The following is a 144,179-nucleotide window of genomic DNA, read 5'->3' as shown; positions in this document are numbered from 1 at the left end:
TTTGTAGCATAGCAAATGTTAAGACTGACTGAAGACTATATGCTTAATCCTTGTTAATTTAAGACACAAAATCTTTACTCATCAGATTCTAGCATTAAAGAAATTCAATTATTCTGTGGAATCTTCCATGTATTTCTACAGTTAAATTTGCTAAGTATGAGTATTTATCTCATAAAGCTTTCCTGATTCCAAATGGTTTTCTGAGGTTATTTGACATCTAAGAAATTTTTATCTTTGCACTCCAGAGACACACACCACAGGGATGGAGGCCTGACACGTCCTCAGGTGAGGTGACAGCTCCCAAAGACATGTACATTTGTCTGAGAGTCCATCAGATTATTTTCAAACTTTGTTTTCCCCTTTTTTAAATGAGGATGACCTGTGAATCAATAGAGACAAGGTGTTGGGATGGCAGCCTGTTACCAAAGATTTCCTAATTGCTCATTTCAACATTTTGTTTAGGTACAGGTTCTCATGCCTGTTTCATAATTCAGTTCCTCCTCTGACTTGGAAAGAAATGTAAGTGCTCCTGAAAGTTGGTTATAGTAGTCTCCAATTAGTGGGCTATGTTATGGTTTGATTTTTTTTTTTCTGTTCACAATTATGCTGTGCTTGAAATGCAAATAACAGAAAAGGTGGTGATAACTGAAATGGCCATTAGCCTTGTCTACTTCCCTTATCCTCCCTGAGAAAATCTCAGAGTTGGTGGAAGAGCATTTTACTCTGACCTCAGTATGCTCTGATACTTGTTTTGACTTTACCATCTTGAACATGTGTTTTCTTTGTAACCACAAAAATATCTTCCATTTCCTACCTAGGTACGCTACCTCCACTCGTATAGTGTATCACCCAGTGCATGGTTGTATGAAAATTGGAGAGACTGAACTTCCTAGTCAGGATGATAAAGCATTTACAGCTTGTTTTGTATATTGGAGACCTTTGTTCAAATACTTTATCTCAATGTAAAGCAAGAAGATAAAGCTGAGTTTCCTAACACTATGATTGTGTGTCTGAACTAGTGTTTCCTTTGATGCCCTACTCCTTATTCCCATAGACTCCATACTGGATTTTGAGAAACCTTTCTCAAATAAGGGGAAAAATAAAATAAAATAATAATAATAATAATAAAAAGATAATTTGCCTCAAAATCCTTTGTGTTCCTTAAAAATAACAAAGAATTTTCTGTCAATCCAGCACTGAGCACCCGATGCCAGCCAAAGCCTTAGAGGTCTACTCTGTTCATTGCCTGACCAATTGGATCCTAAGAAGATGTGAAAGGGAGGGGATATGGAAGGAATTTTTCACTAAAGCAGCTTCCTATAATTTTCTAAAAGATTCTGTAGCCAGGGACTGTAATGACATGAGCATTCACAGGGAAAAAACACAGCGGGATTTTCTGAGTGGTTTCTGAGACATCTCTTCTACCTACACATACCTGACTTCTCCAACTCAGCTGACTCCTCGTTACACAGAACATGCAATTTCCTGCAAATTTACTGATATCTCTGCAGGCTGGAAGGGTAGCTAGGCAATGGAACCGATATGTTGTTTCAAGTAGGATTTTCTCCTACAGATGATTTATTGGATTTTGTTTCAAGATAGAAAATCCAATATAATGATGCTTCTGCATCCATCTGAAATCAAAAGAATTTATGCTACTAATTTCTGCTGGAGCAGAATCAAAACCCAGAATTTGCATTTTGCTCAAAATCTTTTTCTTTCCAACTTATTTCAGTTTAAGGACTTGAGTGGACAGTTAACCAAAACTGCAGCTTCCTGTACCTCCTAATCCATAGGAATTCTCAGGTCACAGCAGTCAAATACAGACAGAGCTCTTTAACAAATAATACTCTTTCCCCTAGCTGAGCTGAAAGGAGCTATCAATCACCCAGAAAGCCTGATGCAGCTGTTCCCTGCCCAGGAACATCAAGGGGCAGAGAAGAACATCTTTATGCTATAGCAGTGGAACAACTACTTTTAAAAAAAACTAGCTCTCCAGCTGCCTCCCTTCACCCTGCCGAATTTCTGCCTGGGTTGGAGAAACACAGAGCCAACAAGTTCATTGTGAGGCTGGAGAGGAGGAATAGAAATAAGACTGTACATGGAATATCAATCAACAAGGGTGAAACAACCTCCGAATGAGCTGTTCGTTTAATGTCTTGGGAGCTGGCACTGCATGGAGGTAAATTTTAAAAAACAAACAATAGAATAAGATTTCTTGATGAGCCTTCTGGGTACACTGGAGGTATGTAATCTAAGTCCTCTGGTGCTTTAGGCATCAAAGCTCAAATACCTTTAATGTTCAGGAGTCCAAATTAGTTGTTTTTATTAGCCTATTTTAATTCATAATAATGGTAACATTATTTGCATACAGAATATCAAAAGAAGTAGGCCATTGTAAATCAACATGTATACTTTTTAATTAGCAAAATTCTTCTGAACTGTGAGCTTAAAAATGCAACCAGAGCTATTTTTTTAGATTATGAATTTTCTTATTTACTTATTTCTAGAATAGAATGGAAAACCTCTAGGGTCAGTTATTTTAAGCAACTGTTTCTGACAGGTTGTGAATTAACTTGGATTGGAAAGTCACCTTGAAAAGCCCATCTCACTAGTTTTGTACAAAAAGAAATTTAATACTCTGGGAGCAAAAAAAAATTATGCTTTCAGAAATTCTCCTTCAATATGGCCATTAGAAACCACTGGAATTCTTACATCCTGTTGTGGGGACATACCCTTCTTCTCCCTACCCCCTTCAAAACATTACAGAACAGTATAGGTATGGATTAACTGGGTAGGAGGCTCCTGACTAAACACCCATGACTAGATACTACACAGGGCTGGCAAATGTAAAAGAGCTTCTGCAAGATGTACATCCCTCTGGTGAGCCATCTGGAAACAAGGCACAACACTTTGGGTTTTCCAAAATGGTACTAGATGCTGTGTTCAGACATCTGAATCCTGCCCATTATCTGGCCAAATAAGGCTCTGATCCTGCATCTCTTTCACTACCTTCCAGATGGCAATATTGGCTGTTGTGATTGTGACATACAGATGATGATGATGATGATGATGTAAAACTTCTGCAGTACTTTTTGAGCAGATGGGAAAACATCTAGATATAGCTTCCCTACATGAAATCTCAGGCAGCAGGAGAGGTGACAGAGAGAATTAAAGGTGATGAGCGGAAAACAGCCGTGTATGTATGTATATATACACCTAAATAAACCGAAAACTTAAGTCACTTGCACTAAGTAGATGACTCACATTTTACTTGATGCGTTCAACACCTAATCCCAAAGAATTATGCCTGTGTTCAGCACATGGAAATACATAAAGCAGTGAAATAGCCATTTCTTTTTACAATATAATCTGACAGAATCTGTCAAACGTAGCTGTGAAAATTTTAAATCAACCAAACATTTAAGATAAATACAAACCAACTTATAATTATTTGGTTAAAAAAACCCTAACATTTTAAACATTTCAATTTAAATATAAATATTGAAAACCCTATCTGTAGTGTTGTATGGATTTAATGGATGCAATGCAAAAATAGAGATTAAGATAATGAAATTTAGAATTCAGTATCAAAAGTCTCTTAAACTATGTCATTGTCTCTGGTGTTCTGAAAGGTACTATTGTAATATACTTTTTGGTATTACATACCCATATTGACTGCTTTGTGTATAAATAAACACAGTAGGTCAGCATATTATTCTTGCTTTCTGGAAATTCAAGTTAAAGGTACGTATGTGCTGAATAACCCTCAAAAGAAATTTGTTGAGACAGTTGGAAATTAGGATGGAGGAGAGAAATATAACAGGCAAAAGAGAAGCAGCGGCTACTTCTTTCTGGGGAGATTTTTGAAAGCATTCATTTTTTAATTCACTCTTCTATAGTTGGTGATAAAACTTTTGGGTTTTGGTGACAAAAAGGCCAGTTCCCAGACCTTTTGAAATTTTCTTTCTATCAGTGAAAGACTCTCACTACTGAAGTGTTGCTTCTGTGACTTCATGCTTAACTGAACAAAAAAAATATTATTCTTCAGACTGCAAGAGAGGAGGACGAATGAGTGAAAGAGTAATAACAGAGGAAGAAATAAAGAGCTAAATTTTCTGTTAATGTGCAGCTGAAATCAGTGGAACAACACATGCCACATAACAAGGAAATCCAGAAAGTTTGGTAATAATTTATGGGCTGTGTACTAGGTATTCTGGAAACATATGCATCATTTTATTTCATAGCCACTGCCCTCATCATACAGTGGATCCAAAAGTATCATTAAGAAATAAGAAAAAAAAATAGGCACAGAGAGGCAATTGCTCAGATCTTTAACTTTTAATTCTCAGGCTCCAAGCAGAGTTGATATATTTCTGTAGCTGCTGCTTTTAGATAAAAAATGCTAATGCAATTATTCCCTAGGAATGATGTAGGATTTTTTGGGGTACAAAAAGGTATCTTACCTGGTTTTTATTGTTTTGCTATTACTTTCATACTAAAACGAATCTTAACTTGTCATGTTTGAATATACTGTAGTGAAAATTACAATATGAAAATAAAGTCTTTGGATCATGCATACATGATACAATTCTCAACAGTCCTGCAGCTCCTGTGAAGACTTTTAAAGTAAATAGTCTTTTTCGTGGACTTTCTAATTTGCAGTTAAAAGCAAATTGAATGAATGCAATAAACTCAATGACTTGAATATCTCAGCATTTATTCATCCCTTTATTCTAGTAAAGTCCTCTCCCTTAAGGACTAAATGCCCCTGGAAATGCCATTGGTTTTGATGGCTTCTGTGTCATTCATACATGTGCTGAAAGTTTTGCCTTTTTCTCAGATCTTACCTACATCAAAAGTAAGTTGCATAAACCAACAGCAATTTTGGCGAGTCTTTGCAATCTCACAGTCTTTTTCAGTCAAAGAAAGAACTTCTAAGCACCATTGGATAAGGAAATATGGTCAGCAAATCATAAAGCAAACGCAGAGAGGCAAATCCAGTTTCAGGGCCATGGATGTCCACTGGCCAGTGTTGCTGCATGATGCTACAGAGGTTTAAAGATTTCTTCGTTGGCCAACTGCTCTCATTAGACCATGACAAAACATTCAGAGGCCTTAGCAATTCAAGATTAGACCAATGTGTAATTCTGAAAGACCCATTATCAATTTCTAGTTAATTTTTCAGTAATAACACTCATGAAAACCTGGGAAATTTTATGAGAAAAAATTTAAAAATCAGTTTATTCATGCATTTTTATAGTGTTCTTTTCAATTAAGTCACTTAATCTAGTTTTTAGGCTGAATATAGTCTCACTGCTAAAAGAGGAGGAAAACCAAAACCTAACAACAAATATAACTTGTTTATACTTCATGCTTAAATGTCAAAGAAAATTCCTTGTAAAAGTCTGGAAAATTTTATTTTTCTTTGCTCTGTTTTATAAGAGATTGTATTTAAATGATCATGTTCCTTTGTAATAAACTAGTATAACCATTCCAGATTTGTACAGAATAACCCGAGAGAGATTAAGATTTTGCTTCTGGAATTGTGTTTATCATTACCAATATACATATTCAAAGCTTACATTTATACAATTGAAACACAGAAGCTTTATTAATAGTCATCTGAGGTCTGGCAATAATTCCCCTATACCTAGAGACTCAAAATAGTTACTCTTTCATAATTTTAAACCTTACAGCCCAGTATACAATGGCTTTTTACAGATACTACATAATAACTGCATTTTAAAATATAAGTATTTACAACAACACAGTGTATATTAACATGTAGAGTGTCAGAAGTACAGCTGCATGTGGTTTTGTTTTGTAACAGAGAATTGCAATGATAATGTGAATATGCAGCTGTTGAAAACAACAGCCTTCTCAAGGCAGAAATTACTTCATTATTACTATGTTCATCCAGGCTGGCAGGGGTCTTCCAATCCAAGTATTTAAATTTAATTAATAGCTGGAAAAAATATAAAGTTGGACACTGCTGAAACTTCATTTTAATACCTTTCACAAAATACCTTATTTTAGAAAAGCAGGGCATCACTGTCCAGATTCTCAATGCTATATAAAGGGGATAGTCTAAAATGGATGGGAGACACCATTTGAGGATTTGTTTGTTTTGTTTTTTTTTTAACTATGTAAAGTCATTTCTTTATTTCTGGAAATACCATCCTCAAAGTGAGCAGGAATTTCCAAAGTATATGAAGTAGATATAGTGATTGGTCTAAAGCCCTGCTAGCTCTGGTCCAGTAAATTGATCCTTGTGGAAGAAGACTGAAAGACTAATCAGGGCAGAATCTCAGCTTTTACTGATACCTCACAGATGAGTTCAAGATGAATATGCAAAATATTCAGCATAACCTACAGTGATTTAAATGTTCTTGATATTATTATTGCCATCCCAGAAAGTAAATCAATTCAATTCTACAAGGGAAGTAGACCAATTATTTTTTTCCTTTTCTTTCTGTTTTCTCTTTAATAACCTACAGATGTAATAAACATGCAAACAACATTTCTTGAAGGTTTCCCCAGATAATGGGGGACATTTAGAGACTAGTGCAGCTTTAACCAAACAAGAAAGGAAGGCTGTGGTATTCCTGGAAGATGTTGTCATTCCCTTGGGTCATAAGGAGTCCATGTTAGAATGACAGAATAGTGATGTTTTCTGCTTTTGCTTAATACTCAGACTGACAACTGATCAGTAAACTTCCTCCCATGGTCATGATGCTTTACACTGGAAATCCTTCTGCATCCCCTCCGATGCAGCTTAAAAGGGAAGCTATCCTAGAGCATACTCAGACCATCTTACTATTGAGAAGTCAGATGTTTACAGGGAGGTGACTGCCATGTGGATAAAAGGAGATTCTGGGTATTGAAATTGTCTGTTCTACACCTTTAGAGACAAGAAGTAGTATTAATGCGTTAAGGTTTTGTTCTCTCTGTGTGTTGCTTCTTTATTTTTTTCCTTGAAAAGCAATTCTTTAAGAGGAATAATCCAAGCCTTTACTTCTTTAAAGTTGAAGGCAGATCTTAGATTTAAAAGCTGAGTATATGCTAACTTTGACAGGAGGAAAAATACAGATCAGTCAGCAATCAATAGAAGAGTCTGCCCTTCTGCATTTGAATCCTGTAAGGCACTGTTGCCAAAAAGAGCTCCCTGGTTTGTTTTTAAAACACCTCCTTCCCTCTGTTCCTTCTTCCTTTGAAGTGAATTCCTTTCTCCTGCCGTTACTACTGTCACTGCTAAATTATATATGCCCTTGTGTTCTAAAAATTCTGTAGCAGCCACAGTATTCAAACACCGCTTTCTTCTGTGGCTTGCCGCTGTATGAAACTCAGGTTTTCAAAGGAACTCTGCCTCCTTGAATGCCTCCCTACCCTCTTACTATGTATCCTCCAGAATGAAGGAATATCCTCTGCTCTGTGTGTAGGAATAAATTAGGCTTGTGCCAGTGCTGTGGTATTAGCCTCTTGCACATCTTCCACAATAGAAAGATTTTCCATGGTCATGATGAGATTTAGGAAAATCAATCCAATTAATCAATGCAGAATTACACTCTAAAATTAGGGTTATCTCCTGAACTGTTTGAATCTGCTGGAATATCCAGCTTCTCTCTGCCAGCTGTAAGGACCTTCATTAGCTGAGGTCCCAAGAATATGAAATGCAGGGATGGGGGATGGGGAGTGGGGGAAGAAAAAAAGAAAACAAAGGACTGCACTAAACCAGAAAGGAAGACTCATGCTACTTGGGCCTAAATATGATCTCAAGGTAACCGGCTAAACTCCATGTTAAAAACAGCAAAGTTTCACTTAATGCGATTAAAGTGAACACCCTCCACAGTCTTAGAAATAGAAGGTTTGGTTTGGTTTGATTTCTATAGTACTTCACAGCCTAGTACAATCAATACAACAATAAGATTTGGAAAAATACAGTGTCTGTTTGTCTCTAAGCATGTAATAAAAAGGGGAAGAACAAGATAAAGGAAACATGCTTCCCTCTTCTGCAGGAGGGTAATGGACTCAGTCTTGTGCTGAAACCAACCAGAACAATCTTTAACAATTCTTTTCTAGATTGCTGTAGTTTTCCACTTCAAAGTTAAGTAACTACATCTAAAGGCACCTCATAATATAAGATGACTCTGAGGTCTGTTGGAGGTGGATTATCAGAAATTGGGCAATTCAAAGAGAAGTTCTTTGAAAAGTGGAGTTCAAATGTGCAGTGTCAATACCCAGCTATGGATCTGTCACTAAGGACCCAAAAAGCCACTTTATTGCAAAAACCTAGCGATGCATTTCTTTGCCAGATCCAAATTCCACCTCAGTCAGTAAGAGTTTTTGCATTGCCCTAGGTAGCCTCTACATCAGTTAGAGAAAAGAGTGCGCTCAGGACAGCCATCCATGCAAAATGCTCTTATATCAGGGAAGGTGTTGCTTTGGGTGTACAGGCTGTATTAGTGCCCACCAATGCTGGCAAATGGATGCAGCCTTTTCCCAAACACAGCCCTTGTTCAGACGAATGGCCTTTTCACTGCTGACTTCCTAGAGAAAAAGAGAAGCATGTCTTTCTTTACTTGCAAACTGTCAGTCATGCTGCAATGAGCACAGACTTGATGAGTCACTTCTCTTTGAGCTCTAATCTCTTCTCACAGTGACAAATGAACCTTGAAAATCAATCGAGTTCTGACTCCTCAAATCTTTTGGGAGTTATTTTTTAGAAAAATAAGATAAATATATTGCATGCTTAGGATGCTAAATTAGAGATGTAAAATTGTGAGTATATTTAAATGAAATGTCAAAAAAACCTGCACCTGGAATAGTCTTGTAATCTTGCAATGAAAATGTAAGCTAACTCCCAAATATTTGGAGCCTTTCTTAGATCACCTGTCTAGGTTTATGGCAGCCTAGCTCTTGCTTTTTTTCCACAAATTACAAAGCAACACAGTGCATATCTCTTCTACAAGTTAGCAGAAGATGCATACAATACTAATGCCTTGAATTATAGCTAAAGAATCTAGAGCCAATGACTTGATGTGAAATTCCTTCCGGAAAGAGCTATCTTCCTACATTGATTCCATTATTGTCCAAGATGTACTAAACAAAAATATTACCTATTCTCTTTATCATCTGTATATCTAACTAGGTACTTCCTTTGCCATTATTTTTTTGGCAATAACTAGCTATTCCACCAGTTTTCTTGGTCTGAAGCCTTCCTCCAAAAGAGCAAAAGGTGGTTTGCCAAGATGGAACTACCTTCCGGAGCATGTTAGAGGTCAACATTGGAAATTCATATTCCACAGTCTAACAGATGTCCTTCCTCAATATCAGAATAAGTATTTTTCTAGAACTACCTCTGTCATGGGATCCACAATACTCTACAAAAATAGTACCCATTTTGATTTTGCTCATATTTTCAGTAAAGCCTGAAGATCACCACCAACTTAAATACTTCCCACTGAATAGTTTCACGGATAGCCAGGGGTTACCGTATTGCTCTCTACAGCTACCTGAAAGGAAGTTGTTGTGAGATAGGGGTCAGCCTCTTCTTGCAGATAACTGGTGATAGCACAAAAGGGAATGGCTGCAAGTTGCACTGGGGAGGTTCAGGTTATGAGAAGTTATGAGAAATTTCTTCTCAGAAGGAGTGGTTAGGCACTCGAATGGTTTGCCCAGGGAGGTGGTGGAGTCACTGTCCCTTGGGGTGTTTAAGGAAAGGTTGGATGAAGTACTTAGGGACACGGTTTAGAAAGTAATATAGGTGGTAGGGGGGCAGTTGGACTAGGTGATCTTGGAGGTCTTTTCCAACCTTAATGATTCTATGATTTTAAAAGTAACAGTGGACAATGTTGTAACAGAATAACAGTAAAATGGAAACGTACTAGTCCCAATTAAACTGCAGATTTCCTACTGATGTAACTGGTTTTATCAAGGATAAAACTCCATTTAAAAGTTGAGATAATTACATCATTAAAATTGGCACGATTCCTGCTTTATGAACAGCCATATCTGAAGAAAAGTATTCCTGAAAAAGAACTTCTCTTCTTGCTGCCTTTTACAGTGAGTTTATTGCACAATTAGCAGATGGGTTACACAGCTTTTGCCACCACACTCACAGCTGTACCACCAGTGAATATAAAGACCTTAGATAAACAATGTGTTGTTTCTCTATTCTCCTCCTTGCCTTACTGCTTGAATTTATTTATTTTCTAACATGTTGTATTTATTTCTCTTACACATTATCTTTCGTACAACCTGTAAGAAGGGAAAAAAAAAGTTCTAAAATAAGATCAAATTGATGAAAAAGCATCAGTATCCACCCAAAAAGTCCCACTGATATGACCAGTACCAAAAATTGCTTTTAAATTCCCACTGGATTTGTCTGGGCTTCAATTGCATAACACTTCTTTAAATAAGCAAAGGAAATGAAGACCAAACTAGTGAAATCTAGCAGTTAAAATGAGTGCAATGATGGGTTTTATTTTTGTGAAAGGTAATAGCATGCATTCATGAAGTGGGACAAAATGCATGAGAATCATGCTACAAGCCTTACAATTACAAGGCACAATACTGAAAACCGTCGCAAAAATCCTCTACCTGTTTATCACCCTGCAAGATATTTGTTTCTACTTTGGGCAAAGGAAAGAAACTGAGTAGTGAAAATGTTGAGGTGCTACGCTATTTTGCATTGGGGTTTAAAATACAAGAAAACATAGCTTTAATATTTTCTGAGAAGGCTCTTTAGAAAATTACAGAAAACTTAAATATCCAGCAGAATAAATTATATGGTTGTGCAATTGCAAGGAGATTGATATAACATTGTTTAAGACACCGAGAAGGATGTGTCAGCACAAATATGAAAGCCATAAGTAATAAAGGGCTCAAATAATAATATAGACACTCTCTCTGTCATCATTATGCACCATCATTTATGGATGGACAGCACCTGCGTTCCTGCTGAATCCTCTGGCTTGTGTCCATTAGTCCCATTTACCGTCAGCTAAGTATTCTCCTTTGTGCTAGATGTGATCCTTTCATTGTTACTCAGAGAAACCTCCAGAAAGGTCCAAAGCTAATGGAATTTTTGGAAACTTACTGTAAAGATAATCCTAAACCAAAAGAAAATGTAAGAGTTTTTAAAATACTTTCTAAATTAATTTCAAAATTTGTCATGCAAGCATGGACTTTCTGTTCACAAGATCAGACAAAAGCAGTAGTGAGAGGAAGCCCATAATCACAGTACAGTTTCAGGGATACAATAGAGGGTACATCTGGAAAATACACATGGTGCAGGAGTATTATCAGAACTTTTGGCTTCAATTGAGGTGCATAACCTCCTATAAAATCAATACAGAGCGAGCAGTAGTTCAGCTTTTCATTCAGTCCTCTAACTTGCCCTCTGAACATGCATAACTTTTAATGTTTGGAGCAAAGGTGCCGAAGTAGCATACGTGAATCTCCAGCCTTTAGCCCTAATGTATAATACTGCTGTGAAAAGACTTGAGTACATCCACAGAAGTCCAATACAAAAAGGAGAGGTTGTAGGACAAAACTGCTTTTGTGTACCGTGACTAAAGACTTTGCAAAGTGAATAATCCATGGAGTAAAATTGCTGTATTGTGACTCATGCCAGGTGAGAATAAAAAAAATTAATTACTTTATTAATTTATGTAAAAAATGAACATTTCTCTGCATCAGGGGAAGAGTGGCAAACACGTTGACTGGAGGCCAGACACCCACCAAAATCACTCTAACAGTTCCCTTTTCAGCTGGACAAGGGAAAAAATCTATATTGAGAGGCTTAGGAGTCAAGATAAGGACAGGGAGAGATCACTGCAACTAGCGTCATGGGCAAAACAGACTCAACACAGAATAAGGGAAAGAAAACTTTCTAAGTTATTACACTACACTAAACACACAGTGAAACGAGAGTGCGACCCCCCACCCCTCCCTTAGCAGACTTCAGTCATGATTCCACTCCCTTCTTCCCTCTGCATTGTGGCATGGGGAGGGACAGACACTGGGGGAATGGGGGTTTTGGTCAGTTCCTCACAAGTTGTTTTCCTTCTTGGCTGGTGCGGGGGCAGGGGGCATTCCTCACTCACACTCTTCCCCTACTGCACCATGGGGTCCCACCCATGAGAGACAGTGCCTCATGAACTTCTCCAACGTAAGTCCTTTCCCACAGGGCTTCAGCTCTTCACTGAAGAAGCTGAAGTGTGCGTCACTTCTATGGGTGCAGTTATAAATCATAGAATGTCTCTCAGTCTCTCAGGCCCCGATGTCTCCAGCCTGGTCCTCTTCAGAGTCACAAGCCTCCCTACCAGCAAACCTCCTGGTGTGTGGATATCTCTCTCTTGCTCATCTCTGTTTCTCTTGTCTCCCTCCACGGGCTGCAAGTGCTGGGAGGGGCTTGATCCAACGCAGGTCACAGCATCTTCTGTATGTCTCCACCTGCTCCTGTGTGGGGCCTCTCCACAGGCTGCAGGTGGAGTCTCGGCCTTTTCCATGGGCTGCAGGGGCATCTTTCCATGGGTGGGGGGACACCCGCTCCATCATGGGTTTCTCCATGGGCTGCAGGGGCATCTTTCTCTCTGGCGTCTGGGGTGCCTTCCCTCACCCCTTCACTGGCTTTGGTGCCTGCACAATTCCTTACATCTTCTCACTCCCTTCTCTGGTGGCAAAAAGCAGCTGCTTGTGTTTTTGGTTTTTTTCCTAAATGTGATTCCCAGAGGCACTGTGACCACTGCTGATGGGCTGAGCCTTGTTCAGCAATGACTCCAGCCTTGAGCCAGATGGTGTTTACTCTGGCTGGCCTGCAGAGAGCTAGCTCCTGGCTGCTTCTTGCAGAAGCCATCCCTGTACCCCCTCCTCTGCCAGAACCCAGCTACACAAAACTACAACATACATGCACACACCAAATCACAGAATCACAGAATTGTAGCAGTTCCTTAGAAGGGCCCCCTGGATATCATCTAGCCCAACATCCTGCCAGAGCAGAATCATCTAGAGCAGGTTGCACAGGACCATGTCCAGGTGGGTTTTGAATGTCTCCAGAGGGAGAATCTACAACCTCTCTGTGCCTTGTGTACCACACACAGAAGAATCTTACACATACACATGCAAATGTACACACACTATCAGTTTTGAAATTCAGGCCTAAAGTGACTTTCAGTACAATCCAGACTGATTGACAAATTCAGTGAAAGTTATTGACATGCTGATCACACAAGCTGATTGATTTTCATACAGACAAAAGAAGTTTTCTCAAAATAGTTGAAAAAGACAATTCTGTTACACTGAGCAACCTTTGGAGGTCTAAAGTGCTGTGTCAATGTGACAATTCCTCAGTGTATTATTCATTCATTCTCAATCACATTGTGATGAATGATATAAAGTAACATTATCTGTATTTTATGATTCCTCCACCTAGACTTGACACTCATGGAAGGATTATTTCACTTTTAAGTGGGAAACTAAGATATGACATTGGATATAAAATAGTAATCTTTTTTCTCAAACGCTTTCCAAGCTACATAGCTCTCTTCCTAAAATTTGAACTTCATACTTCTGTTGCAGCTTATACTAAAGAAGTGCAAATCAATGCAGCGCATAGAGATTCAGTCTTTTTCTTCTGTTAATAAGAATTCTGGATTCATTCTGCCTAACTTTACCTGTCTTAAAGTTAGATGCCTGGTCTAACCTCATTATCTGTCTTTCCTTCATGGTCAATACAGCAGGAGAGACAAAGGGATACCTTCACAGGCACATTTATCTCACTTCCCAACGTCGCCTGTCTGAGGTGGCTTATGTCAGGAGAAGTGAAGCCCACCTGCTTAGCAGTTGTCAGAGACGTCAGTGAAACACGCTCGGTCTGACAGCCATGCAGCTCTGCAGAGCCCATCTGCGCCGCCTTCCACTTCAGCCTTACACCACCAATACTGGGAGCACAGAAAAAGGATTTCAAGTCAATTTTTTTACTTATTTCACACTCCTGCAGCTCCACGTAGCCTAACTAAAGGGCTTGCTCTAGCCTGTTTCAGGCATGTTTGGAAAATTCAGGAGATGGTGGAAGAAGGGAGTTTAAAACGTAAGATTGAAACTAGGAAAATCTGAAAATATAGTTAGTATACTAAGCTGTTTTTCAGATTTACATCAGCAGACTATAATCTTTAGCCGCTTTAAAATGTATTTACTAAGCCTTAGTAAAAAACAAATGGAAATCATTCTTAATGTTTTTCTAAAGCTTTTCTATGTAATTTTTTCAGCATTTTTTCAAAGGATGGCAGGATGGTTTATTAAAAGAGCTCCATCTTCTGGCTGCTGAAAAAGAACAGATCCTTTATGGCTGTAGAAAAAAGGCTTAAAATCTTTTTCGGACTTTAATGAAAAATTGATCCTGAGTAACCAATGTCTGCAGCTGCATTCCACAGAGACTTTGTGACATTTTTATTCTAGAGTAATTTGTTACTTGTTAACCTTGATTGCTAACCTTTTGTCAAGAATGCTAGTGGTTATCAAATTAAAATAAAAGGGCGACGTATTAGAACAGACCCGAAGAAGGGAAGTAAATATTTATGCTGACAGCAACATAATCACAGAAAGAGAATGTGCTATCTCACTTTATGTCAGGTCAGACTCCTGCTTGTGGTCCTTCAAAAAAAATTTAGTTCCCTTTTTTTGGAAAGATGAGAATAAACAGAAATGTGAGAGACACATTCTTCCGCATTTTGTCTGCCTGCTTTGCCAGTAGCTGAATACTTTCAATATTTTAAAAAGGCATCAAGTGACAAAGAAGGAAGGTGTCATCCTCCATTTCATCATTTTTAGCACTTTTTACACCCTTGATTTCATTATTAAGGGCCTTAGCCTCATTTGTTTGCTTTTCTTGTAATATTGAAGGAAAGGTAAGGTGAATCCCCAGGCTTTTCTGTCTTGTGCCAACAATGGCACATCTGCTTGGTGTTACAGTATGAAAGAACTGAGGAGAAAGCAACTTATGAGATTCTTCACCCCTTTTTAGCATATTTATAGATGGAATAGAAAGATTCTGTTGCATTAACAGGTCAGAGGTTTGCTATACTGAAAAGTCTTCACATATATAATAACTGCAATGGTGACTCAAATACCAGCTTCCATTTTTTTCAGTCGAATCAGCCCTGTATGAACAGAGATCATGTGAGAATGGAGAGAGATCTGGCTGTGGAATCAATTCTTCACTGACATCTGAAACACTGACCCTCCATAATGACTTCCAAAAGAAAGATTAAATATTCTAAAGTTTGAGATGGAGTATGTGGGGTATTTCATCTTGCAGGGAAATGCAAAACCAAGCAATGAAATAGGTATGCCCTTTGGTTTATCAGCATTTCACCATTAGTAATTAATTGCACATTCTGACTGATAGTATGGAAAATATGTTTCAGTGAAATAATTGCTGAATACTCACCCTGCCATAATATTAGAAAAAATAGAGAAAAAATGTAATGTATATAATCCATCAAATTTTCTTGTTTATATTTTCTTAACTTTATATTAATTTCTCTCTAAGATGTACTTAGTAGATTAACTTCAAAAAAATCAACTGCCTCCCAGTGACACCTCTAAAATCATGTTTAGACATATTACTTTATTGCCAATAAAACGGCCATAAACAAAACTATGCTGGAATTCAGAGCAAGGTTTTAAAAAAGTCCAAACAGTAAAGTCTTTCTATTGGTGCCACAGCTAAAATATTTCTCCAGTTCTAACTTCTGTATGGTTAGATTTGCAGACCCAAATGCTGGTAATGAAGGTTATTTAAAGTAGTGTTGCCAAAACTAAACTAGACTTAGTGGAAAGTGCACACAGTGCTAATGCTGAGAAATGCTCTCCTTTTATTCTGTTTGCAACAAGTCCATCCAAAGAACTGGAATATCTGAAGCCCCCATGCTCTTCCTGCAGAGGTTATTTGCTCAAGACTGGACCCAGAATGTGCATGTAAAATGAATGTGGCATGTTATTTACTTATGGGGATTACTGAAGTGATTGATTATGTGCTATTTTTGAAGGGATTTGTACTAGACTGCCTAAAAATAGAGACTCTTGAAGTATCAATAATCAAAGTACATCCTTGTCATTATTAGTATCTGTGCAAAGCCTTCCTGACTGCCTATATAATATTCATGAAAAGGTCTCTGAAGACTGAAGGAGCTCTCATCATCCTGAGTTTTACCAACAATATTGGAGAAATCAGAAGTGATGAAATTCTGACCTCAATTTGGCTTGGGATTGAGATTGCCTTCAGAAGTCCACATTTATTCTGATCAATTATCCTCACCTGGGACTCAGCCTAAGTCCATTTCCTAAAATACTGTGTCTGCTGTGTAGTACACAAAAGTAGCAAACACTATTAAAGCTGCAAATTATTCATTCTAACATTCTCTCATAGCTAGTTATCTTTTCACTCTTTGTACTGAAAATTTTCTGCTCTTTACATGTAATGATAATCCTCATGACAATGAGTTTGAGTAAAAGTGATTAGGTTATATCAATGGAGATAAAAATACACATGTTGGTCTAGGTATTTAAAGTCTTCCAGACAAAACAAGTGTGTTTAAAGAAAAGGGATATTATGTCGCAGCATCTCTGTCAGATACTGGACGTGTTCTTTTCCAAAAGAAATTTGTTTTGATTTCAGGAGGTTATGAAGGTCTGAAAACTGAATATCAGTGAAGTATGTAATCATCCGGAAAATACTGGTGTAATGAAGAAAAGATATATTGTTCTAATAAAACCTTAGGCCCAGGGTACATACAGCATGTAAGAAAGATCACATTCAGGAAAACTAGATTCCAGTTTTGTCTCTGTTGGGTGATCACAGTCATGTATTTAATTTTCCCTACTTCAGTTTGTCCCATTGAAAAATGGTGATAACTTCCTATTCTAAAAAAGAGTTCTTTTTAAAAAACTTGTCAGAATGTAACACTACTCCAATGGAAAACAAAGACTGCAGGAAATCAGAATATCTGGCAAACCCTCTGACATCTGGCCATCATTCCTCATTTGAAGCTCATCCGCTGTGTGCTTTCTTTCTGCTGTCCTCTAGCATGTTTACATTGACCCAGACAAAGGCATTTTCTCTTGCAGCTGGGTTTGAGCCATGCCTATGGTGCCATCTGGGTCTGGAGTGAGCTGCTCTACATAAATTGTAATTCAAAAAATGGATCACAAAAAATATATCTCCCATGAAACGTCAATCACAGGATTGTATCTACAGCCAGGAGAGTGGGGGAGTTCAGGTAGGTATTCACATGGCTAAAAATCACAGAAGGTGACATCTTATGGTGTACTAAAAAATGCCAAATGGATGAGGAAATGAGGGTCAGGGAAAATGATGTTCCTACAACACAGAGAAAAGAGATAAAGATAGAAAATCTTGTCATAAATCACATTTCATTAGTTGTGGTTTTAACTCTGTATAAAAATATTTTCAGACAGAGGGAACAGCAAGCTCTCAATCTATTAAATACATCCATTTTTCACACGTTATCTCTGCAAAATACTGCACTGTGTCTTAACTCCTCATATCAGTTCTAAATCATCTTTGCTTCTAATTTTGAAAATGACTGTGGAAATCTCTATCCTACTCATTTTCCCATAATATCACTGTTTAATCCATTACCTCTACTCATTCCTTTTTGTGGAGCTGTTAAGGTGGCAGGGCAGAGCTGATGCTGTGCTATGGTAGAGGAGACCTCTCCCATGGCAAACTCATGAAGCTGAAGCTCTTTGCTCTAGTGCTGTGTCCCAGACAGAACCTGGAAACCATATCTATTAAGCAGCTGGGAACATGTACCCCTCAGATACAATCAACAAAGTATAATAAATGAAAATAATACCCATGAAGTGACGTACTGTCCTTCAGTGACTCTACAGGTACTTTCACAAGCCTGCTGTACCCAATGTAGATACAGTTCCTCTATAGAATAAACAAGTTAAATGTCAAACAGGATCAGGTTTTAAAGATTTACACATAAGAGGCTATCCCAGACTCTTCTGTGGCACTTAGTTGTAACTTTGACCAACGAGTCCTAAAAGCAGGTATGTGGTTTTCCTCTGCAGATGGAAAAAAAGCCTATGGCATAAAGGATTAAAACCTGGGAGTTTAAGAAACTGTTGCATTTTATAGATCTGCAGTACTTGGCTTCCTACAGTAATTGACAACTGTTTTGTGTATCTTTGATTAAATCGGTACTAAATCCTAGAGAGGGGACTGATTTGGCTGTTTTACACAGCTTCTTTAAAGTTTTCTATCTCCATGTCCCACCTCCTTTTTCAAGGTACTGCCAAGAGGATATTTAAAGCTCTTGACATTCAAGAGCAAAGCTGAAGTAAGACAAGAAAATGGTAAAAGAATGGGGAAAAAACCCTATAAAGGGACTAATTTGTAGAGTAGATGGAAGCCCCTCAGGTTGCACAATATATAAAACCTACTCTGAGAAAATCAACCTTGCCAAAGAGAGAAATAAACTGTTGCCCTGCATAGTCATTAAAGAGCAACCCCTCTATACGTGTCTGGAATTGCACATACTTTCCTTCGTACTTCAGAAACAATATAACAGGGCCACCTACTGAAATTCAGCATCTCTTTTACATTTTGTTTATTTCATTTGTATTACTGAATCAGCATAATAAGGACAAATTAATCATAGAAGCTTCAGGGACTTATTTCACAGTGTATTATATATTGAAGGTGATTAAGTAATAGTATCTTTGATGTAACTTCCCACTTAGGAGCTGCAAAAAAAAAGAACTAGAACCTAGAAAATAAGAAAGGGAGTAAAATTAGGGAGAAAAATAATTATAAAGATAGCCAAGGCTACATTGCTGTAATGTTATTTTCTTTGCAATCTTACAAGATTCCAACTATTTGAAAAAAGCTAATAAAGATCAGTCAGAGAGGTGAAGTGTGGGGGAGAGGGTCATCACTTTTATTAAATAGGAGAGCTTTATCAAGGATTAACCCTACTGTTCAGCATGCATTTTATAATATACATGTATAATATAATTTAACCTACTTTAGCTTCCCAGTCTTTTCCTATCACTAAGAGAGGGGCTATATACTGATGATAAACTGGTTAGAAATACACAGATGCTGCAAATAAAATGTTGCATATCTGAACAAAATAAACATAAGGCTAATGCCAAGAAAAATATTAATTTGTCAGTAAATGTGTAATCGTAACTGGCCACAGATTTGGCAGGGAGACAAAAAAAAAAAAAAAAAAAAAAAGTCACACACAGGAATTCCATGCCAGAAAATAAAGAAACTAAACTGAAGACAAATTACACCCCATGAATACACTGGCAAGCTGTAGCAATATCTTATGCTCTCTGGCTAGCAGGAACTCAAGGCCAGTCCACAGAGTTGATGTAATCTTGACAGTGGCATATCCCCCAAAGAAATTATAAATAAATAATTACACACATACATAAATATTATAAAGCAACAAACAAACATATTAGAGTTACTGTCAGAAAACAAAGTGCTGGCATTTTGTTCAAAAGAGTACCCTGGATTTGTAAAATGTGTTCAGCAGAAGACAGACCTGCAGTTGTCTTGAACAGCCTTGACAGATCTTTACAGTGTTCTGAATACCAAAATACTTTGAGGAAAAAAAAATGTATTACTTATTTCTAACAGCAAAGCAGCAGCCATGCTGCCTCCTATTAATGCCTGTACACAGGAGGCACAGGAAAGGTTAGTACTTCTCTCCATCGACTGACTTGGGATGTGGTGTAAGACTTCAAGCTCGTAAGGGACAGAGGGAGATGCTTTCAAAATCTGGACAGCACTCAAGAGGAACATGGTTGTTACCCTCACCTCAGAGATGAGGGATCACAGTCTGAGAAGCAAGTACATAATCAGCTCTTCATATTGAGTACAGAGTTTGTTAGGAAAGGCAAGGTAAAATTATAGGGATCCCCAGCTTCTCCCAAATGCAGATGTTTTCCATTTACACTCTTTCTCTGGGCTGACAAGAAAGTTACACCTAAAACCACACAGGCATTTTCTGCTATGTTTGGGGCAATATCTAGTCTGGTTTTGCTCACAGACAGCTACTCATCTCTTTCTGTAAGAGACTAAGCTGGGTTCTATGCCATGCACATCCACACTCATCACTCAAAAGTGCTGAAGGTTAACAGAATAAAAATGACAAAAGATCAAAACAGGAGAATAATCACAACTGCCCACAGTAAACTACTGAGCCCCAGCAATGTGGGAGGATTAAGTGGGTTTCTGAGGGAAATAAAGTGTGATGTGTAGCCCTGCACTATTTTCCAAGCTCCCGTGTAATATTAGACTCGGGAACACCATGAAATGCTGAGACATTCCTCACAAGAGTTTCTTTATTTTCTTTAGCATTGACCTTGCCGCCACACATTGTAACTGCTAAAAGAAAGCCTCTAGATTTACTTAATTGATCAGCCCACTGAACGACCAATAAATTTCTCCTTTTTAAAAGTGATGAGTAATGTACACTATTAGAATATGAGTTAATTTAAATAGAGATGATGCATCAACTTTATCTAGCAACACAGTTAACTTCTGCTACTGTCGCATTAGCAAAGCTATGCAGCGGGTTGTAGAAGAGGACTTGCTTCCTTTGCTCAGTCTGAATGCAAAACTGTATTTTAATGAGTCAGGAACTACAGTACTTGAGTCAGGTAAGGAAACTGTCACACAGCACTGATCCCCACGGTCCTATATTATGTTACATAGTGTCGCTATGTTTGCAAAACCTCAGACACTGATTTCACTCATAGTTCACATTTTCAGCAGAAATATCAATCACATTGTAGGTAAGAAAAGGTAAAACTGTGTATATGGTATATTGATAGTGGTTTTGCCTGGACACCTTTACCTACAGCTGTTATTTCTGGTTTGTGACTATGATACACTAAAGAAAACTGCTATCAAACAGCAAGAGCTCCACCCAGGAAACACACATCTGTGCACTGTAATATATGCTGAACACAGCTGAACAGGACAGGACATCTAAGTACCCTGATGAGATATCAGAAGCCCAATTATCCTCGCCCTATACCAGTAGAGAACACCAAACGATTTGTGAAATAAAATGAACAAATTTCACAAAAGGTGAAATAAAAATGAACTTATATAAATTTTTAACACATTTTGCAGCTCCCTCAGACACAAGAAAAAGTAAATTTGCTGTAAGTATAATATGCTACATCATAGCAAATATTTGAGCTAAGCCAGGTTACTGATTGAATTTGTTGGAAAAGATTTCATTAAAAAAAAATCCATAACTGAAGGCGTTAGTCCTGCAGTGAAGCTATTGCAGCCTGCATATTTCATTGTAGAACTGAGGCCAAAGTTGTAACACACTTTCATGTTGTACTAACTCTAACTTTAAGGAATCATACAAGATTTCACCAAACTTTCAATTAATAATCCACTAAAAGTAACACATTCTTCTGTAGTGCCCAATAAGAAAAAAATTCATGTTTTTTATTAGTCAAAAAGACCCCTATTGTCTTCTGTGTGTCAGTCTCTGCTAACTTTAAATAAAGCTCATACTAGCTTTGTGGGTTAAGGGTAGGCTTTGGCCTGCTGACTTAGTGGCTACTTTAGTTCAGTTCCTTCATTGTTTTCCTTCTTAGGTTACAACTGCACATCTGAGAAGGCCATTTTACACCAATATCTTCCTGATACAGGAAGATACCCAGTACAAACAATTGTTTCTCAGGTAAACCCTCTTCAGTACAAGGATGATAAAGAAAATAGAGTAAATGTAGCAAACATATTTGCCACTTACTTTGCTGGGAGTAACATCTAGCAACCTTGATGACCTCCCCTTCCTTTAGAGCTCCTTTACTGTACCAATGTTTTGTTGTTTGTTTTTTTGTTTGTTTGTTTAATTTGAGTAACATTATCTTCTTGGAAATAATCATGTAAAATATATTTGCACTGAAGTTTGTGCAAGATTTACTATACTTGTTTCAAATCCTTCTTGTATTCCCAGACTCTCCTTTCTGGAGTCTGCAGGCATCTGGCACAGCTTGAGGCATAGTCAAAGAAGGAGATAAAACTACTGACCGAAATAAGGTCTTTTTAGCAATAACAAAATTTTTTAAAAAAATTAAAGAGGTAGATTGTCCCAGTGAAAACATTGCAACAACTTACTTATCACACAAACTATGAAAAGAGGATTTATGCTTTGGAAGAAGGAAATGAGAGTGCCCCTCTTGCTAGCCTGGGAAGCAGAGGCTGCTTGAGAGATGTGTTGAACAAGAGAATCTTTGATCCTCTGCTAGGCTGGCCTCTCTAGCAGTATGAAATATCCTCAGATGTTCTGATTCAGTTTTTTTTCCTGGCAGTATGGGCAGTGCCCCTCTTTGTAGCATCTCTCTCCCTTCTGGGACCCACAGGCTGGATTCTTTTTCCACCAACCTTCCAGCATCTGAATCTGCCTTAAATTTTTCTATGTTTGTAATACATGAAAAAAGACTAACTTCTGCCCCTAAAGTATTTTCTATAAATAGATTTCTCATCCAGAGGTGCACTAATAGTGTACAAACTTCCTTTTGAAGTGTCTCTGCTGTCCCCTGTCTTTGCAACATGATTTTATCCTACTCTTTTTAACATTTTCATCCAGTCATCGCCGAATTTCCCTTCGTACAAAATCCTTCCAGACTTCATTCACTGGTGCACCAAATCTCGGACTGATCTTTCATTCATTTAATATTCCCTTGCAGGGCACTAATCATGTTTATTGGTCTCAGGAGCAGTTTTTAAGCAGCCTCTGCTCTGAGCCCTTCTGTTATTTTTGTTCTTAGATATTGCATGCTTACCAGATTGTACGGTGATCCTTTAAAATGTCACAAGTTAATCAGGGTTACCTTTAAATTGCAGAATTCCAGACAGGCTGAATATTGGAGAAATACTGCTCGTATTCAGTGTGCATTATTTATTCCCAAAATTAAAATCCAAACACAGGAGATAAAAAGGGAACTGGGACACAAAAGGATAATGTATTTGAACTGGAATACAAAAGGAGGGTTGCTAATTTGCAGTTAGTTGGAATCTACTGGTGCTTACAGTCTGTCTACCTAAATGTTTCAAGCAGAGATGCCATTATTCATTTCATAGTAGTGTGATTTTAGTTTTCATACTGTCTAGTCCCCCTGGTGACTGCTACTTCATATTAATTCAGAGCAAAATTGCATGTCGCTCTACTGTCTGTTTTTAGCTGCTCTATGCCAGTCCGAATATGGTTATATTCCTGTGGCAGGTGAATAAATCCTATTTACCTATATCTCCATGGATTGTGATACCTAATTACTGCCTGAAAAGCTCTCTGCAATCATTTATTTAAAAAAAAAAACCAAAACCCTTCAGCAATCCCAAGAATCATAGTACAGTGCTCTGAATAATATCTTCGATTTGAAAGTCTTATAATAAATTTTCTCTGGATAGAGTTGCATAGGAAAATGAAAGAAGTTGTTATTATGCTTGCTTTTTTTTTATTTTTTTATTTTTTTAAACACTTAGATCAGTCAATTCAAGTATCATAGTAAAAACTAAGGGCTACTTAAAACACATCCTAACACTCCAGAACCATAATCAGTCATCCATAGAGTACAAATTCAGTTCTTCATAATACCAGTCTGATCTTACCAAGATCAAGAGGCCTTTAACAGAAAAAAATATGTATTCTCTATGAAGATTACATATGGACTGTAGAAGCACTTAGAGACACTGTAGTTTCCTTCTTGACTAGCTGGAGACAGAGGTTGTGTTTTGGTTTTGTTTTGGGGTTTTTAATTTTACATACTGGAACATCTCTACTGCTGGGACTCAAAAAAAAAAATATCCTAAATTACTTCAATTGAAGTATAAAGAAATCTAAGACTTGTTTTTGTCTCTAAAGCTTTACCAGTACTCCAAATGGTATACCACAAATCTGTAGATTATCTATATGTCATAGACCACAGAAATGGTTAAGAATGATTTCCAGGATTTCTACTGGCTGATGGAAGAATGAAAGAAGACAAAAAAAAACCCAAAAAATCAAAACCCAAACAACTTCATGGTGACTGTCAGAATGAAGTGCAATGTCATCAAAGGAATATAATGCTTTGTATCCCTGGAACTCCCAGCACAGAACAAAGCTAAAACACTGAGATGTAATTTTGGCAATATTGGCATTGTAACACTACCACATTGTGGAAATCTTCAGCTTCTCTGTAAAAGCTTTTTCCAGTCTTTTTTTTTTTTTAATTTATCAAGTCTTCAGCTGCCGTTTCTGAGAAGCATACACAATTTCACTTTATGCCTTTCCAGATCCCCAACAAGAGATTTATTTTATTTATCTCCAGAATCATGAATGGTCATCAACTTTTCTTTATTAAAAAATCAGTTTGTTCCCATAACTTGCAATCCTGTGGTTTACTCTGGATGATTAAGATCTGTATTCTAATGTCTTACATCAGCAGAAACAGAATGCAGGCATTTATTAGCACATCTGTTATTTTTTCCTATTTCATAGCATAGCCTCTGTCTTATTAAAAACTTATCTCCAAAAATTAAGATCCAGAAAGCTTAATACAAAGACATTTTCCCTTGAAAGTATTGTAAAATAATAAAATCAGATTCTTTGTCCTATATGAAAGTTGATTCCAATCAATAGCAAATAAAAAGAGGATTTTTTTTTTCCAAATCAATGTCCATGTCTAGTTCTTTTAAATACACAGAAAAATACCTATACATGTATGTAAATGAAAAAACATACTTCCTAAAACCTTCATATGAATGTTGTAAACAGGTATGATATTTCAGATTAAAATGTATATTTGGACAGATACTTTTTTTTAAAAATCACTTTTTACAAAAGCTCTACTTTTAACAAATTATCTTCTTCCAAGGAAAAACAGCTTTGCTGAGAAAAATATATTTGTCCTTAAGAGGAATGAACTGGTAGAAAAAAAGGTGCAGCAAGTGGTGGGTAACTGTAAAATAAACCCTTAGGAATTATGGTTGGCTTGGCCTCTTTGATGTCAGCATGGTTAGGACTACAGCACACTATGGCCATCTAAACTAATTTGAAGGAAAAAAAAACAACCCCTTACAAAGAAGGAAGCCCAAAATGGGAAATTACTAATGAAGGTCAGCAAGAAGTGGGCATGCTTCTTAGCATTGTGTTGAATTTGTACCACAATATGTATGTTATCTGCAAACATAATAATAGCTTAAATTACACTTTATTCTATAAAAGTGCAATTCCTTTTGCTTTAGAAATCCTAATCCCCTTTCTAACCCTGTTAGGTTCTTCATCATTTCTCTGGTAGACAACAAATCCATGCTATAGTATTTTCATCCATATGGTATACATCGTACAACACACTAGTCTGCAACTGATAGATTGAATTCCTTTACAGAAATCACTTTACCAGACAAATCAGGATATTGAGGACAAGGGATTGCTTTGGTCTGGCAAAATCACTTTAGTAAATCTATTTAGCTCATTCACATCCAAGGGATATTTTCCACAACCACCTTCTTTTCCAGAAGAGGTTTACATGAATGGTCATGTGTCGGGCCTTGATATAGCGATGGAGAACTCAGCGCACTCGTGCCAGGATAGTCATATAGCATCAATGGCACATTCCAGAACCTTCCCCATCTCCTCGACACCTTTCTTTATTTTTTCTTTTTGTATAATCTGTTGAAAAGCGGTTGACAGCTAACAGAGAAATCATGTGTATTTGTGTAAAGAGAATAAAAGATGAAGCTGATCAGCTTTCTGCATATTTCTCTGCCTGTGTGCCCTATCAAGGGTGGATTTTCTGGGGGAAGGAGAAATATGGAGGTCAGATTATATAGTGCAACTACACAGCACTATGCAGAAGAGAATGACATTCAGCACTATGTGTATGTATATGTTTGTTCATTTCTGTAAACTTGACTTACTGAAATTGAATTACACTGACCTTTCTCTAAGTCCTTTCTCCTCAGTATGTGTGTATATATATATATATATCTACACAGATATATATATTTGAATTCTAATAACTAGAAGAAAAGAACAGAATCACAGTTACTTCCACAGTTCTGTCAAATGTCTGTCGGTTCAGTAATGCAAACAGTATATGCCTTTTTTGCTTTTATTTTTTTTCCTCTCCACACTGGAATATGAAACAAGACAGAGGAAAACACATTTCCACACTGCCATCCACTGATTAACTTACTAGGACAGTTGTTAGCCAGGCTCCATTTGCAACCTGTGTGGCGTGCTGCTGGGAGAGCTGACAGCCAGAAGAAAAATGATGGTAAGGGGTCAAATGCTGCTCTGCTACCCAGGAGGAACCCTCAAAATAACTCCACTGACTTTGAAATGAAAGAGTGAGCACGTCGGCACAAAATTCTAACATACAGCCGGACACAATGTAATCACTGAGCAGAGTATCTCTCTTTGGTAGATAGATCCTTAATGTTTCTCTGGAAATGTTTAAGAAAATACTCTCATCTTCACTGAAGTAAGGCCAGCTCCAGTGCTTAGTGAAGTCCGTGACAAGAGTCCTACAAGAAGCCAGCCTAAAGCTCTCCCTGTTATCTCTTATGTTCTTATGTCGAAGGCTTTCAAATGTTTCTCTCATTATTTCACTGACTTCAATCCGCTTTTACAAATAGTTCCAAGACTTACTATGAAAGCTGAAGTAGAAGCAAAATTATTGTATAGTTGTTGTACAAAAGAAAGTGGGTCAAAAGAAGAAAGCTGCAGGCCAGGGTCTGGATCACTTCCAGCAATGCTTCTCTTAGCTCTGATCTCTCTTGAAGCTCTTTCCTGTGTTTGTTCCTTTTTTGGCATCATTTCTCAAACATAAAGAAATAAATATGAGACTTTTCTCTTTAGTAAAAATCTCATTTCCAAGGTATCCATGTGTATATTTGTCTTTACATTTTCGCTCCAATATTTTTTACTTATTCAGACTAAAAAATCAGTTTAAATATATTGGTTTCAAACAGCAGCAAAAACAGCCCACCACGTTACCTTGCATTTCGAGTAGTTTTCACTTTTTCATTTATAGACCATTTTCTTTCCATTCCAAGATTTATCTACACTACTGATTGCAACTCATTATTATGTTGCAAACATCAACATCCCTGTGGAGCAGTGCTGTACTGAGGATCAAAAAAATTCTGTTTAAAAGGAACAGGAGAGAAGGGGTGGCATTAGTACCACGTTTTGACTTTTAAAGCTCCTCCTCTGCCATTGGAAGAAAATAAACCCATGTTACTTTTTGTTCCAAAAGCTGTGCAGAAATGAACTGTAAGTAAAGCATATCTTTTACAAAGGAATACCCAATGGATTTAATTACGAGGAAAGACTGTGACACTTATGGAATAAATATGACATTATATTCAAACCTTTTATGTATCTTTCATCCACTAGAGATTACTGAGCTGACCCCACTGCAGCTGAGGAGTCAGAAATTTGGTTTTTAATGTCATAATCACAGCAATTAGCACATTGTGTCTGGATTTTTGACACACCAGGCAGCGGCAGAAGAGTCCATAAAATACGGTCTAAAACCCAAACACACACACACAAAAAAACCCCAAACTAAACCCCATGAATCAAAAGAAAACCCAAATAGAATTAAATCAGTCCTGCAGAACTGATTCTACACGTGGTTGGACCAGTGCCTCTCAGTGGCTCAGTTTCATGACCTGTCATGTCATCAGTAAACCCTGGGTGCTAGATCTAGGTTTAGTTTGGGTTTTTTTATAAGAAGGAGTTGTCTAATACTGAATTGTTTAATTTTCACCCTAAAATCAAAATATTATTTTGGAGGACAACATAAAAAGTACTTGAACTCTCTGTGGGAGAACAAGATTTAGAGCAAGGAGCCAGGGGGCACTGAGCTGTCTTTGGGTCCGAGTTGCTAACAGGGGGTAAATAATTTGTTGCTGTCTCTTTGTTTTATCCTTTCCTCCACCTGACAAAACTGATTTATTTTTGGTTAGAGGAAAGGGCAACTGCATAACTGAATATAATATTTGCAATAGAATTAATAAAAAACCCAAAACAAACACACAAAACAAAACAAAAACCCCTTATTGTCTGAATGAGGTAACAATTCCTAATATTCTATGGTGTATCACAAGTGTGACCAGCCATCCCTACTCCATGATACAGATGACACCAAGCTGAGTGATGTGCTTGGCACAATAGAAGGAAAGGAAGCCATCCAGAGGGATCTTGACAGGCCTGGGTGAACCTAATGAGATTCAACACAGCAAAGTGTAAGGTCTTACACTTGGGCTGGAGAAATCCCACACATACATACAGACTGGGATAAGAGCTCCTTGAGAGTAGCTCTGCTGAGAAGGACCTGGTGGTTCCGGTGGATGAAAAACTTAACATGAGCCAGCAGTGTGCTCTTGCAGCTCACAAGGCCAATGGTATCCTGGGCTCCACCAGAAGAAGGGTGGCCAGCAGGGACAGAGAGGTGATTGTCCCTCTCTACTCTGCCCTCGTGAGGCCCCATCTGGAGCACTGTGTCCAGACCTGGGGCCCCGATACAAGAGAGATGCAGAACTGTTGGAGAGAGTTCAGAGGAGAGCCATGAAGATGATTAGAGGTCTGGAGCACCTCCCCTACGAAGAGAAGCTGAGGGAGCTGGGCTTGTTCAGCATAGAGAAAAGAAGGCTGTGGGGAGACCTCATTGCAGCCTTCCAGTAACTGAAGGGAGCATATAATCAGGAGAGATGATGAATGTCCCATCCCTGGAGGTGTTCAAGGCCAGGTTGGATGGGGCCCTGGGCAACCTTGTGTAGATCCAGGCCTGGAGGTTGGTGGCCCTGCCTGTGGCAGGGGGCTTGGAACTCTATGATCCTCGGGGTCCCTTCCAACCCAGACCACTCCATCATTCTATGTTATTTTGAATAAAAGAACCCATACAGGAGGAAGTATGTATTATAAATACATTTTAAAGTGTTTCAGTTTAAGGGAAACGTGGATATACAACCATATTTTCTTTTATTCCATCCATTTTCTCAGTATCATGCAGGTAGATGATTATATAGCCATCTCTTGAGGCCTATTATCAACTGGAGCAGATCATCCTGGGCCCAAGGTTAAACTATTCTACAAAAATTCTGTTACAAAGCAGGAATCGGGGAAGGAAAATGGGATCCTTCAGTCTTCCTTCGTTATCTCCTTCACCATATCTCATTCTAGTTATGATGGAAAGAAAGGATCCAGAGGCTGAAAAAAAGCTGTCTGTGATTAGCCAAGATTTCTTCTCAGTTCTCATCTATTTCAAAGCACTGCTGTTCATTCAGCTTCTGCTTCTCTAAGTGTAATTTGACATCATTTAGGATATATTTTGATGGGTTTTTTTTAATTCTGTAATGGAAAGTGGGGATAATGGAATGGTCTTCATGGCTATAATGTTACTTGCTTTGAAGTTGATGGGAATGGGTTTCATCACCTTACCGTAAATTCTGCATCTCTTCTCCACCATCAAGTAGTTTCAGTTCACAGCAGTTGCAGATCCTACTTCCTATTTAAAGAAGAGCAGAATTTCATTTCAGTGCTCAATAAATACATATTCATGAAATCATTTAACTAAGAGCTTGTGGTGAACAAATATCTCAGGACAATATTCAATGTTCTTTTGGAAGGTCAGTTAATTAAAATAAAATTTCATCCTCTCCTTTAGTTTAACCACATATGAGTTTCATTCATTTAGAGGCAGGGTTTATTTCACTTAACTATGAGCCCGATTTGGGCTTGTCATTCTTCTTTAACCTGTAGAGACAAATGAGCACTCCCAGAGAGAAATTAATCCCATTCTGTATTAGAAATCTATTTATGGCTACAATGACCCACTCTCTGAAACTTCCTCCAGTGGCCAAAGAGCCATCTAGACAACCAACTTAGGATAAACAAGTAATTTTCATATAACTAAAGTTAGGTGGGACATGTCCTATTCAACTGTCAATGAAGTTAGCTTGATGCCATTTTACAGGCTAACAGAAAGCAGTTATCCACAAAATTCACATGCACAAGTCTGTGCTATTAGCAAATAACATGCTTTAATTAAAGTTTTAACTAGTAGTCAGGGAAATAGCAAGCCACCAATGTCCATGTACAGTAGCCTGCACAGTGAAGAATTGATTCTATGAATTCTAGTGAACAGTATAAGGATTCCTGAAGGAGGGCAGGTGACATACTTCATGTTGGATGGTGTTTAATGGTAGTTCAAAATACTTTGTTCTTACCACCAAGATCAGAACAAGCTTCTTACATTTTCTCTAGCCTGGTTTTATACATAATATCCTCTTAAATGGGATTTACACTTTCTCAGATGTATTTACATTTATACCAGAAGATTGTGTAAGCCAAAAGGTTTTCTAAAATCACCTCGGTGTTTTCCAAAAACATCTCACAGCGTACATGATGCTATTTTTATGCCAGTCCCTCTGTCAAATCATTTCCACTTTTACTATGACATTTGCTGCCAAAACGGAAGGCAGCAGATACAACACTTTTTTGTACGTGACAGCCACGCCACAAACCTTTTCTTAGCTTAGAAATGTGAAATGTTTGTCAGGTTATTGGCGTGAATGCAACAGTCAACACAGTTTCTGCAAAGATGATGACACACGCTATGAATCTTTTCCTGTTGTGTTTTCTTGCTACCCACTTGGCAATGTGTGTTAGGCATTGCTTTTTTGTGCCTGGTCTACGTAGTATTTAGAGTTGTTACAGCAGACAGTTAAGACCAAGTTGTATGGATTCATGACCACAGTCTGGAAATCCCCAATTTGGTTTTTAGTGCATCACAGAGTCACGGCTATGGTAATATGGAGGGGGAGGATCAAGAACAGAGGCATGGAAATGCTTGGGATGAGATTTTGCAAAGGCAGAGTGATTTTTAATGCTTTTGGAACAACAAAACCCACTGGTTAGAGCTTTATGGTCCCCTTCTGTGCCTACGTGCACACCTTGCGTAAAGGCTTACTGCTGTGAGAGACTACACCGAGGGCTAAAAACCTTTTCTTACTCTTCAACATTATATACCTACAGAAATACGTACTACACTAATTCCAGGAGGATGAAGACTCTCAAAAGAATGTTCATGCATATTTCAAGATTCTCACTGCCAAGAGATGCCTCCTACCTTCTGAAATTGTGTCTGCCCTGAGCTACAGAAGTGTGATTTCCGTTTAGTTTGTCTGAGGTATGTCAAAGGGATATATTACTACACACTGAGGAACTGGCGTGCATCATATTTCACATATTCTTCCCTTTCATAGAAAAATCACATACAGTAAATGTTTTTCTGTTAGGATAGTGAGAGAAAACTGGATGCATACAGACAGAATAAAAAAAAAAATCCTCTCCAATCAGGTATTTCCTTTTTCTTTTATCTCCTGCTAGTTATGCAAGGAGCAGATATACCACACCAATGAGCACAGTGTAAATTCTTATATTAATGGGTTTTCCTCAAAGCATACTTTCAAAAAATCATTAATTTGCATTGGGTAAATCACTTTAACAAACAAAATCCTGCAGAGTTTAACTCAAAGTCTTATCGCAGGTCACATTCACAACAGTTTTAAAAGGGATGAGAACAAAGTGATGTCAGCTTCAACTGACACCTGCTGAGGAATGAGAGGTCACAGTACAGTTTCAATGGATATGGCATGTCTATACATTTACAAATGCAAACAGAAAGACACCCCAGTGGCAGTCTTATTCTACAGTTGTCAGAGGAGGCTGAACATGCTTCATAAGTCTTTTTAATGGCTAAAGCATCCTGCAATTAGAACAATGCCACCATTTTAACTGCTTTATTATAAAGTTGTGGCAGGAGTGTTCTTTACAAAGTTGCACTGTCTATGTGTACTTCTGCAATGCCGGTATTGATGACTATAAAACAGGTTACAATTTGAAGGACATAAGCATGGTTTGGGGTTTTTTTCAGTCTTTACATGCTGCTTAAGGTTTAGTCCACAGACATGAGCATCTGAATATGAAAGTTTTGTCATTGTGTCAGATCAGGTGCATCTATAATGTAATGTGCACTCTCATCTTTTGCAGCAGAGGAAGTGACCACTGTAAAAGAGCCTGAAGAAAAGGTAAAGCTATCACCTTTAGGAAACACTGAGACAATCTCAGTGTTAAAACAGAGAAATGTATTTTAAAAATAGCTTTTCTATTTGGTTTCAAGAAATTCCCATAAGCTTTAGCTACCTTGAAGATACTTATTTACAGAATAACACACTATTTAGAATATACAAACGCAGATGTGGTTGGAAAGTATTATAAATATTTTTATTATTATTCATATTTATAATTAATATATTACAAGTATGTTATTTGTATATAAAAGTAAAATTATCTTAAAATGTAATTAAATGTATTCAAGTATTTAAATTCAATTACTGCCAGTGAGAACAAGAACCTGGACATTTTTCCTCAGGGACAAAATCATTCTTCTAGTCTGTTTCCCGGTGATATGTTTGGTCACAGCGGGCAGTACTGGTGACTTGTTCCACCTTGAAGCTTAAGAATTTGAAGGCAAGAGACTGGAGGAGCTGTGTCTGGAAAGCTGAGAATGTGTATGAATCCTCTTGCATTTCAGTACAGCTGATGGGCAGCTTGTCCATCCTAAATGACAGTTATACTAATCTATAAAAAAAAGGCAAAGGAAAAAAGGTTAAAATAATCACTTTTTAAGGTACAGTAGCCAAAAGCTTTTGGTGTTGGCTATCTGTAGACAGAAATAAATCTGGGTAGGAGATCAGGAAGAACACTGACATTTGGCAGCTATCTATGTGAGCGAAACTTCATATTTTGACATAATTGATCAGAATGACACCGTAACATTTCTAAAATTGCCTTTTCCTTGCCCTGATGGAGGCTATGAGATGTAGATGAAGGGGCTGAAGAAAAAAGCAACTCCAACAGGTTCCCCAACTGTCTTATACACCTCAGTGAAGAACTGCTACTACCCCACTGGATGGGTTCATGGAGCATTACACAGATCTGCTGAAGAGGCTTACACAAGTGCCGGAGAAGGAGAGGTTAGTGCAAATGAAAAGATAGGTCGATCATGTAAACGTTGGTGATGTCTTAGCACTGGGAGAATTTACTGAAGGATTAATTCTCCTGGATCTATGTGAATAGCTGGGAAAATACACAGATAAGACAAAATTTCAATTGCTAAATTACTGAAGAAAGCTGTAAAAAAAATCACGTAGTGCCCATGCCCGATTTCAGTACAAAGGAAAAGGAAAAAAAAGGAGAAGAGACAGAAAAGAGAAGGACTGTCCAAGGAGGAAAATGGTAAAATTTATAGGAAAAAGGTGCTAGAAACACAGTCATTGACAGAATGAAAACTAATATACTTGGAAAAATTGGTGAGGGCGGTAAAAAGCTCAGAAAGCTTGTGCACTGTTGCAAGGAACAAAACAGAAGAATCTGAATTACTGCCATAAGACATAAAAACCTTATATTTTACAAGGAGCAGACAGGCAAGAATAATAAAACATAGTTTCTGAAAGATATCTATTATTAAAGATAGCTAGAAATAAAAGTGCTGAGGAAACACTAAGTAAATAACGTTACAGAGAGAAGTGATAAAGCAGATAAAACTGATTCAAGCATTGGAAAATTGTATGCAGGAATCTGTTTCAAGGTCCAAAATAAACTTTAAATACTGATGCTGTCTCAAATCCTAAGACTATTTATTCGTGTACATTATGCTGAAGATTGAAATAGTTCTGAGAGCTCAGGTTGAAACTCAGATTTCTTGTGCTGCATCTAAGCATTCATTTCTTTGTCATTTTTGTGCATTCGGTATGCTCTGAGGCTCTCCATCCACTGGTTCATCTGGGGACTCTGGTCAGAACCTTTTAGGCACTGGTTGCCCCAGACTGGGCTGCTTCTGTGCATAAGCAAGAGTCTGAGTTCACAAACCGGAGGAACTCTGAAGTTCAAAATGTTGACACTGAATTAAATGATGAGTCCTGGGGAATAAGCTTTCTGAATAACCATGCTGCATGTGACAGCAACATGTCTACACTCCATTAAAAATCCACTCTCAGTGCCAAAAGAAAGCCTCTGAGCATCACTCAAACTCAGGAAGTATTAAAACAAAACAGAGTTTTTAAGACCTTCAGTTTCACCAATGTCTTTTGATCACAGCAGACACATTTCTTGTGGGTTTAGATCATCTTCTCCTACTGGTAGGTATGAAGAAAGCCAGAGTGCATTTTACTTTCATATACTGTTCCCCTAAGGCACTCTGCACGGTTTGTGAGGAGGAAGAGTCGGAGGTAGAACAAAGACAACACAAATCAAATGACTAATACCACATTTCATTAGAAAAGTCAAAGACAGATGAAGGAAATGGGTCCTGCTCCCCAAATAACCTTGCTTTCTACACCTGGCCAATTACTAACAGAACACTTTGATTTTTTATTTTTCAAACCACAGATAAGGAAGATATTCATTCATGAGTGTGGTGCTCCTTTCTAAATTCATTTACAAGTGTGTCTATACAAATTTGCAGGTATGTAAACAACTGCATGTTTACCTGAGATGAAGCTAATAAATGTTTAATGTATTCTAAAGCAAAATAACCTTTTCAAGCCAGTGCCACAGCTGAGTCTAATGCTTGCTGACAGACTCTATTTTGGCAATTATTTTTAAAGGTCTGTTTCTCTTCATTTTATTAGTGCATGATAAAGTCAAGCCCTAAGGCATCCAATTTCTGAGTTAAATGATGAAATACAGTAGTTACTGAAGAGGACTAAATTAAAAAGATAGAAATGATATTATGTTTGGGAAAAAAAAAACCTCCAGGAAGAGCAATTTTTTAAAAACTTGGAGGCATAGAAACTAGTAAGTATAAGGTGACATTATTTTATTGACAGTGCATGCTTTAAAGAATCCAAATTTCTATCCTTTCGGTTGTACTAGATGGTAAGATACATATTGTTACTGAATGCAAGATATAATATTAACCCCTCTGACTTTGAGCTGTTTAGAGTCAGTTTGTTGTTAACAGACATGGTAGGAAAGGTATTGACAAAACCACTGAGAAAGGCAGCAAGCTGGCAAACCAGCAATAGCTACTCTGCAAGCTATTGATTAAAAGCCTCTTCATTTTGGAATGATAGAGACAGAAACGTGAACAGAAAAGCTGTCTGTCATTTCAAAACATAGTTTTCTGTCCAATGAGGAAGCACGAAATAACAAATCTAAGCTCAGAAACATCTTTCACTAATTATCCAGACATTTCTAACACCAGGGGAAAAGAATTTAAGGCAGAACGGTTTCGTCTTCTTAGGACTGTGTGTTTGCATTTTATGGAGAACTCTTAGGACTGAATGATGTTATGCAATATATGAATGCAAAGGGCATTTGGCTTATGCCTTTTTGGATGCATGAAATATCACAGTGTCAATAGGAAACTAATAATAAGGATATATAAAAAGTCTTCTGAATTGTAGATGAGAGGCAGCAATAACACCAACTTACATAAGCTATTCAGAACAAGCAGCATCTACTAACAGCATTGCAGCATGACTACTAAATGGCCTGTGAGTCAAATAAATACTGCTTTTAGGGAAAAGAAGCTTATTGATTAACTCGACCTTTATGGACAAGTATTATTGTTATTTACTAGTGTACTGGATATAATCAGAAGCACAGGAGATGGGATGCTCCTGACCATGTGTAAATTCCTTTGCTGTCCATATGTAAGCTAGTAATTTAGGCTAATTTTATTATCAGTGATGAAAAAATGGGAATTTGAGATGGTAGCATGTCTCATGTTAGAGAAGGTATTTTAAAATGAATTGAATGAATAATTCTTGCATTTACCTTTGATGGTAATGGGATACCTGCTGTGTATCTTCACAATGTAAATGTACCTGAAGGGAATGTGATGGATTCTAGCTCGAAACACAACAGGAGTGAGGGTTACGTGCACATATATGTAGGTAAGAAAAGAAGGAATAGAAAACATAGCTATTTTAGGAAGCACACACTTTTACCACATGAACACTAGTTTATGCTGACTGATTTTCTGCAATTCCATTAGCATGAATGCATTTTTCAAAAGCTTCTGCTACTTCACTGTTAATTTCTAGCACAGCTTTTTTCAAGTAAACAGAAGTATAACTTCCAAAATATGTGAAATAAGCTTTCCAGTTTGTTCAGTTATTAGATTAACTCAGCCATAGGGTGCACTAAGAAAAAAAAAGATGATGAGAAGAATAATGAGAATACCTAGAAACATGCCATATATGCAAAAATTCTGAGGGACATAGGATTGCTTAGATTAATTTTTTTTTTAAAAAGATAAAAAAGAAAGGATGAACATACTTACAGTTTTGAAATACATAGAACACTGCTGAGAAGTAAATTGCTTTACACTTCCGCATTTTAGAATGTGAAACACTTCATAACAATAAAGACAATACAGCACTGCCAGTGTAAGCTCAGGTATCTTCATCATTAGAGGTTTTTAAGCGGTCAATCTTGCCAGTGTCAGAAATGCTTTAGGTCTAATTGATCTTGCATTGAAGATAGTAGCAAATAGATTACATGTCTTCACTCCTTCCAGGTACATTATCTATGAGATGTATCTGTTAGACCCCAGACTCTGCTTCCCAGAACTAATGAGAATTTACCAGTCAGAAATGGTGCATTGTTTTTCATCTTCTCATTTTCCAGCAATTAGGCAGTCATCAACAAGGACAGACTGTAAGTGCACTTTAACAAATATAAAAAATCTATCTGAAGAAGAAACAGGCTTTGACTTATCCTGTTTCTTCTTCAGAAAAAGGTATACCTTCAGTCAAGGTATCACAATATAATTCAGGTTGGAAAGAACATTTGAACATCATCTTGTTCAACATTCTCCTTCAAACAGCTACATATGTGCGTCAGAAGTCTCTAATTGCCCTAACCCCTCCATAGCTGTCATTCTCTGTAACCTTTTTCCTTGTTTCAAAGTCAGCTATGTTATAGCACCACTGTGAAACCCTGGTTCAGACTTCTGTGAAGACAACAAAGTTGTGAAAAAGAACAATGAGAAGCCTGATCTGGATTTTCTAACTATGCACACAATGCACATTGGATCACAGGCTGCATTTAACCTCAGGTCCTTGCTTCTCATCCTTCCTTGAGATGTAATGTTGGAATGCTGTGCATGGCATTGTATTTTGCTGTATTTGTCAGCTTGATTTTCTGGCTTGACCTCCAACATATTTAGTCACTACCAATTTCACTGATGATCATGTGGTGAACCTGGTTAACCATCACCAAGTTTGCTCTGCTCTTCTTGTCTCGGTTCCCTGGAACTGTGTGCCCTGGCTGCAAAGGAACACTTGGACTGCAAGAGGCAATTTGTGTGCATTGCCTTTTGCCCTGTCAATGGGCACCAATGAGAAGAGTCTGGGTCTGTATTTTGTTCTCTCCCACTGGGTATTAATAAACATTGATAAGATCCCCCCTGTGATTTCTCTTCTGCAGGCTGAATAGTCTCAGTTCTCTCAGCATTCCCTCATACAAGAGATGTTCCAGTTCATTAATCATCTTCATGGCCCTTTGCTGGACTTGCTCCAGTATTTCCATCTCTGTCTTATACTAGAACTAGGCACAGCACTTGGCACAGGATCATATCCCCTTGCCTTCCGGGCAGCACTCTTCCTAACTATATTGGCTATATATGCCAAGTTTTTTGGATCAGGAAGGGCTTCATGGGTAATGTTTGTGGGAGGAGGTAAGGTACTCCTCTGTTTGCAGCTTGTTCCAGCCTGGTCCGTGTCAGACCCACCACAGGACACAGATGAGAATGTTAGTGAAGCTGCTGATGCCTCTGTGCCAATATATTTAAGAAAAGGCAGTAAACACCAAGCCAAGGAAACAAGGCCAGAGCAGTAGAAGGTGTTCCACAGAGGAGATTGTAACACCCTAGAGGGATTGCAGCCCACAGACTGCAGTTTATGGCCTGTGGACCATGAAGGACTCATGCCAAAGAAAATACATCGCTGAAGGGACTGCAGCCTGGTGAAGATCACTGCCAGAGCAGAGGAAATCCCTAAGAAGGAAGGAACACTGGAAAAAATGAGTAAAGAACAAGTAACTGCAAAAAGAAACCACTATGGAGTGACCCCAACCTCCTACAATGCACACCATCTCAACAAAGGGACTGAGGGGGGTGAAGTCTAGGAGAAGAGAAGGAGAGGTGTCTGAAGTTGAACATGGGAAAGCGAAAGAGTGTTTCTTCTTTGCTTTCCCATACTGGATCAGTAATTATATGTTTTAAATTGAGTTACATTTCCCAAGTCAAGTCTGTTTTGTCTATGAGTTACAATAAGGATATTTAAGGAACAACAGAAATAGGAAACTGAAGCAACAGGTTTAGGAAACTGAAACCCTATCATTATTCTTATCTGTGAGTTTTCTCACCCTGTTTTTCCCTAATTTTCTTCCACATCTATGTGTGTGTATGGGAGGAGTGAGGAACTGTGTGTGGTTGACTGCTAGCCAGAGCCAGCCCACCACATTAATGTAGTCTACAATGTTGTTGGCCTCTTTTGTTACAGGAACAAGCTTCTGGCTCGTAGTCAGCTTTCTGTTCACCAGGATCTAATGTCCTTCCTCTGCAGAGCTGTTTTCCATATGGCTAGTCCCTGTTTGTACTGGCTGGTACATGGGGTTATTCATCTTCATATGCAGGTCTTTGAACTTCCCTTTGTTAAATTTAATGACATACCTCTTAATCCAATTCTCCAGCAAGTCCAGGTCCTCCAGAACAGCAGCACAACCATGTGGTGTATCAGCCATTCCTCCCAGTTTTGTGTCATATTCAAACATGCTAATTCTGTCCTATCAGTCAAGTCATTAATGAAGAGGTTAAATAATATTTGCCCCAGTATCAGCCCCTGAGGTCCACAACTAGTGACTTTCTTCCAGATGGACTCTTTGCTAGTTTTAAATCCAAATTGGTTAAGCATGATTTCCCTTTCAGAAACCTATGCTGACAACTCCTGGTCACCTTCTTAGGCTTTACCTTCTTGATTCAGCACTTGTGGCTGCATGGATTTCTGTATGTTCATTATGTTCTCCCTAACATGGTCCTCCTCCATCAAGGGTAATTATTCCTTGCTCCTGACTTTTCTCTGGGGGCTTGTGATTCCTGAAGGCTGGTCTTACCACTAAAGACTGAAGCAAAGAAGGCACTGAGTACTTTGGTCTTTGCCCTGCCCTTAGTCAGCAGTTCCTCTTCTCTATTTCAGCACCAGGGCCAGGCTTTCTCTAGTCTTCCTTTTACTATTTACTTGCAATTTACTTGCATAATCTTTTCTTTTTTTTTTCTTCATATCCCTTGCCAGATTTAATACCAGGTAAGCCTGGGCTTTCTTAACCCCATCCCTGCACAATCATCCAGCAACTCTTGCAGAGCAGCTTGCTTATGCTGCTCCCTGACACAGAGCTAACTTCCAAGGATGGAGCAGGTTGCTCAAGACCTGCCCAGTTGAGATCCTGCAGGTGTCCGTGCAACCTGTTCCTATGCTTAACTGCTCTCACTGTGAAGACTTCAGTTTATACCTCGAAGAATAGTCTGCCTCCATCTTCTCTGACCCCTAGATTTGCAATCCCCATTGCTACCTTATATATTCCAAGCCCATAAATATATTAGTGGCCCTCCACCTAATTTTCTCCAGTTTCTTGTTGTTTCTCTTCTACTCACATAACCATACTGGGCAATCATAACTTTTTAATGACAAAAAAATTAAAATTATGGTAATTTAAAATTTTTCTTCACCTCTGCATATTCCTTTTAATTAAAGAAAGTAACTTCAGATAGTGCAAAAGATAAAAAAAGAAAAACCCTATGCTGACATACAAGAACAAAAATTCGAACAACCTAAACTTTCTAGCTGGCTATCCTCATCCCCATGGGGCTGGGATGAGGTGGGTTGGGAAGGATATTTAAAGAACAACAGAAATAGGAGACTGAAACAACAGGTTTAGGAAACTGAAACTTGTTATATTGGTTTAGGGCATGGCTGAGACATTCTGCTTGTTCAAACATCCCTTCTGCCTCCCAAGACTGTGAAATACTTGTGCATCTGATTTGTTTATTCTTTCCCTTCCAGCCATCAAAGAAGAAAGAAACAGACTGCAGTGATTTGATTTTTAGAGATGCTTTCAGTCAATACTATAGGGTTCAGAGTCAGAAATTTTGTATTTCTTTCAACAAAAAAAACCCCAATGATACAAACCAGCCTTCTCTTAACATGATCCCTATGAAAATTCTGGACTAAGAATTTTAGGCTGATTGCTGAAACTCACTGAAAAAGATCAGGAACAAAATAAAGGAAAAAATCAAACATGTAATTTACTCATACAAAAATGGCTGACAGTATTATTGGTAATGTTCTGAATTATAACAATAAAAATCAAATGAAGTCATAAAAACATATGTTTAAATAACATTTCAAGCTTTAGCTACCCTCATAAGCCAGATGAGGGAAGCTTTTGCATATTCACTTCCTACATTTTGCTACTACATTTCCAAACATGTTCACAAAATTTTAAGGTGTAATAGGCAGAGATTGTAATAAAATGGTTAAAGAATTGGATTTAAAATGCTAATTTTCTATTCTCATGCTTTGTGTGAAGTGGGCCCCTATGTGCATTATGCTTCTGATGAGAGAGCTTCCTGACAAGAAGAAAGATTTCCTTATTTTTTCATAGGTAATTAAGAAACAAAGCAACAATTGAACAACATTAGTACCATGCAACGTTTCCACCCCATAGTCTGAGGAGAGCTACTTCTCTCAAAATATAATTATTAGTTATGATTAATCATTCCCCCAAACAGCCTGGCTAGGATTATCGATTCACTTTAGAATGCTTCAGTTTATTGTCTCAAAGGAAAACGCTTAAGCTACCAGCAAACAGGAATGATGCTGAGAGGGAGGTGATGTCGAAATATTTAAACCAGAAGCTGAAACACAAGAATATAATCAAAGCAAAAGGTTAGTTATTGCCCTTCAACAAAGAAATGCAACAGAATCAGAGAATCACACAATATCCTGAGCTGGAAGGGACCCACAAGGATCATCGAGTCCAACTCCTGGCTCCACAAAGGGCCAGCCAAGTCAGAGCGTGGGACTGAGCACATTGTCCAGATGCTTCTTGAACTCAGTCAAGCTTGATGCTGTGACCACTTCCCTGGGGAGCCTGTTCTAGTGCCCAACCACCTCTTTGCCTGTTTGATTTCATCTTTTAAACAAAACAGGTCTGTCGAAGGATACCTTTAGGCCTAGTTTTTATTCTGAACAAATATTTTTCTCACACTACAGAAATTATTGCATGCAGTCAATTATGTGGTTAAAATATACCTGTAGACATTCATCCTTGCACTTCTCTCACCTAAATTCAGTTCTTTTTCAGATCCAGGGCAGATTATTCAGAAAAGTCTTGGCAACCCAACTGCTCTGAGGGTATGAGCAGATCTTCTAGAGTGTTGTAGGCCATGCAACTCATTGAATTTAGCTGCACAAGACTGAATAGTCACAGACTTGACAAAGGTCCTCATGACTAAACCCCATTCCTTGCCAAAACTATTGCTGGGGAACAGTAAGATGCAGGCTGCTTGACAGGAAGAGCAAACCACAACTAAGGTTAATGACTGTATCACAGTGTCCTCACCAGTGGGCACTGATCCACAGTATCTGAGCAGGGTGAGCAAAGCAACTGGTCCCACACACTGATCCAATGGACCAGATGAAGCTGAAGTTGTGAGTCATGTCTAATCTCAGCCTAGGAAGTCTAGTCAACAGGTCAGGAAGGGCAGTGGACAGGGATGGAGAGAAGCAGGTAGGGCAAAGACTAGGATCCCAGGCTTGTGGTGAAATGGGGCTCCTGGTCATGGATGGGTGAGTGGGTGTTGTCCCAGGTGAGGCTTGCAGGGCAATAAGGCTATTTTACAAATGAATTCAGGAGCCTCAGAAGAAGAGGTTTTCACTGTTAGCAAGAGGAAAATGCACTCAGCAGGGCCTCTATAAGCTGTCCTCTTACTTATGTAGCAAAACATCCCAGTCTCATTAGAGTTAGAATTACCTTGGGTAACCGAGTGTGAAGGAAAAGTAAATGACTGTAGACAGACCCATAAAACCAAAGAAATAATTAAATAGGTCCTTGTGGATAAGTAGCATTCCAGAAAACAGAGCAATGGTTGAACCTATTTATTATTTGTTAGATGGTGTTCTGACTTTACGTGAAGAATTAAAGCTGCTTATTACTTCTCCCATTTTCAGTATCGATCCCGGCACTATAAAATATAATGCTTGGACTATGATGCCAACTCGTAGGGAAGGTAGAAAGCACATAAACCATATATTTCACATTTCCCTCCTGATGCAACAGCATCGCTTATCCGGCCTGTTTCGTCTATGATCAGTGTTAGTTGATAAAAGCTTGGTATGGATTTAGAGACCTTATTGCTCTTTTCTAGCCCCTTGCTTTCTGTTCTGTAATACAATTCATAAATGACAAAGCTTAGCGGTTGAAGTAATTAGTGGGTTTCCATCCCTAGGATTTTCAAGGCTAATCCAGGCTATTTCTTTGCATACCCTGCAGTCAGGATGTGCAATTGTCAACACCACTGGGTCTTAAAATCAAATGTGCCAGAGGGAGTTTGAAACAAAATGGCTAATTTTATGACTGGCAGTATCAAGTTATTTATTTCATCAATAAAAATTGATCGATTCTTATTCTTCACTGAATTCACGAATCAAAGAGGAAAAAACATGACATGATCGACATGTAAGCAAGGTCCCATCCTGTGAGGCAGGGATGGATCATCACAGGTTTCTCAGAAATATCACTGATCCTCCCTCAAAGGTGTTTATCAAACAAGTTGAATGCATGGTCTGATCATAACGGAAAGCTTCATTTGACATCCAAATGGCATGGAAGAAAGTATTGCAAATAGTTGTGGCTGAGGGAATCTCCACTTGACAAAAATTCAAAATAGTTTAAGTTAGTGAGATTTTTCTGTTTATCAGTTTTGCTTCATCCATTCTCGTGTCCCCCAACTTTTCTCCAGTCTGTGGCAGAAACAGGATAACAATGGAATCGCATTTGAAAGAACCTCCTTTCTTCCGGCTCTGCCAGTTTTTTCAACTATCTGACTAATGCCACTCTCTATCTTATATTTAATTTATTTTTATACTACCATGGCTACAACAGTACTACTGACAGTGAAAGGTTACTACATCAGCACTAGTATTGGCACAACAGTTTAAGCCCTGGAGTAGCAGATTTTAGCATGCAAATTTGGATAACCTCAAGCTACTCTTATTCAGAAGAAAGGTTGAACTGGCTCCTGGTTTACCAAGGTCACAGAAACATAAATTGGGCTTTCAGAATAGTTGACCAGAACCCAAGGGAAGCTGTCTGGGCTTATACAGTTACTCATTGGTCTTAACTTAGTGTTTGAGTATTTTTTAATACAACTAAACAGAATTTTTAAAAAGTAATCAACCAAAGGAGAAAGAATAGAGTCTTCTATTTCAATTACCAGCTTTATCTTTATCTATTGTGAGTTATATCTATATCTCCCTGAACACCTGCCAATTACTTTTCCAACAGGAAATCTGGTATAGTAAATAGGAAAAACAAAACAAAACAAAACAAACCCCAAACCCATAAACAAAAAACAATAAAAAAACCATTAAAAAGCAATACTGTCCAGAAGAGATTGTAATAACTTACTTCTACTCCTTAATAAATTCCTTATGTTCCCGCTTCAGAGAAATCACAATTCTACCACGTGAGAAAATAAAAATTATGTTTTAAAAGCCTAAGGTAAAATTCTGAGGGGATATTTTTTTTTCCTCCTTGTATGAACTTTCACTGGAAGAGAGAAGCCAGACTCACAACTTCCTACTCACAATATCCTTTTAAGAAAGCTGCCCTTTACTTTTATTTTGTGGTCATGACAAAATCTGAATTTTTTTACTAATTCTGCTCCATAAGACTATGGACAGTTTAGAAAAAAGAGTTTTATTTTATCTATATATTATGCTGTTGAAATTTGTATTTAATATGAGCTATTGTGAGATGTCCTACTGATTTCACAAGGACTAGATATATCAGTAATATTAAATGCATTCAACTATGACTAAAGATAGTTTAAAATAATGAATTACAGTAGTACATGAATTATTGTATGCCTTTAAGCAATTCTGCAGTTAATTTTATGTGCTTCTTGCATTTTATGATATTTTGTTCAATACTGCATTTGCAGAAATTACTACTGATAATTTTTTTTTTCAAAGCTTCAGTGGATGGCTTCTGGTGCTTCATGAGGGGCACAAATATTAAGTTCCTAGACCTAGGTAGACAGAGAAGAATAAGTATCTGAGGTAAAACACCTATAGTGACTTGAAGCAATAAAAGAAACCTTAAGCTGTTTATTTTAACTGACCTTTCAGCCAGTTTCCGAGGTATGAAAGACCCAACTTACTTTTTCTGAATGCAGCCATAGTAATTCCAGCTTGTAAGAGATCAGAGGAAGTGTTACAGAGAGCAAGTAAAAACAAAAGGAAAGGAAAGGAAAGATGAAACACATAAGAATTATGCTAATAAATTTACTGAGAGTATTCCTGGGTCTGAAACCAGCTGGCACAGAAAAGCTTGTTTCCATGCTAGGAATCACTGTTCACCTGGAAAATCCAATGCTTGCATGCAAACTATCTATTGGCAGCCCCGACTGGAACTTCCCAACTCCCGAATCATGCCCAGGAATTCTTTGGGCAAGACCCTTGTGGCACATGAAAAAAATCAAGCCAAAAACAGTAGCTAAAAATCTTAAAGTTTGCTAGTGTAGGCAGTTGCATTCCGACATGCAGAAGTAGCACAACACATTTTGTAAAGAGATAATAGTTTGTTTCCAGTATTAGGTTTGGATAAAATAGATATATAAAATTTTATAGATACATAAAAATATAAAAAATAAATGCCCTAATGGTAACATAATGTGGCAACAGCTCCTGTGGCTTCCTATGTACGTTCCCACTTCAAACATGATGCCTACTCTCTAGGAACAGGTTCATACTGATTCAACTATACATCATGCCCTTACACTGGGTTAACTGAATGCTGTGCTTACTTATTCAATATTGATCTCACACATTGCATTTCTGCCACAGGTTGCAGGTAACAGTTGCCTGGCAAGGGAACCTGCAACCCCCAGAGCACAGCAGTAAACCATAGGATGCCTGAAGTGCACATGTCACTTTGTCACATGTTTTCTGACACTGTTTATAGCTCTGCCAGTCTTCACAAAAATCCTCTAGCTCACTGTCTCATGATCACTGGGCACTCTCAAGCAGTTTCAGGTGATCCTTCCACCATTCAGTAGAACAGCTCCTTCCATGGACAGGGCTGGGGTATATGGAGCTGATGACCAGGAGTAATTAACAGGCTACAGTAAAACAGCAAACAGGAATTTCTCTTGTCTAGATAAAATCTGTTGGCATAAAGTTAGCAAAAAAAAAAAATGCGTGCAAGGAGCACAGTTGGACTAGACAAACGAAATTGCTCCCAGGTGTCTCAAACTAAATCCCAATTGGATTGAACTATGCAGCCACACTGGCTACTTGAAGCTGACTTGTTCTATCATGCCCAAACTCTGGAAAGTATTTTGAGTGCACAAATTGTGATCTCAGGCTGAGGAGCCTTATTGCAGGAGATTACCAAACACTCCTTCTTGGTAACAGAATAGGAGAACACCATGGGTCTTGTTGGCCAAGAGCAGCCACAATCAGCTCCTGTGGATTTTATCAGGTGATTAACAGAGTGAAGATCATATCAAAACACAATACATTTTTGAATGCTTTGTGAACAAACTGCTTCATAGATTGCATGATGGGCAAAAATCCATCCGCATATTTTGAAGCATTATTCATCTCAAGGACAGAACATCGTTTTTTGGGAATTCACAAGCCTGCCAGGTGAAACAGTAAAATCTATTTCCAGAAAAGTGTTTTGAGCAAGAGTGGTTTGATTTGTCAAATTTGGTAGTTCTCTCTGCTGACAGAGAAAATGTCAGGTGTAGTGGCACAACTCAAACTACCTCAAGTAATGTTTGCATGTGTCAAGAACAAAAAGGTTTTGTTGTTGCCCTAGGCTCTCTGACACATAACTGCCACAGTCGAGCCAAACACGCTGGCTAGTGCTGAGACTGTGAGGCAGAAGCAATTGTATAAAGGACCGAAAGTCACATTTCCATTCCTGTCTGTGTCATAAATCCTCCAAGGACTTCTGTGATTTGTGAATATCAATTACACATCTCTGCCCACACACTCAAGTAATCTCAAGCTCATGCTTCTGCCAACAACTGAAAGAGTCCTGCTGCTTTGGCCAGCACTGAAAGTCCACTTCTTGTCCTCTGAAGCAGCGCCATATATGTTGCTCTGCTAAGCAACACATCTGCTTTGTCTTTGTTTAGTGCCTGGTATTCAGAAAAAGCCAATGCAGTTTTCAAAAAGCTGAACTAATCTGTCCACTTCATGCAAGAGATTAAACCAGTACCAAAAAAAACCCCAGGAAAAAAAAATTAATCCCTCAAATTTCTACATCACATCATGCAATGCTACTGTGATGCTTCATCTGATGACATACGATGATGTAAATGAAACCCAATTCCAGCTTAAAACTCCACAGTCAGACCTGTTTTATAAGTTTGCATTTTTATTTTGCCTCTTCATTCTTCTTCCTCCTAGTAATTCAGGCAGTTTTTCCTCTTTCAACTTGTGGCTTCTGTTAAAACATGGCAAAAATCTATTTCTCTAAAATAACACAAATCACAAGTGTGGAAAGGAAGTGGCAGAGAAAACTATTAAGATCTACCCAACCTTTTTTTCACTGTACTGCCATATGTACTGTAACAGTTTAATACCCTGCTCTTCTCTGCAACAGGGAAATAAAAATAGCACAAACTACTAAGTGGAAAACTTCTTTGCTAATACAACTTCAAAAGGACAACAATATTTGAGGAATGCGGGACTCAAGTTCTTTTCCCAGCCAGCAAAATAAGTGGGTTATTTTGCTTGCCCAAGTGCTAAATGGTTTTATCTTTGTCGTTTTTATGACACACACTGTAAAGATTACAAATGTGGACCAAATACTTCCTCATGGCAAGCACTGAGTTCTCTTAAACCAGTGAGATTTTTCTGAAAGAAATCTTTGCTGTATGGCAAACTTTGAGATGCTGTTAGATAATTTTTAATGAAGCCCTCCTGCTACCTTCTGAGCTCCTTTCTTCTGTAGAGATTTAAAAATATCTTATACCATTTCTAAATTAGTCACCCTTGAAGAAATCACCAGTGGTTTCTTTGCAGGTCTCTCAGAGTCGGTTGCTTCCCAGAAATGTTGACTTTATGAACTGCAAAAATATTGGAGAAACTGACAAATTTGTCAATCCTGAACCGGAACGTAAAGATAGCTTGTTTGATGCAGTAAATCATGTGAAAGCCATTTCCAAGGAGCCTTTTGACAAGCTGTCAGGACATTGGTTGGACAAGCACCGGCTAGCCCTACTCAGGAGTGAAACAGTGACAATGGTTGGGAAATTCATGTCATTTCAGCTGTGCAGTCCAGTTCTTGAGAATCAGTTGTCATATGATAGAAAACATCCTTCCTGTCAGGTCAGTTTTATGTGCTAGGGCTCTACAAGCTGGCCGCTTCAAAAGGTGTACATTCCAAAGTGTAACTTCAGGAACAACAGCCTGAACTACATGTTATGTCTTTCTCAGCCAGGGGTGAGAGACAGGGTCTTTCACGGGCTCCTTTTGAATTCACAGGTGAGGCTCCTTTCATGAATTCACTCTAAAATGGTTCATGTCCTTGGTTCTTGTTGGCCCGCTTCTCTAGCCTGTCGAGGTGTCTCTGGAGGATAGGTAGCGCAGCCATCTGCTCACCCTACTTTTGCATTTTATTTGAACTTTCTGAGGGTGTTCTCTGTCCCATTGTCCAGGCCATTAACGAAGATGTATTGGCCCCAGTATCAGCTCTTGGGGCATGCCATTACAACTGTCCTACAGCAGACTTTGAATTGATGATTGCAGTCCTTTGAGGACAGCTCTTCAGACAGTCTTTATTCTACCTCCCTATCCACTTATCTAGGTGGTACTTGTCCTCAAAGACAAGCTGTTATAAGAAATAGAGTTGATAGACTTAATAAGGTGAGATAAACTGCTTTCCCCTCATCCTCCAAGCCAGCCATCTGTCACAACCTAAATGGTTACCCCCTCTGTGGGTGTGTAGAGATTGTGACCATGGGTTCTCTGGATTCTGTAATGGACAAGGACATGGTGACTTTATAATCTAAATATGTATACTTCTTTACAGATTACTACAAGTACTACAAAAATCACTAGCCAATGATTAATAAAGAAAAAGAATTAGATCTTAAGCTATTACAAATTATTATAGGCAGCCAGTAATACTGTATTGATGAATGGTATAGCATCAATCAATAATAATAATAACCAATGATAGCAGTAATCAATAGTATAGCGAAAATAAATCATATAGCAACAATCAATATAATAGCAAGAGCCAGTAGCAGCAACAACTAAGTAGCTGTATACTATTACAGGTTAGTAGAAACTTCATTAATGAATGAAATTTATTAACACTATAACATTCATGTTCATATACTTATGAAAGATTACTTACACGGATATATAATATCTTCATCAAGCACAGTAGACAGATTTCAGAAGGGGGCAAGCCACCCCAGAGGAGGAAGCAACCATCCCAGAGGTGGGAGGACAAATCAATCTGGCCCCAAATGTTTGTACAGAAAATTCAACTTATTCAGCAAAAGAAAAGTATATGCAGCATGGGAAGTTCTGAGAGAGGGGCTCCATTTTGGGTAAACATCAATTCATTTTTATATCATAGGAAAATATAAGAGGGCATACGATATCATTACTTCAATAACCAAATAGATGCTAATTTATTTTTTATCACTCTTCTATGTATATACATCTATGACATTTAAATAATTCATATAAGGATTGTTCATGACTTCCCATAAATATCCATTAATTTCTGGAATCTCACTCGATACTACATAGAGCCCATTCTCAGATGGTTACATGCAACACCTGTTGATATCCGTAGAAGCTGTGGTCTGTCACACATTATCATTTGAGGCAGCGCTGATAAAATTTCAATTTTACCAGCAACACCTGATAAACATTTCTAGAGCCATCTGATTCTTGGCATCTCTATAAGAAGGGAAGACTTTTAGTATTCTGAACAGTGTTTGATATTTTGTTTTAGTAAGCACATCAGGTGGGAAACCTCTTTATATTTCAGTGATTACTAAGTTTAGAGTGAGATTACGGTAGTAAATGACTACCAATTAATCAATGTCTTACTACTATCTTGACTATGAACTTCGTGATTGTCATTGCTGCATCTTCCCACTTGTGAGATGTGCCAAGCTGCACTACCACTGTCCTAAGAAACCTCTGTAGAAAGCCCCCTCCATAAAGGGCAGAGACACTCACAGAATACAGAAACCCTCAACTTCTTATTTTCTTCTTGTCCCAAGAGTTTCATGAAAATACACTGAAGAAGGATAGGTGATAAAAAAGGAAGAGTTAATAGCTAGGGATGGAATTTTCAGAGTTTGAGATGTGCAAAGTAATTATCTTTAATCACTACTGCAGTCTTTTTTTGTTTTAATTATCACTCTTTGTGATTTCTATAATAATTTAGCCAAATAGACTCGCTGTGGGGTATCTGAATCCTCTGGAATGGTTATTGGGTATTTCTCCAATGAAAGTAATGACCTGCACTGTCCATTATGACCCTTTTTTTTAAACCTTGTCCACCACAGTTCATGCCTTCTTGATCTTTTTGCCTCTTGACTTTTTCTCACTTGTGGAGACCGGCTTCTGTCAGACCAACAGGAAAATGGACAGGACTCATTAACAAATTGGGTTAGCAATGCCTAATTTGCTGCTGTACTAAAACTACCTCTCATCAGGCTGACCTTATTGCCTTGCTGGCTTTCTCTTGCCTTCCACTGGTTGAAAGCACTTACTGTCAGCAGTCCTCGTTCTCTTCAGAACAATGGGGTATTTGTTCCTGATACAGCTCCTAGTGGTTACAGTAAGAAACCGAATGAATAGGAATAAAATTTGCCCACCCTGAGAGAAATTTAAAGCTGGATGGCAACAAAAGTGATTAATTATCTTTGTCAATACAGTGTTGAATATCACATAAGTCAGAATAATAGATATAAAATATTCATTTTACATATTATTTGTTTAAATTAAAAGCCATGAGGCAGGCTGAGAAGAAAGTAATGATGAAAGATGATGAGAGCCTGCAGAACTTGAAATTTCTGATGATTCTATTCAATTCATAAAGAGTGATGATGGGATATGTATCTTCTGTTTGAAAAAGCAATGTGATAGAAGTTTCTGTGTTGATGTGGCAAGGGTAAAGGTTTTGGTAGTGGGGAGTTGCAGGGGTGGCTTCCATGGAAGGTCAGGGACTAGCTATCCTGTTCTGCACACAGTCAGTTCCAAATGGGTCTGAATCCATTGCAGGCCAAAGTTGCGCCCACCAGTGAAGTTGATGTTGTCTCTGTGAAAACGTTAATAAGAAAGGACAGAAAACTCCAGAGAGGAGTAAACATGGAGAGGATGAGGGAATAGAGATAGGAGGAGGGCCTGGAAGGAAACAGCAAGAGAACATTGAGGTCAAAGGGGCAGGAGGTGCTCCATGATGGAGCAGATATTCCTGAAGAGAAAAAGTCAGTGGAAGATCCAGACGAGAGCAGAGGAGAACAGAAAGAGAAACAAACAGAAACCACTGTGTCCTGACCACAAACACCACCACCCCTCTGATATTGCTATTATTTGTGTCACTGAAGGCATTGAGTACAACCTAAAGCCATTAATGGGAGGAAAAACTGTCTGATGCAAAGTCTAGCTGGTAAAATGATTGGTGTGTTTTCCCTTAAGGTATTAAACGTTTCTTTCTTGGTTTGGTTCTTGTCTGTTAATACTTGAAAGAGGAAATCAATATTTATATTAACTTGCAATAAATAAATTTCCACAAGTGTAAGGATCATCTGGCTCAGAGTTTGCAAACAGGTTTTGGTAATGTCTAGTGCACCAGGTGACTCATGAGGGCTTGTAAAAGTGACTCAGCCTTGGATTGCCTTGTGGCCCTATCTCCAAAGAGACAACCCATGGAGAGTTGTGCAGGTAGCTCAAACTTGAGTTGTCCTGTAAGCTGAGACTAAACTGGGCAATGCTGCGTAATTCAAAAACCTAGTTTGAGTCTTGAATTCCTTCAACACACTATAAGCCCTGAGTCCAAATCAAACCACGATTCAGCTGCCTAAAAGTAAGACAACGGCAAGCCAGAGTGTCCCCATTTGGCTTCAATAGGGCCAGACAATTGTTGTGTTTTTGTGTGGTGGGGTTCTAGTGGAGAAGGGGGGCTTCAGGGGTGGCTTCTACAAGATGCAGCTAGAAGCTTTCCCTAGGCCAAACAGAGTAAATACCAGTTGGGTTCAAGGGTGGACCTTGCACTGACCAAGGCTGAGCCCATCAGCAATGTTCACAGTGCCTCTGGGAATCACATTTAAAAGAAAAAAAAAAAAAACCACAAATTGCCACTTTTTGCCACCAGAGAAGGGAATCATAGAATGGTTTTTGCTGGAAAAGACCTTCAAGATCATCACATCCAACCACCTGTCCATCCCTACTAGGTCCAACACTAGACCATGTCACCAAGTACAACATCTACTCTTCTTTTAGACACCTCCAGGGATGGTGACTCAAACACCTCCTTGGGCAGCCTGTTCCAATATTTGGCAACCCTTTCAGTAAAGAAATTTTTCATAATATCCAATCTAAACTTACCCTGATGCAACTTCAGATCATTTTTCCTTGTCTTGTCATGAGCTACCAGGGAGAACTGACCAAGCCCCACTTCACTACAACCACCTTAGAGCGATGAAGTTTCACCTCAGTCTCCTGTTCTCCAGGCTAAACATTCCAATCTCCCTCAACTGCCCCTCATCAGATTTGTCTTCTAAACCCTTCACCAGCTTTGCAGCCCTTCTCTGGACATGCTCCAGCATCTTGGAGCCACAAAGGAGTGACTCTCTCCCATCAGCCCCTTTTACAGGGGAATGACGTCAGGTGGATTAAAAAACAGCCCTGGGGAAACTAGTTCTGGCTGCCTGGGGAAGTTAACTCTGACCTGGCCAGAACCAGGACAAGAGGTAAGTAATATTTGCTTTAACTCTGTACTCGCAGATGATTGACTAACACACATGTAGCATTTAGTGCTTGTGAGTTGTGATAGCGTGTTCCATGCATCTGCTGTGGTTGTAATACTGACCCCTGTGAATTGCCCATGAGTGGTGATAGAGAGCTTTGTGATTCGGTTGTGGGTCGCAATACCGCTTTTTGTGAATCCCTTGTGGTTGTGATACCACATTTTGTGATTCTCTTATGATTGCAATAGTGCATTTTGTGAACCTCTTGTGGCTGTAACAATGTAGCCTTAATTTTAAACTGCAACAGTGCATTTCTCCATTGTACCCACAAAACCTGCAACAGTGAAGTATTGAATCCCCAGGTGGTGCTCAAATAAATTTATTTGAACCCTGCAGCTGAGCGTCTTTTCATCACACCAAGATAAGTCTGTTCTGCCTGTCACAGTAATTGTGAAGTGATCTCCCTGTCTTTACCTCGACAAGCTGTCTCTCTCCTATTTTCTCCCTGATCATCCTGAGGGTGTAGAGAAGCAACTGAGTAGCTGGTTGAGTGTTTCACTACCAGCTAGGGCCAACCCACCACAGACCTTTTTGGTAATGTTGCTGAGTTCTTCAGTAGTCCCCACTCTTAAACAGCTATGAACCTGGTTTAGAAGAATTCAACTGTCTAAGACACAGAGAACCTAAAGCTCCTGCAACCTTCACTGCTGTAAATGCTTCAGAGGTAGCTTCACATTTGAGGAGACACATTCAGGTATGTAGTAGATCAACTGAAATGTTGTCCTGTGAACAGAATCATACAAAAGATTCACATGAAACTAGACAAAAAATGCTTGTATTCTCCAAGGTTGAGACAAATGTGATCTACATGACTCTCTTGTCTTCTGTTTTCTTAGAAAAGGCCATCTTGGACATCCTCTCTAGAGCTATAAATTATATCAACATTCATAATCATATGCAAATAAATTGACCTTCTCCTCTAAGAAAAGAGTATTTGTGTTAGCAAGACTTGCAAGCTCCAAATTTGTCCTGCTATTATGTTCCTTCATGGTCGGCTGCTTTCTTAAAGATGCAGAAGCCAGTATCAGGAAACCTCGTCTACATTCAGTGCAAATGCAGCATCCAACTGCAATTTTTCAAAATAATTAGTTGCTTGGTTGAGCACCTAGTTTTAGTCAATTCAGCTGAATGCACGTGTAATTATGATATATCAGAAAACACTGTTTACAATGTTTATTCCTTTTTGCTACTAATCAAATTACCAGATTTTAAAATTTATTTTTGAAACCATTTAGCACTTCTTTTTAATTTGCATGAGTTATCTAAAAGAAAACAATTAAACTGGTAACATTAAACACACACAAGCCACAAAACAGAATGACACTGCCAATATACAAAAAAGAACAAAGAACTAAGGCAGCGTGGAAATGTGGCAATGAACAATCACACAAGATTGTGTAAAACAGAACTGAATTACAGCTTTTAAGCACGTATTAACCACATCCAATCAAATACAGTGAACATATAATAACCCACAGAAAAGCAACAAATTGTAAATATTTATTTCATAATCTGCATATGAACAGATTTCCATCCTTGGCTAGTGATTGCTTTGGGTTCAAGTGAACACCTTACAGAAATGCCATCTGAGAAAAATACAGCTTTAAGAAGTGACTAAGTTCAAAGTAAGTAAAAATTTCATATCAAATCTTATAGAACCATAAAACAAATAGACCTGAAATAACCTTCAGGATGTATCTTATCCATCCATCTACTCTGAGACAGGTCAGCAAGTTAAACTAAATATTTTATTAACCTGGGCCAAAAAATCCATTCATTAATCCAGATTTCAGGAAAATTATTCCATGCCTCCTTTTTTTTTTTTTTCTTTTTTCTTTTTTCTGTGTGTGCTAATCAGAAAGTCTGTCCTGTTATCTAATATGAATAATTCATTTTGGAATTTAAGCTTCTTATGTCTTCCTCTATATGACATGAACACACAGAAACAATTATTAATTCTTTGCTTTTCTTTTTTCTGTACCACATGACTCCACACATGAAAAACATACTCTTCAGGCTAAATAACCCCAGGACCTCGGGAGGTCATGTTTCTTAAGCCTTTCATCAGTCTTCATGATGTCTTCCAGAACCTCTCCAACTGACCTTTGCTTTTCTCGACGTTTTGTGACAGAAACTGAACACATTACTTCAGCTTATCAGAGCTCTTGAAGAGAAAGGTTATTTTATGTATCTTGCAGGTTATTTCTGTCATTTGTTCTTTTTCAGAACAGAATGATGCGTCTGAGTCACAATCAGCTTATGATTCATTCCTTTTTTCTCTGAAGAACTGCCACTTAGCCCATTGTTCACCCTCATGTATTTATGCAGTTGACTAGCTCTGCTTAAGTGCAGTATCTTTTGCTTGTCCCTGTTGACTGCATCTTATTTTTTAAAACCATTTTCTCCAATTTGACAAAATGCTTTTGCAGTACAACAAAGAATCAGCATCATCAGTATCTGACATTATTTAAGAGTCTTTCTTCAGGTTCCCATGCTTCCCAGATGTGCTGTATTTTAGAGATCACATCAACAACTCTATTTCCAAGGTTGCAAGAACATAGCAGCATATACTCATCATTCTGGAGGTCCTGAATAACTGTTCTGACACTTTTATGGAAATCAAGTTCATGCAGTGCCTCTCAAGAGTTCAGTAGTCTGTTAAATAAGGTCTTAACACAGTTGAAGAATCCTTATTTCCACAAAATTCCATGTGGCTGTAAGTCCCATTGAAGTCCACAGCCATGTAAGTTGTTGAGTACTACACAGGTGCGCTCAAGAAAATGTGACCAGTAATGGATGAAATCACAAGTGATCCTGAGTTAAGCAAACTCTAGAAGTAAAGAGGAGTGAAAAATCACCACTAAACTGTTAAATCATATACTATCAAAGCTGTCATAAATCTTTCCTGTGCTTCCCCCTTATTCATTTGCTGAGAAATTCTTTTTCATTTCAGTCATGGTCAAAAAACAAATGGTATATTTTGCCTCAGTTAGAATATTTTGGCTGTATCTAAATGTAAAAATAATAATAATAAAATTTTAAAAAAAACATTTTTTGAAAATGCCTTTTCTGGTTTTCTGTAATACATGGAGCTAAAAAAAGTAACCATCTTGCCTAAGAAAATAAACAGATGAAAATGTCTGGAAGATTAAAGACAAGTATCTTCAAAGTTACAAAAGTTTTAAAATAAGGTGGTCTGTCATTCATGGTAGAACAGCTTCTGTTCAGTTTTTCACAAAACACTGAAGCTAAAGAGGTTAAGACCATTGGATGCCAAATGATTAAGGGGACCCAAAATCATTTGACGCCCTTTGAGTTAAAAGCCAAATTAAGGACCTCTTCAAAAACATTCAGGATATCTCAGGAGAGGATGCAAACATGACTAGTCATAAAGTCACATAAGTCTTTTCCTTCCTTTATTTACTTAGTTTTGATTTTCCTTTCAATTAACTTAATTTTCCTTTTATCTTACTCAAAGCTAAAATAAATATATCTTTAAAAAAAAATGTTGATGCAAAACCAAAGTGAGAATTAAACGTAAAAGAGCAAGGAAAAAAAATACATATATGTTTTGACTAATCTCACTACAGACCATGAAGATATAATTATCAGTATTGAGCCCTCAGAGCTAAAGTTTTTTTCAAGAAAAAGAACAAATGCTTTTTTTGTCCTTTTGCGGTATTTGACATATAACAAAAAGTCTGGGTTTTATTAAATTATAGTTCATTTTATGTATTGAAGCTTTCTCAAGGCTGGAGAATGTAACAATGTATGAAATACTGGCACCATTATCACACTAGTGAAAGCTAAGTGACTTAATAGGAATAGGTTTCCTAGTAACATCTCTTCCCAAGTCTCCTCTTACTTTTTTGGTTTCAAAGTAAGTATCGCACTACATTATAAATAAACTCCAAATCTAATTGTCTCAGTATTTCGACTTTAAACTTAGCAGGGTGGAGACTGGCTTTTTTGTTCACCATCACATTGTTATACACAAAAGAATTCCAGTTCATGATGGCATCTATAGATTTCTACAGGGAGGACAATGATGCCTGTGATAATAATCATAATGACACTTTCATTCCTGAACCCGAAGGACTTGAATTTTCCAAATAAACTGTTTCATACAGAATTCTATTTTAAAAAAATCAGGGGAAAAAATGTTGCAGGCCTTGTTTTTTCATTAAAATAACAGAGCAAGAAACACTGCTATTTTACAGAAATAGTTCTGTTTATTTGGAATCACATAATTTCACCATTTAATAAACTCTTTTAATGACTTCCTTCAAAATACATGTCTAGGTTCCTATCCACTGTAGTGCACTTACCAAAATCCACAGGTAATGGACACAGAAACAAAAGCTCCAACATTAGGTACAAGCACTTAAAACATCAAGCACCTCAGTGATGCCATTTTTGGTTTTAATTACCTTGTTACCTACCTTAAGATATTTCTGGGTTTGTTCCTGTGTTTGAAACCAAAGAAAAGATCCAGCGCTGCTGAAGTGTTGGGGTTTCCTTTCATTGTTACTTCCAGGATATGTGTCACACTATCACATCTACTCACCTGGAAATTATACATATTAGATTTATTTTTTCAGTAGTCTGAAAGTCTCTGCATTTCAGTTTTTTCAGCACTGACAACAATGTCATGAATCTGCCTGTCCTTTACAGAAGGAAAATCATTTAAGCACAGTGCTTTGTAGTGAGAAGGGTGCTATAATCATACGATTATTTACTGATTCATTGCACATGAACTGTGTTTATAAAGATGCAATATTCAAAATGCATTCTTGGAAACCATCTAGAAATTATTAAACATTTATACTGTAATCATTTCAGCAATTTTAATAGATCTGGGGTTTTAACTTCTATCACTATCAACTCCCAACAAACAACAGAGCATTTCAGATGTACTGCTGAGGATCCCTGCTCCATGGCTGACTGGATTTGGCCTGTATCCATAAAAGTCTACTAAAAAAATCAAGTGCTGTCATCAAAACAAAGTTAAAGGAGTAGAAAAGGGCTGCCTTTAGCTGTGGAGGTATTTGGAAGTAGTTTGACAAGAGCCCTCAAATGAAATGAAAGCTAATCCTTTTTGAGAGCTGCATTATTTAGAATCTGAGTGTATACTTCACATTTAACACTGTATCAGCATCCCATGAAATGTCTCCTGTTGAACTTGGAAAACATTTTACCAAGAGAGCTGGTAATGGAGACAGCCTGTATCCCTGTAAGGCAAATTATCTTGCTAGTGTTTACCAAGACATGAGAAGAAAATAAGGTCAAACAGGTATGAGCTTTCAATATTGCTTATGGGCTTGACTGCTGCTGCAATGCATGTTTTTTCAAAGTGCGTTTGGAAATCTTGCTCAAAATTTTCGAATGGCTCCAGAAATTTGAAGAAACCCACGAGCTTAAGGCAAGTTCCCCAAACCTCCTTCTTCAGGATCTCCAGTGATTTAATGGCATCTATTTCTGGAAGTTTTGATTCAGTATCTTATGCTACACGTACTTTCTATGCACAGGGGGAAGTTCTGGCCTTGCTGAAGGGAATGGGAAGTTTTCATTATTTTCAGTGGGATCAGAATTTCAGTTGTATTTGGGGCTTTCAAGAATTCCTAAACAGGAGAGTAGCCTGGGCATCAGTTGCCTGTGGACCCTCTTGCAATCCCCCATTTAAAAATACAAGTTCAGGAAATAAAGCTACCATGTTGGTATTTATTTATGAACTCTAATTTAGAAGTGTAACCTTTAAACATTATTTATTGAAAGTCACACAGCCTGATGATGTCAAGATCAGTATTCTGGGGTTTTTTGGGGGGGATTGGGTTAGTGGGGTTTTTTCCTCTGCAGAGGAATTATTTTCTACCACAATACGTATAAATTGCATCACATTTCAAGATTACTGCAAGTAGCATAAAAACATACAGTACATACTTAATGGAACATAAAAAATCACCTTCTCATGTAATATAATTCGATACATTGTTCGTCTAACTTCTCATACTGACTGTAATATTCTACTGGCAGAAACCAGATAAATTCTTGAAGAAAAACTAATAACTGAAGAGGAAGATGACTATAATTAAAAAAGTGGTATTAAAAATTCAAAGAAAAACAGATTTCAGGCTAAATTTAAGACAGACACAAGAACCATTCTCTTGACACATAAAGCTGGGATCTACCTTATTTTAGGAAAATTCTGCTTATATACAGCTTCTCCCTTTTTTTTCTTTTCATTATATACAAGACAGCACATACAAAACTCAAATTCCTCTTGGTTTGAGATGACTTTATGAAATAATTTAATACTAAACATAGAAAAGGCAGCTGGGAACAGAGGCAGCAGAAGATCAGAGAAGTAAGATGAGAAGATCAAGTAACCATTTAAATTACACCGGAGTGTAACTTGCTCTTTCCAAATGCTCTTAATTTAATTCATCTATAATGTATAAGCTTTCCGTGATTTCAGTCCACCATGATTAAAATTGCTAAGCAGATCTTTTACAGACAGGAAGGAAGAAACAGAACTGAAAAGAGCATTATGGGGTTAAAGCAAAATCCCCTTACTTGGCACTCTGAAATTTTCCAGTATTTTTTACTCACTGATAAGGGGCTCTACAAATTTTTCATTGCTGATTGTATGCTTCATTGTTTTTTAAACTTTTTTGCTGCTCAATTTTTGATTGTGATCAGAATTGTTGTTTTCAAACTGTAGATTTTAAAATAGAGGTTGTGAGAGAGGACAGACAGCACTTCACAAGAAATGCTCGCTTGACAGAGATAGGCTAAAAATAAGCTCAATTCTGCCAAGCTTTGTGACAGAAACAAAGGACCTGGTCAAGTAACGTAAATCTACACCTATCTACTCTGCCATAGTTTACCCTTCAGATAGCCAGATCATTACTCCTCCAAGTAACCAGGTGTGCTTAAATTCCCAGCTCCATCTGACTACAGGTTATTTTTTTCATGCCTGTGTAACACAGTCTTAATAATATTTTTGCTTGTAAGGAAACATGCTATATGAATACCCAGTGGAAAGTATAGGATTAAATTTTATTGAAAACAGTGATGATCAAAGAAGCCTATTCCAGAAAAGGTTGTCAGTAATGTAAATTAGTACAAAACATAAATGTCAGTGAATCCCTCTCTAGAGGCTTCTCAAACACGGATGGATTTAAACTCCCTTTTTTTAATTGATATTGAATTCAAAGTGTAACTAAAACACTTCAGAGACTTGATTAAAGCATTTCCAAAATAAGGGGAGGGTTGCAAAGGAAAAGTTTTAAAGGTAGAGAAAGCAGAAAATAATTTCCAGTGGGACTTTTCTTTAACGTCACCAAGTGGTGAGAAATAAGAAAAGGAAATTTGTCCCAGATATCCCTAACTGCAAAGATGAGGAAGGGGAGAGAGGAGACAGAGGCTGTCAGAAGACAGATCTCTGCAGTACTGAAGAGAAAGCTGAAGTCTCTAAAGGAAGAAACCTTGCTGTTGTGTTGTTGAGCCACGTATACTGTAATTCTGAACTGGCAACCAATGCAAATGGGACCTTGGCATGTGTCAGCTTGCAGGATCCAAACATCAGCAAGCCTGAGGGACCCTGTGTCTCTGACAACGATGAATACCGGATTTCAAAGCCTGTCCTGATGCCTCCTGCTATTTAAACAACAAAAAGCAGCAACCAGCAGGGGTTTGGACTAGATGATCTCCAGAGGTCTCTTCCAACCCCCATCAGCCTGTGATTCCGGTTCTTACCCCCCATTTTTTGACGTTCTGCAGCTGACGGTTAAACGTGCCTGACCCTGGGGCCACGGCATCCCCGTTTTACCGGCCACCCACGCTGCCAGAGCGTCCCCTTCCGAGCCGGCTGGGAGACGGCGCTGCCTCGGGGCTTCCCCAGAGTGCCGGCAGCCGAGCGGTGCCGGGTGAAGGCCGGGAGGAGGCCGCCCTCAGAGCCCGCGTGGCTCCTGCAGCGGACCTGCACCGCCCGCAGCCGCTGGCGGGTCTCACCACCCCACGGCGGAGCAGGGGGACAGGCGGCAAACCGCGCCCGAAGAGACACCTTCCCCCCGCCAGTGCCCCTCTCCTATCGCCGCGACACCCAGCCCCTGTGCAGAGCTATCACCGCCCCCACCCAGCCCCGCACAGCGCATGCCCACGCCTCCCTCCGGCGGGGGGCCGTGCAGACGCTGAAGCTGGCGTCACCGACACGCATGCGCGGTTCGCCTGGGCATGCTCAGCGGGCGGTCGGCCGGCGCGCGGTGAGGGCGGAAGTATGCGCAGTGGTTGGGTCGGTGGGTGTTTCCTGCCTCACGCTCGGAGACAGGTACCGGCGAGCGCCCCGCTCTCCGCCAGCTGGGCGGCAGCGAGGGCGAGCGGGATGATCGGCCCACTGCATAGGGCTGAGGTGAACGGGCGGGCGGGCCGGCTGGCTGGCTGTGGAAGAGGGGTCTCGTAGCTGGGACACATCACCCTCTGGGCTGCCCTCATCCCGGCGGGGCAGAGCCTGTGCCGTTACCTTCCGCCCTCCCCCGGCGCTTCGCCAGGCTCCGCTGCCTGCCGTGAGACCTGCGGCCGCCCTGCACCGCCCTCCCCGCCCCGAGCAGCTCTGGCAGACACGCAGCGCGTTGCGGGGCCCCTTCCGGCACCTCGCGTGCGGGGGAGGCGCTTTAGCCGTTAACGTGCTCGTGCTGATAGGCCTTTACCAGCCTGCGGGGTTGGGCCACCGCAGAAGCTCCTAGGCCACAGGCTTGGCTCTTCATGAGCGGCTCTTTTTGCTTTTTTGAGGCTGCCGAATACCAAAGGATTTGGCTTGTGACTCGTTCCCGGCTGAGTCTGTGGTAGTTCTGTGCTGACTGCTTTGTTCAGTGGTCCAAACCCTCATTTTTATGAGTAAATTTTGCATAAACTGTGTGAGGAGTGTCTGGCTTTGTCTATATATGTGTGCCTGTTTAAGGTCAGGCATTGCCCACTTTGTAACTGTTTTAACTTTTGCACAGTTAGCCTAAGTATTGCACTGACTAGTGGTTACGGTGGCTTCAGGTAGCTACCGTTTTGAATGGCCCCATCAATAAGGTGCTGCTGTTCTTGGCTGTTGTATTCTTTGGTGAGGTCTACATAATCATGTGTCTTACCCCCTGATTTTAAGAATGAGTTTACACGTCTCACCTGCTTTGTTAGGGATTCTCTTCATGCCTCTGACCTCTGCAGCTCTTTCCCGAAACAGCATTAATCCCCTTTGTATCATTTTCGTGTGTCACTGGGTGTGGAGAAGGGAGAAATCTTTCCAATTCACTTATTACTTTTCTGTTTTCCTAGCTTTTCTGCTCCAAGGCTAATGTCTTGTTAGTTCTTATTGAAAAGTGTGCTCCAGAGGAGGCTACAGAGGAATAGTCCATTTGTTGTGGTGAAAGCTAAAGTCAGGACCCAGCAATGTTCATTTTTGGCTTGAGCAAAGGCTTAAATGGAGAAGAGTAACCCAGGCAAAGAGGTGTTAATTGCTTGCAATCCTGTGCACCAGATTGATGTACTACAATGGTAAACTGTAACAGAAGACATACCCAACTTTGAGTTTTTGCTTCATGAAGTTAATTCTGGAATCAAGATAGAGAATATCAATATGCTTATTTTTCAGTCTTGTATTTTTCAGGATTAAGGGCTTGCAGTTTTTACAATGGGGTTTTGTTGTCTAGAATCCTTAATTTATATTTTGATGTTTTGGTAGTATGAACTAAAAGTTGTAAAGCTTGTCTGGCATCTTATGATCTAGGGTGCTATTAGGGGCTTAGATACAGGGTTTTATTTTTTTTAAAAATGTTTTGATGAATTTTTATGGAAGGAAATAGCAGAATTCTAATATTTCTAGAGAGCTAGGCATGGAAGACAAATGTGGTGGATTTATCAAATAAGGACAACGGGCAAAAAATCTTGCTTTGTGATCTCTTTGTCCTCTTCCAGAAAATGCTTTTTTCTCTTCATCTGGGAAGAAAAAACCTAAGACAATAACTCTTGTTGTCATTACCCTGTTTCCTTTATATTGCTTGTTCCTGTATGTGCTCAGATATGAGGTCTGTGGGACACCATTCCATTACTAGTGAAATGAGTTTCCTCCTGATGCGTTACCGTTGTTGAAAGTTCAATTGATCCTCACTGAATCCTTGAAATTCTTTTTCCTCAAAAGAATCCAGCAACTTGTGTATTCAGAGTGTACGTGGAGTGATTCCTGGCTGTAACTGGAGGTGCACTTGATCCATCTGTCGTGGCTAATAAGATGTTTTGCACTGCTCCAATGTTCCCTGGGGCTTTAGACTAGTACAAGGCGTGTTGTTCCCTTTAGGTTAACATTAGCAGTGTATGGGAACATTTTTGTATACTGAGCTTGCTGCCTACAGCTTTTTGTACTGAAATTCTCTAGAAACTTTGTACAGCTTTACTATGTTAAATTGCCATACAAAATTTGGCTATTTCATGTTGCTTGAAGAATCATGGAGGAAGGAGAGGAACAGTGAGGTATTGTCTTGACGATAGGAACAAATTTCCCTCTCCGATGTGGGTTATTTTTCCTTTGTTCCTTGCCTTCAGTCATGTTGCACTGGTGTTCTTGTCCACAGTTCTGTATTGTTTGTGGTTGCACGGTGTTAACTTCACTTACAATTGCGGCTTGTGGTTTCTTAATGATTTTCAGTGTGCACTGAAACAGGATGTAACTAATCTGAGAGTTCAAATTCTGGTGTTTTTTCAAACACAATTTTAACATTACTTTTTTAATTTATTATAATGAAAGTTTTAAAAGCCTAGAGAAAAAAAAAAAGTAAGGCTTTCACAAATAGACCTCAACAGTCAGGGTACTTCCCACCACCCTACTTTCCACTGCAAAGCTCAAAAATTACAGTGTTTAAACCTCTTGTAGACCCATTGATTCTGTAAGCAGGTGCATGCTTTATCTTAGGCACTGAAGTTACCAGGCTCTCAGAGCTTGTTTCTGGGGTGTGCTGCACCTAAAAGGAAATTCTGATTATTCTGTCTTCTCTGCAAGCTGATGAAAAGACTATGAGCATGAAAATCTTTCTTGTTCCTTATGTATGCACCCCAGACTATATGTAGCTTCCAAATTTAGGTCTGTGGATGTTTAAGCCCTCAAGTTGGAAGTGAGAAGGATGAAGTAATATATCATATTCAGATATATCATAGGAATCTTTGTCTTGCTTCCTGATAGAGCCATTCGGTGACTGCACTATTTTGGTGGAATAATGTCCTCATTCCAGGAAAAAAAAAAGCCTAAAATGACTTCTTATTTCTGCTGAAGATTAAGCCTTGTGATTAAGTGAAATATAATAATGCTGAATAGATTGATGTAGATGTAGCTTGAGACAATTAATAGAAGTTTAATATGTGTATTTTAAGAATACATTTGTTTAGGATTTTAGTAGAATATGGCTGTGCTGTAACTGTGTGAGCTGTTTTGTGAAAGCGGCTACAAAACTTAAGCCTTGAAGCTAGTGAATATAGGGGAGTCGTAATTAATGAGACTAACAACCAATTAAGAGACAGAGTATATCTTGTTTTCAGCGAAAAGGAATGAGTTTTTGAGGTCAGATAACAGAAGAAACGTAAAGAGCATGTGCTGAGAGCGAGGAAGACATCTAGCCTTCATCCCTGAAGACCACCGGAAGCCCCCCTAAGTGTCACTGAGCATGCTCTATCTGGGAGGAGTTAATGTAAATGACATCATGGAAATAATTTGCATAACCTGGCCTTTTCTTACAAATTATAATGAATATGTATAGTTAATCTGTATAAATATGAGAAATTTGGCTTTAATGGGGGCACACATTCGGAGGAGCGATCCCCTGTGTGCCTGGCGCTGCAAGAAAGGATACCTGCTTAATAGTAACCAAGGCTAGTGAGTTGTGATTCTGGCTTTCCGAGGCATCACTTGCTCAGGATCATTTCTCCCAAGCAATTTTTTAATGGTGTACTGTGGTTTAAGTTGGTTTTTATGCTTTTGGAATATATGTTAATATTCTGTAGGGAATTAGGACAGAACTAGTGGGTTTTACTAGATGGTTCCAGTGTCAGAAATGTGAGGTGTAGAAAATGGGTAGGTAGAAAATCAAGGGATAGGGCAGAGCAGCACATAAAAGTTCATCCCACAGCCATCCTCAGTGCTACATTTCACTTGCTTAAGCAAGTGATATATATTGCTTCCTCTTCCAGGGTGTTACTTCTGAGTTCTCATACAATGTACAATCTTTCATATAGTTTTTTGCTTGTTAAAGTTATTAAGCTTATGGTCACACTTTCCCTTTGTCACTTTCAGCTATCGGAAGGCAAAAGGTGCTAGTGTGTTGTGTGTCTGCCCTGTTCCAGGAGTCGCAGCCTCTCTTTTTCTTTTTTTAACGACCTATCCTTATTAATAGCTCTGTTTACACCGCTTACAGACTTTTTCAGCAGCATACTCAAATTGGAATTATTCTTGTCAGTGCTATGAAGTCAGCCTTCTGAGAACAGCAAAGATACTCAACAAGCTTAATTTTACTTCATTGCTATTCAGGAGAGCACACTTGAGAGAGCTTCTTGTAGTGGGAAGCCAGTGCTGTATCAGTTTGTTTTTTAAAATTTACTTTTGTAGATCTTAGAGCTGGATACTCATACATTTGGTTTTTTGATTGCAGAGAACAGGGATCTGTGAGCTGTAGTGGTTAGCAATTAAAATACATGACTGTAGTTTTATATGTACAGAAGTTTTTATTGTTATATATAATTTGTTTATATTGTTATATAGAATTTATCTTGCTATATTAATATATATATTATTTATATTGTGATTTATATTGTGTATATGAATATCCTACGTTGTAGGACTACATAATAAGTAAATAACATGGGCAGGTCCCAGTCCATCAGTTTACATGTCTCCCTTTCAGAAATTGTCCTTTGTAAATTTGAAAGATCGTGTGGGGTATTTGTCCCACTGAAATAAATGGCAAAGACTCTTTTTAAATGAAAGCAAGGGTGCTGCAGAATTTGAGGGTACTCATCAGAGGGGTGAGTTTTTAAACCTCAGCTCTTTTCTTTGTTGTAACAGTGACGTTTGAATTGTAACAAAATGCATCTTGCTCTTAGACATCTCTGAGGAGGGAAGAAGCAGAAAACTATTTGATTGTTTGAGTGCCATAACAAGGAGAAATACGTTAAGAAAAAAGAAAAGTTAATCTGTTACTTTGTACGTCTCCCTAGCTCATTAGAGTGTGGCTTGATGCAGATCAATATTGCTGATTAACTTTGAAGTTGGCTTTCTAGGTGGAATAGATCAGCTTCTCAGCCTGCTAGAATATAGTGTGAAGTTGATAAGGGACTGAAAAGCTTTCTAAGACTTCTAGTTGTTCTTTTCACTGTAGGCTTGAAATCCTAGTAAGCTAATGATAATGCTATCCTGGTTCATGCTTGAAAACATACAGACAAAGGCATCATTTCTAGCGTCAGTGAATGATTTCTTATAGAAATTCTAACTCCTAAAACTTCATTAATTATAGCAGTAAACAGAGGGAACAGCATCATCATCTCTGCAGCAGGCTTTTGCCCCTCCATCTGCTCAAGCAGAAATTGAAATCTGTCTGGTGGTGTACCTCCCAGCTCTGTGCTGTGGTGGGTTGACCTTGGCTGGCCCCAGGTGCCCATCAAGCTGCTCTATCACTTGCCCTTCTCAGTAGGACAGGGAAAGAAAATACAGTGAAGAGCTAGTGTGTTGAGATAAAGACAGAGAAATTACCAGTAACCATCAGAGACAAAAGAGACTCAGACTTGGGGAAATAAATTTATTGCTGAGCTGATCAGAGTAGGATAATGAGAACAAGTCTAGAACCATCTTTTCTCCACCCCTCCCTTCTTCCTGGGCTCACCTTCACTACCCCCTTCTCTGCCTCCTCCCCATGAGTGGCACACAGGGACAGAGAGTGGGGATTGTGGTTAGTTCAGAACACTTAATTTCTGCCATACTTGCCTCCTCATGGTCTTTCCCTGCTCCATCATGGGGTCCCACCCATGGGAGACAGTCCTCCACCAACTTCTCCAGTGCGGGTTCTTTCTCCACGAACTGCTCCAGTGTGTGTTGTTTCTGTGTAGTGTCACTGTATCCTATTGGATGTGTTTTAGAGTTATGTATTGGGTCTGTCTGGAAAGGAGTTCCTTGTCTGCATAGCAGCGTGCGTGATTGGAGTTGTGGCACAGCAGTATTTCAGCTGTGGCTGAACAACACCAAGGCTTTCCCTCTTCCTCTTTTTTCCAGAGTGGAAGTAGTCTGAGGTTGGACCGGATGTTTGGAGGCAACACAGTTGGGATAGCTGGCATAAATTAGCCAGAGGTTATTCCACACCAAATAGAGTCATGCTGAACAATGAAAACATTTTGGCTTTTTAAAATTTGAGTCTTCCAAGGGAGCTGTTGGTCAGAGAGCATCAGGGCATTATTGGTCTGTTTGTAGGAAGTAGTGAGTGACTGCTTTTACATCATTTGTTTAATGGGTTGGGTTGGTTTGGTTTTTTTGGGGGGTGAGTGGGGCAATTTGTTTTCCTTTCCTCTTTCCTTCACTTATCAAATTGTCTTTATGAATTTTTTTTTTTTTTTTTTTTTGCTTTTACTATTTCTGTTCTTTCCCTGCCCCACTATGGGGAGATGAGTGAGTGCCTCTGTGAGTGCCTGTGTGCTGTCCAGGGTGAATCCACCACAGTGGTACAGACAGTCAGAAGGTGCAACTGTTGTACAATGATTTCTGCTGAGGTGGTGGCAGGACTGAAAAATGTATCATGTGTGGTCATGCTTCACCCTTGGTTAACGTGATGTTAACATTAACGTGAAGGTGAAGGTTAGTAATTGGTAAAGAGCAAATTTTTGTCCAGTTGGACTGTCTCTGTATAAGTTGTTTCTGCACATATCTCACATAATAAACTCCTTGAGTCTTATTAGTTAAGCTCTTAAGTTTATTCATTGGTATTTGGTAAACTGTGTTGCCCAAAATCTGTGGCATTTTGAGTAATAGTGCCTCCTGGAGCCTGTGTGTCTTCTGAATGTTGTAAGGCCTCCTTATTGCAAGCACACTGGGGAGGATGTTGGGAGAGAAGTAAGTTGCCTGCTCACTTTGAGTTGTAAAGTTAGGGGAACATATGTTGTAAGCAGGGAAGATGCACAGTGGTGTGCTCAGGCTCTTCTGCTTCTGTGTCTCCTGAGTTCTTGGGGCTGCTTAGGATTCTGTAGTAGATGAAGATTGGTTTTCAAAGTCTAAGTTACAATTAAAATAAGAATCAAGTCAGGCACTAATGTTTTTTTTTGATTTATGATATTTATCAGACTTGCTAGAAAGCATTTTGCTTTTAAATGCATACTTTATTGCCTTGATACAGTAGCATAAGAAACCAGAGGTTCTTTTGCTGTTACTGCATTTTAAGTCTTAAATGTAAAGGAAGAAAGCTGATTTTGCTAGCAAAAAGTTAACTAGAATTCTAAGAAATGCAGATTAAAAACCAACTTTCCAGTTTTGGCTGTGTATGACAAAGGGAAAGGTAGAGTCTGGGGCAAATGATGAGGAAGAGCTACCTAAATTGGAAGCTAGGAGAAGACAAAAAGCCAGTCATTCTATGTATAGTCATTTTGACTGAGAGATCCTTAAAGTATTTTATTTTATAGAATTCTCATTAGTGAATGTGAATTTTTTACAATATCTGTTAGACAGCAATAACATTGATGGAGAGCTTCCTGGAAAATAGGGAAGCAGAAAGGATCATCATTCACTATTTCTCACTAAATAGTCATAAATAAGTGAATTTGGATATCTTTCAATACTGGAGTGACAGTGAGGTGGAACTTTGATTTTTCTGAGGAATAAGGTAATTTTTTTAAAAGAGTATCTATGTATAGTGTCTCCACCTATATGCATTGACTTACCATTATAACTTACGATCCTGCGGTCTTTCCATTTTGTAATGACTTCCCATTTCCATTTAATTTTGTAAGAAGTCTGTCTGCCCACCACTGAAAAAGCACTTATGAACTGAAGACATAGTTTTAGTTTTATTTAGTTAAATACCAAGTTTTTGTGTCCATCTGAAAGTATGGGATTTTTTTGTTTGTTTGTTTTGTTGTTGTTGTTACTGAAACTCTGCCTGAAACTAGGACTGTGACTATAATATTGCCAGCTGGGCTTTTAGAAAATTGAAAGCATTGTTCACTTAGTTTATTAAAACTTACTGAAAAGAGAAGATTAATAATGCTGTGACTTTTCTGTAGATACTTGCTTTAGATAAAAATTGTCCAGCAGAAGATGCACCAAGAAGAACAAGATGACCATGTAATGAGAAAATACAGCAATAACTACATAGGGCTAGAACACTTTCTTATATTTCTCATATGTGTAACTTTGCTGTAACAGACTGCTCATCTCCCCCATTCTCAATATTATAACAGTGGTGTCACCAAGAATTTCTCATTGACTTCTAGCACAGTGAGAGCAAACAACAGACATCACTCACATATATTTCTTAAATATCTTTTTCCCAGTGCATTCAGTGCTTAGCATTTGTAGATACCTATCTTATTTTATTATTTTTTTTCTTTGCTTGATACATGGGTCATTTTTTATTTAATCTGTAACATTATGTTGCCATTTGCAGTATTTTGGAATATTTGCAAAGGAAGGTAATTTGAATGTCTGTCTATTGCCAAGGAAATGTTACTTTCTCTCTTGCTGCTACTCATGGTAGTAAGAGTCCAATCCCTCTGAAGATTTTGTCTTACGTAATTTAACTTTCTTATTATAAAAATCATAAATAAACCCTTTTTTTTTTTTTTTAGGTAAAGCAGCTATGCCTGTTCAGTTGCTGAAGATCATTAAAGGAGAATCTGAGACTCCACTACCAAGCCATTTGCTGAAGGAGGATTTGAAACATTTGCAGGAAGGCTTTGATTATACCAACAAATACTTACAGGTAGCTTACTAACAAAAATATTCTGGGTTAGTTTGAAATAGCTCCTGGTATATTTATAGGAGACTTCCATGTTCTGGCTCAGTTGGTGACTGGCTGGAGCTGCATGTTTTTGTGTGCTTCTGTTGTATGTCCTTAAGCAACTCAAAATTCTGACTTTGTTGAGCTTTGTTGCGTTGTCGCTGTGGATTTCGTTGATTCACAGGAGTGCTCTTTCCTTTTGTATTGTCAGACTTAAATTTAAGAAGATGTTTTCTATTCTAAACTGTGGACCCATTAAAAAACACATTGATGTGGGGAAGGCTGTGGGTAAAATTAAGGGATTGGGGGAAATTAAGTGCTAACTTGTTTTTAAAAAAATAGTAGTAAGCACCACCACCCTGACAGAGATCAGATTTCAGAGTAATGTCTTGTCAAGGAGTTTTCCTTTCTTGTGTGAAGCAATGCAATATCCAGTTTTATGAAAAGAGGACTCTAGCAGCTGTCTGCATCAAGATACAGCTAGGTTTTTTTTTATAAAATGTGTATTTATATTTTACAGTAGTCACAAATATTTTTCATATTTGAAGTACAATCCTTGTGTACTACTGAAATGCAGAAATGTTCTTTTTTATCCCTAAAACAGTAGCCTGTAAAATCCAGTGTCAAATCTTATGGGTTTTCATTTTTAACACATTTAAATGGGTTTTTTTTTGTGAATGATTTTAAAATCATCCTTTTCATCATCCCTGATGCCTACATGGCAAAAAAAAATCAACATTATCCCAGGCTTGCCAGGGGGGAATTCTAATTCTGTAGAAAACCTTAGGTGGTTTGAATCTTTAAAAAAACGACACAAATGTTCCCAGTTCTGGCTCTAGTGCTTATCTGAGCCTGTGGTGAGCCCACTCATGAGAAATAAATTGACAGAAGACTGCATATTGATGGAGAGAGGGTAGTTTGATGGTCTCGCTCTCTGGACTGGTTCATTATGGTATCAAAGATATGCAGTGAGTGCTGTAAGTAGGTAAAGCAAAGGAGCAAAACTGCCCTTTTTAGGAGCAGACAGCAGTAGAGTGTGATAAGGGGTGATTTGATTGAGAATGATCCAACCTCCCTCGGGTCTTGTAAAGGAACAAATAGAAACATCAATAACCAATGCTGCTAGTAAACAGGGTTTTTATTCCTCAAGGTGTAGTTTTTCTGTCCCCTTGACCTGCAGGGCATACAGGCTTTCCTGATTTTCAAAGCTGTGCCTGCAAGCACCCCTGACACTGAGGAACAGGGGTTCTTGTTCACAAAGGCAATGTTAAAGCAGGCCAAACTGGATTATGAATTAGAAAATGTTTCTGCCAAAATAAATGTTTCCATTAGGAAAGCAGAAGGATTATTACCAGGCTGTGATGTGAGGCACACATGCAGTGTGTTGCAGTTGATTGCTGAAAGAGAAGGCGTTTAGAATCTCTTTCTCGGACTTCTTCCTAATGTTAAGAGAACTTCATGCTGCTGCTGACATGGATTAGTAGGTGACTAAAACAGCTTGGCATAAAAACAGCAGCAACTGCAGAGCTGATAAAGCTGGTGCTAATGCACCATTAAATATGTAGCAAAAGCCAGTTCTGCAGGCTGAGCTTGAAGTGAACCTTAGAATGCACTGATCTTAGGTTATCTTAGCAGTGGCACAGCACACTCACTCTAGACCTGCCAAAACAGGGATGAAGTACTGCTTTAAGGAGGGAGAAAGGGGAGAGGAGCATTTTTATAAAGTGTGTTCTGGGAAGAAGCAACAAAACCCATCTTGGATGCTGCTGTCTGGCTTGTGTGCCATGTGTCCTTTCATTCTCCTGAAACTTTTCTGCACTCTGGCATCCCTCTGAACAATACGAATTTTAATTTCAATTTGTGGGAACACAGTACAAGCAATTTCCATACATCCTCAGTCACGATGTCCCCTAACTGAACCTGATGCCTCCTCCAGTTAATTCATCACCTTCTGGATTTTGCTGTGGCAAAGTTGAAACAAACCTGGAAATTCTCTGCCAAGGCAACTTTGACTAGAGTGAGGAAAGAGGCTGAGGCAAAGGAGGAGACAGATTCACTAGAGGAACTGCACATAGTTTGAGAGTAAGTTTAGTGGCTTATACAAAGGGGACAGCTTTGAAATAAGCTTTATCTATGGTTGCTGTAAGCAGTGCAGGATTTGTGGGGGAACAGTGAATTTGAGCAGGTTTTGTTGAAGATGGAGCCCAAGAGTTTAAGGCATGTTGAGAAAGCATTGGATAATGTTTCTGCTGAGCAAGAGAACTTGAACATAGGTGTTTGGGATACAAAGGAAAGTGGTGGGGCCAGACTGTTGTAGTGAAGAATGTGGTCACTGATTTGAAAGCTCATTGGAAGATACTGGGAAGTAAAGGAAAGGAAGTAAAAGGAAAACAAAACAAAAAAACAAAACACCGCAAAATGGTCAGAAAACAGTCTGTCTCATCAATGTAAATAGTATGCTTGTGTGGGTTTAAATCTCTTTAGTAAGAAAAAAAATATGTGTAAATGCAGTATTCCTGAGGTAACTTCGTTTCATTGCAGAGACTTTATCACAAGAAAAAATCTGTAGTACCTTGTTTACCTATGAGTATAGTTCAGGAAAAACAATATCAGGAGGATCAATTACATACAAAACTAGAAATTTTAAGCAGAGTTGCAATTTTGGAAACAAGTGGCAAACCTTTATGTATTAATGGAAAAATCTCAGAAGGTTATCCTGCAAATGCTGATTGTTAAAATAAGTATTTAATACTTACATATCCTCACAGTTTTCCCTGTGAAAATTGAGAACTTACTGTTGAAAACATGTGCGCACAGATTTTAATTTTTTTTTTTACCTTCATTGTATCAAAACAAATAAAGCAGTATGGTACATGTTAAATCTAATTGAACATGTCTTAATTTTATTGCACTAAATATATGTCTATATAGGCACATGCACACTTTGTGTTGGAAAAGGATGATGTGTGGACTCTTAATATTTCTTTATAAAAGAGATAATAATAAATAGTTGAATTTTATTTGGATCTTTCCTCAGCTAACATGTTATAGGACAATTTTATGTGGAAAAGCCTTTAAAGTAGCAATTCACTGCTGTGTATTTTATCCTAATTTGTTTTAAAATGTGTTTACTAACATTCATGTTAAGCTTCCCACTGAATGTGTGTACCGTAAAATCATTATGATTTAGCAGGCTATCCTCTTAATGTTGTTTTTTTTGCATTTATAGATAGATGGCCCTCGCTGTCTCTTTACAAGAAGCATTTTATTTCATGTGCTGTTTGTGTAGTTCTCTTAAACTGTTTATAATGTCTGTTTTCAAATTGTTATATTTTTCTTTATTGAACCAATTTTGATGTTGTTATCCTCGAGGAGGTGCAGTGCTTTACCTGCCATACTGTGGAAGGATACATTTGACTGACGTTTTTTACTACTTTTGAAAGAGAATCTTTTTTGATGAGATAGCATCTTTCTGACAAAACACATTTGTTCCAAAGAAATGTTAGCATAACTGAGGTTCCTGGCCTGTGGTATTTGCCTTATTGTAACTTGAACTTCACTATAAAGAGAGTATTTTTACATAATTAATAGAACCTTTGCATCTTTTAGAGCATTTGTATTATTGACAAGTGAATAGGTCACTACAGTTTCAAAACTTTGCAGTGCTGTTCTCTCAGTTGTAGAGGTATCTTTGATTTTTCACAGATGATTTGTCTTCATGTACATCTTTTATCACTCTGCATTTTTAGCTATCTTTCAGGTTTCATGCTAAAACTGCAGCTTTTATGCTGTTACTGTAACTAGTAAAAGACACTTCCATAGCTACTGTTTCATTGTTTAAGCTTACCTAGTCAGTAGCATCTAAGTAGTATTGACATGTAATATTTCCTTTATTATACCCTAAGAGTAATGCTCTTCAGTGCTGCCTTTAGCAGTTTTTAAGTCTCATTTAAAAAAAAAATCAGATATTAATTTGCACTTATCACTTCAAGTTTTTTTAGCTTACAGATGTTTCAGCTGATATCAGAATTTCAGTACTTTAGAGGCATATAGCTGTAGTTCACATGATTATTTTTTGTTTGTTTTTCTTTTTACTTTTTAGGGAATAATTACTCATTCATACTCCCTAACAAAGCTTGGAGATGGGACAGATTTTTTCAAAGTTGTTCTTCAAGGTATGATATTTAAGTACGATTTTTTGGGTTGAATTTCTTGATGCTTTTTTAATATCACGCTATTACATCACTAGTACATGTTCACTAATGTGTTTGTTCTCTACTAAAAATAGATTATTTGAAACTTATGCCAGGTAAATTAATTGAAACAGTATGGTCTACATTTCAGTAGACTTCTTGTTGCATAGTCTTCTAAAATGCTGTCGTACGTTAGCTGTATGTACAGCTTTAATAGTGCATTTGTAAACTGCTTTTCATAAGGAAGGACTAAGACAAATGCACACTTAATAGTAACCATATAATATGCACAGTATAGTCTCTGTAAGTGCATATTTAATATAGATCAAAATGTTGATTAGCAGCAAAATATTTGTGTTTCATTCTGTTTTAATCTAAGCATTGAAAAAATGGGATTTCAGCTGATTACTCAGGTATTCAAATATCAGTAGACACATTAACACATTTAAACATCATCATGAAACAAATGTGCTAAAAAAACAGTATGTCCCTTTTGAATCCAAAGGTCGTCAGCCCCTCTAGTCAGGAAGGAGGAGGGTGATGGTGTTAGTCAGGAGTCTGTGCTGGATTCAAGGAGCATCCCATTTCCTTCCCTGCTCTGTCATTACGATGGTTATAGAATCATCACTTGCTCCCTCTGAGCCTTCCTGATTATTCAAATTCTGTGATAGTGAACACAGAGCTGGCTGGGGGAGTGCAGATCCTCCCTGGTTCAGGGGGTCTGAGCATTTCTGCACATCCTCTACAGCTGCAGAAAAAAAGGTGTGTGCATCTAAAACATTAGCATTGTTTCTGAAACAGGTAGAAAACTCTTTTGAAATAATAAGGTATTTTCTGCTTCAGTCATCCTGGAAGACTATGTATTGATACGTCTACATCTTGGAATATCTCCATTTTTATATAGTTGTGCAGTATGATTTGTGTTAATGTAAAATACCAAATTCTTCTCTAACACTGTACACGGAATTTTCCAAGTTGAAATCTTTGTCATTTCTGTTTAATGTACAGTGAGGTACAATGTGTGCACATTTTTAAATGGCAGTCTGCCAAAGAACATTCTACTTCACATACCTACATTTAGCATACAAAAGTACTTGTATACCTATTTGAAAGGATTTTCTGTTTGTAGAGTAATTGGACTGAAAAGTCTCAGACTTTAGATTATTTTGGAAATCTTTTCCCATCGCTGTTTTGTTTTGATGAATGTTTTGTGATTGGAATCACTTCTGCTATTGTATTTTTTCCCTTCTAGATTTGGATAACTTGTGTTTACAAAGCAACAGCGTCAATATTTTGATATATGGAAAAATGGCCCAGGATTGTGCAAAAGTTATACACAATGGGGTAATTTGTCTTTTCTTATTTTAGAAATTGTTTTCAACAGATACTTGTTGGTTTCTTGTCTTTTTATACCTATCACCAAACTTAGTAACAGTCAAGTTTATAACAGTTCAGGTCTATAAATATGAACTAGAAAAAAAAAAAGTATTTCCTTATGTAGCTTCTTGCAAACATTAATAATAAAATGAAGTAATTGGTTTTGTTCTTGTTTACCTAGCAAGTAAAGGGTTATGAATATGGATGACAGCAAAGTCATCCCTTTATGTTTATACATTTGAATGTCTACTGATGTTTGATAATACAGATTCAGAATGAAATTGATTTAAAAGACAATTTCACTGGAAGGTTTTGTTGGGTTTTTTGTTGTTTAGATTTTTACATTAAAACTGTGTATGTGATTATATTCATTGGATGGGTGCTGGCATCTTGCTTCATCAGACATACATGCTTTGTTTGATTAGCTGCAGGGTAATGGGCATGGGCAAGTCAGCCTATGAGTTTGTGAGACAGTGTTGGAAATAAAGAAGGGAAACAAGCTGAAAACAATTACATCAATTTAATATTTTTTATCAGATTGCCTGTCAGTTTACTGACATTTCAATATTAGCTAGATATCAAATTAAAATTAGTGAGCAATACTTCATGAGGTCATGTTAGTCTTTTTTCATTTGCAATATAAATTTATGCTAAATCACAGAACGGTTTGAATGGCTTGGGTTGGAAGGGACCTCAAAGCCCATTTAGCTCCAACCCCTCTGCGATGGGCTGGGACACCCTCCACTATACCAGGCTGCCCAAAGCCCCATCCAACCTGGCCTTGCACACTGCCAGGGAGGCGGCAGCCACAGCTTATCTGGGTAGCCTGTGCCAGGGCCTCACCACTCTCACAGAGAAGAATTTCTTCATATGTCCAATCGAAATCTATCTATCTTTCAGTTTAAAGTCATTGCCCCTTATTCTGTCACTACAGGCATTCATATAAAAGTCTTTATCAAAAAGATGGAAAATTATTTAGTGAAGAAAACAGGACTTTGTTTTCACATTCATTTTCTTGCAGAAATGTTAATGGCTTTCTCAGAGATGGAAATAGCAATGGTTTAGTTAGAATTCTGTCAGGGTTTTTCAGTTCAAATGGACTAGTACACCTGAACTCTAGTGATCTGCATGTTTAAAAAGGGTAAAAATTATAGCAGACCTTAGGGCAAGACATCAAAATATCACTTAAAGTCCAGGTTGCTCTGAATTTATTGAACATTTTCATTTCAGTTCAGACACAACTGTATTCTTTTTATGTAATTATACCATTAAATATTGGTTCCCAGATGTATTTATATTCCTTACGAGTGATCTTGCTGTTTCTAGATAGTAGCTTCCACCCTGAATTGTATGGGCTTCAAAGTTACATACTCAAAGTTACACTCTCAAAGTTCATGAGATACATGGATCCAAAGCTGCTAATTTCAAGATACACACCTATAATTAGAGCTGAGGTACTTATATAATGCATTGTGACATATTTTATATAATTATATGCTTATGAATATTCAGACACTGAAAACTTTTGAATCCCTATGTTTCCACGATGTGTTAACTTTTGATATTTATATAACTTTCCAAATTTTAGTTGAATTCAGTAGAGAGTTGGAAAGCTATAGAATATGTAGGACAGATTGACGTGACAGTGAAATTTATCTCTCTGTCCTGGTTCTGGCTAGGACAGTTAATTTCCAGAAGAAACCAGTACAGTTGAGCTGAGCTGAGCTGGCCAAGGGTGTTTTCCATAACTTATGATATCATGACCCACTCTACCCCATCCCCACCCCTCCACACAAAGAAAAGGGGGCTGGTCAGAGAGGGGTGGCTCTGGCACAGTCTGAGCAAGGCTGAAAGTGAATTCAGGTTGGGAAGGTTCTAAACTAATCTAATACAAGCTGCAGAATCATTTTGAATGTAAAGAGCAGTTTTATTGTCCAGATAAATTAGAACTCTTGGACAATGCCCCAAGCAGCAATTAGGAGACAGACAGATCAATACTAAAGAGCTGAGTAGGAAACCACAACGCACAGGCAACAGACCTTAGACAGCCAGAGTGTACCTATATCAGTGTTCGGTCTTCCCCAGTTCAGTGAACCTGCATGCTACTTTCCATGTGTCTGAAGTGAAATTTTCATTCATAGATTTCATTTTAAAGAACCCAGAGTTTTAGCTGTTAAAGAATTGCTTCAGTAAGTTACAGTACTTTTACTTTGCTGCTTACAATTTCAAACTTCACAGTTGTGTAGATTTCCATGTCATACTTTCTATATTGTAACAGCTTTGACTAAATAGCCTGGAGGAGCAGACTATTCCCAAAAGCATGGATAACCATGTTGATCGTCTCCTGAGAGTCATCTGGTTCTGTAACAACACAACCATTGGGGAAAATATGTCCTTCCTTTATTTCTTGCTTCTTTTGAATGAAGGGAATAGGATTTCTTTTTGCTGTTTAAAAATGTTAGTTAACTCTTCCAGTCTCTCTCTATATATGCAATATAGTGCTTTTCTTTTGACATGAAAATCCACCAATTTATTTAAATGGCTTTGCTTTCAAAACCAATTATAAGAGAACTTCTAATAATTTCTCTTATCTAAAGGTGAAATGGAAAGTAATCCATCTTGAAAACTAATACAGCATTACATTTCAAAACACTGTGCAAACCTTATATAATTTTTTGCATGTTTAGAAACTTCAAGTCACAACCTGTCAAGGTTGACCATGAATTTATAACAAATCTGTGAATATACTTGTTCTTTTTACCTTTAAAACTAGATTTTGATGTTAGTGCTCTTTTTAATCATTGAAATTGGACAGTCTTTTTGCAGTTGTTTTTTGAATGTCATGTTATTCATTGCATATTACATGACAGTAATCACCAGTCATCTAATATGATTCACCAAAAAGTTTCCATTGGTTATTAACCTATGCAAGGGTTGAGTCTGTGTAGTTAAGTTCCTTCTGACAAAGGCGAACAAGACAAGTCAAGTCAGCTGTACAAAGCTCCAGTCCTGACTCAGCAACCAAGTCCCAGAACCTTGTGCAGCCTGCAATCTAATAAAATGCTGAAATGGGAATATTGTATAGCAAGGCTAAGCTTTTTAGCTGAATCTTGACTCTGCTGTTGAAGGAACACCATGAATAGCATCAGCAACAGTGAAGGACCCATGCTAACACCTGGTTTCTGCAAAGGAGCTGCTTCCTGAAATGTGTGTTCATGTGTGGTTTTTATCTGGAAAGAATGAAACAACTTTGATGTGTGTTAGCAGGGGGGTATGTTTCAGGTGCAAGGAATACTGAGTTGTCTAATTGTTTTGACCCATTTTAATTTACTTAGCTCTGACTATGGCTTTCACTTAGGTGATTTAGATATTATCTTTTAGTCAAAATATATATTATATTCCCACTTATGACACTACCCAAAAAACACTGTGCCCCAAGTGGTATTGTTGTGTATTAAGTGGTCTGATCAATCTTATGTTTTCTTTAGTACTTTTTTCTTTTTTTTGGCAAATCTTCTAATAACAAAATATATCACTGTCACTTAAGCAAGCAGCCGTTCTTTTTCTTGCACAAAACATTAAGGTTTTGGATCTTAAATCATTTAGAGTAGCACTGTCAGATTGCTGAAATAGCAGAAAAGAGCCATTGTAGTGCAATATTCGGCTAAAACTGTCAGCTTTCATCAGAAAACTCTTTTATTTGTTGTAATCAAATAAACACATGAACCAAAGTCATTCAGTAAAAGCTTATGGAAGTGCTTTTGGTAGAAGGTCGAATAGAAATAGGGTTCCGAGTCTAATATGTGTGTTGGAATGGATCACACGGGTACAGCCCTGCTGTGCTGTTCAGGTACCCAAGGAGCTGAGTATAAAGGGCTTTACATTGTATCAGAGTTCCCAGAATTATCTTCGGTCAGATACCTCTTTCTTATCATCTCTACCTGCTAAATGCATTTTTTATTGTCCTTTTTTAATTTTTTTTTTCTTTCTGTAAGGTTGCTACTAAAAAGGTGAGCTGTTGGAGGGATTTAAATCTTTTACCCCTTACATCATCCTTTTCTTGTTCACTTTGTGGTGTCTGAGGAACTTCATACCAAAGTGAAAGTGGAGTTGCAAATCCAGTTGTTTCCTCTGACAGAATCTCAGGCCTGATGCCAGAAAAGTTCATAATGTTTCTTTTGGTACCAGAATCCTTCCTGTTGATTGACCTAGCTATTTGACCTTCAAGGAAGAAATTGGAAGATGTCCATACTACCAAAACAGAAAATACCAACAAGGGGAGTCTTCAAAGTGCAGCTGTAACTCAATAAGAAATCATCGCTTCTCTCAGAGTGTTTTGTCACTGCTGCTCCAATGTGTGATTCTTTTTCTAGCTTAGTTAAGCTTACCCAGAAAGGAGTTGGTCTCCTGTGTGTTTGAAGAGGAATGATTCTTTTGCTTTATTCAGTGTGACTCTTCTCTTCTAACCATTGTTAAAATTAGCACTCAGTTGCAGGTATTATCAAGAGTGTGAAAATTTTAGTGGAATTTGGGAAAAAAGAAAAACAAAACCGAAAAACAACTTGCTGGCATTGGTTGGAAATACACATTTAATGGGTGGAAGAACTAAATAGAGGAACTTAAAAACACTGTTTAGAATATGTTCAGGATTTTTGTTTCTTGACTGTCTTGATACTTTAAGGTGAAACTTCTCATCACATACTCTTAAAATAGAGCATATGATACAACCTGTGTAATCATCTATTTATCGCCCTGTCCCTGTAGGATACTGTCATAGTTGCAGGATTTAAGTTGGCAAAATCACCTACAGCAAAGAAGGATGGTAGACACGGTTGCCACCTGGAGGTGTCAGAAGAAGCTGGATCAGCCATTTATGTACGTGGGTACCCAACTTTTTTTATCTTAACATTTTGCTTTATATTAGAAAAAAACCAAAATCTATTAGAATTTGAAGTGCTACAGGTTATTTTAGCATGTCCATCAGGAAACAGTCAGACAGCTTGTGTTAATGCATGCAATTGTATAATAACCCTAGCCACGCCAGACCCAAATCATCTCAGGCCTCCCAGGTAAAATTCTACTTGAATGCAGAAATTTGACCTCAGTTGGCTTATAGATAGATCCCTTGAACTGTTTAAACTGTTCTTGTGAACGACCCAATGTGATAATGCAGACAAGGTTGAGTGTGCAAGAGTTGGGTTTAGGTGTCTCAGTTTTTGTTTTCACTGGCCTGTGAATTTTTACTGCTTTAACTCACATCATTACACTTTGCCTCTGAAATACATGAATTCATAGATTCTTAATTTTTAAAAGAGAGTTGCATCCCTTTTTTCTGAGGAAAATACATGTTGCTTTCTACTATTCTCACATAAGTACTGTTCATATTAAATGCTTCCATCTGGGAGTGGAGATTACCCTGTTCTGCCCCGCTTCTATTTGTCTGGGGTAATACATCAGCAGTGTGTGTGTTTGAGCCGCGGTGTCTTTGCTTCAAGAAACATTTGCTACTTTCCTTAAATGTAAGTGTTTCTTATGAAAGTAATTCCAACTGTTACATGTGGTGACAAAGTGTTGTGCATTTTTAATCACTGTAATAGCCTACTATTGTTAAAACAAAGTATGGTAGCAGTGTGCTAAACTCTCTGACAGTGCTGCAAACTCTGCTTTGTAGTCAGTGAAAAGGAAAAGGCAACTTCACTGCAGAACAGTTTAGCACTATACTATATGCTGATTCCTTTGAGCCTATCCATCAGATTTTGAAACAAGCTTAGATGTAATTATAAAAACTTAAAACACAAAATTGCATTCAAAAGAGCCTTGTTAAAATAAATTGTGTGCTAAAGTAAAATTTGGAGCTTTTGTCTGCAGAGCTGTTCTTTAACAGTAATTTTAAATTTAACAATTCTTTTTTAATTTCAGAAAGTTGTTTTTTTTTCCCAGCTTGTCATGCAGCTCAGTGAGAAACAAAATGAGTTAAAATTATAGTGCAGACAGTTTGGTGACATTATCTGTTGATAGCTATGATATATAGGTAGAAAAAGCACGTTTCACAGAAAATAATACTTAACAAAAACATGCCCTGAGTCTGTGCAAAAGTATCTAAACTAAATGTACCTCAATTATAGGCACTACATGAGGCAGACCTCATGACATGCAGTCTACTCCTGAGGAAAATGTGCAACTCACTGAATGTGTAGGTTATGTTGAGGAGGTGTCTGTCTTATTGACCACAGAATGGAGCTTTTAGCGCTTAATTTACTGACATGCTTATTAAATGTTTAAAATTAATACAAATTTTGTGAATTTTTGTGTGTGTGTGTTTTACTTTATCAATTATAGGTGTTCCCCCAACGTGGTCTTGTGGCTTCCTTATGAGGGGGAGCGAAGGATCAGGTGCCGATCTCCTCTGGTGACCAGTGATAGAACACAAGGAAAGGCATGAAGCTGTGACAGGGCAGGTTTAGGTTTGATGTTAGGAAGAGGCTCTTTACTAAGAGGGTGGTCAGGCTCTGGAACAGGCTTCCCAGGGAAGTGGTCACAGCACCCAGCTGGGCGGAGTTCAGAAACTGTCTGGATGACACGCTCAGTCCATGCTCTAACTTGGCTGGCTGTTGCGAGTTCCCCTGTCCAAAATCCAGATCTTGGAAAATCATTTATATCCAGGGGCTTTGGTAGTGTGGAGCGGCGCTAGGAAGAGACTACACACCAATATGGTTAAAAGTAATCAGTTCACTTTATTCAAGCCAGTAGCTGCTTATATACATCTGAGGGTTAAATAACTAGGGGCCAGAATGGGGGGCAAAAGGCCATCTGCACCGTATCAGGTCTTTGTCACCACAATGAAATGAGATCTCGGTACAGGTTCTCATTCCCAAGCTTTTCAGCCTGTTGTTAGTGAATTCTTAAGGCTGTTTTTGCAAGCGCAAGTAGCTGTGGCCTTTATCAGCTAGCCAGGTTCCCACAGCTGGCCCTGTGTGGAGCAAGTTGGACTTCATGATCCTTATGGGTCCCTTCCAACTCAGGATATTCTGTGATTCTTTGAACTATTTAAAATGTATAAATATAAGTAAAACTAGCTTCCCGAATGCAGTTGAGCAGACAGCAAAACCAGATCCCAGCAGGAGTCTGCACTGCTGTGGTGATGCACAGCTGTGGCATGGGATCCTGTGTCTGTCAGACAGGCTGTGGTGTTGCATCAGGATGGTAGCTGAGCCCTATATTTCTTGTTATACAGTGGGTAAGCATTGGCGTTATATCAAGTCACCATCATTAGTTCTTTAAAAGACCTTACACTGAAGATAAGCCTGGCTTATATGTATGCATCTAAAAGCTTAGAAACTACCTTTAAATAAAATTTATCCTATTCTGGTTAATATGCCTTGATTGGGTCCGCCCCTCCCCCAAAGAAGATGTAACAAGTCACTGAAAGTAGACTATTCTAAGCATTGAAATGTACAAAACCTAAACCCATTTAAGTTCTCTGTTAAGCAAGTAGAGTTTTAAATCTGTGGCTCCTGGCTTTCAAATGCTGGCTCTACTGAAGTGACCTGACTTACATTCAACTAAGCACACTTCTACTTTAAAAAATGTATGTGTTAGATTTTTGTCTGAGGGTAATTGGAGTAAAGATTATTTGTTTTTTTCTGTGGGATAAAATTTTACTAGTTTTAGAGGTGATTCACGTAGCAGAAATGTGTATAGTGCTGTTTTGTATCTGCTTATAGCATTATATTTGCTTTAGAGTTATCAAATGTTGTATTTGAAATGCTTTAAATTTTGGAGTCAAAGTTTGCTGGTTTTTTTTATCTGCAGATTTATACTAAACCAAGAAGAAAAGCTGCTTCAGAAACTGCATCTGTGGTGAGTTTATATTTGGGATGTTGTTAAACCACGTGAGACAAACTGCATCTAAGGAAGAATGTATAGAATTCTTTTTTCCTGTTTATTTTACTTCCACACTGTCATCCCAGCAGTCATTTGTTTAGCTTTTAATTTTTTAAATAATGTGCTTGGAAAACAGAACAAAATGTGAAAAAGCAGTACTTTTTCTATACTTGCAGTATAGTTCCTGTCTTGATCTCAAAATAGGCTGCATGTTGGCGTAGGAAATATGAGATAGAAAGGTAACTACTGTCATTTTAAAGAAGATTGTATGCTGGTGCTTTAAAAAAATGGAAACATTAATCTTCCTTTGATTTAAAATTACACTTCATATACTGGTCTTAACATTTCTGTTGATTACTCTTTGGAACAAGCCTTTATAAGTCTAAATTAAAATTTTACAGGAAATAGTGTATTAAAGGCATAGAAATGGGTATGTGAAATTTTATTGTTCTTCATTACAAGGCTGAAGATTTAGTGCTGAAGATGATACAGCCTGAAATCGTGTGAATTTTATAAAGAGTTTCATTTATTTTCCCCCCTCTTACAGTGATTGAAAACGACAGTTTTCAATCAATTTGGCAGAACTTGTATTCAAGAGATTAATCAGCATATAATGTAACCTTAAGATGAGAGGAGGGTAGTCCTTAAATAATAGAAGGTTGTCCTTCTTTAGTCCTCCAACCAGTGTGCTATTTTAGTAGGAATACTTACACAATGCCTGTGAGAAGTATACTCCCCCACCCCACTTTCTCCAAGTAGTGATTCTGCGCAGTGACACAGCCAACAAGATTTATGAAATTTTATGTGTACTTTAAAAAGCCCTTTAGATGAACATGTTAAAATAAATCAGAGAAAAATACGTTTTTGAATGCTTTATTGCCTGTGAATATATGCATGCATAGTTATCTTTAGAGAGTTTAAAGTGAATAAGCTAGAAAAAAATAGCTAAACTTTTGTTTTTTCTCAGACATGATATAAAGCATATCTGAAGATGGATTGTGTTAAAAGACGAAATTCTAGGTGAATGTTTGAATAATATTTTCTTCTGTTCTCTAATTTTATCATGCCTTTCCAGTCTGTTGCACCAAAATATGTCTATACTCCCCTGAATCATCTTAAAGATGGAACTGTTGTGAATCTGTATGGCATTGTGAAATTCTTCAAGCCTCCATATGTAAGCAAAGGAACTGGTATGTACTATATTCAAAAGGTCTAAAATTCCAGACAGAGCTGTTCTTACTATGTTTGATAAAAATTAATCAGAACAACAAATTCAGGTGATCTTTGACAGTGGTTCTCAGGTACCATCAAGGAAACAGGACAATGAATAGGTATGGAATATCAGAGTTGTTTTAGGCAGACTGGTAGAGATAGCAAACAAAGAAACGATTTATCAAGCTAATACTGTCATTGCAAAGCACAGAAAAGCTTCACATATCCTTGTGTAACTATGTGCATCTACTCCTGTGAGACCCCCACCCGGAGTACTGCATACAGGTCTGGGATTCCCACTACAGAAGAGACATGGATATGGTAGAGTGAATCTGAAGGTGGGACACAATGATGATCAGAGGGCTGGAGCACCTCTCCTAATAAGACAGGCTGAGAGAGTTGGGCTTGTTCAGCTTGGAGAAGAGAAGGCTCTGGAGCAGCCTTCCAGCACCCAAAGGGGACCTATGAGAAAGATGGAGAGGGACTCTTCACTACAAAGTGTAGTGATAGGATATGGGGTAATGGATTTAAACTGAAGGGGGGTAGACTTAGATTAGATATAAGGAAGAAATTCTTCCCTGTGAAGGTGGTGAGGCCCTGGCACAGGCTGCCCAGAGAAGCTGTGGCTGTCCCCTCCCTGGCAGTGTTCAAGGCCAGGTTAGATGGAGCTTTGGGCAACCTGGTCTAGTGGAGGGTGTCCCCGGCCATGGCAGGGGCTTTGAACATTATCTTAGAGTGGTTTGCATTGGAAGGGACCTCAGTGATTTTGACAATAAATGTTATGATCTGCTGTAACTGCAGTGACGGTATATATGTTACTTGTAGTGGCTGTGCTACAACCAAATAGTTTATTCTTTCTGTGAGGTGAACACTTACTGATTGTGCTAGTTTTGCTAGAAGATTGTACTGTTTCACTAGGTGCTCAGTAAGTAAACAGGTAGGTAGTGCCACTGGTGAATTCACTTCAGCAGTGGAATTTCTTATTTGGTTCAGAATCATGAATTTTCTGCATATTATAAATTTATTTTTGAAGTTTGGGATTTTTTCCTTCAAAATGTGTTCGTAGTGAAACAAAAATGTATATAAATTTAAGAACTGAGCTTTGTATCAGAAGCAAGAGTTAGTGGCTTGACTGCAAAACCTTTTTCAAATGGATCTGTGTGAACCCGGTCAAAAACTGCCAGCTGCAGTCTGAAGGTGGCGAACTCTGGCCAAGGTAGTGAGTGCCTCTGTGGCAGCACAGGGCTCTACCTGCAGTACTGGGGCTCACAGAAAGCAGTTTGCTTTGACTTGGGTGGCTTGAAACGTTAGAGCAGCTGAAAGCTGCACAGACGTGGTGACACACACTGTCCTGGTTTTGGTCAGGATGGAGTTAAATTCATTTGTAGCAGCGGATGGAATGCTGTGTTTGAGAGTAAAGTGGGAGTAGTGCTGATAACACCCTGATGTTGTTAATTGCTGTCAGACAGTCAAGGACTTTCTCAGCTCTTCATGAGAAAGGAGGGGCAAAGCCAGGACAGGTGACCGAACTGACCAAAGAGAGTATTCCACGCCAGTTACGTCCTGCCCAGGATATCGGGGGCTGACGGGAGGAAGGCCGAGGGCGGCTCCGGGACATGCGGTTCTTGGGGGACAGTCGGGTTCCGGGACGGCTCTGGGTGGCACGGCCTGAGTTGTGTGGTTTGGTGAGAAACTGCATTGTGTATCAACAGCTTCATATATTTTTGCTTTGAAGTCCTGTTAGCATTGTTATATTGTATCTTTCTGTTATCTTAGTAAACTATCCTTATCCCAACCCACGGGCCTCTTAATTTCTTGATTTTGGGGTTATTTGCCCCTTCCTTTTCCTTTTCCCTTCCCTTACTTCTCACCTCCCCCCCCCCCCCCCCCCCTTCCCTTTAACCTGCTCTTTTCCTTTAAGGAGTAGGCAGCTGCGTGGATCTCGGCTCTCAGCCAGGGTGAAACCACGACACACACAGATAAGTTTCCGTGTTCAGCTAAGGTTCAACTAATGTCTTCTCTTTATGAAGACCAAGCCTTTGTTTGAATCAGTCTGGTGTGTATGAGTGGAAGGAAAGTCAGGGAGGTCTGTTCAAGGGTGCTGTGCTGTCTTCAGTATGTTCAACTTCACTATACTGATAGAATCTGTATTGTGGGCATGCTTAATTACTTACATTTGGTGCATGTTGTATTCTTCTAGATAAACAGATGTATCGATGTGTTGTGGTTTGACCCCAGATTGTAGCTAAACTGTGGCTTCTCTGTACTTGTAGCTGTACTGCGGTCTGGTGCTTGCCCACAGAGGAGACCAGAGCTGCGTGTGCTGCTCTCTGGGCTCTGGTACACAAAGTGCCAGCCATGCTATCGGCAGCCACCAGCCCAGCCAGCAGTCATAGTTAAGTTATGCAGAACAACATAGGATTTTTCAATAATATATTAGATTAACTGGGTACACAAGCTAATGAACAGTGTTTGGGAATTCAGGAGCATTTTTTACATGCAGTTGAGAGTGTCAACAGAAGAAACGGTGTTATCTGCGGCACTGGGGCTCAGTGCCCTGGTGTCTGCAGGAGACCAGTTCTGTACTTCCCACTAAGTTGTCCACATGTATTCCCATCTGTGTTTGTTGTAATAGGTGACAATGCTTGCTTCTAGAAAAACTTTCCATTCTGTGTTCTTACTCAGTGTTGAGAAGGAAGTAGCATTTCCTAAAACTCTGAAACATGAACAGAAAAAACAAGTCTGAAGAATATGGGATAATCTAATTTAAACAGTAGCATTTAAAAATAGATGTAGTCATTAAGTTGGGAACTGAGCCAGTAATGGTTCATCTGTTCTTATAGTAAATATAGTGCATGTTTCTTTCTCCTCTTGAGACTAAATGAAAATGAATATTATCATAGTCTGCGTAGTCACTGATACACTATAGTTATTTTCCTAAACAATATATAGCAAAACGTGAAGGTGAAATATTGTTCTAATTGTTTTGTTTAGGAAAAAGCAAATGTTGTTAGAGAAAGCTGTGAAAAAGTTGGAGTCACTATTTTTGTCGGAGGAGAATTGAGTTTTGATTGTACTGTGGGCCAGTGAAAGTGAAGTACAAATTCGAATCGTTTTATGTTATGAATGTTACAATACTGCAGATAGTCATAGTTTTAAGTGAGGAATAATGGCAAACTAAAATATCTGCAAGAACTTAATGCATTTAGACTGGAAACAGAAAAATATTCTGGCATCTAATTAGAAATGCAAACATTCATAAAATAATTGAGTGTGTGTTTGCTGTGTGTATAGCAAATCAAGCTATACTGCTGGCTTAGAAGTAATAGTAATAAAAATTATTTTGCCTTTAGAGCAAAATACTTCATATGGAACTGTGGTGTGGTTTAGCTACTGTTAATGTTTAAATAAAACTTAAAAGGTATTAATTCAAAGAAAGACTCCAGAGGGATCTCTTCAAGATCAGAGATAGCTTCCTAGATAGTAGTGAATGGGTAGTTATGTTGCTCGGGGATTAAGGAGAAGGATTTGGGGCTGCCAGGCATGAAGAAGGATTAGAAGTGGGAAAGCTGGCTGTACTGGGTGTTCACACCCTGGTGCTGAGAGTGGGCTTGTGTGGTGGCCTGTATGAGAAGAGACCCACTAGGAGGCACAGCTGAGCCACTCAACCACCATGGTGGCACTTCTGGGAAAAGCAAAGTTAAGAAATGGCAAGCGTTGCATGGCAGGGAGGGGAAAAAAGTGACAGAAACAGCCCTGGTATGCCAAGGTGACAGAAACCAGAGGGGAGAGGTGCTCCAGGTGCTGGAGTAGAGACTCCCCTGCAATCTGTGAAAGAGACCTCAAATGTGTAGATTTATCCACACTGCATTCTGTGTAGGACTCATTCTGGGACCTGTGGAAGGACCTAGACAGGAGCAGGAGAAGAAGTGTGGGAAGGAAGGAGCAGGAGAGAGTAGGAGCTGTCATGGACTGACTGTAGCCCCCCCATACTCCCTGCACTGCTTGAGGGAGGGAGGAGGAAGGTAGAGGTGTTGGGAATAAAGAAGTGAAACCTGGGAAAAAGGAGTGGGGGTTAAGGGTGTTCTAGTCTTGGTTTCTTACCATCCTACTCTATTAGAAATAAATTAAATTTATCTTCCCCAGGTTGAATCTGTTTTGCTCTGTGATGGTAACCAGTGAGTCATCTCCCTGTCTTTATCTCAACCCATGAGCTTTTCTATCTTTTTTTCTCCCCCTGTCCTGTTAAAGACAAGGAATGAGAGCAGATAGGTGGGTACCAGGCAGCCAGCTGAGATCAGCCCAGCACAAATGCTGAGACTGTCCAGGTTCATCAAACTTTCCTTTTCTTAGGGTTGTAATAAAATGAGGATACACTTGGAGAAAGGATCTTGAGAAACAAGTTCCCTTTGAAGATAAGAATCTCAGGGGAATGAAAAATCTCTTTAGTTTAAAAAGAGCAGTAATAGCACATCATTTTCATGCTTTCTCAAATGGAAGGAGCACATTAAAGAGCTTAAGGAGTGGGATATCTCATCACTGATACTCCTTTTGTTTGAGGTGCCACTAAAACCTGGGACGGTGCAAATATAATCTAGACCCGTACAGAGCAGAGAACACTATTTTGGTTTTAGTGTGAAAGATTGATAAATTATTTCAATATTGTTTTACTCTGTTTGGTCTTTTCTGCACAGGCTGCCAAACAACATCTGTCACTATAGTGAACTTCTCAAAATCTCCATTTTGTGGTGGTGTCTGGTGATTGTTTGCTTATGCTAGACCTGTTTAAATGCTATCAGTCTTGCAATATATGGTATATAGATATGTAGAATACATACCCTTTTTTAAAATTTGGAAAGTTGAGCTCTCACTGGTATTCACTGTCTGCAGTTGTGATAGTTTTCTTAAGTATGATAATAAAGAACTGAAATTAATAACTTTGTAATAATTCAGGTTATTGCCAGTGGTGAATGGAGCTTTCCCCTTGAAAAGTATTGTAGGTTTAAAACTCAGGCTTAAAAGCAAAGAAACAAACGAAACAAACCCCACATAGCTTTTAAAAGTTTTGTTTCCTTTGTTCACCTAGCTGACAACAAAAAGGGTAAGAAGGTCTAAATCAAATGTATAAATGAATAAATCGTGGGAGGGCAGTTCTTGAAGGATCATGTGGTCTAGATTTGTCATTTCTCCAGCTACTTTAACAAGACTTTGGGAACATGGGGACTTTGAACATGTTACTTAGACAAGCACCAAATGCTGCATTTTATTAGGACAGACATTCTTTCCAGATATGCAACAAAAATAAAGTTAAATGCACTGATATTCAATGTAATATGTCTCTGAAACAATTGGTACAGATTTTTGCAAGTGAGTTCTTTGACAAGTTAATCACTTCAATTTCATAAGAGGCAGAAGTTTAGTAGGGAAAATTATTATTTACTTAACTAGTCCTTGCCTAGACGTCATTAATAACTTCCTAGTATGTATTCCCTGTATATTTTCAGTTGGTAATATTTAAAAAAAGAAATAAAACAAACAAAAGACCAAAACAACCCCAACAAACCCACCAAAAACAACCAACAAAACCCCCCAAAAAACATCAGTGGAGATGAGGGACGCAATTTGAAAAGTTTCTTGTATATGAAGATAATTGTATTTCACTTGCTGTGCTATTATGGAAGTCACTAAAACAGTCTTAATTGATTTGAGTTTTAGTATAAAAATATTCACTACTCAGATATTTTGGTGTTGAATTTTGTTTTCTTTACTCAGTGCAGAGCTATGTCTGCTTGAGAGGGTGCAAAATATTCAGTGATTGCACTGGATTGTCAGAGCATGAAATGGTTCTTGTCAGAAAATTCTGTAGTTGCATTAGGACTGGCACAATCCTGCACTAACACATTCTCTTTCTGACACTGCGTTAATACCAGCTTTGTGCTGGTACCTGTTGGAAGCATGGGCAGTGGGACCTCTGTACTTCATCCACATGGGTCTTTATTCACTTTATAGATAGGCCCCTAGATAGGAGGTATTGCTGCTTCTTTCATATACTAAAGCTTAAGGCTGAAGCTTTGCACTGTGTTGCCACTGAAAGTGAGTGGTACCTAATTTAGCCTTGTCAAGTTTATTTAATCTACAATTACATGTTCATCATTTCAGTTACCAGTATTGCATTAGACATGTTAAAACACTGATGGATGAAATGAGTTTTTGTTATGGTCATAAATTATTATTTATTTCATCATAAATTGTTTTAACTGAGTGTGCTTCAGCTCAGGATGTGTCGTTTGGAATATCTATACGTAAGAATTTTATCTGTTCTGAAAACTGTCCAAGGAAGCACATCAGATCCTACTTGGTATAGTAGATAGGTTTCTATCTGCTGGCAGGTCTGTGGAAGTACTCAAAATTATATTCTAGTTTTCCTTCCTGAATAGTGTAAAAGTCTTAGATATTTTAAATTTTAAACAGAAGTGATTCTCTCCTCCCTCCCCTTCCTTAAGCCCAAGGACATCTCAAGGATGATCTTGGAGATCTTTTCCAACCTTCATGATTCTATGATTCTATCTAGCCTGAGTAAAAAGAGTAACTATAATAGAGACAAGAGCCTCTGGCTTTGTAGTGGCCAATTACAGAGATTATGTTCTTGACCGTGAAACTTTTGGGGCATTTGCAATGTGATGCTACTGCTTCCCTAACTCTTTCCCTTTTTTTTCCTGCAGATATTAGCCGGAGTTTTCCATAAGGCAGGGAAGAATTATGGCAAGAAGTATCCTTGCTGTTTGTAAACAATAAGTCCTGAGAGTCATGTCCCATTTCTGTGGGGAAACCTCCACCTAGCTCGATCCAGTAGATATATGCAATATATTCATGTCACATTTTGAATTAAAATGTGATTTTAGTCTACCTAGACATGTGGATGGTAACTATTTTAACTTTGCAAAACATTTCACATAAATTAATAAACTGTAGTGTTTTCAGAAAGTACTCTTCTAAAAACCTTGAGCAGTTCTGAGTCCTGGGTTTTTGACAAAATTTGCATGTTGGAAGTTGTGTCAGTTATGTCTTTTTCACTGTGTCTTTACAATGTCCCCATGAAGTAGAGGAGACAGACAGACAGACACACACACACACACACACACACACGGCCTTCTCATTTCCAGTCTGCTACCTAGTTCCTGAAGCCTCTCCCTGGACCATGGTTCTTAAGCTGTATTTTGAAGCCCCAAGTTTTCTTTTTATTTTCAGTTTTCATTTAATCTTGAGCCAGGTTCATCAACAAATTCTCAGAATTTGTTTAAAACTATGTGGCTGAAAAAAAAAAACAAATAAACATTAAACTGTAGCATGTGGGCAACTTCAATGAAAATGATCAACTTGAATAAGTAATAGCAAACCAGATTTAAAGTGCAAACCAAACGAATCACAGGCTTTAGTGGTATCTGCTGGACTATTTGTGAGGAAGCAGACTCACAATTACATCTGCAGCAGTTTTGTTCTTTGAAGTGATGTGTTCAGTTTTATTTTATTTCCAAAATTACTGAGGGTGCTTTTAGATTTTGCAGAACAGAAACTGTTGCAGAGGTAAAGATGGCAATTTCACTTCTAGAGACTAAAGATGAGAGTAATGTTCTCTTCCCTTCTGTTCGTGGTAGTTTGTATGTGTTTCTTGTTAAATAAACGCTGTTTTCTATCACCTAAATTTGAAGATAAAAATGAATAAAATTTAAAAAGGAAATTAAAGATTAAACAGTTGAATAAATAGTTAATAGAAAGAAATCTCAAGACAGTTACTTTGATCTACAATTTACAAATGATGGCATTAAAGCATCTGTTTAGCCAGATGCTTCTGGTAGTTACTGAATGTTTGTATCTCTTAAGTGCATCGCTGTTAGAAATAACAAGCCGTAGTAAAACATCTTTAGTTTGATTCTTCGGAGGTTTTGGCTTAGGCTTCTGCAATGCACACGCACACAGAGAGCGGTGTGCACGTTCCTATTTTTCTCCTTGTGCTTTATTGGACATACTTGGTAAGGTAGCTGCTTCAGCTGCTTGGTTTTAGTACAAAGACAAGTGTATTGAACGGCCTCAGTAATTTGTGAAAACAGCATTAATGTTTGGTGTAGTTTTGAGGAGATTATTTGCTACAATAATCTCTCTTTGTGTGTGTATTAAAATAGAAGAATCAGAAGACAATTTCTAATTAGAGTCCTTCACTGGCAGCAACATTGCCAACAGCCTTTTGATTTCTTTGTGGGTGGTAGTTATTGATCCAGGATAGTGGGTTTTCCTCTTAAATGTTAGTCAGGAGTAATACATGATTGCCCAAAGGGGGGTTCATAATTGTTACCTATTAATCTGAAAGCTTTGTAGAAATTGTGGTTTTGGTACAATGAGTGAAAAATAAACGTGTAAGTGCAGCTATGGGTTTGGGGAATTTTCTTGGGACTTCTATATATCTGTACCCTGTGTAGAGATGCTGACTTTCTGAGCGTGTGAGTGACTGATTTAACAGTCCATAAAAGAGTGAAAATCACAGAATCGTAGGGGTTCGAAGGGACCTCGAGAGATCATCAGGTCCAACCCCCCTGCCAAAGCAGCTCCCTAGCTCATATTGCACAGATAGTCACACAGATGGGTCTTGAATATCCCCAGAGAAGGAGATTCCACCACCTCCCTGGGCAGCCTGTCCCAGGGCTCTGTCACCCTCACTGTGAAAAAGTTCTTCCACATGTTGGTGTGGAACTTCCAGTGCTCCAACTTGCAGCCATTGCCCCTTGTCCTGTCCCCACAGACCACTGAAAAGGGGCTGGCCAATTCCCCCTGTATCCCATGCTTAAAATGGTATGGGATTATTTATCTTCATCATTGTTATTATTTAATATCTTAATTATTTATGATGAAGACATTATTTAATGTCTTCACCAGTGACATTGACAATAAGGTTGAGTGCACCCTCAGCAAGTTTGTAGATGGTACCAAACTGAGTTGACATGCCGAAAGGACGAGATGTCATCCAGAAGGACCTGGAGAAGTGGGCCCATGTGAACCTCATGAGGTTCAAAAAGAACAAATGCAGGGTCCCGCACCTGGGTCAAAGCAATCCTTATCATAAGTACAGGCTGGGAGATGATGAGCTGGGAGATGAGAGTAGCCCTGCAGAGAAGGGCTTGGGGTGCTGGTGGATGAGAAACTCAACATGAGTCGACATGTGCACTCACAGTCCAGAAGGCCAACTGTACCCTGGGCTGCATCAAAAGGAGCGTGGCCAGCAGGTCAAGAGAGGTGATTCTGCCCCTCTCCTTTGCTCTCATGATACCCCCACCTTGAATACCATGTCCAGTTCTGAAGTCCCCAACTTAAGAAGGACTTGGAATTGCTGAAACAGGTCCAGAGTTGTTTGTGCAGAAAAATGGATTCAATCCTGAACTATAATACTGCTATGTAATGCTGACTAGGTGACACAGTCACAGCATCAAACAGTAATGACAGTTTTCACATGGAATATTTTTTGTTGTTTTGCTCCCAGTTCCTATGTTGCATTATAACAGTGCACTCTGATGTGTTATCTTGTATCCTCAAAGGATTGGAAACCTATGAACCATATGTGTTTTCTTCTTAATTGCTCATTTTGCTCATACTGCTTTGCAGCTGACCTGTTAAGTTAACCTCTAGAATTCATACTCAAGAAATGCAGTAGTAATACTTGCAATTTTGTGTCAGCCACTGACTATAGTTTGTTCGTATCTGTTTATCCTAGTATAGAATGCCAGATTAGGTCATAAATGAACACTTGACCTTGTGTGTTTGGCAGGAGTATGCGAAAGAATGATGCTTAGCAACTTTTGAGTACAGTACATTAGAATTTATTGTTATTGAGTATGTGTAAGTCTTGGGGGGGAAGGAGAGTATCCACTTTACGGACATACTTCAGGGTTTTGTATCTGTAGGAAAATTCAGGCTTTCACTGGATTTCCTTTTTCAACGCTTTAGCCACCGAAATTATTAGAGAATTTAAACTTCAGAGTTTAAATTATAGAATAATGTAAGGACATGTTTGCTGGAAACAGCAGAATGTTTATTTTAAAGGCATAGGAATTGCATGTGTATTTTTATTTAGTCTAATGTATCTGTGCTTGTGGTAGGGAGATCTGTTCACTTAGTTTACATACGACAGCTGTCATCTTTTGCCTGTGTTGCTATAGTTTTTATATAATGTGAATATGTCATTTGTAGTAAATTGACACTATTATCTTTTTCAGAGCCGTCTAGCAACAATTTATTTATGTGTCTGTCTATAAAATGCATGATGGAGATTTTATCAACTTTGTTTTAGCACAATAACATCTTTGTTCGCTTCCCAGATATGTAAACTCTGGTGTTGTGTCATCATCACTACCTGCCTTGTAGAATTATAACTAGGGGAGGTTGGTGGGAATTTTTTGTTTGGCTTATTTGAGAGTTGAAAAGATGTCAGCCACAGGCAAAATGAATCAGGCTTGACATCACTCCAGACAACTCCCCTTCCTAGTCTCCACTCCCCTTGTTACTGCTGCAGATTACACCATATCTTTTAGGAGGAGGTAAAGGGTGGTGCAGGTGGTTGGGGTCATTATGTAGTAGTTTCTGCCTGCTGCTACTTGTTCCTTACTCTTTGTTGTTTTCCTCACTTTACCTTCCTTCTCAGTGGTGTCCTCTGCTCCAGTGTGGGTTCCTACTGTGCTACAGTTTCTTTGGGGGAGAGTAGCTGCCTTGGCAGGGGTTTACACATGAGCCACAGTCCCTTTGTAGGCATACGTCCTCTGTCATGGGCTTACCCACTGGTCACAGTCCCTTCAAGTTCCAATTTATAGCCATCTGCTTTTTAATTTCACCATTTTATGAGTTGAGAAAGGTGAAATTGTTAAACAAAAGCATCTGCACAGTTGTTTAAAATTTATAGTTTATATAAGCAATTTCTGTAGGTTGGTTGAGTATCAGTAATAGACATAATAATCTTCATCCATTGTTTTAATTGTACTGCTCTACTAATGACTTGATGCCTGCTGAATTAGGAGCATGTCTTTGTGTTTTTAACAGAGTTTGTCTGCAACAGTGTTCCCATTCTTGCTACCTCAAGAGAATGGACGCAAGTCTTCATGCAAGTCTGTTGCTAAGAGTTACAACTACTTTCCTGTTACAGTGTTGAGATTCTATTGTTAGTTGTTACCAAAACACAACATAAAAGTTGGCAGAGAATTTTTAGTTTAAATGAGAGTCCACAGTAGTGAAATTGTAACAGGAGTAAGTAGGCTCTGTGTATAGTGGAAGTGTTACTGCTTCTAGATGGGCTGCATTTTATATGCAGGTCAGCTTTATGAATAAATTAACATTTACCATGAAAACCTATATTATTAAAATAGATTTCTGAAAGCAGTAGCATGAATTGAAGTTGATAGTATTAAGAAATTGGAGAGTTACCCAAGGATTTTAGATAATTCCAGTCTAGTTATTTACACTTGTTTAGTGTATAAATGAACAGTGGTTACTGGAATCCTTTAATTCACAGTTCCAGTCTGAAGGCACTGTGCATGTTGCCAACAGTTAGATATACCCAGTCTTCAGAGTACAGAAAAAAGCCCAAAGAAATAGTAAATTATGGATTTAGACTAGTGTGGAAAAGTACAAAATTATTTAATTTTTTTTGCCACTTTCTGATTTTGTGCTTTCTCATTCTAGCATTTAAGAATAGTATGCTCAACTGGAACCAAGGGAGAGTTCACCATTGCAAGAGTTCAACCTTTAGAAGTATTAAATTGTAGATCATTGAGTACTGTTACTTTAATGCCTAAAAATTGTGCTTTTTGCTTGACAGTCTTGCTAATCCTTAAAGCCAAAATTTTGTGTATTTGTTATCAAGTTTATGATATCATTGCTCTATTGATCTGCTGCAAAAGTCTTAAGTCAGCTCTGAATTGTCAGTTTCAGTAAACACTGGCATAAGTATCCAAAACAAAACCACTCCACTGCCTTTATTAAAAGCAACTAGGATGTGATATGTGGATGTTTGAGCTTCTAAGCATACAGCCAGGTTGATCTTGGGCAGTTGAACAGTACTCAGGCAGGTTAAACAGCTGCCATGCTGTGAAAAAGCAAGTGTACTCTCACTCTGTTTACAGCTGTAAGATATCTGAGCACACAAGGTTCTGTAAGCTGAAATGGAAGATACAGGTTTCATCTATGTCATTTGCAAATACTGCTCTGTTTTGGACCGGTTTGTGCTCTCATTTTTGTGTCTTGTTTTTGAATTTACTTTTTAGGTCATTAATTACTGAAGTTCAACTTCAAAAGGGCACATTTCAGATTCTTTCTGTACTTTCTAACTACTACGTGACTATATCCTTGCAGTATGTATCTTGACTACTTTGATGAAGGGAAAGAAAAGCAATTTATCCTTTAATTTGTTTTTAGAACTTAGAATCAGAGAATCACAGAATATCCTGAGTTGGAAGGGACCTATAAGGATCATCGAGTCCAACTCCTGGCTCCACACAGGGCAAGCCAAGTCAGAGCATGGGACTGAGCGCATCATCCAGATGCCTCTTGAACTCAGTCAAGCTGGGTGCTGTGACCACTTCCCTGGGGAGCCTGTTCCAGTGCCTGACCACCTTCTCAGTTAAGAGTCTCTTCTTAACATCCATGTCCCTGAGTTTGAGGACATTACCTCTTCAGAAGTCATCACAAAAATAAGTCTTAGAAAAGGATTGTACAAGACTGTACATGTACTCCCCATTTTATTAAGGAAGTAATTGAAACCTGAAAAAAATAGCATGCCTGTTGCATATAGAAGGAAAAGGGTCATATTTTGGTGGCTTGCGGACCTGCACTTAATCACCCACTTAATTTTAAGTTATTTGGACTAATTATCGGCAAGATAGGCCACACCTCAGTTGTTATGGCGCTGCAACTAAGTTGAGTTACACAGATCATAGCAGAAAAAACTTGGCCGTACGGCTGTTCATCCCAAGTTTAATATTTGAATATTAATAACTCTATAATGCCTATTACTCATTAAAACACTTTTGTATTTTACAGATTATTGCTCAATTGTCACACTCGTGGACCCATCAAATGTCAAGTTAACATGCACCCTTTTTAGTGGAAATGTAGATTCCCTACCAAAAATTTACAAAATTGGAGATATTGTTCGGTTTCATAGAGTGAAGGTATGTACTAAGATTGGGGGGTGGGGGGTGTGTGCTTGGTTTTTTGCAGTGAATGGACTGTGGGAATAATATAATTCTTCATGTACTGAAATTAATATGTGGAGACATTGGATAAAGCAATTGATTGATTAAACAGCTATGGTATGGAATGGACTAAAATTGGAAATAAACTGTGAATTTTTAAACAGAACAGCTCTTCAAAAAAGTGTTGGATGTGGCTAAGACAACTTCAGAACAGCATTTATTTTTTTTATAAAATATTTGTTATACTAATGGACAAAAATGATGTAGTAATACTTCTAAATGAACAGAATTTAGTTGACATAAGCATGCACACTTTATTCCTCTGTAGTACAGTTGAGGAATTACTTTTGAGCTTCTGGAGTTCAGATAGCTGGAGAGTTACTCAAGTGAATATAATCCAGCTGGGGTTGTTAGTGTTCAGTCTGCTGGAACTGCTGCTTTGATGTTTTCTGGCCTTACCCCATATTTAGCTGTATCAAAAGCTATGGAGGAAACAGTGTTTATACCTTTGGTATTGCTTCTGCTGGATGTTTTTCTATGCCCATTGCAACTGTACAGGGAAAAGACAGCACACTACAGAAACTGAATGGAAGTCTTGTAACGCTGGAACATAGTTAAAGAGGTGCAGAATAGGCCCAAAAATAAGATTTTACAGTGTCTCATACTAATTTGCAAGATAACCATACATAATTATGTATTTTGCTTTTGCTTAAAACAATTAGAGCAGAAATTATGATGGGCATGTTTTGGCTACCCCAGGCTAACAGTTACTGTGGAAATTTTCTTAGCTGATCTGAGTTGACAAGGTTTGACAAAGAAGCCTGGTGTCAACTGCTGGAAGTGAACTGGGAGGGGAGTGATGTCTTCCTCACTTTCAACTACAACCAGTGTCCTAATGTGATTGCTGTGCAAGACAGTTTTTAATTACAATTAACTTCTAATTATACTGTTTGCAGTTTCTCCTTCATGCTCTTCTCCTTTTGTCTTTAAATCTTACCACCTTCTCTGCTGAATGGAAAACAGTCAAGTAGCAGAGGCAGAATCCTGTCTGGCAGAGCTGTGCTTATGAGGATGACAGATGTAGTCATTACAACATGTATTCACGTTTCCATGTCCCAGATACGCTTTTGAGACTCACTTCAGAGATGTTGATATTGATAGCAAACACATTTTTAAAATAGCTGCTCCCTGCTACACTCTCAGCTGCTAATGAGTCACTTCTCTTCATAGTAACACAGGTGTTGGCAAGGTGCCCTGGTGTTGCAGAATGGCTTGAGAAGCAAGGTCATGAGCCTATGGAGCAGCTGTTCAAGCTGTCACCTGTGTAGTCTAGTAAGATTAGGCCCCACGCCATCTTGGTGAGAACAAAAGGATCAACAGTTGGTCAGCATATTCTTGTGTATCATGTAGCAAGGCCACGGGATGTAGGAGCAGGAGGTGTGATAAGGATTCAGTGCTCCTGGGACTGAGAAAGAGACATGATTCCCAGGCTGCAAGATGGGTGGAGTATGTAAATGTAACCTTTAGTTAGTATAACGTGTGGTAGGAATAGTATAAAAGGAAGTGTGTGCTTGCAATAAAGTTGAGGTGCTTTATCAATCACATTGATTGGCAGCATTCTTCCCTCTTGTCGCTGCACCCTGGTTCAACACTAATAGGAACTTAATGGAGAGGATTCTGTTGGGGTTGCTCTGGGTAGAGAATCATTTTATTATAAGTTCGGTATTTGTCGCAGAATGAAAACTTTGTCTTATTAACACAAGTGAAAGGTAGACACTTTTATTGACATTGCTGGTAATATATCTTGAAATACATTTTTTTCAACTTCTTATGGTGATTTCTCATAAGTTATAGTACTTGGTAAATTACAGTATTGTATCTGGGCCTTCAGTCACAGTCAGTGCTCTTCAGAGAAAGTGTGGGAAAGTTATCCTGGAGCAAGCAGTGTGCCCCTGTGGCCAGTGATACCCTGGTGTGCATTAAGAGGGTGGCAGGCAGGTCAAGAGAGGTTATCCTCTCCCTCTACTCTGTCCTAGTGAGGCCACATCTGGAGCACTGTTTCCAGTTCAGGGCTTCTCGCTTCAAGACAGACAGGGAACTAGTGGAGAGAGTACAGTGGAGGGCTATGAGCATGATTAGCCTGTAGAACAGTGATAGGAAATCTCATCAATACTAAAAATAAAAGCGTGAATTCAAGAGGATGGGGCCAGACTCTTTTCAGTGGTGCCTAGTGACAGGACAAGGAGCACAAACTAGAACACATGAAGGTCTGGTTGAATGTGAGAAAAACTTCTGTACTCTGCGGGTGACAAAGCACTGGGACGGGCTGCCCAGAGAGGTTGTAGAATCTCCTTCTCTGGAGATACTCAAAACCTGCCTGGACGCCCCTCTGTGCAACCTGCTGTAGGTAATTCTGCTTTAGCAGGGAAGTTGGACTAAATGATCTCCAGAAGTCCCTTCCAAGCCCCACCACTTTGTGATTCTGTGATCCACAGCACTGCAATCCTGTGTTTACATCCTTACTCTGAAGCACAGTAACAATTAGATTATTTAATTTTTTTAGTAAACAATTACACGACTCTTTTTAACAGAGAAAACAACATTTTTCTCAGAAATATCAGTATTACTGCTGCTTTTGGCTTCCCTTAAAAATTATGTAAGTTGTGCAGCTCACTTTGACGTTTCAGTGGAATTTAAATTAAAAAGAAGTAGGGAGTATTTTGTACATGTGTTTTCTGAGTACTTTTTGTCAAGTTACCTGAACATGTCTTAAATACATCAGAAATATTCCAGAATAGTAATTTATTACTTTACTAAAATGTTCTCAATTATACAATGCCACTTTCTTGGTGGACTGCTTCCAAAGTATGACAGTAGCTGCTGTTTTTCCAGTTATTTTCAGAACAGAAATTATTTCTTCTGGTTTAAGTATATATTCTTTTTATATACATTTGTCCTGGTTTCAGTCAGGATGGAGTTAACTTCATTTGTAGCAGCGGATGGAATGCTGTGTTTGAGAGTTAAAATGGGAGCAGTGCTGATAACACCCTGATGTTTTGAGTTGTGTCAAGCAGTCAGGGACTTTCTCAGCTCTTTATATTTCTCTATTCATGAGAAAGTTGGGGACGAAGCCAGGACAGGTGACCCAAACTGGCCAAAGAGAGTATTCCATGCCAATTATGTCATGCTCAGTATAAAGGGGGGCTGATGGGAGGAGGAGGGGGCAGCTCCAGGATGCACGGGTTTTGAGGGGTGGTCGGGTTCCGGGACGGCTCTGGGTGGCACAGCCTGAGTTGTGGGTTCGGTGAGAAACTGCATTGTGTATCAACAGCTTCATATATTTTTTGCTCTAAAGTCCTGTTAGCATTGGTATATTTTATCTTTCTGCTATTTTAGTAAACTATCCTTATCCCAACCCACGGGCCTTTTAGTTTTGGGGTTGTTATTTGCCCCTTCCTTTTCCCTTCCCTTGCCTCACACACACACTCCCCCCCTCTTCCCCTGCTCTTTTCCTTTAAAGAGCAGGCAGCTGCATGGATCATGGCTCTCAGCTGGGGTAAAACCAGGACAACATTTTTTTTCCCCCCCAAAGTAATTGTTATGTGTTTGTGTGAACTGGTAAATGAAATGCACAATGCAGTGTTGATTTTCTTTAATTTGTTTTTCCATTGCTGCAGACATTTCTGATAATCCTATTTTGCAAACAGCAGTTCTCAGCAATAGTAGAGCATAAGATATAATTTATGGTCCTACTATCTAGGTGTATTTTCTATGTCTTCATAAAAATGTGTTTTATTTCCATGTGACTAAGTCTGTTAACTTTCTTTTGGAATGTAGTTCAATTTTCTTGTTACATTTAAACATTTTAAAAGTAGTTTAATTTATGTAAGGGCACAAATTATTTACTTTAAACTGCTTCTCTGTTTCATTATTACCTCTCCCTTTGTACAACCAGAGGTACACCTACACTACACCTACACTAGAATTACATTATTACAAAGACAAAATAAAATCAACATTCCATGTTATCCAAGTTTACCATGATTTAACCCAGCCCGCAGCTAAAGTAACCCCCCAGCTGTTTGCTCACTCCCCCCTCACGCCATGACATATCTTAATTGTGGGTTGAGATAAAGACAGTTTAGTAGGACAGAAAAGGATGATTAAATAATAATAATAACAACAGAATATACCAAACAAGTGATGAACAGCACAATTTCTTACCACCCAAAGCTAATGCTCAGCTGGTTCCTGAGCTGCCCTGCATCCCCTAATTGTATACATGACATCATATGGGCACACACACATACCAATGACTAGATGATCCCCAGAGGTCCCTTCCAAACCCTGTCATTCTGTGAGTCTGTGTTTCAGTTCAGCCAGGTCTGAAACCTGTACTGTCTCGGACCAGTGACATTTAGATGCCATTCAGTTCTGTCGTGGCTATCTTTAGAGACAAAAAAGAAAAAAGCAAAGAAAATAAGCTGAATACTTGTTTCAGTGAACCATAGGGGTTCTTTATTGTCTTGACACAATAGAAAACCTGTATTTTATTTGAGTTTTTCCATCAAGTCTCTGCTCCAGCTGTTCTAAGCCATTTCTCAAGTTAAAGTGCAGTGTTCTGCCTCTTAAATTTTGTGTAAGGTGGTGAGTGACTGGGGAGAACTGAAAAGCATCCCTTTGTGGCTTGGAAGCCCTGTGCCCCAGCATAAAGTAATTTTTTCTTCTCCATCTTCTAGAAAGAAATCCGTTTTCAAAATGATCATTTTATAAGAACAAATCAGAAGAGTTTGTGGCACCTGGCACACTATGTTCTTTTTTGCACATATCCCGAGTTTCTGCCTTGTCTTTTGGATGGACTTTCAGTTGAAGTATAATCTATATGTTCAAGAATTTTCCCCAAATTCCTACAGAACTTTTAAATCATTTAATACAATCAAAATACATAGTGGGCTGTGCTAGAGTTAATAAGTCTTAGTATGGCAAAGGGAATCTGTCCGGGATGGTTGTTGGCTAAAGAGAAGTGCATTATTAAAAGAAGCTACCTGGGGAGGTTCTGGAATCTTCGTGATTTCAATTTTTCAAGGCTCAACTAGCCAAAGCCTGCTGTAACACAGTGTTGACCATAGCCTTGACCTGAGGAAGAGATGGAACTTCATTATATCCTGAAGTCCCTGCCAACCAAAATTTCTGTGGTTCTGTGATTAGGCCATAGCTTTCCAGTAGTTGGACAGTATCCCTTCTCACTACAATCTGTAATGTTGTCTCCACCTTCATAATTTTTTTTGCTCCTGGAGGCAAATTGTGTATTTGAAGAGGAATGGATTTTTTCACCACTGTTTATTTGTGTAACATGTCTTGCTTCTGTGTCAACTGAACTCTGTGTTGCACAGAGTGGCATGTGTTTAAGTGAGGGGAATATGCTGCTTGTCACAGTATCCATAATTCTTGCAAATACATTACCTATAGGCAATTTTTAAGTCTTTTGTATTCACTAGTATCTAATACATACTAAGTGTCTGCAGTTAAGGGAAGATTAGGTAGTAGTGTGTGAACATTGATCTTCTATTATTTTGTTGCCAGCCTTGAATCACAGGGATCATAAGTTTTAGACTTCTGTGTAGGTAGAAGATGCCTTACAGTGAGATCTTGAGCTAAATCCATATTCATTGGGACAGAAGTTTGGACAGTGCATTTCAGACAATGTAATAATTCAAGTGTGTGGGGGAGAAGCCCTAACCACAATACAACTTCTTTTCTTTATGTAACCTTATATGTGTAAGTAATAATCAGTGTATTCATGTTTCAAAATAATATCTTGAATTTCTGATCTTTGCTCAAATCAATAGTTATGTTTATTTTAGGAAATCCTTTTTAGTATAAGAACATGTACGTTAGCTTAGTGTATATTGTTATACAAGTCATTTTTTGAATTCTAGAATGATATATGACTGAAGCAGTTTCATAATAATCTTTTGTGTCTGCAATTTAACAATCAATTTGGATGGAAAACTACCTTAGAGATGCTATTATTTCAGATTTATATACTACTTACTATCCCACATTTTTATGAGTGAGGTTGGAAACATCCAGTTAAAAGAAACCAAAAACTTCAGGTGATTTAGGTTGCTGTAGAACTATTTATAAATATTTCAAGATTAGCTTCTTTTCACTGAGCCATATTCAAGATAGAGTTGTGCCCCACAGAAATCGCTAGAGTTCGTTGTCCATGCAGGTGATGTTTCACCTTTTGTTCTTCAGTTTATAAAAATTATGCCAATGACTCACACAATATGTAGTGGGTTTACTTGCAGGCATAGAACAACCCAATAAAAAGTTATCTGGTCTGGCTTTGTCACAGAAGACATTTTTGTTTAATGACCATTACTTATTGATTTGTTTTTAAATTCTCAGGGAAGTTTTTAAGTGGCAGCCATCCTTCCCTGTTCTTCCTCCCCACAACTTTTTTTTTTTTTAAATCCCAAAGACTTCTAGAAATGACATGACAATCTACTGAAGGGGACATGTCATTGTATACAAAAATATCAGATTAGCTCTTTTCACTGAGTTTAATTCAATTTCAGATTCATTTCTGTGTGGAAAAGATAACTAGTTTGCAGTATCACTGCATAACTCGATCCGAGATCTACTTAGAGTGCCCTAATGAAACAACATTTGCCCATGGATTTTGTTCATTTTCCACTCCAGTGATCCCTCATCACTTTAGCAATGATTTGTTTTCAAAAGACAAGCCCAGAGAATTTCTGTTGACCATCATCTGTTCTGTGGGACTGACATAAGTAATTTTCCAGCTATGAAATACTTTGTAACCCATTATACATTTACGTTTCCTGTTTGTTCTCTTGTTCACTGAATAATGCTGTTGATTGCTGTTTACTTTTAAGACCACTCAGTGGCTTCTCTTACCTGTGCCTCAGGACATTTGGTTTTGCTTCAAGATCACTGGTTATTTTCTCATCATGACACTTCAGGTTTACCTTACTTATATCTTTTGTTATTTTAGATTGTTTCCCTACATTGAGGCTGATTTGAGATCCACTAAATGAGGGTGTTAGACGATGTCAGAAGTACGTCATGACATAAAGGATTTGGGAAACGGGGAAGATAGTCTGTGGTGAAATGTTAATGAAAGCCCAGGGAGACAAAGCAGTTTTTGAACTGGTTTCCTGGAAGGTTTAGCCTTCTCAAATAGGCTAGTGCTCTAGGACAGAATTTTTAATAAGAAAGAAGTCAGAATCTTTCAATGGTCACTTAAAAGAATTAGCAAATAAATAAATAAGTAGGTAAACAGGAAATGAAAACGCTTTGAGAAATATTTGACATCAGATAAGATTTAAAAATTACAATTGAAGTATAATTTGATGGCAGAAGGAATGTGATCAAAGAGAGATTTTCTGCCCTCTGCATGTTACCTATTTTGAGAAACTACAGAATATAATGCCAGTGGTAGCAACTGAAGTAAATATGTATATATTAGATAACAGTTTATAGTGGAATGTTTTTTATGAGCACAAATTCATTATGAAACTATGCATTTTCATGATTTGTCCATTAACTTTTCATGTATTTTCAATATTTAAACCTAAATGTCAGAAGACAAACTTTTCAGGTTTACAGTGAAGCAAAACTACCTCATGAATTGATGTGGTCAGGTCTGGAGAATGCTTAAATAAATGAAAGTTTATCCTAGAGATGATCCTTAATGTATTTATGCATTATGTCAAAGTAGCAGGCATTAAAGGAGTTCCTGTCACCAGGATTGAACTGCTTTGTGTGTTAATTTTCAAGGAATATTTGATTTACGTGCTTTTTAAATGTCAGCGTGTTTATAAAATTCAGGCCTGAATTGTTGGCAGCGTTTTGGTAAAAAATGTTGCTGTTTAGAGTTTCTGTCTTCAGATTCTGCACTTTGAAATCAGTAGGATTTTCAGCCATTTGAAAACTGAGCGCTGGGAATCCTAAATTAGATTGTCTCAGAAGTCTTGTTGCTTTTTGGGCAAGCAAATTTTAATTAAAAAGGGATGGATCAAAACAGCAGGTTTGAGATTTCTAGATAATGAGTCATGCAGTGCTTTGATATATATATATCTTTTAAAAAAAGTGCAAGGAACAATAAGACTTGACTAGATCCTAGAAGGAGTGCTTCAGACTTTGAACACTGTGTTTTATGTCGTAGCAGATACACAGCTAAATCAGCAGGACACAGGGGACCTGCCATGTGCAGGGCAGTAGACGAAAGAGTAATTGTGGAAGCTGTATTCATAATTCAAGGGATGAAAGATGGTCACTGTTTGCTTTATGGGGAAAAAAAAAAGCTCCTAGAACTGATATTTTTTTCTTCAGTTCCGTAATATCAGGAAACTGAGCCATTGTGAGAGGCAGAAATAATACCTTTGCTCCTCTATTACTCTTCTGTGTGATCCCTAAAAACCGATTTTTATCATGCCTCAGCTTCCCCATCTGTCTTCTGCACACAAACATTTCAAGATTTGGGAATAAAGGATTCTGTACTGATGCTGCATATTTACACTTTAAAAAAAAAAAAAGTGTTAAATTATGTTTTCTTCTTATTAATGTTAATTTACCTTTTTAGTTTTCTTTGGACTCCCTTCTCCTAATAGCACCAGGAACAAAGTGATCAATGTTCCATTTTTTATGCACATGATGAAACAAGGAATGTTTGTATATTTCAGTGCACTGCAAACATTTATTTTTTATTTTTCTTAATATTTTGTTGCAGATCAGTGAGTACAATGGACAGATGCAGGGAGTTACCAGTGGAGGATTTGCATCCTTGACGTTTGATGGCACTGTAGGAACGCCAGTCATTCCTCGAACCTCTAGCAAAGTGTACACATTCATGGATGAAGAAGAGAAAACAATTGAAGAATTACGTGTTTGGGCAGCCAGTAATCTTTCCATCTCTGGACCAGCAGCAAAATTGTCTGATGTTCAGCCAATGCTGTTCTTTGATCTCACTTGCCAGCTGGTAGGAAAAGCAAAAGTGGATGGATCTTCATTTCTTCTAAAGGTAGATTTATTTTTTAAATAATTTGTTAAATTGATTCATTAAGACACTTTGATGCCATTGTGTTTTTTGGGTTTTTTTGTAAACCAGACATATACATTGTTTTAAATAATGTTATGGAGATAAATATTTTAACGTTAAGCAAACTTATGATCCTTGACCATTTTATTTCTATGAAAACAAACCAGAAACCAGTTCTCTTAAAGGTGTTCATCTAATTTATTTTTAGAGAGTTTTTTTTTTTAAGATGGCATTGGTCTGCATCATCATTTCACAAACACTTGTGGATAAATACTGCAAGATTTCTTGCAGTTGAAAAATATTTTTAGTTTTAAATATTAACTTTTTTTTAGTTAGCAGCAATTACTCCTCAGTTTTCTCTATGTGCTGGATATAAATACTGCAGTAACTAGCAGTATCTAGAATCATAGAATCACAGAATGGTTTGGGTTGGAAGGGACCTCAAAGATCATTTAGTTCCAACCCCCTGCCATGGGAAGGGACACCCTCCACTAGATGAAGTTGCCCAAAGCCACATTCAACCTGGCTTTGAATGCTCCCAGGGTGGGTGCAGCCACAGCTTCTCTGGGCAGCCTGTGCCAGGGCCTCACAACCATTGTAATAAAGAATTTCTTCCTAACGTCTAATCTAAACCTGCCTTTTTTCGGTTTGAAGCCATTCCCTCTTGTCCTATCACTACACTCTCTGATGAGCAGTCCCTCTCCCACTTTCCAGTAGGACCCCTGTAAGTATTGGTAAGCTGTAATTAGGTCTCCCTGGAGCCTTCTCTTCTCCAGGCTGAACAGCCCCAACTCTCTCAGCCTGTGTTCATAGTAGAAGTGCTCCAGTGGTCTGATCATCTTTGTGACCCTCCTCTGGACTGACTCCAACAGCTCGATGTCTTTCCTATACTGGGGACCCCAAAGCTGGACACAGCACTCCAGGTGGGGTATCATGAGAGCAGAGTAGAGGGATGAATCACCTCCCTCAACCTGCTGGCCACACTGTTCTTGATGCAGCCTAGGACACAGTTGGCCTTCTGAGCTACCAGTGCATACTGCTGGCTCACGTTGAGTTTACCATCAATAGAAAATGAATGAATACATTGTTACCTATCTTGATAGATTCTTAATCTGCTTCTTTGAGTTATTCCTAAGTACTTTGGGGATCAGTGGTCACTGGAAGCACAAAATGCAAAGTGCCGCACAACAGGAGTGTACTTACCAAGGGTAAAAAGGAGGTTTGCATAATTTTCCTGGTTTGTAGCTCCAGATCTATCAATCTGGTGTTAATATGAAACTCCTCCATATTTCTTTTTCTTTCTAAGTTGATTGTTAAAATGTGAGTGATGAGCAGCCTGTTATTTTTCATTTTATGACTTCATAAAATTATTTATTGGTTCTACTGTGTTAAACTGTATTGCTACAAATTTTTCAGAAACAGCACACTACCTGATTACATTAAAGCATCAAAGATACTTCTCATGTAGAACAATGCATGCACAACACAGAAGCAAACCTTAAGTGTCATTCTATAATAAGTTTTGCAGCTGTTAAAATATTTCCATATAATTATCCCTTGTGAAATAATGTAAAATGACACCTAGTTAAACTTCAGAACTTTGTGGCCTGTAATTAAGCTGTTCATTAGTAAGTATATGTTCAGCATGGAAGGACCCTTTGCAAGGACAGAGACAAGTGCTATCTTAAGTTCTAATATCATCCTTATGCCCTTTTCTGTGTTGTAAGATCCAAAGTTGATTTTGTCAGTTTTGTATAGTGAAGATAATGACTTGTGGGGGGAAACATAGGACAGACTTAGGAAGTCAAAAGTTTGAAATCAGATGACGATAGATCAATTTTTCTGGTATGTAATTCCTTTCAGAGTATATTTTTCAGTTGTATAAAATATTAAATGCTTAAAGGTGTCTTAAAATACATCAGACAAGCCTAAAAATCGTAGACTGACTTTGGTATGCTCTTGCTAATTCCTGCAAATGTTGCTAATGAGAGAAGAGAAGCCTTTCTGAAAACTTGCAGACAGATCTGATTATTTTGTAGATTTGCTAAACAAAAAAAAAAAACAAACAGAAAAACCCCAACACATTCAATAGCAGCTCAAATGGAGTGATGATTAAATGTTAGTTTGTGGGGGGTTTTTTTGGCTATACCTTTTATTATAATGATTGAAATGTATCATGTCATTTCAAGTATATCAGTTGCATTAATGATTGGCTAGACTATACAATGTAACGACTACTTTAAGCACTTTAAGCACTGAGCTCGTGTAACTAGTGGGGATCACTTCAAACACAACTAAAATTAATTTCAGTGATATTGTGCATCACCCATGGCATAACTTTCAATATTACCCTTGATAAATTAATTGGGATGTGCTCAGCACCTGAGGTTGATAAGATGTAAAGGCGATGTCACTAGCTTTTTGGTGACATACCTTTTTCCTCAGAATTTTCTTAATCAAACTGATGGAGACTAAAGAACATGCTAGAAACTATTCTGTCACGTTTGGATTCTGTAAGAGTTTTACGGTTACTCCTTCCTTTCCTTCTGTCTGTCAGTTAAGTTGTGTAGAGCTGTGTCACACTGTTAGCATATGCTGATGAAGAGAGAAAAAGGTTTCATTGTGTGTCTCCCATTTCAGTGCGGTGCTGACCATGGTGATCAAAGGTTGTCGCTAACTATTCCTTAGCTCCAGCCTGTTCAGATTTGTAATGGAACCATTTGCTGCTTCTTATCCAGAATTAATTTCATCAGTGCTGGATTTTAGGCCAGTGTTGGTATTTGAAACTAGGGTTTCTGTGTTCATATCCATAATTTGACTAAAGTGAACCTGGCAAGCCCTTGCAGTAGAGAGTTTGATCTGTTTTCATATTTCTGAAAATAAAAATAGACCAGCTACTCTTTTTCTTGTAAAGCAAGATTTCAGCTTCCTCTGTGGCCCTGTTAGCCCTGTTAGTTCCTCTCGTGAAAGACATTTTAAAGCTAAGGAGTCATCCTTGTGTCTGACAGGAAGCATTCAAGTAATTTCAAACCATTTTCCAGATCCATCTCTTAAGTTTAGAACTGCCACCTTGTCCCAGGTAAAGCCAGTTGAAAAATAATGGGAAACTTTGCAAACTTTCGGTTCTTTATTTTTGCCAGTGACTAAATTCTTAATATATATGTATTCACTAAATCCGTGTTTCTCAAGCTCAGTTCTGGAAAAGGTTTGCTAATTCAAGCAATGGGCAGCCTCTTTCAAAAGTGGTTTTAAGTATTTCATGGTGCAGGATCAGAGGATAATAGGCTTTTTTTTTAATCTGTTGCAGCATGTACCACCTCATTATCTGGGTCCTTCAGAATACACTCTTATTTGGGAACATTAATTTGATGTTATGGGTCATTTTAACTGTGAACAGTTTTCCCTTTTATCTCTTGATTTGGGATGAGTATTTCTCATGAGTTATTCTCGGTGTATTTACACATAGCTCTGCTAGTTCTTAGATCTTTTCCTGTGGGTCCTTTGATCCACAGCAGTTAAGCATAAGGGGTAGAAACTCTTTAAAAATTAAGCTTTGGTGTCTTTTTTTTCCTCCCCCTCTGCAGTGCCTAACTCATGGAACAAATGTCTTGTTATCAGAAACTCTGAAAATTAGCTTCTGTTGAACCTATATGCATGAAATCCTATGAAATGCAGCACTTTAGTCTTGTAGTCCACATGCCTCTAGATTCTTCTTCTTCTGTGTCAGTATTTCAGACCATTATTTTGGTTGATATTTCAGTACTTAAGTGTACCAAGAACTTAGCTTTCAGCAAGCCATTTTTAGAATTCTCATCATTAAGTGTACATTAAATGCTGCTGTTTTTTCTAATATGTTCTGAGTAACTAGCAGTATGTACTGATGTACATTAGTATTTAAGGGAGTATATGCTGTGTACAGTCAACAAACTGTAGCCAAAGTGGTTAAAAAAACCCCTATAGCAATATTAAAATATTAAGTATAGATAGTTCTGCATATGCTGAGTTGCAGTAGGCTACATAAACAGCTGAGGTTTTGCTAGCACTGACTTTTTTCTTAACACTTGATCATACTATCTATAAGAGGGTATTTTGTACTCTGTAAAGAATAATGATTTTTTTAAAAAATCAAATTTAAGCAATTTAAGGACTTAAAGACTAAGATTCCAATTAAGATTTCCTATTTTTACCAATTTTTAATCAAGCATGTTTTTAAAAAACAAACGTTCTTTAAAATCTCAATCGAAAGTATTCTGAGCATATTGAAATCCTTCATTTTCATTGCAGGTATGGGATGGCACAAAATGTTCCTACCCAACATGGAAGGTGCCTGTGGAAGCAAGAGACCTGGAAGGAGAAAAAGTTCTTCTTCATCAGCTGCGAAATCTAACGGTGGACATTCTAGTCTATGATAACCATGTACAACTAGCAAAATCACTTAAGGTATTGCACAGTTTGGTGTTTCTAATGCTCATTTTCTGGCCTATTTTCTGTTTAGAACTCACTTCAGAGAATGTATCAATTAAGTTCTGCTGTTAATTAGTTTCAAATGTTCCTATTTATCTTTCACCATATTTCCCATACATTTTATTGGAATGCAAAACTCCTTCAACATCTGTAAAACAGCCTCATTACTCTAAAATTGCCATGAAAAAAATTCTTCCAATTAAGCAGTTCTTTCCAGACACTGTAATATCATGTGTAATCCTGTGAAAATAATGCACTCAGAAAATGTATTCTGTGCTTCAGAGTTATTTTTTAAATTATATAAAGTGGGGTTAAATTTGTAGTCCCATTAAAGGCCCGTAATTCTAACGTCAATGAAAGATTTTCTGTTCTATAAACTTCTGCAATTTGCAGTGCAATCTTCATTTAGTGGGTCAGTAATGTTGATTATGCTTAGATGGAGAAAACAACAGCATAATTAAGCATTTGATCTTCAGCAATACTGCCATCTTGCTTTTGAATACAGTAAATTAGCAAAGAACACATCTTTGATTTTATGCCTTGCCCTCTATACCAAATCATTGTTTTTAAGGAAGTGTTTACCAGAAAATGAAGATAAGTGATAGCCATTTGTTAGGTTGGGGCTATCAGCAGACCTGAAATCAGTTTGGAATATTAATGCCTGTTCATAAGTGAAATGACAGCAAAATAACTTGCCTTTGTATTCATCACAAAACTTATTCACAAAAGTATTTGATTACTTAAAGGTTCACTTCAGAATTTTTCTCATGCGAACTTGTATAGTTAATGGATATAAATAACTGCTGATGTTCAGTGAAGACATACGTTTTGAAAGTGAAGGAAAAATATTTTAACATTAATAAAATATATTTTCTTGTGTAGCTGATGATACTCCCTTTATTACTTTCTCCCATTTATAGTCAGGAATTCCCATTGAGTAAGTGGTACATGGGAAGTCTTCATCAGCTCTGGTTTTTATTTTCATTTCCTTTAAGCCCTTTCTTTCTGATCCCTAAAATATCTGTGCCTTGCTGATTATTGCACTGTGTAGACAAATTTCTAATGTCAAATGAAACTGTTAAGAAACAGGTTTGGCCTACTGAGCTACACCAGCTTTTTCTTCGTTGTGGTTGTGTCCAAAGTTGCAGGAGTTTCACTCAGGCAAGCTGTAGAAGTTTTTAAGTTAGATCATTTTTTAACACGGCTTTTTAGTGGATTTTCTTAGTGGAGTTACTGAAAAAAGTGCTGATATCCTACCGGAAGATTTATTGAGTTCAGGTTACAATAAGTGGAATTAATTTTATTTCACAGAATAATCTACAGGTGATAAAATTTTGAGGGACTCTTTCTCAAATGGAAGATTTAACAGGTTTGTTTCTAAATACTAGTGCAGATCATGTCATATCTTACAGAGTATTTATTATACTTTCTTACTAATCTGTGTAATATTTTATTTAGTTCAGTGTCTTTTAATACAAAGGTGGGTTTTTTTAAATCATTTAAGTAGAAGACTGGAGAGCATCTAATGTATGTATGTGCACCAGTGTGATCATGAGAACAGTGTGGACAGAAACTGTTACTAGGTGTTTTGGTTTGTGATGGTTTCAGAAACAAGAAGAGAGCAGTATTTCTCAGCCATCTCTTCTGCATTTGACAGTATCTTAGAATTGCCTTTTTTTAATGTAAATTATTATGGAATTGTTAGGTTACTCTCCCATGTTGTCATGTACCATTTGCAATGACAGTTGCAGCTCTGAAATGGTGTTTTATGTAGGAGCAATCTGTTTTACACAGCCATAATACCAAAAGACAGATTGGAGGTGGGGCAAAAAAATCCCCAGCAAAATAAAAAAACAAACCTGAAAAATTGTATCTCAGTATGTGTTCAGGCAAAGAAGCTCTGAGTAAACACTGCAGTCTAGAGAGAATGCATCATGTATTACAGTGAGTTTTCAGTAAGTCCTGGAGCACAGTGTCAGGGATAACCCTGCAAGAGTTTGTTAAAAGCTCCTTGTAGTGATTGTCCAGAGAATGTTGAAGATACGATCATTTTACCCCATTTTTTGAGACATTCAAATGACATTTACAGTTTTTAATGGAGAGAACTTACGTAATATTGAAGGTACACTACAGTTGATATTCTAAGTAGACTTTTGTCCCCTGTATTTACTGGCCTCCCTTTCCTACTGGGTAAGATTGTGGCTTCCCAGCATTTCCTGCTGTAGCAAAATACAAACAGAATTTTCAGAAATCTCATCTCTGAAATAAATTAGAGAGCTGCAACTGAGCACAGACAATGCTGCTTTTTTTCCCTGAATTTCTGTCTTCCTCTGTCTACTTGGGATGCATGAGGCTGTCTCATTACCCTGGGAACCCCAGCCTGCAACAAATTTTCTGCACTAGAGTTGCTCCTCATAGGTTGTAGTTTGATCTTCTTCAACTTTTCTTATTACAGTTTTTCCAGAAGCGAATCCTGAGAAGGGTTCACACAGACCTTGGCAAACAACTCGGGAGTAGGTCTGTGACATGGGTTTCTCCCTCTGGGGCATTTTGTTAGATGTTGAACATCAAGGTGAACATCAGTGGTCAGTCACTGCATAGTGGGAGTCCAGCTGTCCTCAGCTGGTTGGAGATTTACTTAGGTATTGTTATTGGCTACATGGTTCTGTGCATTCCTCTTAGGGCTTGATGCCATCAAGTTTGTTGCCATGTGTTTTCTGGATAGCACAGGTAAAACATTTGTGCTTGAGCATGAATAAAAATCCTAGTTTGTAATTTCACAGTATTTACTTTGTGTTAGGTATCTGCAGATGCAGGATTCTCGTATTTTCAGCTGTTCCTTCCACTGTATGCAATGCCATGTCTTTGTTGATTGTAGTTTGGACTAAGAAATCTCACTTTCTAGTGGCTGAGTCACATTTCCAACCTGCAACTTGGATATTATAGCAGTGTAACTCATTTAGCTTCCTATTTTTCAGGTCTACGTAGAATTCCTTTGACCTGTCCCTACTTCTGTCTTTGTACTCACAAAAAGGGGGAAAAAAAAAAAAAGGCAAAACACCACCCCTCCATTATACCCATCCGACAACCAAGTCCTCCAAACTCTTTAATGGATTTAAGTCGGTGGGTTTTATTGCAGAGGACCACACTTGAATGCTGTGCATGTGCTTCTTCTCATGCAAAAAGATGGGACGCAGTTTACTCACTAAAAACAGACTGTTGATATGATAAAATGATGACAAATTTCATTGAATATTACCACCGATGAAATAGGCATAAAAATTAGTACAGATGATTTCATTAAGTGGTTCTTGTACATAAAGGCAGCCTCTTGTCATGACTGTGTGGCCAAACATGAACCTTTGACTGCCATAATAAATGACCATTCCAAATTCATCAGTGGCTTAAATGTGAACATAACCCCATAAGTTTTGAAATAATTATGAGAAGTTGCTTTAGTTGGCTAATTACAAGGAGCTGCATGTGTGACTTCATTTCAATTTTTAGCCTTAATATGTATTTTTAAAATAGTCATATTTTAATTAGACTGCAAATAGGGTATTCCTATATATTATGTTCCTGCAAGAAATATGTTCTTATTGCTTGAATTTGATTTTAAATGAACTTGCTGTAAATGAGGTGGGCAGTTCAGAACAGCTGTAAAGTCAAGTAAGGAGTTGGGTTTGTACTATGCGTTAGCGACGGATCTGTAATCGTGACGTTTGCTTTAAGGTAGATTATGATTTCCTCTCAGTCAGGTACATAAAGACTTGCTCTGTCTGCAGGCATTCTGCTCACAGCAGAAACCCGGTAGCGTTTTCAGACCTGGCTGTTAGCAGCGAGCAATGCTGCCTCCCGAAGGAGCTCCCAAGAAGCTGGCGCTCCGTCTCGCACAGGAACGATCTGGTGCTCTCGGGTGATGGTCATGACCTTCCCGGCTTTCTCAGTGTTTGGCAACGCTGATGACAATGCACCTCTCTAATGCGGTTCTTACTGATGTTAAAATATATAAATTGATAACATTTTCAGAAAAGAGATCTAAAAAAATGCGTGTATAGGAAAGTCTATTTTTATGGTGATCTTATGTCTTGGGAAGTCGAGTGTTGCACTAAAAAAATGTATAATGCAGTTGACTTTTATATGACTTTCAGCACAGAAGCTCAGAAGAAAAAAACCAGCATTTTGTATTCTTGGCTTCAGGGCTCCCCTCTTGTATGTGCAGGAAATAGGTTTTTTTTCATACACTGTTTTTTTTAAATAAAGCCTTCAATTATCATAGAATTTTTCCTGCTTATAAAAAATTAGTCTTGGAATAAAAAAAAAGTAGTAGTTTGGCACTATTTTGTTGACATAAGGTTATTTGATGAGCAGAGTTTAGCTAAGAACTTAAAAAAAAAAACTTTCTACAAAAGCATTTGTCATAGTCATTAGGCTAGTTTTGTAGTATGACTGTCTCTGGTGATTTTGAATATTTAACATAATTAAGTGAAATTTAGCATCTGGAAAGAAAATAAAAAATCCTCCAGATAAGCCTCTTAACTGCCTTCTAAATGCACAAGCTGTCCTGCTGATATGCTTTGCATGAACAAAACGAGCAGCCCCCTAACAGTGCAGATCAGTTGAAACTCAGGTAAGAGCTCTGTGCCAGAAGCAAAATAGGTGCAGGCTGAAGTACACTTTTTTGTCCCTGGTGTCTGAGTTTGAAGATACACTGCCTTTTTCAAGTGTGATTACTGTTTGAAGGAGCAGTTTGATACCAGCATTGTATAGTTATAGTCTGTTCCTTGATACAGAGCAGAATTCCTGAATCATGATACTACTGTATCTGCTTTTATGCTTAAACACATGCATGTCTAAGACCTGGCCAACCCAGCCAATAGGAGTTCTTTTTAGGTTTCTACGGGTTAAAGTGAGAGCTGAAATAAGACTTAACAGACTGGCTGCTGTTGATTGAAGAAAATTCAAAAGAATTAATCATTTATATAGGGTGCTCTAAAAGATACTTAGAGCAAATGTAAACCCAGGTTATTGAATGTGTGTAGCTTGCCAGCTCGATCTTAGATTATGCTTTAAAAAAAAAAAAAAGGCTGCTATTTAATTTGATTCAAAGGCCTTTAAAACACATCAAAGGGAAATAAACTATGTAAATCTCCAGATTATCTGCCTTTAGATCCCTTTAGAACCCTGTTACGGTTTGGGGGTTTTCGGGGTTGGAGGGGAAGAATAATAGGTGTGGTATTTCAAAATAAAAGCAAAGTTATAGAGACAGTTTTGATGTTCAGCAGTCCATTCTTTGTTGATAGGTACTTGTATTAGTTAGCCTAAGTCTATTTGTGTAACTTGACAAAACTTTCAGACAACACAAAATAATTCTAAGCAAAAGAAGAGGCATATTCTCCATGTACCCAAGAAGAAAACATAGCAGTGGTACAATCTTTCATTTAGGTAGTGTGTGTGTTGCCTTTTGTCCTGGTGCTGAAAAACTGGTATCTGTAATCTAAGAATGACATATGATAAAGAAATCTGGCAAAGCAGATGTGTTTGCATATATACAGAAACAGATAATATGTCATGCATGATGATGGACATGAGGTCAGTTGCGGAGTGAAATAATACATGGAAAAATCACAGCACATCAGTCACTGGAGGACTGTGTTTTGAATATAAAAGACAAATTGCGCCCTCAGGAAGCAAAAACACTGGCTCATTTGATCTGTCGTCTTAAGTCTGCTTGAGAATCAGACTTTATAAAGCAGCTAAGCTTTTATAAGCTGGTTCTGAATCAGCCTGTGCTGCCAGTAACATTGTCTGATAAAGCAAAATAAACAAGTCACCCAGAGAGGTTTTGGAGTCTCCACCTTTGAAAATGTTCAAAACCCAACTGGAGACAGCCTGAAGAAACCTGCTTTGGCCATAGGCACTGGGCTAGTCAATCTCCAGCAGTCCCCAGGAACTTCAGCTATTCTGTGATTCAGTGAAAACAGGGAAGCTCTTTGAGGCCTAGAATATTTCAAGTAAATACCTAACTTTGTGTTATCATTTTTTTTTTTCTTTAAGATTGGAAGTTTTCTGAGAATTTACAGTATTCATACAAAACCAGCAAATGCTGACAGTGAAGGAGTCCCAAAAATAGAATTTCATCTTCATGGTGGCACCTGTTACGGTCGAGGAATAGGAGTCTTACCAGAAAGTAACCCGGATGTTAAGGAACTAAAAGAGTAAGTTCCTCCCTCCCCACGTGTTTCTGGAAAACTCTAAGATAAAGTAACAACTATACAGTTTAGGACTATAAACATTTGTAAGAACCAGAAACTCTGGAACAGAATGCCCTTAGCATTGCTAAGATGAAGAGTAAGTATTTGGGTGGATTGGTAAATAAAGACTTAATTTTTCAAATTGGATATACAGTAGGAATTAATATTTGTATTTTATGGCGCTGTAATAAGACCTGGCCACATTAACATACTTATTCTGGTTTATAGTGACATGTAATCTTTTAAAGATACAAGCTATGGTTAAGGAAAGAAATTAAGCACACTTTAAGCATGTGTATGTGGTACTTGGACACAGTTACTCCAAAATTAAGCACATGCTTCACTGAACCATATCACATACATATGGAAAGGCTGAGTAACCAAAGTCCACATCCTTTTATCCGGAATGCCGTTTCCAGTAGGGCAGATTTCTTTTGGCACTATATTGTGTTTAAAGTTTCAGAAGTGATTTGGGAATGAGTGTATCATCTGCATCATTACTATACACTCCTGCAGCTTCTGGCTGGCTGGAGTTTCATGTCCATGCTGGAAAATTTATGTCTGAACATTATACCTGTCTATCGCTAAATAGTAGGTTTCGTATAAGTGTATGTATAGTCATATATATATACTTATATATATGACTAAAGATTTCTCAAGGTTATAAAATATTTAGCCATTTATTTTTAGATTCTTAGAATCGGTGGATCTGGCAGACAGTCAGAATATGGAAAACATGTCTTCACTGGAATTGGATGGCACTTTTAACAATGTTACAGGTAAGAGCAATTGAAAGTTGGCTTGTTCTTTCTTCTAGCACATCTGAAGTCAAGATAAGGTCACAGTTCCTGCTTTTCTAAGTGTATAATGTTACCTTCCCATACAAAGCCTTAGAGAATTCTCTTGGATTACCGGAGTGTCTCACAGCAGAAGCCTTTCTTTTTCATAGAAAAATACTTTCTTAAGAGATAAAGAATAAATTATTAAACACTGGTGGTGTTAATCATACTATATTAGATCCTAAAGAGTGACATAGCTCCCTCCCTCTAAAGGGGAATTTCCCAGAGATAAGCATTGAAAACACTTCTAACAAGCTGCTTGTTGAGGAGCCCTTCTAAAGCCTTTGGATGGACAGTTGTGTCAGTGGCAGAGTTACAAGGTGTAGCACGGTGGAAAAGTCTTAAAGACAGTTCTGCAAATTCAATATTATTCTCTTAATGACATTTTAAGCTGCAAATAAGAATAAATAAAAGTTAATTAAACTGTAGAGCCAACTGAGCATAGTCTGCATCTTTGCTTCTAGCTTATAAAATCCTATGTTACTTAGCAATTAGTAACGTACTGTGACAGTGTACTTCTCAAAGGGGACAAAAGTCAAGAACAAATAAATGCTTCTTGTCTAGACCAAGCCACTGCAAATTTAGAAAGAACTATTTGCAGGTTTACAGCACTGTTTATGTGTAGTAGAAGTTGTTCAGAGGCACCAGGCATTCCATATTTATTTTTTTTTAATAATGTGTTTATGGTCTTGTCCAAAAAAAATTAAAGGAATGAGGATAGTTTATGTCAGCAGTATCATTCACAGTATATATTTGAAAAGTGTTTATTTTGATGGGCATGTCTATTAAATATATGCACCAATTTCCCACACATATATTAATTCTTGATATCTAATGTTTTTCCCCTGCTTACTTTGCTTTTTCCTTTTGCAACATTGTTTTAATATATCATTAGGATTTCCATTTCCCTTTGTTCAGCTTTTTGTTTTGTGTGTGCATATATCTGCCAGTCTATCTATCTGTTTTGGGCTGTCCACTTGATAAAAAAAAGAAGGAAAGTAATTATGAAATTCTTCTTGATTTTTAGACCTTGAATCACATTTACAGAGATGTCAGCAGTTATCTGTTACAGGTAGGAAATATTTTGACCTTGAGGTGAATTATTTTTAAGATACTAGCTTGAAGATTGAAATAATATCTTTTAGAATAACTAAAAGTAAAAGTTTATGAATGCCACATTAGTTTTATTCCATCTTCAAAGTACAGTGTATTTACATATCCTACTTGCATTTGTTTGGGGTTTTTTTTCTACATGTGAATTTCTGTACCCTGAAGTACACCATGGTCCTACAGCCTCCTGTGATTTATCTTAAAGTAAGACTATAGCAGGTTATTCTGTTGATAAAAGTGATGTTGAAGCTGGGGAGGGAAGAGAAGCTGGAAATTAAGGTAAAATACATACCTGTGATGGCCATTTCTCATATTCCAAATATTACTGTGTTTAATGGGTATGCATGGCTTTTTTGTGTGTGCTGCTGTTTTGCAGTGTTAACAGATCATCAGGATTTGAACAACACAGAACTGAAAACAGTTCTGAACAGCACGGCTCCTCAACAGTACCGCATTAGAGCAAAGCTGAGAACTTATAAACCCCAGAAGCTCTGTCAGTCTGTTAAACTTCACTGCTCCAAATGCAACACTTTGTAAGTTTTTCACACAATGAAACTAGTTAGGAATTGCTCTGTATGTTTTGGGATGCCTCGATGTTCAGTGTATTCTCATATCTTTTCGTGTAAAATGAGCTGAATGTAAATGGGTTTAATTTTGAGCAAAGATTTGAAACTCACTGGTAATAGGAAAATTTCAAATCATCAGATGATTTCCATTTAAAGAATCCTTTGAGTGCTTTCATAACAATTTTTCTTTATTTTCAGATTTAGCAGTGCAGTTGCCATATCAAAGTTGTATACAAGTACTTGTTTCTTTCTTGCAGTTTTAAGATAGGATATGCAAAAAGGTGTGATGGTCTCCAAGTAAATGAATAAAACTTTGACTAAAGAATATCTTCAAGAGAGGGTATCTTTTCTTGATCCAAAAATATCAGGGAAACACTATTCACCTTGATACTTTTGTCTTTTGTTTCTGACCTGAGTCATTTCACTGACCAATTTGTCATTATTATTTCTCCCTTAATGCTGTTTGTCATTGTATCAAATAATCTTTAATCAAGTAATCCTATGCCATCATGCCATTTCTGCTGTATATTCATCTAAAAATGAAAATTTATTTTAAATGGCCTATTTTTGATTAAAATGCTGAGTGGCATGCATTACAGTGCTATTCATGGTCATCTGAATCCTGGGCCATATTAATTTGCCTGACTTAGCATCAGTCCTGAGCAAACAGCTTTATTGTTGCTGGTGTAAACTTGCTTCCTTTAAATGACAGCACATTAGTGTTCTCCCAGCCTTTTGAATTTTTTTTTGCACGTTATAGATTTATTGGATGCAAACATTCCTGAGACAAGAAAATGCCTTTGCTATCCTTCTCTTACTGCTTCTGGATGCAAAGTAGCAAACGTGCAGCCTTATCAGATGTTGTTACTACATTCTCTTGGTTGCTAATGTAAAAGGAAGTGCTTCATCATCTTCACAACACACATACAAGTGAATGGTCTTTTTTACCAAACATAAAAAAGGAGATAATTACTATCTCTGCCACTTTATTTTCTCTCTATTGATATGTTTGCCAGCTCAGCATAGTAATAAGCATGTAGAGTTGATAGAATTTTGTTTGTTCCTTATGGAATTGTCTTTGGCTTCTAAATCATTTTTCGATATTCTTGACTTTTTAGTGTCTTCGCTTCTGTTCTTTTGAGTCTCCTCCTGGTTTACATACCACTGCCTTGTTTTTCTGCAGACTTAGAGAAGACTTTAACCAGATAGATTTGTGAGGGGCTTCAGTTACCGTATTTCCTGCTACTACTACTGCCATCCTGCTGCAATGATGGGATGACTTGCAGTGCTTTTCCAGAAGTTTAGCTTCTCTTTTGGGTGAGCTAAGAGGCCCAGGAAGGAAACATAATTTAGGGACGTCCTTCCCTCCCACGTGTTCTGCTGTGGCAGAAGTTGTTTCATGCTTTAGCATATTCTGTAGAGCCTTACTGAGCAAAATCTAGTGCAAGTTTGATCCTTTAACGCTTTAAGCAGTAAGATGTATATAATGCTCGGGGTATAAAATCCTTGAGGGTGATGTGGTTTCGGTTTTTAGACTTTGAAACTTCTCTGTAAATAGCAAAACACTGATATATGTGGATCTAGCTTTATTCATGTATACATAGTACAGAAGTTTAAATCCTCACATTTAGTTTGGTTCAAACACAACTTGTTCCATTCCTGCCTCTCTGGGAAACCTACAGGCAGGCTCTAGAGGCTGGAAGAGTTTAATGGGTGTACCTGGAAAGATGATGTGTTATGTTAGGTCCGTTGCTTTTGCATTTAAATTAACAACCCAGGAACACAGGCAGAAAGAGTTTCTGTGAAAAGCACAGTGTTCATGAAATGGAAGCTTTCAGGGTCAAGAAGATCTCTTGTGTACCAGTTCTACAATCATATCAGAGTAAGATCAAACTTTAGTTTCACAGGCAGGAATTGTTCTGTTCAGCGGTGGAAGCAGCTGCTCTTGGGTTTGAAAGCAAAATCATCACAATAATCTGCAGGAATTGATGATAGTTTTTCTGTAACTCCCCTCTGGTACCTACTTTCTTTCAGTGTTTTATGAAGTAGCCCAAGATTTTGGTTCCCCTCCCCCCCTTTTTTTTTGGTTGTCCTTTTTGTCACAATTTATATTCCACCTGAAGCCAGCACGTCTGTCCCACTTATGAGAAAGCATTCTAATGATTTTTTTCTTTCTGGGAAAACCACTGGCTTTTTACCTGTTATTGGTAATATAGGTAAAATTCAAATGGCCTGCTTTATTTCTCTGTCAATGACAACCAGAAATGCACGAGTGATGCACTCCCAGCAGGACAGGAAAGAAAGGGTGTGATGCAGAGTGACAGATTTTCCCTTTGTAACGCATATGTGAAGCTATTCTTCTCTTGCTCCTTTTTCTTTCCCCCCTCCCCTCTAAATAGGCAAATGAAAACCAGGCTATAACATAAAGCTTGAAATTACCTAAGCTTGTATGGTCTTTTTACTCTAGTGAAGTGCTGTACAGTTGTGTGGCCTTTTTCAAGCCCAACTAAAATCTCCTAAAACTGATATATTTGGTTTTCCGTGGATTTATATATGTGTGGATGAAGCCAACTAAGGTGCTTCCACTCCTAAGTAAGGTTAGATTACTTAATGTAATGGGAATTAATTACCTTTTCATAATCTTCTATAGAACTCTAAATATTTACAATGATATAACAACAAAATTATTTTTCCTGCATATAATTTAACTCTCATGACTGTATTTTAATATTTATTCAGAGTACTGCCTGCCTTGTTGAGAGATTGCCTGTGGAGAAGCTGTTTGACTTTACTTACTCATTTTGGAAATTGTTTCAGGATGGAAGTTCCAGATGGAGATGACTTTGACTTAATTTTACAAGGCTCTGCAGTTACTGCCCCCAACCCAGAATTGCACAATACGTCCTGGTATGATTCTGTAACGTGGACTACACAAAACCAGAAACAAAGGAAAATAGCTATCCATTTTGTAAAGCACGATGAAATGCTTCAGCAGCCTGAAGATACTTTACTTATGATAGAAGGTAAGATAAATTGCAGATAGGCCACATCGTACAGCACAGTGTCTACTCTGAGTATCTAGAAATTTAAGTTACATTGAAGAGGTATTCAGATGGATTCACTGATGTTCATAAAGGCATCTTCAAAGAAATAAAACTCTGCTGGAACTAAGTCATATGTGAAGGTCTTGTAAGTTGCTTCTGTCTATTTTAAAACTATGCCAACAAGTTTATTGTTGATTCTTCTGAAATTGACATCTGAATGATTTTTTCTAGCTGTGCTTACAGATACTTGGGTTTGATTTGAAAAAATCACCAAGTCTTCTAAACCCCCATATTTTCAGTCTTTATGTGGAAAAGTTTAGGAAGGCTTCTGATAATACAAGCCTACAATTAACTTTGTCAGCCTCTGGATGTCAGTGTTGTTTCAGATTAATAAAGATTCTCACAGCATGAGGGGGTTTTTGTTGGGCTTTTAGCAGATTTTCTCAGGGAAGAGAAATAGCCACTGAGCTTTAACCAAAGCAGTTTAGCAAGAATAGTAATAAGGAATGCTTTGAATAGAATACAGCTAATAAATAACCACATATAGCACCATTCTGAGTTTAAAAGAATCTTCAATTGTGCTCAAGTATTGGTGTGAATAAGCCAGTGTAAGTCAGGTGGTCCTTTGTATAAGGGTTACTGACAAAACCCCTTCTGTTTTCTGCTTTGTTTGATGTTCCACTAGTTCTGGTAGCTGATTTATTTCTCACATATTCCAAACTTTTTTGTTTTGTTTTGTTTTTGTGCAATCTAACCTTATCTTTGTGAAAACAAAAGAAAAAATAATTATTGCTACTCTGTTTTCCTAAAATAACTGAATAATATAACTTAGTAAATCTTTTTTTCAGATATTAAAATGCCAGCAACTACACGTGTGTGTGTGTGTGTATGTGCTTCATGTTGAAGAACAAGGAAAAGACATAATACATGATGAGCCTTGCCAAAGCTGCATGCTATTGTAGTATTTACCTTTAGCTTTTTGGAGGTAGAGATTTTGAAGTCACCCTAGAAATCTTCCCAGCTCTTTTGTAGATATGGCCTCAAGGGCCAAACACATTATGACTCTTATTAGACAAACATGGGGTAGTTTTTACTCATTTATTAAACACAGCCAGTTTTGCTTTTCTATTCTGTTCTTTCCCATAATTATTATGATGAAACAAGGGCTTATTTTTGAGTGTTGGACATCTATTGGGCTGGAATTGAGGAAATAGTTGGATAATGGATGGAATTCTACATGACCTTAGAGCGAGGGTCATCTTGCTACAGATGAGTTGCCCTGAACAATGAAAGGTTACGGTTAGCAAGCAGCTTCGTGCTTCTTGCATATCCTGGTTACTTGTACATTGCAATCACCAGGATCCATACCATTATCAACAGCTGGCAATTCTCTGTGTTCTGTGCCAGTCTCTTAAAAGCCAGAATACATTTGCTCAGTGTAACTTTCTATTACAGCAAAGTTTAAATTCTGAAGACCTTTTAGCTATGTCAGTTAAAACTACTCTGCATTTTGTATGTTAATCCCATGAAAGAGAGTTTAAATGTATGTGAGAGACTTTATCTGTGTCACTGTGCTTGAAGAACCTTTGTTTTCCAACCTTTGGGGAAGCCATTTCAAGTATGTATTCCTCGGTTTATTTTTTTTTTTTACTAGTAGTTAAGTTAATTGAGAAGGTTTAATGTTGTGCATTTTTACATCACCAGTAATAATGCCATTTTATTGGGTTTATTTTATTGTTTGGCTACCTCTGCAACACAAGTGACAAATCTATGCAAGTATTACTTGTCATAAAGTCCTTGAAACATCTTAATTATAGTTAGTGGCAAACACAGATGTAGATGTATTTTAAAACAATTTTCTCACCTTTTTATTGTTGTTCATCAGCTGATTAAATCATATTTTTATATTGAACTGTTCTCTGTGTGTTAAATAAATAAATTTGTAACATATCTATCCACTGAATTGGTGAAATGTCAGAACGATTCCGTACTCAGTTCTGCAGTCTGTGCTACAGAGACTGAAGACAGGTTATTATGTGATTTGTTATAAATGTGAAAGAACTTTTTTCCTGTCAGTGCAATTGGAAAATCGCAGGGTTCCTGCTGTAATATGTTTATTTCTGCTGTATTCTTAGCATGGCCCCATTTTAGTACCACTCAACTTAGTTTGGTGGTTCTGCATTTCCTACCTCATGTCAATTCTCACAAGCTTGAATAGCTAATAACCAACCATAAACTGCTGGTTAAAAATTAATAGAATTTTTGCCACGTAAAAGCTGAAAGAATCAGTTACTTAGGAATAAAGGTTTGTTATTGTCCAGTGTTTCCCCTCCCCCAGCCCCCAAAGAAAATTGCTAGTAAAATCATAGTAGATACTAAATTACATGGAAGTGATGCTAACTAAATACAACTTCATGGTTACAGTGAAAACTGTGAAGAAGGTACTGATAAACGTATTGAGTTCAAGAATTATAAGGTTATGGACTTTTTTTTTCTTTTCAGTTTTTCATAGTGAAGCTCAATTTTTACTGAAGTCCTGAAATCAACATCTATTCCACAAAGAAATTCAAGTTGTTCAATTTATTCTTGATGACAATCTAAAAAACCATGTTTTCCTCTTTTAATAGGTGGAACACTAAAAGAAGTCTGGAAGCTTACAAAAAGATTTAAATGTGTTATTCCTGTGAGATCCACAGAAGATGATCTTGAATTGTTAGATCTTTCAGCTCCTTTTCTTTTACAAGGGAACATAAAATATTATGGGTAGGTTGAAAGTATTTATATTTTAGTAGTTGCAGTAATAGAAAGAGATCCCCATCCTCAGTAATTGAAACCAGTGCTCAAGGATTCTTTGATGAAGAATACATAACATGATCAGCAGTACTGAGTTGAGGGATGGAATGCCATACTACTACCTTGTATTGAAGGACTCAACTGCAGCTGGGCTTTACCTTGCTCTATACATCTTATGCTTTTAATTACACAGCACCCGGGGTTCAGTCTTGCCTGTGGTGTGTGGTTAGGGCAGGATACTACAGAGACAGAAAAGCTATAAAACTCTTTAGCCTGCAGAATGCCTAAATCTTGCTCTTTTAGTCCAGGTTTTCCATCTTTTAGTTTAACTTGTTAGACTTAAGTCAAAACATATGTTTCATTGAAACTGTAAGCTAGGTTTTTTTGTACACAGATAATATATAAATAGAGACACAGAAAGTAATTTCAGGATGTCAATCTACATCTCATTGTGTCTCTTATTCCTTGTATTGGGAAAGCTTGGGTTTTGGAAGAAATCAGGAATTTTGGCCAGCCTTTCCCCACCATTTACCATTTATTGAGATCCACAGCACTGCAGATTGGCTTGCCTGTTTGTAGATATCCGTTGCTGTAGGGACAACTTCAACAGGGTTCTGAATTCCACAGTTACAGGGCTGTGGAATACAATTCACACATCTAGGTGTGCCACCTGTGCTGTGCAATACTGTGTACCTGCTCAGTGAGAGCTCAGTACTATGCAGCAGCATGGGATTGCCACGCTGGGAAGTACCAGTCTACTTCAGGCAAGCTGTCCATTCCTCCCTCTCAGCTGTGTCCTGTAGACAGTAAAAAAAATTCTGTGCAGAAATATTGCACATTTCATGCAAACCTTAAAGCTTCCCATAAGGACCTTATGCAACAAATACAGATAATTATTTTTCTTTGTCATATATTGTTCTGACCTTTCCAGATGTGGCTGCCCACAGCTTTTTTTAAATAAAGGCAATATATGGATATTCCTACTGGGAGTGGATCTTCACTAGTACAAAGTATTTCCACTCACACTTTGATAATCCATTTATTTCCCCAGCTACGCACGAGTCACCTCAGACATAGTTCTCTGTTTAAACTGCTGCATAGGATATTTAGGAAGGACCCTCATGAGGATGTTGACATTTCAGAGCTTTGTTCCACATCAGTAGCATATACTTAGCAAAGTCTAAAAATGATTGTGTCTAGTAGAATGAAAAGCTGGTTTTGCTGTAGGAAAAAGCTTGAAAACCTGTACATACACATGTGTGCATATGTATGTGTATTTGTGTGTGTCTGTATATATATATATATGCACTGGGATATAAAAATCAAAATTCATACCTAAGTTACTTTCTTGGAATTTGGGTGGGTTTTTGTAAAGGAGCTTGGCTTTACATAATTTGGGCGGAACTAGTGTTATTGATTCTTATTTGATTTTTATGACATGACATTTTGCATGGAATTCTGAAAGATAATAAATCTCTATTTTAAGTTTTAACTGTAATATACTGGCACACAAGCTTAATTTGGAAAAAAAAGAATTATTCTATAATTTTATTTCTTGAGGTAAACGAGAACAACTTTGAAAATAGTTCTTCAATTTTTTTTTTGTCTATTGCAGCATTTGCTTAGTATGTCATGTGTAAGAGATTGCTTTAATGACTCATAGTTAATAATTTTTAAACATAGGAAAAGCCAAATTTCTCCTATATTTCTCCTGTTGTATTTATAGACTGTGGCACAAGTTGAGATTAATTCCCTGTTTTAAAAGTGAGATGTTTGTATTGCTAAACAACAAATTAGTTACATATAAGTATATGTTTAGCAGTGACATAAGAAGATCAGTTTAGCAATGTAGTGATCAGAGAATGGTTTGGGTTGGAAAAGACCTCAAAGACCATCTAGTCCCAACCCCCCTGCCTTGGGCAGGGACACCCTTCACTAGAGCAGGTTGCACAGAGCCCCATCCAACTTGGCCTTGGACACTGACAGGGAGGGGGCAGCCACACCTTCTCTAGGCAGCCTGTACCAGTGCCTCACCACCCTCACAGGGAAGAATTTCATTCATCTACACAATCTAAGCCCCTTCTTTCAGTTTAAAACTGTTGCTTCTTATCCTGTCAGTACAGGCCTTGGTGAAAAGTCTGTCTCTCTCTTTCTTCTAAGCCATTTTTATATACATAAATGCTGCTCTGAGATCTCCCTGGAGCCTTCTCTCTCCAGACTGAACAACCCCAATGCTCCTAGCCTTGATGTACAGTTTTCCTCCCTTCTGTTCACTGAGGTAGTCTTTTTCCAGACCGAAAGATTTATTTCTTCTTGGGTATAATTCAAAAGCAGCATTGAGGGTTTTGATGTGGTCAAAAGCTCGTGTGTTCAGTAAAATAGTTATTTTAAACACCAATAGAAAAACTTTTGCACTTCCACCAAGTATGGAAATCAGAATTTTATTTTTTTTTTCTGTGCAGCAAGCTTCTGGTACAAATAAATCAGTGTTTGGTTAGTCTCACTCTCTTGTTTTAAATGCTAGGTGCAAGCAGTGTTCAACTCCAAAGCCCATCAAGAATCTAAGTTCCATTGCAGCAGATCAACGACCATCATGGGAACCAACTGAAATAGCACAAGGTCAGGGGACAATATATTGTCCTGAAATAGTTTTGTGTCTTGATTCTGAAGAATTAAATATGAAATAGTTTGGTTTCTTGGTTGCAGTTTTATACAGAAAGCGTGTTTGGTAATAATGTTTGGTTATGCTTGAGTATAAAGCTGTAAAATTTATTCAACTTTTACCAGTTAAAATACATCTACTTTTGAAACCACTACAGTATGAGTTCCAGGATTTTGTATGTTGAATAGTTTCTGCTACCACAGGTGTCACTAGTACAGATGTGGTAAATTTTTGTGGCTGGTACCATTTTTAAACTGTTTACGTACTTGTAGTCCTAGATGTCACTGTTGGTTTTCCTTTTGAAGAACAAGGTTTTCTCACCTGTACTATAGCGAATCTTACTTTAAAATTAGTGCAAGATAGACTTTTGTCTTCTGTAAGCCTAATCAGTGCTAAGCATCTTCCTGAGAGGCTGCAAGAAACTACTCAAATGAAAGGAGTTTTACCATAACGTATCTGTGTGTTCCATGCTTTATGTGTTCCTTATGTTACTCCATGTAGTTAACACATTGAAATGCTGGAGAAAAAAATGGACCTTAGACTTCACAACACAATAAGGAAAAAACAGTATTTTCATGTTTATCAGTTCGTATTCTAATATATTAAATTGGAACATCTGGCAGTATCTAAACTTGGTAAAGACTTTATAAAAGAAAAAACTGTACAGTGGTTCTCAAACTGTCATAATTACATACTATTAAACAAATGTAAAGTAATACATAACTGGCAGTGTTACAGCACCTGCAATTAACATGTCGCAATTCTCAAAATGAAAACAATAATCATTTAGTGCTTCCTGGCATTAAAATAATTATATGCATTATTATTCTTTTCATAATCTGTATTTTCAAATGAAACGATAACCTGAATTGTATCAGATCAGGTGAACATAAAATGACTAGCCAATTTAAGTAATCTAGGAAGGACTGATGCAGGCTTGCAGTAACTTTGTATGTTTAAGATATTTTATGTTTCAAGCATAACAGTTACCGCTGCCAGTGAGAAAATTACTTTAGTCTTATGCTGGTATATTTTTCAAACTGCCAGCAAACATTTTCAGAATAAGATTTTACTTTAGCTTTTACTAAACCATATGAAACTAATTGCTTTCCTCAGAAGATAGGTTTTCAGGTGGAATGATACCTTACTGTCACTGAATTAAGAGCAAGTCTCTATGTTTGGCCTGTCAATTTATACTTTTAATTGCAGTATTCAAAGTCAGTTACTATTAAAGCAGGGGATGTTATCAGCTTGAGTTATTATGGTTTGTCTTGCATGTTCAATCTAAGAAGTGGATTTTTATGTTTGGGGTTTTTTTCTTCAGTTTTAGGTATTGAGCCACTCCAGTATGTTTTTATTATGAAGTTTACACTGGTTGATGGAACAGGAGCACTAAATGCATATCTTTTTGATTATGTAAGTAAATCTAGGTAAAGCTACACATGTATGTTACCTATAGTTTTTTACAGGGTCAGTTACAAGAGCTGGGATGTTAGTAATGCTGTGCATCAGTGAAGATGTGCAGAACGTATAATAAAATAGCAGAGTATAGAATATCAAAGCATAAAGACAAAATTGAAGTTTTTAGATAGATTATTTGGTATTCCTATAGAGTTTTATGTGTTTCCATGGCTGAATTTCTCTTTTATTGGCAGTGTTAGGTTATGCAGCCTGAGTGCTGTCTGAATGATGTGAGTGTTTCAGGATTAATGTAGATAAATTCTGGATTAGTTCAAAATCTCATTACTTCTTCTTTTAACACTCAGTAGAATTCTTGATTTTTGTTTCATATGACCATGAGGTAGAAGAGGTCTTCCCTTCCCCTGAGCCTAGGCAGGACTCAGCTATAGCTATACAGATATTTGTCTTTGATTCCAGAAACCACTTATTCATACATAGAATTAAACTATCTTCAGTTTTCTCTGAAGCAACTTAAGATCATTCCTGCTACCCAAGACACTGAAGAACTAATGGTTTTCCTGTCGTTATACACTGTAATGATTTTCCAAAGGCTAAAAATTTGTTCTTTTTTCTTTTATGTCACAGGGTTTTTTCTTCCATATTCTAGTTCTTTGAAAGCTCTGCCCATCCTCACTGTTGTTCTGGGTTCTTCCCAGGTGGCCCACTTCTTCCTTCAAGTGCTAAAACAGGGCACTGGCATGACACATTCCAGATAATGCTTCGATATGTATAAACCAGTAGGGTAATCACTTATTTCTTGATTACTGTTTCATTGTATAATCCTGTCATATCCAAGTAGACCCTCAGCTTTAAGAAATTAATCCTTGGTCTGTGTTTCAGCAGTTGACTTGGCTTGCTAAAAAAGCAGTATTTTATACATGGATCTGGTGGAAAGGGGTGTGTGTGCCCCAATAGTTCTCAAGTTTGGCAAAAATGAATTCTAATTCTTTATTTCTACATACTTGCTGTTCTCCCAGCTTGTTTTTATCTGTAAACACAGTGGGCCTAATTGCTATTCTGTAAAGCAAGTCACTAATGAAAATTCTCAAAATCATCAGGTTTAGGATAATTCCCTGAAGAATCCACTTTAGACATCTCTCATTTTGACAGTAAATTATTGATTACTCTTCAGGATAATTTTCTTTTATTATTTATTTCCTTTTTACTCTGATTTGTAGGATTTACTATTAGAGTAGCAGTTTGGTGCACAAAGGTGGTTTGACCAAGAATTTTTTGTGATGCTTAAGGTGGAGGATTTCTGACTGACTAGAGCTGGTCATTGTTTCCTACATCTCCAGTTTGGTGCCAAAGATGAATTGTATGCATCTAGCATCCTCCTTAGTGCATTTACTCCTTTGCATGCAATTTTGTGCACAGTAGAAATATATGTTGTGCTGCATTTTATGTTTTTTTTACCTTTAGGGGTTTTTTATTATTTGGTTCGTATGTTTTGGATTTTACACACCTGTTTTAGTTAGTACCCTAAATTTTGAGCTGGTATGTCAACCATTTTTAAAAGGGAAAATAATAAAGAAGTGAGAAGCTGTAAAGACAATTATTATAATCTAAAATAGATTAACATTATATTGTATCTTTTGTCCTCCTATAAGTGCATTTGTGTATTTTCTCATTCCAGCAATTCATAGCTGGGAATACCAGGATCTCACAGTAACTTTTTGGAGTAATCTACCTACCCAAATGGAAAATTGTCAGTGTAGTGGCACTTCAGAGTTACAACTTTGTCCAAAATGGGGCAGAGAAACAGTTCTATTTAATGTATACGAATCTGCGTATTTTTCAGCATTTTACTACATGGGTTTGAAAGGGAATACTCTTCCTTGTTTAATTTTAAGACTGTAAGAAAAAATAATATAGGAAAAATGTGTTTTCTTAAAATACAAAGTGTATTAGCAGTAAAGGAGCTCCAAGACTTCAGCAAGTCATCTTTTTCTTCTACTGTCCTTTTTTTCCTTTTACTATTGAGAAACTAAACTGCAAAAGGAAGGTGGGAGAAAAGATTCTAAACTGTCTCTTGATGCAGAATTCCAAAAATCTCTCCATCGGGGTAGCTCAGATTCTTATCAGATACTGGTCAGTACTACAGCTTAGCTGCAGGAAAAATAACACAATTATTTCTGAAGTGCCAGCAGCTAGCATTCCTGCTGGTGGTACTTCAAAGAGAAGCCAATACCTTCTGAGCCTAAACTCGGGTCCTTCAGCACCACCTGAGAAAGAACTGGGCTACTTTGAAGTGCAACTGTACACTAGCTTCCAGTTGCACTTCTGTAAGAATGCTCTCTGTTCTTTTCTTTCTTCTTTATAGGAAGAGTCACTGAAGGAAAAAAGTTTCATAGTGAGAAGAAGAATTGAAAGAGTCAGAGGAAAAAGTAGTTATTTGTGTTGTTTTTTCTGCAGGATTATCCGCTGACTTCTGATCACTTCCATTAAACATGTCATACAAAAATTTTACAAAGGCAGAATTTTCAGTATTTGTATCTTTTTTTGAAGAAAAGAAGAAATTGCCATCAAAAGCCTTATCTCTTAGAGATACAAAATATGGTCACAAACTTTGAAAGAATAAAATGGAAGGTTTTGTCAGTCATTATTACTGTATGTGGTTTAAAAAATGCACAAAGATATTTAACATTTCTTTGTTCCATTCTTTATCTTACTCCTACATGCTAGAAGGTAGGACAGTGCTGTGCTCTGTGTTGGTAGCCAGCAAGGTGCTGGTAACACACCAGTGTTTGGCTGTTGCTAAGCGGTGCTGGCACACATCAAGGCTGTCTCTCCAACGTTTACCCTTGTGACAAGTAGGCTGGGGGTGGGCAAGGTCCTGGGAGAGGACACGGCCAGGACAGCTGACCTGCTCTGGTCAAAGGGATATTCCACAGCGTATGGGATCTGCTCAGCCATAAAAGCCAAAAGAAAGGAGGAGGAAGCAGGGCACATTCATTATTTACAATATTTGTCTTTTGGAGTAACCACTGTGTGTACTGAAGCCCTGCTTCTTGGGAAGTGGCTGGACATTGCCTGCTGATGGGAAGGAGAGAATAAATCTTTTATTGTTCCTTAGTTTCCACTCATGGCCCTAGCTTTTGCTTTATTAAACTGCCTTTATCGTGACCCACAAGGGTTTTTCTCTATTTTATTTTTTCCCTTCCCTGTCCTGCTGAGGAGGGCAGTCATAGAGCAGCTTGGTGGGCACCTGGTGACCAGGCAAGGTCAGTCCACCACACTATCAAACAATGAAATTCCTATTAAGGGAGTTCCACTTGTATGAAAACAGGTCACAGAGCCCCCTTTTGTTCAAGGGACTTTGTTCTTCTCACTGTGTCCTGCTCACTGCTTTCAGAGACTGCTGAGGAGGGCTGACTACCCCTTCCAGCCATAACATTGCCTGGGTACGGAGGTTTATGAGGAATATCTGCCAGTTTGTATATACAGGCCTACATGTGTGCTTTATGGATGGTTGTAGTCCCTGAATTCTCAGGGGTACTGAAATACAGGCTATTAATTATCTTTTTTTCCAGGCCGTTTGGGTTTTTTTCTGTATCTGAACAGTTTTAGAAATAATACTGGTTTTCTATTGTGTCATCCATCTGGATAATTTTCATTTCCTTAAATTACATAAGAACATGCAGTCAGGATTTTTACTAACCATTATTTATTATTTTTTTTTTACCCCTCTTCCAACACCTCATCCTTTTCTGTTCTCTTCCAGGAAAAGTTTTTCCATATTCCTGCCTCTGAAATCTTAACTAATAATTTTCTTCAGCAAAAGATGGAGATGACCATGAATACACTCTGTCCTCCGGGAAGAAAACTAGGTCAGCTTGCCATTATTTTAAAAGGGGGATGGGAAGAGAAATGGTCCTTCAATCTGCTATTGCACACACCACGTCTTAGCATTCATTTTGTGCAGGGGCAACACTGAGAGAAGTGCAGGGGTGGGTAAGGAGAGTTGAGTTAATTGGATATGATACATTGCTTTAGCAGTAGAACTTCTTTTTGAGAGAGAAAAGTAACGGTTCAGGAAATCCTCATGTAGCGTGCAGTGATGCGTGAGTGTGGTCATGTCTGTGCAGGCCCTAACATGTCGTTTGTATCCCTGTGGAAGTTCACCAGAATACCCTTGTAGGGAATGTCACAGCACGTTAGGGAGAACTGAAAGGGAATTTAGCGTATGGCACATACTGTGGGTGAGATGTACAGACTGATTTAGAGCATCCCTTGCTACAGGAAACAGCCGTGGAAATTGAGCAAACTCTTCATCCAAAGCCAGGCACGGAGGTTTTTGTGCAGTATTCTGTAGTGGCAGAAAGCAGCACTGCCTAAACTGCACACGTCCAGGGCAGTAGCTGTATGTCTCTGCTGCAGCTTGGACTTCTGGAGCATACACGTCCTAAGTACATCGCTGTGACCACCATCACTGCACTGGAATCTTTAGCATACCTATAAAAAGCAGCCCTGTCCTAAAGGGTGTATCTAAGGGGGTGTTCCCTTTGGGACTAATTAAATTGTCTCATTGAGACACATAGAAAAGAGTTTTTATTATTGGAAAGTCCTTATATATGCTACACTGTGGTACAACCACTGGTACCAAATGTTTCAGGGGGCACTGGGGTGGGGAGGGTGAGGTCTGGAAGATTGTGACTGAACACCATTTCAGATGGTGATGGAAATTTTAAGGTAAAAGGTGGGATTTCAAAATTCATAATTATTGTTTCTTCCTATTAACCATTGTATACATTTAGATATCCTAGTTAAAATCCAAGTTATACTTCTCTCTTATAAAAGTTAGAAAGTAGTATTAAATGATAATTTGGTGGTTTTTTTGTAGATGACTTGCCATGGCTGGAATGCTTCATCAAGTCCTATAATGTCAGAGATGCAACGAAACATCAAGTTTATTACCAAATTTTTGACACTACAGTTGCTGAAGATGTTGTCTAGTGATGTGTCACTAATAGAAAGTAATCCAGTAAGAATCCAACCTTCAGAGTTTTTGGGATCAGAGACTGTATAAAAAAATCTTTGCTCCTTACTTGAGAATTCAGCCTGTATATATGAAGTTTAAGTTTGTATATTAATGAGAATGGGAATTATGCTTCAGTATACTTACTACTTTCCTAGCACACAGCCTTGTGGTCCAAGTGCATGTAGAACTGCTGAACTTTTCACTGGAGGCTGCTTGGCTCAGGCTGATGGAAGCAAACTAGTATCCATCTGTGAAGTTACTCTAAACTGGTGAGTTTTACTCTGAAATATAGTCAGAATGACACTGCTTTGTTCATTTCTACGTTACAATAAACGTTGTCAGCAGAGGTAGCGAAGAGGAGCTATTCAGGAAACTTTCAGACTGTGAACATACCTGTGCAAGGGTATGTTGCTGTTCTCAGTGAGCTGGTGTGACAGAGAGGTTGTCTGTTTCTAGAGATTTCTACGATTTTGCAGTGAGATGCACATGTAGATGGAACTCTTCTTGTTAATCATGCTAAGGTGCCATCTGAGTGTACCAGTTACTGTAGGTTTTGATGGAGTGATGAATGTGACCATGTATTAATTATCACTGAAATTCAAGTTGAGCCATGAAAGTATGGTAGTGTCAATTTGTAAAATTAATATTGACATTCACTAACCATAATGATTCTTTAAGTGGCCCCATCGGGTACCAAAGTTACCATGCTTATTAGCTGCCTGTGTGTTTTCAAAGGCTCTCCCATCTGGCTGAATTTACTCTCCGATTGCACTGCCCAGATCTGCCTTGTCTGTCTGTCAGAATCAGATTGTATGACTAAGCTTAAAGACAGGGAACAGATACAGTGACACCACGGCTTGCATATACTGCTGGACTAGAAAAATTACTTGGTGGTTTTACTTTGCTTTCAGAAATCCACAGGACAAATTGAGGACATGTTTCTTCAATGATAATTAATGTAGAAATTCCTGTCAAATCAAATGCTTCCCATCAGAGCGAAATTACTTAATATTTACAACAGCTGTTTTTTAAGGGAGTTCAGAAGCAAGATGGAATACTTGTAAGTGGATAATTATTTTGATAGTAGATGACATTTTATATTTTAATTTTTCAGGGCTGTTTAGTAGATTATGCAATCTGTCACTTAAAATTTCATCTAAGTATCTTCTGATAATTTTCTGGTACTCTAAAAAATTATACTGGGTTTATATGGCATAAACCAAGAAATTATGTTCTTTATTGATTGGTGCATAGGGAGAAGCAATATTAAAAGTGGTTTGTGGGTATTTCCTTTAAAAAGTAGGGGAAAAAACCACCAACTTTGAAATTGAAGGAGCAGTTTACTAAAAGAGCAGTACTGGCATATGAAAATTTGCCTGAATCTGTGAATAAACACAAGTGAAAAACAATTGCAAGTTATTAAATTTATATTTTAAAATTTTAGACATTATTTCAGAGACAGGGTTTTAAATGTATGTACACTTGTATATAGTGTATGGAGGAAGGATTTTTTTAAAAATTTTTATTAACAACTAAGATACTGATACTGTACATTGTTTTCTAAATCAGTGGTTTGAACTTTAGTATAAGCTAAACCAATTCCACCACATCCCTTGCCTGAGATCCCTGCCAGAAAACTTTGAATATACATCACTTCTTCTTATTGTTGAATATTGTATTTTAAAAGTTCAATAAAGATTTTTCTAAATACTGAGGTTTTTCTTTTACTTGACTTCTAGTTCTTTGTTCATAAGACTGTGACAACTTCAAAACTACATCAGTAGCTTTCATCCCAATAAATGTTTGTCTGGGTTATTAGATTGAAACATACATGCTTAGTTCTCTTTCAAAATAGAATTCATATAAGTAATTAGTAATGAAAAAAGATTTGATGATACTGAAGATGGCTGTGCAGAAAGGACTTAGCACACAGTTGGAAATGTTTGTGTCTCATGGGTAGTAAGTAGCCTTTCTGTAGAGCAATGAAAGTCATTGAGATGGGACTCGGACCTTTAATCGCGCATCCTGGTCAGCGCTGAGGTCTGTGAATAGCTGGTTGATTGATGGAAGTTTTGAGATTGCTACACCCTGAGCTTACAGCACCAACAGTCTACAGTTTCTGGAAGTGGAGCATCTCAGCAACAATCACTTTTAGCTGTTACCAGCAAGGTAATAGGAACAGAGGTCACATTTCCCTCCAGTCAGTTTTTTAACCAGGTGTTTGGTTTCTAAAACATTATAAAAGGTCAAATGTCTATTTGAGTAGTTTACAAAAATTAGATGAGAGGGTTCATAGTGTATTTAAGGATGCTGAGTTGAACCAGTAGTAGATCAGTTTAATGTGGATACACTCAGAACTCCAGACATGTCTTCCTGGTGTCTTATCTTCTCCAGCCACATACATCCCAGCGTACAGGGTAACTGCATCAAAAAATCAACATCTTACTGGAAATGTGGGCTAAATAACAAATGTGCATGGAACCTGAAGTATCTAGCACAACACAGCATCACCACAGGCAAGGGCAAAGAACATTGTTTTGTAAAGGAGAAGCTGTGAGTGGAAAATAAAAAAAACCCTATAAAAACAATAGTGGAACATGAGCCCTTCCCCCCCCTCCACTTACACAGACCAGTGCATAAGGATGGTAAAAGTGACATTTACAAAAATTAACAAGGGTGTTCAGAAACAAAAACGAACAACTGAAAACAAAATAAACTGGGGAATAGTGTTTTCAGGAATGCATGTGATTGGGCTCCTTGAAGCCTGGGTTGCAAGCATGAGTGGAAGTCTGTCTGATGTCAGTAGAATGTAAGTTCTTAGATGCCTCATGTTCTCTTGAAACTCCAATTGGGAAGACAGACTAAATAAATAAGACATATGGCAGAAACAAGGAGGTAGTCCTGGTAGGTGACCTATGTTCGGTGGTGGCTGAACTTTCTCATCAGCTTTTGCTGTTAGAGGTTTACAGAGGTTTACAGACCAGACTCTGAAATGCTTTGAGTAATACCAATCCTTTGGCAACTAAGCAGCAGGCAGTAGGGTTGCAAAAAAGACCCGAGCCCACAGGCTGACAAGCTGAGGTCTGCAGTGCAAGGAAGGGATTATATTGTGTTGACAGGGATGAGTGGTTAGCTCTTCAATGCCACAGTGTTTTACAACACCAAAATTTATTTACATGAGGTCACTTTTTGGCCAAAGCCACTGTATTAATACAAGAAACTGGCAGGAACTGGTGCACAGGAATAAAGGGCAAGGCCATGTATTGACATGGGGTTGTGGATACATCAAGTAAATTTATATGTTCAGGTTCTTCAGGTGGATCACTACTGAAAACTTTCTTCAGTGGAGGAGAGAAAAAATTTCATATAAGCATTTACTTCAAATAAGCCTTAGCACAAGTGTACTGAACAGTGACTGTTAAGAATTGGAAACAAGGAAATTCAGCAGAAGGTGGGAGAGAGAAGTTTGAGAGGACATCAGCAAAGACAAGAAGAGATAGTAGAGGGTCTTTGTGAGATGGTTTGCTGCAGCCATCTTCCCAGCATTTCCTATATGTGAAATACCTTGTAAGAACTATGGTTTGTGGAAACATCCATCTGATGGACGGCATACCAGATCCAAAGCACTTGGAAAACGTAGAGCAGAATTATAATTGATGACACTGTGCCTGTGGTGAAGCTATGGGAGGACTTCATCCCAGAAGAGTGCTACCTTCTTGTTTGTTGCTACAACTCCCGTACATGCATACAGAGAGATCTCCATAAAACTTCAGCAGTGTTACCATTTGTCTGCATAAACCAAACAAACTGAAAGCTTTGGAATGAATCTACATTTAGTAGACACTTGGTTTAATTTGAGTTTTTGCGCCTAAACTAGCAGGAAAAACGTGGAAAACATGGAAATATGCCCCAGAGAGTTAAAAATTATTTTTTTTAATCTGCTGACTGTTCTGTTGCAGAGGCAGCTCTGAGCCTGAATTTGTGGCTCTGTGTGTGCACAGCCTGTGCACTGCTGCTGTTAAGGAAGTATGGTTTTGTGAAGTAGAAGCTGCATCTTCACAACTGAGTCTGTATCTCACCGTGACTGCGAAGGCTGGACATCAGGTAGCTTTGAATTAGGGAGGTGTTACTTAGCTGAAAGGAATTCTCCAAATGACAGCAATTTAGAAATGCTACTTGGGTTTTGTGACTGGGAGCTGCTGGTCAGACAGCTTTAAGTACAGGCTTGCTTGCTTTCTTCTTCTGTCTGCAAATGACCCCCTTAAGCAACGCAGCCCCTCCGAAGCAATGTTTCAAGTGACAAATATCATCAGTCACAGGCAGGATGTGTTTTACCAGAGGGGTCTTACTGGTTTTCACAGGGGGGTGGGTAAGGGCCTTGCACCACATGGCAGTGTGTGATGCTGTTATTCTGGCATGCATTCGTACAATTGTCCATCTCAAAGGATACTCATTTCTAGCGCTGTTTGCTATGCTAAAGGTGCAAAATCCCATAAAAAGAAAATGAAGCAGTTGCAGCAATTGATTTTGACATAAACCCACAGTATAAAGAGATGCCAAAGGTCATCGTGACACGCTGTGCTTCAGTTTCTCATTGTGCATGGGTATCCTGGAACATATGCTAGGCATAAGGCCTCACTGCTCATAAAACCACGCTTGTCTTAGAGGGAGATGCCTACTGTACACTTCCTCTGTTTGCTGTGTTCAGTCGAGGGTAAACCAACACTCGTTAAAGGTAAGCAGAAGGGTGAGGACTTGCTTTTCCCTAAACCAACACTCGTTAAAGGTAAGCAGAAGGGTGAGGACTTGCTTTTCCCTTGCGGGTGAGTTAATGCATTTGTCAGCCATGTGTATATTTCTAAACAAGTTTAATTCCTCTAATCCAGTTACTGGAAATTATTTGTATCTGAACTGAAAGAGGCCAGTTTGTGGATTTTTTTTAAAACATTCAATGTCTGGAAAAAAAAAACAACAACTTGGCAAAATTACAATATTTGTCATTAGCTAGATGCGTTCTTGCACTTCACCAAGTGCCAGGGCCTGTTCTCATCAGATTGGGTCTTTTCTGACATGGGATATATTACTCAGTGATACCTGGTATTCATGGCAAGCTTACCAAGGCATTGTAAAAATAGCAATAGTTTTCAGAGCTCATTTAGCTCTTCTGTGAGGCCTAGAAAAATGTGAATGTCTTTGGCCTACTTTTCACTCTGGATGGAGAGGTGGCTGATCTGATGTGATGGACAAGGAATTCCTAACTCATTTCTTAGTGGCTATGGCAAAGGTACACCAGCCTTGTTTTAAATATTGAGGTCATCAGCTAATATGTGTCAGGAAAGCATAGAGCTGTACCAAATACTCCTGTCAAGAGCACATGCAGCAAAGCACATCAGAATTGGAAACCTATTCCAACTGAAACTGACACAAGATAAAATGTGACACTGATACATTCTGCTTTTGGTAATTCAGCTTTGGTAAGGAATGCTGGTCTGAAACTTAAGCTAAATAATAAACAAAGGCTTAAATTAGCTGAGAATTGTATTGATAGTACTTGCTAAAATATAGCAGAGACTCCACAACCTCTCTGGGCAGTCTGTTCCAGTGCTCCATCACCCTCACAGTGAAAAAGTTCCTCCTTATATGTACACGGAACTTCCTAGGCTGCAACTTGCACCTGGTGCCTCTTGTCCTATCACTGGCCATCACTGAGAAGAGCCTGGCTCCATCCTCCTGACTATAATAAATAAATAAATAAATAAATAAAATTGATATTTGTAAATATTGATAAGATCACCCCTCAGTCTCCTCCAAGCTAAATAGTCCAACCAATCATTGGCTTTCCCAGCTTATTTCACTTATTATTACCAGCCTAGCCATCTATGTCAGCATAGAAACAGCATCACTTTAGAGACTGTTGTTGCTTTGGGATCTAGGAAGCTGTCCTGAACATTGCAGGTGATAAGAAATGTCACTAATACCATCCACTCCACGCAGTCTTTCCTGTCTCCAGTGGGGCAGCTGGAAGATTGTTGTACAAGGAGTTAGAGGTCTGGGCGCCTGCTGCCTTCTCATGCCCACTCTGCATTGCCTGTGAGTGCTTACCAAGAGAGTACTTGCCTGTGTGGCTCTGCACCGTGGATACTACGCAACTGCTTTATAAAATAGCATCATTAATCAAGGTATATATAATAGATGCATATGTAACCAGTTTGCATATATTCAAACATAATTATACGTATAGTCCCTTGTCCACTTTGAATAATACAAGCATCTCTCTGGGAGCCGTATCTTTATTGTGGCAAGAGTTTCGTAGCACACTGTCCAAGGGAACCATCAAAGCTGAGTCTAGATTCCAAACATGACAGCTGTCAGTGACGGATGAGTCTGTGCCTAACAGTGGCAGAGAACACAGAGCTGGCGAACCCTGCCACTGACTGAAATGCCATGCACTGCTCCAGCCTGGTCCTCCACAGGGTCAAAAGCTTCTTTCTGGGCAAACCTGGTCTGGTGTGGGTTTCTCTCACTCCCTCATCTCTGTGTCTCTGTCTCTCTCCATGGGTTGCAAGTGCTGGCAGAGGGTTGCTCCAATAGGAGTCACAGTGTCTGCTGCAGGTGAGGTCTCAATCTCTTCCATTGGCTGCAGTGGGACGTCCTCTCCACCATGGGTTTGTCCATGGATGCAGGGACATCTTTTTCTCCAGCACCTGGGGTACCTTCTCACAGCCTTCTTCGCTGGCCTTGGTGCCTGCACAGTTTCTTACATCTCACTCCCTTCTCTGGTGGCAAAAAGTGGCTACTTGTGGTTTTTTTTTTCTCATAAATGTGATTCCCAGAGGCGCTGTGACCATTGCTGATGGGCTCGGCCATGGTCAGCAATGACTCCATCATTGAGCCAGGTGGTGTTTGCTCTGTCTGGCCTGCAGAGAGCTTCTGGCTGCTTCTTGCAGAAGCCACCCCTGCAGTCCCCCTTCTCCACCAGAAAACAGACATGCAAAGCTGAAACATCTTCCCAGCTTTGAAAGGGACTTAACATTGTTATCACCTTTTCTAGATTTTTCACTCTTAATAAATCACCTAACCAGCCTTGAGCATAGAGTTCCTTTCTTATGGACATCCCAAAAGAGCTGCCACCTCCTCATTGTAAAACAACAGTGTTACTCTTCTTGGAACAGACCAGTGGTCCCCTGTTTTTCCTCAAATTAATTCATAAAGATTGAATATTAAAAAATACAACAGTCGATCAAAAGGAGAACATTAACAAGTTCAAAATAACAAGAGCAGATTAAATCATAGTTTACAATAGCGGTGTCTGCACAGTTGCAAATTGTGTATGGATGAGAAAGCATAAAGCCAGGTGGCACTGGGGTAATTCAGCCCCTTAACTCCTCCTTTGTAATTTGTGCTTACTTCCAGGATTTGGGTTTGCAAAAGAAATGTCTTCTTTAATACAAAATGCCTTTTAAGCAATATCCTTAGGTAAAAAATTGCTTTTTGTGCTTCCTGACTATGTCCTGCTACGCTGTAGTTACCCTTTTTCATTACAAAAAACCCCACCCAACCAAACAAAAAGCCAAAACATAGAAAACCCAAAGAAAGAGCCAATGGCTGCAGTTCCTGTCAGGACCCTGCTCTAGTGTGGCTTTACACAGACCACAGTTCCTTCAGGAAATACTCATCTGCTGTGGCCTGGGGTGATGCATAATAATAATGGATAGATTAATATACATGTAGCTTAAGAAACAATTAATATTACATTAATATAAGGAGAATAGGAAGTATTTTGGTACTTTAGATTTTAGTAGAATATAACCATAGCCGTTTGAGCTTGTTTTGCTAGAGTAGCTACAAAATTTAACCATAATAGTGGAACAGCCTTAAGATAAAGAAAGTGAAGATAGACAGCTAATAAATAATGAGACCAACAACCAATTAAGAGACAGAGTATATCTCCCTTTCAGCTAAAAGGGGTTCCTAACTCGTTTGTGCAGGAATGTGTTTTTGAGACTATGGACAAAACCATAAAGAGCATGTGCAGAAGGAAACGGTAAAAATTTCACTGAGAGGAAAACATCCAGCCTTCACCCCGAAGGCTACCAGAAGATCCCCTGCTGAGTGTCACTGAGCGTGCTCTCTATCTGTGAGGAGTTAATGTAAATGACTTCCTAGAGATAATTTGCATAACCCTCCCTTTTCTTAGAAATATAAAGAATCTGTATATTATTAATCTATATAAATATGAGAAATTTTGCTTTAAACAGTGCACACATTAGGGGGAGCGATCCCCTGTATAAATACCTGCTTAACAGCCATCTTGGTTATTCAGTCTTGATTTTGACTTTTTGAGGCTTCAGGGGTCCACTGCAGACCACAGTGTGGATATCTGCTCCAAGACTGGTCTCCTCCACAGGCTGCAGAGAAATCTATTCCAGTGCCTGGAGCACCTCCTTCCCTCTGGCTTCCTCCACCCCAAGGTTGTTTCTTTACATGTTTTTTTTTTCTTCTTCAGTTCTCATTGTTCTTGCAGGATTTTAGTCTTTTCCAGAGGCTATCATCTCGGCCAGGGAGCTCAGCCATGCCCTCTCCTCACAGAGGCCACCCTGCATCCCCTGGGCATGGACACCCAGTGCAGTATCTGTCCTTGTAGACACAGTGGCAAGTTCACAGACACAGAGAAACTAATGTCTTGACATTGGTGGCTGAGAAGTCCTGGTTTTGGTTAAAGAGAAAAGCATGAAAATTGATAGCATGGTAAATAATGTGGAAAGTTGTTAATCCAAAAACGCTAGCCTTTTCACTGATGGATCAGAGCCAGGCTCTGGATAAGATGTGAGGTTTTGGTAAACAAATATGTTTGTTTATGATGCTTAAATGGCTTGATTTCCCCAATTAAAAGCAGAAATAATGTGGGACAGAAGTGTGCAGTGTTCTATCCTTCTTTCCTTAGCTATCTGAAAAACAAATAATGAAACATTTAAGGGTGCATTCTTCCCTGTAATGGATGCACACAACTTAAACAGAAGTTTGCAACGGTGGACTTGCACATTTCAATCATAAGAACTGAACACTTAAAATCCAATTGTACAAATAAGCTATCTGTCTTGTACAGTGCAGGACCAGAGTGATATTCTTACGGCTAAATCAACCCCTTAGAAATTAGGTGATCCATGCCGTTTCTACCCAGCTGTACTTCAGGCAGTGGCACTATTATCCATCAACACACCTGGCAGTAAGTGACAGGTGAGTGGAAGGAAAGGACTTCTTAGCAAACGATTATCACATCTCTTCTTTAAACAGCACAGGAAGTATTGGAGCCCCAAAGGTATATGTACTCACTGAATAAAAGTGGTCCATTTGTAAATGTGTAAAAGAAGGAACTGGGAAACTCTCCACAGATTTCTCTTAATCTGGATTTTATTATTTGCAGATATTGTATGCTAAAGGACTGTCAAGTAAATAAGATCTTCATGACAAGCCCTCTAGCATGAGCCCTTTACTCTTCCTTTTATTCCGTAATGGGAATTTCTTTGGCATGTATCTGGAGGATATTTAAGCTTTTCTTGTTTACTCTTACTGTTCTGGTTGCATCAAGAT

At 38.2% G+C, this 144,179-nt stretch overlaps 1 protein-coding gene across 1 annotated transcript; it reads left to right on the top strand.

The window, feature by feature from the left end:
* Nucleotides 1-69,305: 69,305 nt before the first annotated feature.
* Nucleotides 69,306-136,302, top strand: POT1 (protection of telomeres 1). The gene is made up of 19 exons (XM_084263290.1): nucleotides 69,306-69,431; nucleotides 73,552-73,624; nucleotides 74,895-74,986; nucleotides 79,784-79,894; nucleotides 82,832-82,879; nucleotides 83,979-84,093; nucleotides 97,190-97,320; nucleotides 106,106-106,396; nucleotides 110,699-110,854; nucleotides 116,936-117,096; nucleotides 117,823-117,911; nucleotides 118,999-119,043; nucleotides 119,458-119,614; nucleotides 122,465-122,670; nucleotides 125,319-125,454; nucleotides 128,009-128,103; nucleotides 129,471-129,562; nucleotides 133,332-133,437; nucleotides 134,451-136,302. The coding sequence occupies exons 1-19, from the start codon at nucleotides 69,309-69,311 to the stop codon at nucleotides 134,561-134,563; spliced, it is 2,340 nt and encodes a 779-aa protein (XP_084119416.1). The 5' UTR covers nucleotides 69,306-69,308; the 3' UTR covers nucleotides 134,564-136,302.
* Nucleotides 136,303-144,179: the final 7,877 nt, after the last annotated feature.

The sequence above is a fragment of the Gallinula chloropus genome, assembly GCF_964237585.1.
Source record: "Gallinula chloropus genome assembly, chromosome: 1".
Classification (NCBI taxonomy): domain Eukaryota; kingdom Metazoa; phylum Chordata; class Aves; order Gruiformes; family Rallidae; genus Gallinula; species Gallinula chloropus.
This window is presented reverse-complemented; position numbering and strand designations above follow the sequence as displayed.

What these genes read in the sequence shown, in the direction of transcription:
- POT1 (XM_084263290.1), top strand. Translation starts at nt 69,309, where the DNA reads ATGCCTGTTCAGTTGCTGAAGATCATTAAAGGAGAATCTGAGACTCCA. An exon ending in TGCTCCAAATGCAACACTTT is followed by an intron (nt 119,615 to 122,464) that starts GTAAGTTTTTCA and finishes AAATTGTTTCAG; the next exon opens with GATGGAAGTTCCAGATGGAG. An exon ending in ATGCATATCTTTTTGATTAT is followed by an intron (nt 129,563 to 133,331) that starts GTAAGTAAATCT and finishes GTTCTCTTCCAG; the next exon opens with GAAAAGTTTTTCCATATTCC.